At 39.3% G+C, this 110490-nt stretch overlaps 1 protein-coding gene across 1 annotated transcript; it reads left to right on the top strand.

The window, feature by feature from the left end:
- The first annotated feature begins 28596 nt into the window (after nucleotides 1-28596).
- Nucleotides 28597-109466, top strand: CPA6 (carboxypeptidase A6). The gene is made up of 11 exons (XM_036395663.2): nucleotides 28597-28682; nucleotides 64622-64697; nucleotides 77329-77453; nucleotides 80793-80907; nucleotides 81833-81934; nucleotides 82753-82857; nucleotides 96613-96723; nucleotides 96966-97056; nucleotides 102181-102383; nucleotides 107372-107456; nucleotides 108777-109466. Exons 1-11 carry the CDS (start codon nucleotides 28597-28599, stop codon nucleotides 108962-108964), a joined length of 1287 nt encoding a protein of 428 aa, XP_036251556.1. The 3' UTR covers nucleotides 108965-109466.
- The last annotated feature ends 1024 nt before the right edge of the window (nucleotides 109467-110490 follow it).

Below are 110490 nucleotides of genomic sequence, written 5' to 3'. Positions count from 1 at the left end.
CATTTTAAATTTGATGGAGCTTTTTTTTGGTTTGGATTTGGGTTGTGTGTGGAGGCAAATATATTGTATTTCATTGAACCACAAAATAGCTGAGGTGGGAAGAGAACTCCAGAGGTCATCTGATCCAACATGCCCACTCACACAGGGCCTCCTAAAGCTGGTTGCCCAAGACCACACCCAGATGGCTTTTGAATATCTCCAAAGATGGTGATTCCACAACACAACCTGTGCCAGTGTTCAGTCACTCTCACAGTGATTTTCCTATGATGAGTAGCAGAAGAATTATCTCTCTAACTGGGTATGATGAGTAGCAATGATGAGTAGCAGAAGAATTATCTCTCTAACTGGGTACAGTTCTGGTGCTAAACATATTTTTCTTTCATTTGTTTGCCCTGTCAGCTAACTAGCAAACAGCACTTCTGATACTGCAATTACTTTTAGGCTTATTGAAAGATTTGAATATGACTCCCTTGTATGCAAAAAAAAAAAAAAAAAAAAAAACTGGAAAAAAAGGCAGAAGCTAAGTGTTTCTAATAGTACTAGAGAGTGATAAAAAAGTATCTTTGAAGCAGAAATTGTAATGATCACCACCATGGTTCACAAACCCAAAAATACATGAGAACTATCAAAAATGCTCATGAGGAACATTTGAGTAAATCACAGAACAAATTGAGTCATTTTGTAGGACACAACTGGAGGAACAAGAGATCATTGCTATGCCACTGGAAAATATGTCTTAAATGTAGTCAATCCACTGCCAATTTTGTAATATTGTTGTAGCAACTGTAATTAGGACAGAATAACATTTAAGAGCGTCTAAAGTATTAAAACAAGTGAAGTGGTGATGGTGCCCCTCTCTGGTCATAAGTTATGTATCAGATGGTGTTTGATCACATTTTTCATAGCTTCCAGACTGATTTACACGTGTAGGAAATTAACCCACATTTTAGATATCAGTCATCACAGCTCTTCAAAATGTATTTTAATGTCATTTGATTTCCCAGTAGAGGAACAGACACATGCAGTGTATTTATAGGTCTTCCAGTGCTGTCTAGTCTGGGAAATGAACCATCTATTTTAAAAATGTGTTTGTTTTGGTTATATTTCCAAAATAATTACTAAAATATTTTAAATAACTAAATAACAATAAGCTTTTTTTTAAAATATTTCCTCACCAAAAAAAGCAAACTCTGAGTTGTGTACAGATGCAAATTAATAACAGCAAGAGTTGAAAAGCAAATAAGGACAGACATGCAGATAAGAAATTAAAACTGCACAAATGTCATTTGCATATTCACCAGAGAATATGGATTTTTATCTGTGATACTGAATTAAGCTTTTAGGTCCACACTCTTCCTTACATATAGCAGTCATGTTTTCAACACAAATGCAAAATTAAATCTGAGTTCACATCCTTTCCTCTAATTTGTTTTCTTTTTAAATAACTAGGCCATAGAGCCCTTATTAAGTGTGAAAATGCACGGGAGCTGCAGTGGCTGCTTTCAGATTCTACAGGCTGTGCAGGATCAGGCTGGCAGTGGAGCTAATTAACAAACCAACATTTCAGCTATTGCTGAGCAGTGCTTGCACAGGGTCAAGGCTTTCTCCGTTCCTCTCTCTGACCACGAGCAAGCAGGCTGGGAGTGGGCAAGATGCTGGGAGAGGACACAATCTGGGCAAAGGGACATTCCTTGCCATCTAATGACATGCTCAGCAACAAAACTGGAGGGTAGTCCTAGGAAAAAAGTCAAGATAATATTTCTCATGTGAAAAGTCTAAAAAAAATTGGGGGTAGAGGGCTGGCAAGTATTCAGTTTTCCATCATTAATAAAGGAGAAAATTGTATCATTCCCCAGTACTTTTGATTACCCATCTTATAAGCATTTCATTAGTCAGGCTTAGGTTTTCCTGATTAAAATTTTAAATAAGAAAAACTAGTAATATAAGTCTTATAAATGTATGATTTCTAACAGTAATCTTTTGGTAGAGTATCACATCAGGAAAAAGAAAGAGAAGACTCCAAGGGAAACCAACCACTGAAAACAGAGAGAGCCAAATAACCTATTAAAAAACTAGGTTTTAATTGTAGGTACTCACTATATTTAATAAGTTTTAATCATCCTTTTAAACATGTACCTTTAACTATTTCAAAGGCACCAAGAAAAGAGAAAGAACACAAAGAGCAGTTCATTGTTGTACACTTTTAATTTAATCTACTCTCTCCTAAGATTGTTTACAAGAATAATAAAATCAACATTTCTTGGAAAAGGCTGGCATTCTACTGGGTGTTGGATCCCAAGTTGGTTTTTTTCCCCTTTGAACCATTTCCTCAGTATTCTGAAATTATCCCCTCGAAAATTAAGAAACAATGAAGATTTATATCTGGCCAAGTAGTGTTTTTTCCCATGTGCTGGATTGCTAGCCATTAACAGTAAGAGGAGAATGCAGGGAACACAATGTATATAAAAAGTTCTTTGATAGCCAAATCAAGGACTCTTACCTTCACATCTGTACCTAAAGGAAGCCTACAAGAGATCTGAAGAGGAACTTTTCACAAGGGCACGTAGTGGCAAGGGGGAATGGTCTTAAGCTAAAAGAGGGCAGGTTTAGATTACTTATTAGAAAGAAATTGTTCAGTGTGAGGGTGGTGAGGCACAGGAACAGGTTGTCCAGAGAAGCCATGGATGCCCAGTCCTGGAAGGGGTTGAGGACAGGCTGGATGTGGCATTGGAAGGGTAGGGAGTCGGAACTACACAATCCCAAAGGTCTTTGATCATCCACAAGCCATTCTATGATTCAAAGATTAAGAGGCAAGGATTCATTCATCCCATACCTATCATTTATCCATTACACCAACAAAATAGTTAGACCTTGTCCACCATGTCATAAAACTCCAGACTGGGCACCTAGCAGCACTGCGAGACTCAGCAACTTTATAGCCATTACATGCACCTGTAAGCATATAATACTGTGTCACACGAGCTCCTTACATAGCTGGATGGCTTCAGTGCTACTTTGAGTACAACATCTCTTAGCTCAACTGAAAGGAGTTCATATTTACATCACAAATCACAATAGAACAGGCAGAGATTGATTTGTGATGCAGCTTTAAAACACTATTCACTTTCAGATACAGCAACAGAAAAAATCCTGATGCCCAGAAAGGCACTCACACATATCTCTATAGTTGAAAAGGCTCTACTCAGAAAGCAAAACCATCCTTTCCCTCATAACTGCTGTAGAGATTTTCCACTTTTTCCAGTCATTTCAGTGAGTCTAATCAAATATATTATCTTTCTCTTCAATCATTGCTTCATTATAGTCTTGGTAGTCATGAATGCAACAGTTATTAAGAGTATGGCATTATGGGGCTTTGGTCTTACTCCTTTCCTGTTCTTGCTCCCAACTGTACAAACACAGGATTGGTCCTGGCTTCTTCTGGTTATTTTTCTGGTCTTTTCTCTCGCTCAATATATCTCTTCCACATACAGAAACCATGATAAAAATAAATCTGTCACCTCAACACATTCACCCCCAGATACCAATTTCTTTGCTCACTTCAAATAGGAATTACTTAGAAAAGTTTTCGGGTTTTTTTGGAATGTGGTCCATCCATTCTACTTATATTGCCAATAATGATTAGGAGAACGATTTCTATCAACAGTCTGCAGATTAAAGAGCATGTCTCAAACAATACAATATCCTATGGCTTCTATTTTTATCTGATTTTCATTAGGACTCCTTATATTAACTTATTTATCCTTATTTAATGCCACTTACTTAATATCACTTGAACAGTTATTGAGGAAAAAGGAAAAGAAGTAAGTGTCATACATAATTTACAGTTTCTTTTGATTAATCATCTTCTGTTGGCAGAACTGTTCATCTTTCATGTAAATGGCTTGGGAACATTCAGTAGTTCTACTGGACTGACACTATATAAAAGCTACTGCTCAATTATTCATACACAGATTAAAATGAATTAAAAGTGTAGTCTTGGAACATCAGGAAAATATTAAATTACCAAGAATTACCAATATAGAAACCTTCAAAGAAGTTATAGAAGTCAAATTCTCAGCTGCAAACTACTGTTATCTTTTTGGTCCAAAAATCAAAGGAAAACTTCTTTTCTTTTTTTTTTTTAATATGGTCATTTATTTTTTCACAGTTTCAATTAATTGTGTCAAAGATTTCAGAGACTTTTGTTCTTACTAAAGGAGATCATTTCAAATGATAAATTACAGGAGTAGTTCACAGAATTTATATGGTTTTATGGTGACCTCAAGCCCTATGCAGTCCTCTCACGACTAAAAGGGCAAGCTGGAGCTAAACACTTCCTCCCCTGCTCATGATGTCTACAAGCTGGAACATTAATGCCTTCAGATTTATCACCTATTTGGGGAAAAAAAGGGGAAAAAATGAACCTAGCATTGTGAAGCAATATCATTCTGTAATAAGAGTTGCAAAGAGTTGTCAGAGTCCAATCATGCCTTTCTCAGTAAATTCTGGCACTCATTTTGGGAAGGTCAAGGATATAATTCAGGAAACCCAGGTAATGTACCATCAGTCTCACACCTTGTTTTGAGCAAAGAGTTGCTGGTCTGTTATGATCCCAGTAAGAAAGCACTTGGACTCTGTAAAGTATCATCTAAAATTCTACTTATTAGAGATAACACTATAATGAGAGAAAAATAAAGGCAATTTTATGTCCTGTTTGCTGCTGTCAACTCTGAATGTTCAGCATTGAATTATTCCCTGATGCACATGTAATGCATCCTGCAGACAACATCCACAGAATTTTGGTAACTTGGGCTATTATAGGATTTTATTGCAAGAAAACAACTCCATTCATCATTTCAAACAGAAAGGATGTTCACATGAGAACTTCTCACTGTGCCTTTAGATAAAGGCAAGGCCACACAGGTGGTGTAATTTCTGCTGCGTGGTGGGAGTTGCCCGCAAGCTCTTTTTTCACAGAGAGTGGGCTGTGTCTGTCCTGGAGCCAAGGGACACAGGCAGCACAACACCAGCCTGAAGGCAAAGCTGCATGTGCAGCCCAGCTCAGGCTGGCCTCTGTGATATAATGATATAATGATATAATGATATATATAATATATCAGCATAATGTTATATAATGATTTAATATGGTTTGCTGGTCAGGATCACCACACGCATCCTTCAGCCTCTTTCCCCTAGAGCTAATGCTGTATTTTTCACAGAGGGACACTCAAAGGTGTTTACATTTCTCCCCAGAAGATTTACACACCCATCCTGAAAGCTTCCCCTCTCACAACTGCTGTCCTGTTGCAGAGAGAGCACAGATCTCCTTATGAAACTCACATACAACTACCAAAAATTCTACTCCCACCATCCCTTCTTTCCCATAACTGTGTGCCATTAAATACCTCATGCAGAAATTAGCATTAAGTTAATCTAATTTAGCACACAACCAATTTCCCCCCCAACATACTTGCTCAGTTGCACTAAATGCTTACAGTTCCTGTGACTTTTTGCAAATTTTTAATCTCTTCATTCACTCCTTTCTCAAGGAGAACATGCTCCTTATTTCTACCACCCAGTTCTCCTTGCACTGACCTCTGTTCATCCCAGCCACGAAGAAGCAGAGCCTTGCATGCAGCACACTTGACATGCTCACAGCCCCCTCTCTGAACACCCATCCTTCTTCCCTTCTGTGTGCAAAACAAAGCAGAGCAAGGGAATATGAGTGAGTGCAAGTAGGTGTGTCTATACCTGTCTGTGTGCTTGGTGTTTATTTATTGGTGGTTATTATTTATTATTGGTGGTTATTTACATGCACTTGGCTGATTTCTAGAGTGGAAGAGGATGCAAGCAAGCTCAATGGGACACAAACCCACATCCCTGCAGGAAGTGAAAGAAACAGAGTTATTTGTCTGCAAGCAGTGACATGTGGAATCTTTATTACTGCTGCTCTCAGGACTGAGCAGAGCTCAAATTCAAGGATCAATTATGCCTTCAAACAGCATAATCAAACTCTGAAAATAAGGCTAAAGCCCTGCACTCAGAACTCCCTGTACGTGATTCCTGGAGAGCGTGAATTTGATATCCAGCCTCTACAAGTCTCTGCTTTTTGTACTAATGTTCAAATTGTGGTGCACCAGAAGTAGACATAGAAAATAAACACTGCTCACCTCTCTGCAGAGCACATATAAACAATGGGGCCACATTGCAGCTTGCTCTACATGGGTCAAGCCATGCAGCTGTCCTGCCTGCTGTGGCACTCACAGGCAGGAGTCCAGCACACAGGTTAAACTGGCCACTGCACAGGGCAGCTCGTGGTCATGCACACACTGATGCTCTTACAAAGGCTCAGGTTAGGAACCTCTGGCAGGCATCTATAGAGATGCTTCCATGCTTGTTCTAACTGAAGGTAGACTTCAAGACTAACGTGTGACAAATGAGGTGTGACGTCTTCTACCATGGGAAAGAAAAGTGACAGGATCACACAAAAATACCTACTACATCTGTGAAATGCTTAAAAGACCACTTGCCACTTTGGCTTAAATCCTTAGTTTCATTAGTTCACTAGCTAAGTAATATTCAGAACATCAACTTTTATTAGGAGAGAAAAACTTCAATTAATGCACAGAATTAAAATAATTCAATCAGAAAGATATGATGATTTTTTATCCTACATCAGGTGCATCCTTTTCATCACCACCTCATTGCACAGCCAGTGTACTATTGTCACAAGCACAGGTAATTTAATCACTAATTAATGAACTGCTGCAATCAGAAATGTAGCACATCAAGCCTTTGGGACTAAATGAGAAATTATCATCAGATTTAAATAGTTCAGTTGTTCCAGTTACTGCAATGATCTTTGTATTCGTGGTTTTTTTTTAATAGTATGAGACAATCTATGTCAAAAATGCTGTTACCCAAGTACAAAACTGCTTGTATTGTAGGCACTTATCAGTAGTTGCCTGATTCTATCTTAAGTCTTGAAGGAGCTCTTGGGTTTGTTTTGATAATTTATTTTCACTAATTTTCACAGGTTTTAATTCATTGTATTTATTTGATGTTTATGTCAATATGGACACAGGACCTTTAGTATCATGATTACTTTCTAGATCCAGTTTGCTTCAAATTTCAATAATTATAGAGAACTTGTAGATGTGAAAATAGGAAACAAATATAAAAACAGATTTCAACATCAGAACACAAATTTCACCTAAAATTACAAGAAATACAATAATTTTTTTCCGAACTAACTACAAATTATATTTTTAAATACCAAAAGTGAATGATGCTGGAGACCAGCCTCGTTAATCTGACAATTTGGGTGCTGTTTTTCAGAAAGCTGCAGTAAAATGCATCTGCATTACTCTTGCTGTGTACTGCCCTCTCGTGGATTCATCAGAGAAGAAACCCAGAAAAAGGAATCAGACTAAGAATATACAGACACCCAGGAGATTGTTTCCCAAGCCCTGAAAAGCCTCTGCACATGCCTGACTTTGGTCACAGAAGTGGGTCCACAGGAATTCACACCCAGAAATATACATAAGCATTTACAGAACTGATGTCTAATAGGGGAATAAATATATTAACAACACTTTGTGTTCAAATTACAGCTCCTCATGTCTTCAAAAATCTATTTATGGTTTTCATATGAAAATAACTTATAGATTGGAATTTGATAGTTTTAGCTACAAAATTTTCTTTTTATATCAAATATAATTGAAAAACACTTTAATTAATGAAAGCCTTAAGCTGCTGTAGAATCGAGCCAAGTGTTTTTAAATGAAGCCAAAGTCTACAGCACTTTTAATAGGCATTTACAAGTAATGTAAATAGTTTAGAACTCATGTAAATTTATGATACACATATTTTCAGGTCAAGACTGGTAAAACACCCAGATTTTGACTACCAGAAGGAACATTTTATGCAAGCTGCAGAAAAGAGAGACACTTCAATACAGCTGGCACATTGAGCAAGAGGGATCTGCAAGTATTCTCAAAAAAATCCTTTGAGCATCAACACTGTTGTTTGTTCTGTGTGAAATTATGAGTTTCTCTGCAACTTAGTCTGCTCCCAAAATTCACAAATTCCTGGATTTTTTTAGTCTTCAAAGCTGGGTATGTAATTTATCTCTGAATGTGGGATCGTCTGCTGCATTTTTTTAATGGCAAAACTGGATTGATTCAAAGGCAAGCCACAGGAAGGGTGCTTTGGTCTCTGCAGTGTATAGCTAAAAGTCTGTGTCAATAACCTCATTCAACCCAGTCCTAAAAACCCACATTCCCTTCCACCTCCTTCCCCAATTAATTGATTTCAACTAATTTTGGGAGGAAAAAGATCAGAAGCCTTCAATTAGCATGGTTTACTACAGCGTGATGAAACAAGCTCTGCCACTGATCAAGGAACATAATACATCCGTTGTTTCAATCCTATTTTAAATTAAGACTTCACAATGGGGTAAATTATACTTTATTTCCTCTGTATCCAAAAAAGTGTGCATTTCAGAATTCTTTCACAAAAAGCAGATGGACATTTGACAGGAAAATCCAATCCTGATAATCTAGGATTTTAATCCATGTTGTCAACTCTGTTATCACTCAAATCAAGGTGTCTTGGACCATAACTTTGACAGGAAATAAAAGTATTGGAGATGAACTGTTACAATGCATGACCACCTCCAGTCATAATGAGGAAAAACACAGTTCTGAATTCAATCCTGTAGTGAAACTGAAGATTCAGTTCACAATCTGAATTCATTGCTGGCATGTAGGGGCAGATCAAGGATAGAGATTTCTCCATGCCAACAGCATGGAAATGTCTCCACCACAGCCCTTCTGCTACCCAGCTGAGCCTGAGCTCATTTCTTCTGACTCCCAGGAACCAGAATATGCAGTGCTTTCCCCTTGCTTCATTCAGGATTTAGCTTTTGTGATATCACCCATTTTTAAATACATGTTGGGAAACAGATGGATAGGATGACAAATTTTGCATGTCTATGCAATGCAATTCCTTATGGAACAAGCTGCCAGACTTTAGTATTTCTAATTTACAAGAACTTTTTTATACCTTTTATCAGCATCAGACACTGCAGCTCACTTTCTGAAGCAGCTAGAAGCAAATAGCTATAGATGTTAGAATGGATAGAAGAGGAATGCACTTCAGGGAATTTTAAATTCAATAGAAGTCTCTTTGAGTGCTCAGTTCTTTTATCTGGGCACCTTTTAGAGCCAACTGGGAATGCTACTGAATGAGCACAGGAAAGTTTTCCTTCTCTGGTCAACCAATCAAATTGAGTAGGTCAGCTTTAGAAAGGGAAGTGTTCTTCTCTTTCCCTTTGAGACTCTTATTCGTGCATTGATGTGATATTCTGGTTTGTGCCTGTTCTCTACTATTCTATTAAAACAAGAGGACCCAGGCTCAAGAATACTGGTGGTTTTGTTTGATCTCTCTTGCAGTAGTAAAATCAGAGCAAAAGCAGGATTCAGGAGAAGAAAGGATCCATAAAGAGCCTTAGAGACTTGTGGATTCCAGTGATTTCCATGGCAGTAGCAGAAAACAAGATTGGCCTTATTAAATTTTCTTTAGTTGTGCATTGCTTTGTTCCTATGGTAGATGGCACTAACAGTACTTATTATCAAGTTTACCACTTTTCACCTAAAATGTTGAGTTTAATTATTTATAGTTTTGCCAAGTACCAGTACTTTGCCCTTAGATTTTGTTTCCAGGCTAAATATCATGTCAGCTTGAGATCTGGAAATGAGAGACAAGAGAAAGAAGGGAACATATTTTAAAAAAATACTTCAGATGTGTCGTCAGAATTGGTTGAATTTTGTTTGCCTACATTAAAAAAATGCAATCCTACTTTGCTGAAACTCTAGCAATTTGGTTTTTGAAGTAGGGACTTGAATTTCAGGTAGCCAAGGATGGGAAGGGGGGAGTGCCAACCAAGCACTGTATCAATAATATGGCTTTTTCATCCTTTTGAAACTCTAAGTCCCACCGAGGTGAAAAAATATGGCAGGGCAAAAATAACTTCATGAGTGCCAATAAATCAGTACCTACAAAAGATAATCTGGGAAGTGAAAGGTATTCAAAGGGGATATTTCACAAAAGTGCTGGAATGCTAATCAGAATAGCATGCAGTGTCCCAGGAGTTTTGGGAAAAGCAGGCTGTGACAAAAATCTTGAGTGCTTTGTACAGATGAGAGCTCCAAGCAATTTGCAAAGTGACAACCAAAATATGGAAAACACAGTCACTGAGTTATTTAATGTGAAAAGAAAAACGAAACGTAAAAGAGAAATGAGATGAACAGATTCACTGAGGCTCTCTGCATTGCTGATCCTGTTTCATGTAATAGGCAGTTGTTTGCTCTGCAATGTTAACTGGAGGGTAATTTAGCAGAATTGTTAAATTATTATATCATACTGATGGCTTTTGAAAGCCAGGTAAACCATCTAAGTCATCTGCTGACAGGTTCATAGAATCACAGGATGGTTGAGTTTGGAAGGACCCCTGGAGGGCATCATGTCCAACCTCCCTGCTCAAGCAGCATCACATAGTGCCCAGGACCATGTCCAGGAAGCTTTTGAACATGTCCAAGGATGAAGACCCACAACCTCCCTGGGCAGCCTTGCCAGCCCTTGGTCCCCATCACAGTGAAAAATCGTTTCCTGGCATTCAGAAAGTGTTCCTTGTGTTTCTGATTGTGCCCATTGCCTCTGGCTGTGGCACTGGGCACTGCTGACTTCTGGGTTCTGTCCTCATTGCACCTTCCCTTCAGGTATTTTAATATTTGAACAGTTGTCCCCTGAGCCTTCTCTTCTCCAAGCTGAACAGTCCCAGCTCTCCTCGCCCATCCTCACAGGAGAGATGCTGCAGTCCCTTCATCCTCTTTGTGGCCCTTCACTGTTCTCTCTCCAGTACATCCATGTCTCTCTCTATTTCTTTGGAGTCTAGAACTGGAACCAGGCCTCCCAGTCCCAGGCCAACACCTCCATTGTCTCTTGGCCCAAGAGAGCCCCATGTCTCCCTGCCTGCTGCTACAGCTTAGCTGTGAAGCAGCCTTCATCCCCAGATTTGCCCAGCCAAGCTGCACGTTATTCATCCAAACCTAATTCAGCCATGCTGGTCTGCACCCCACAAGGACTGCTGCAAAAGACAGCTGCCACAGATGTGTATTACAAAATCACAGAATGGTTGAGGTAGCTGAGTGTAAGACAGCTAGTACTTTAAGTTTCTTTCTAGTGTTGATAATTCATTTATAAATCTTGGGAAAATTAGGGGGAGAGAATGAGCAAAAAACTATGTAAAAATTTAGCTTTGTAGTTCAGCTTCAGTTGAGAAAAGAAAAAAATGTGATTACAAATATTTTTATTCTTTTAACATTTTGAGCAGGGTGCACAAGTAAAACCTAGTGAGATAAGGAAATTCAAATTTAAAAACAGCATGATGTACATTTTGCACATATTCTGTGGGGATTTAGATCCTACACAACCCAGATACCAGTGACTCAGCACACAGTGTGAATTAAAAATAGGACTTTACCCAAAACAAATAAATATTTGTTACAAAGATCACTGTGCTTCAATACATACCCCGTCTTTTACTGTACAACTCCAGGCATTTAGGTCTACAAGGTCAATGATTCAGCTACATTGCCAGAAGCCTCCCTTGTGACAAGTCACCTTGTTGCCATATGGTTATGAAACAAGAGCATTGACACTCTGTCAGAGATCTGTTGGATTTTTTTTTCCTCTGTCTTCATCTCTAATCAAGTTAGAGCTACACAAAAGTGTGTGAATGACAGCCCTGGTGTCACTGTATTCTTTTGTAAAATCACAAAAGTGTTCAGCCTGAGCAGAACTGACACCAACCTCCCAGCAATATCTTATCAAGATCCATCAGCCCTGGCCTCCAGTGACCTCTTCCAGCACTGAGCTTCATTCACACTCAGTTTAGACAGAAGTTTCCCAGGTGGAAAAGGTTCACAGTGCTGGCAGCTCTGTTCAGACCTTGGTTCAGGCCAACTGAACCAAGATCGCCACCACATTTCACATAATTATCCAAAGAGCATCATAGATGGCAATTGTTGGCCACTATTTATCCAACCTGGAATATGTTATTAACTGATTTTCATGTTCATTATGATGGTTATTTGCATATGCATTAGCATCTTTTTAAAGACAGCTTGGGAACCTATTCCTAGCATGATCAGTAGGTAAATTCATAATGTAATCAAAACTATGCAAACTGCAGTAGGAAATCCAAAGGGATTGCCTAAAACCTAAAATTATCCTGTGAAGACTATGCTTTCCAAGCTCCCTCACTTCTCAGCAGTGAAAGAAAGTTTTCTGGGGCACAGCAACTTAAACCAACTTGAGTCACCCTACATCCTCTAGAAAAGTCCCACAGGAAGCCCAGGGTTATATGTTTTGTGAGGCTGAAGTTAACAGGATGTAAAAGACCTTTATGTGGCACTATGTACAGTAAGAAGAATAACAGGAACTTGTGGGATATTTTTGTTTGGTTCTTACTTTATTTTTGACTGATTAAAAATATTCCTTAGCTATGCATTTAATTCTCAATGAAGAACAGTGTCAAATTACTTATAGCAAAGACTTGTAAGGGAAGTTGTTCTTTTTTATTGAATGTACCTGAGGGTATGATGTCTCTTTGACTTCCTCTGTGATTTTGTTAGTTTCCCAGGCCTACCTGACAGCAGCTGCCTTTTCAGCCTGATAGCTCAACACACCTGCAGAGAAATATAACAACAAGACCTGGAGAAACAAGTAACACCTATTTTGACATGATTAACATATTAAAAAAAAAATAAAATGTCAGATGTCTGGTTCTGGGCATATGAGGTATATAATTAGATAAATTTAAGTCTAGTGTGGGGAACAAAGGAAAGGAGGAAGGAAAAGCACCTCCTATCAGCATCCACTAATCCCACAGTTACACTGCAGACAGTGGTGGGATCCCCTGTTGCAGAACTCATTCCCAGCTACCTTTGCTTTGTAGCAGCTTACTACTGGTTTACTTACTGGTTTACACTGCTCCACTCTGTCACAGCCACAATGAACCTCCTAGTAAACTGCAATAGCTTAGTCATTACCATATTCTGACTCAAGTAGTATAACAAAATACTACCAGTAAAATAAAAATGTTGGACTTATTCATGGTCACAGCATGGAAATTCCCACATGTTTTGAGGAGGAAAATAATTTAGAAGTTATCAGTTTGATATCATGATGGTAAAGAAGCTGTGTGGTCTATAAAAACCTTTTAATAAAATGCTTTACCCTGCTAAAGTGAAATGTGCTCATTAAACCTCTCCGTGGCCATTTCATGATTGGGTGCATATATTATTCATAATGCTTTCATTATGGTCAATACCCAAGATACATTCCCCAAACCTTACAGTATTTTTTTAATATTATGAAACTGTATTTTTCTACTGCAAGTGCCTATAGGTACAGAAATTAAGCAGCTTAAAGAACACAAAACAAATATACTGATTTTAAAACACAGGCACTCCTGATGGATAAGTGACAAAACTGGATGGAAACATTTACAGTAATCTGGTTAATCATTGGATAAAATATGCAGACCAGTTCCTGATCCCACATATATCATCCACAGGAGCTGACCCATGCAAGCTTAAATGGCATGCTAGCAAATCCTTATGCTCCAAACCATGCACTCACACCCTAAGGTACCTTAAACACTTCCCATGAAGGAATTTGATGTGATAGAGAATCAAAATAGCCCTTATTGAAAAGAAAGCAATGTACATTTGTATACCCCATGTAGTAGTTCTCCATGGAATGTAAGAATTTTTAGATGCAGTCTGAGTGATTTTATGGCAATAGCAGAGGTACTTGCAAGAATACCTACATTCATGAGACTGCCTTAAAATATTTCCATAATGCTTAGAATCTCTGATACCATTGCAGTGTTCTCCACAGCCACACCAGAATGCAAAGCAAATGGCACACCTTTGACAAATTTTTCTCATTTGTGTTCCCACTCCTACTACTCAGGCAATAAGTGGATTCCTAAGATCTCTTCATATATTGATTGCCAATTTTTTCTTTCTGACAAGCTTTCAGCATGTGATAACATCTGCCTGTTTGTTACATTGTTCTCTTTTTAAGATCCCTCAAACTGATTAAACAGCTTAGCAAACTGACTTTTCATCAGGTTCAAAGCTGAAACCTGCTCCATCACTATCCATCAAAGAAGGTAAGATTACAAAGGAGTCAACACATTAGTGACCCCTGAAAAATCTCTATCATTTCTACTTTCTCTGCTATTACATTTCTCTACAAACCCCTTAACTTCAGTCCTAGTGCCATTTCTTCTGAAAAAAAAAAAGCAACCAATTACACAGAGTAAAGTGATTCTGAGAAACACTATGTCATTTCAAAAGCATCTGGTAGGTCCTGTTCAAATATCACTGATATTTCTTAAGTTATTTCTTCAAGGTCCACAATTCCTGTAGAAGTCTTACTTGAGTAACCCAAATAGCCTGTTTAGTTATAGTAAATTATATTTCCCATAAAAAGCTTTGCCAAAACTTTGGGATTAATGCAACCATTCTTTGGCAAAGCTTTTTAAGAAGATAAAAAATTAATTTCACAGATATCACTGAGGTATAAAAGCAGCATCATGTGCTTTTATACCTCAGTGATATCTGTGAAATTTTATACCTCTACAGCACATTATCTTATGTTCCTAAAGCAGCTGACAATGTGGTCTCCAAAGCAATTTTGATATTTTGGTTTTTTTGGTTTTGAGGATTTTCCTTCAAGCGCCACAGGACTTCTAAATACTCTTGAATAAAAAATGGTTGCCAATGACAATTATTGCAGTTCCAGAAAAACTTTTTACCAACTTATTTCTCCTGTGCTAAAATATGAATTTCACAAATAAATTGCATGTATACATATATAGAACTGAAACCAATCTTCTTAAAATTAACTAGGGACTTATTTATACCCAGGCTAAATGAGGTGCTAAGTACTCTCATTTGCCATCATTTTAATTTAAGGGAAATATTTATCTGTATGTGCTTGGAAATTAACCAGAGATTCCATGGTGCCTTGTCAGAAGCTCACTATGCCTTTTCCATAGAATCCAAGAGGCATATCCTGTTTCTGAATGCCAAACATTATTTACATAACTAATAGGGCACTGCAAGTTTCAGTTCAAGTGCACAAGTTGGGCAGAACATGCAAAAGGTATCAGTCTGGCTGCTACTAGACTGAGGGAATGTACTAAAGGAGAGCTCATCCCACCTCTATTTTCAATGGACTTTGTGATTTTGAAGTTTAGTTTTAACACAAACATTTATCCATTTTGCATCTCAGTTCAAAGAAAATCCATGTGACGAGTGGAAAACAAAGAGCAGTTTAAAAAGCCACAGGCTAGAAATATCCCTCAGCAGTGATCTTGGGTTTTTCTTCAGTGCTGCTCCTAGCTGGTCTTTAGACAGGCTTGAGAAATGAGATGAACGTGAAATCCATTGTCCAGCTGCAGTCTGGAAAAGACTCTGTGGCTCAGTCTAGACACAAACTTCTTCCAATTTCCGCTTGCTGAAGGGGAAGGAATAATTTGTGGGTGATCTTTGCCTGTTATATGTTCCTTCCATCACAAGTGTTGGGAAGATTCATGACTCTATTAATTCTCTAATTTCCTTCCCACAAAGCCTCCTTGACACAAAAGCACATTGACATGTGCTTACTCATCACAGGAGTCTTACTGACTGGCATAAGTGTTACAACCTAGTCTTAATATATATCTCCTTGTGCATATAAACCTGCAAAGTTCAAAGGGAAATAAATTTTTAAGGGAAGTAAACTATATGTTTTAAGGGTTGGAGGAGCCCATCAGTGCAATAAAACTGTCTCAATGGAAGTCTGTCAAAACTTAACGGGAGTTTGTCTCACCACTATACCAGATCACCTTGCCCCAGAATTAAAATATATTCTTCAATATTATTTCATGTTTTGACTTCAGGCTCTCTGACCTGAAATAAGAGTGAAACAGTGGCAACTGGAAAGGACTGTCAATCCAAAGTTTAGTAAGTACACAAGGAAGGAGCATCCTGGAATATGTTAACAGGCATGTAGTAGTAGTTTGAAGGCAGTCATTATTCCCCTTGGCACTTGCTGTCTTGAATACTGTGCCCAGTTTTAGGGCCCTGATACAGAAAATGCAATCATTAAACCAGTGCACATCCAGTGAAGGGTCAGCACAATGCTGAAGGGCTGGAACATTCCTATGAGAAGAGATAGAGAAATCTGGACCTTCAGCCTTGAGAAGGACAGATTTGGAGGAGAGGGAATAATCCCCTGCTAGTAACTATGAGGAGATTACTGAAAAGACAGAGACAGGTTAATACAGCAGTGCATGGTGGGGACACAGTAAACAACAGATAGATGGACACAAGAGAAGTTCAAACATACAAATTAAATCTTTATCAGGAGAGTGACAGTGAAATAGGCTGCCCAGAGAGGAAGCACAGTATCTGTACTTAAAGATTTTCAAGATGTGACTGGATAAAGCCCTGATCTCACCTCTTATATATGCCTCTTTTGAGGAGAAGGTTAGGTTAGGAACCTCCTGAAATCCAGCAGTCTTAAGAGAAGAGAGATTAACCTAGTTGAGTATTCTCTCTGTGCTCTTATCAGACATCAATTTTTTGCTGCTAAACTTCATGTCATTAGTCAGTTTCCTGACTGAGGGATATGGACATGTTATCACAGGTACAACTGCAATGATCATACAACAGAGTTTTAGTGCTGCATAGACATACCACCAGGAATTTAAATCAACTCTTGCAGGTAATAGTCACACTGGCTCACACCTGTACCTGCCAGGGCTGGCAGTGGAAATAAGGAGTTGGGAAAACACTAGGTTTGAAAAGAAAATGACAGTAACTTTACATACAAATACAGTGGGGATAATTCAGACAGCTCCAACAACTTTCTTAATATAATCTGTACATTTTTATACACTTAAAATTATAAATCTTTATACAATTCATCTGTGTTCCATCTTACTCACTTTACTGCATTTACAACTTTAACGCATTACTTGCACAAATGGTCCCAGACATGAGGAATACCCATCACACTAGCAACTGTATCAACAAACGCTAAAATAAAGAAGTCTAGGGAAGGAAAAGAGTGGAAAACATTATCATTCCTATATTATTATCTACACATGGTTTTCCATTACAATCTTACATTGAACACTCCCCCACACACTCCCAGTTAATAACTTCCTTGCACAGACATTAATGGGTTTGGATGGAGCCTTAAACTGAACAACAAACCCCTCCTCTCCAAGAAAAGGAGTAAGACAGTTGAATTGCCATTTATCACTGAGACACTGGAAATTGCTATGTTGAATGGAATGTAATCAGCTGAGGTTGAGAGTTCAGGAGGCAATTGGAAAAGCCAGCTAGGATAAAAGAGAGAGCAACTTGAAAGGAATCTGCAAAGGATTCACTCACTGCAAAGAGCGAGGATAAAGAGATGTAGTCACAGATAACTAGAGGACCTGAGAACTGATGGACAGTTGGAGTGAAGGAATACACTGAGGGGTGGAAATTCTAACAGGATGCACTTTGCACTAAAGGAAGCACTGGCCACACTGAAGTGTTTCAGGAGTTTCCTGCCTCCCTCTCTTTCTGTCAAGCCAGTCCTTCACTGAGGAAGCCAGTCTGCTAGGAAGTGATGTAGAAACCTTCCAAAACCTTCATCCAGGCTGCTGCAACAACAGAATGTCTCAAGACACCACCAAGACAGTTAAGAAGATAGCAAAATACATTTTAATGAGCACTGGTTAATATATTTCAGATTGACCCCCAAAATATACACAAAAATATGCATGCTTTCTTTAATGACCATAGAGGTTTTCTTAAACTATGCCTTGCTCAGACACAAACCTGCACCTAGTTCCAATGCCAAACAGATCCCAAAGATTGAAGCATGGGTTTAGTGCATGCTTTGGAATCAATAAACAGAAAAAATATATTTTTTCATATATGCAAATATATATATAAACATACACGTATTTTTATCATGCTAACATGCTAAACACTGACAAAAAATTACTCAGGACATTTTATAGTTTTTGCAATATACAATTTAAAGCTGTTGGAAGTGCAAATGTTTATTTCTGACACTAGATGGCAGGCGATTGAAGTAAATCGTTTCTGTGGGTCAAGAATAGCCTTGTTAATAAATCAGTTTAGAAAACAAATGCCTGACATTTTGTTTATCAGGTAATCAAATCAAATTGAGAGAGATAGAGAGCATTCTGAAATAAAGCAGAACAGATTTTTAAGTTTTTAAAGCTAAAATATTTCTCAGAGAATGACTGCTCAAACACACATGTGTAAGCTCAGTAATTAAATGGAGTTCACAAAGGATTAAAAAAATGGTGGAACTGATACTACAAATTTCTAACCCCAGTGAATTTCTTCCAGGTGTGCATAGAAGCTATTTGAGTCTCACTTTTACATTTATCAAGTGTTCTATTGGTCTGTTTCTTTATCAGAATTATATTTCAGAGCAGTTTCCAGCTGCATCCATCACACAGGGATGTAGTTAGGATAATACAGAGCCAGTAAGACGAGCTGGCACTTTTCATTATTCATTAAGTGCCCTTTGAAAATGGTGAGTATGATTATACCTCCTTTTTAGACAGAGAAACTTGGACTGAAGAAGATTATGTGATTTGTGCAGGATCATCATTGGGCTAGCTGTGAGGTCCAGTCAAAATCCCTCAGATTCTTGGCCTCAGGTTCTATCCACTGCCTTCCAACAGCATGGTTGGAAAAAATATTCTGACATCATTCGTCATCTAGCAATTTTTCTTTCATATTGATATTTTATATATTTTATATATTGATATTTTATATAAAATTTTTTCTATTTTACATCAGAAGCCTCCAGTATCTGAAGGGAGCCTGCAGGGAAGCCAGAGAGGGACTCTTCATCGGGCACTGTGGTGATAGGACAAGGAACAATGAGTGCAAATTGAAAGACAAGAAATTTAGGTTACACTTTGGGAAGAAATTTTTCACTGTGAGGGTGGTTACACTGGAACAGATTGCCCAGGAATGTGTTGGATAACCAAACCCTGGTGGTCTTCAAAGTCAAGTTGGATATGGCCTTGAGCAACTTAGTCTAGTGGGAGTCCCTGCTTATGGCCAGAGTGGTTGGGACTAGGTGATCTCTAAGATCCACTTCAGCTCCTGATTCAACGATTGGGAGTTCAAGCAGCCTCTGGTAATGGGAACAGGACTAAACCCAATCTCCTACTAAACCGCTTCAGCTGATGGTTCCTTTCACATTTATTATGGATCCCAGCAAATAGAGGACACTTGTCCTAGATGTTATAATTTATCCATTGAACTGTATCCACCAAAATGATTCTCTTTAATTCATTGTTCCCGTGCTTTCTGCACTGGTTCAGTTTAGTAGATCAGACTTGTATCTGTGCAGCCTTGCTTAGATGGTTCCCATTAACTTCAATTTTCTAATAACCCCAATTTCCTTTGCTCACCTGTTAAGTAGTCTCTTAACCTGTGAGTTTGCACTTTAGTGATATTTCATACAACTATTCTTGATTTGTGCTATTCAGAACATTGAGCAATATGAAATTGTGTATTGTACTTCTAAAAAGCTGGAATTTATTGCACCTACATGGCAATTAACCCAGCTCCCAGAGGGGTAGCTTATGCTTGTGAACAAGTGTCAAATACGCTTCATTTAAATCTTTTGATGTACTGTTTTTCACCATCCATACTGACATCCATTCTGTTTACTTCCACTCCAATCCTCAGATTTCTTTCTAATTGCACCCTGTGTAAACTACTCCTGTCTTCCCTAGGACTTGTCAGACCAACAACCTTACGTGGATCAGCTACTCTGCCTTTGTAATACATAATATGGAAATATATGGACTTTTCCATAAACTTTCAGAGACCCATTGTTTACCTAAAATCATGAAAGTTCAGGATACATCTTCTCTGGCAATGATGATTCATATTTTCTTTATCCCTTATTAGATATTGTTCATGGTCCTCCTTGATCACTGCTCAGATGATTCCCAGTTCTGTTGAGGTATTAGGTTATAATGCTGCTTCTTACAAATACAGAACAGATTTTGCTATTGAACACTTCTGCTAATTCTGCATTATTATTAATAATTTAACCATCAAGCAGCACCTCTTTGCTACAGCTAGGATTTACACTGTACTCAAAGTATTTAAATCCTTTTGTTCTTAGGCTTGCCAGTCATTAATTTCTTCCTGGTTTTAAATCCTCTTACAACTCAGATTTTATGAAATATATACCATATGTATCCACTGATATATATTTGTCTTTTTTTCTTGTTACATATTGCTTTTTCCTTTTTAATCACTGCACCTATTTCACTACTGAACCAGGATGATGTTTTAGGCAGTATTGTCCTATTTCCTGGGAAATAGAAATCATTGAATGATGTCTTCAGGCCATAAAATAAATTATTCTCAAAGGTTATTCAATTCAATACAGTTTTTATTTTCTTTTGTTAGGGAGATATTTAGGAAATAATAGTTATTTTTCATTTGACCCTTAACAAATCCTAATCAGTGTCCTTCCTGTGCTTTATTAATATACTGATCCACAAATATTCAAGACTCTGTGATTCTTATTTAATCAGCTTTCAAACAGGTAATGGTGTGTCTATTGTAAAAAACCTTGTTGATCTATGCTTTTTACTCTCACTACCTCACTAGATGAGTCAAAAGTAGTTTTTCTACAGAAGAGTAACAGTTTTTTTAAGGCATTACAGAGGAAGACTATTATGACATCGATTGTCTGCATTTCTGGCAGGTTGCTGAAGATACTGGCAGAATATGCCACTGCCTTTAAACACTTGTTGGCATTTGGGACTCAAAGATGTGTGAAATGAAGGAAACATCGTGGCACTTCTCTTGCTCTTGAGGGTAAGAATCCAGCGGTGGGATGGTACAACCTTCAGAGAGCTGGGTGGCAATTTCCTCATAAGTATTGACCTTTCTGGCTGCTAGAGAAAGCTCTAGATTATCAATTTAAATCCTTGGATTTAATCCAGGAGAAGAGTCTCTGAGCTAAGAGATTTTTTGCTATGGAAACAGTTTCCATGGTGCATGGGGAGTCTAATTCTATCAGATATATCAACCAATTTGACAAAATTTGACCAAAGTGTATGCAGATTATTTTTATATTTTCTTCAAAACAACAATACTCTCAGATGCAGTCACTTGTTTATATACAGTGGTAGCTCCATTGCAGAATGCAAAATGGTATTACACCAAAATACTTCCATGTTAATGAAGATGTTACTTCGAAAAAGTATACTTGGCAGTTCATATGGATCTTCACTACTAAGTTTTGCATTAACAGAGGGCAGAAAATTGTAATTAATTTCCAGGGAAAAGGTCCCAAAGCTCTTTTTTGGTGTCTTAGAATAAAGTTTTCGCTCTATGGAGCCTAGATTCAAAAATGTTAATTGCTTGTCCTGTATGTCAGGCACAAGTTGTGGGCAGGAAAGCAGGACACTATCTGGGCTGGAAAAACAAACAAACACACAAACACTTAGAATTTAGCAAGATAATGAATAATTGATAACAGAATAATTGAGCTGATAATGAATCTGAATTGATTTTTTTCACCTGGAGAACTTACCTACTATACTTCACCTGAATTAAATGTTACCACAAAGGATTATCCCCCTTCTACAGTGACACAGAGATTGGAGGATGATGTGTGAAACACCTTTAATAGTGTTAAGAAACAACAGAGAAAGTCATCGCTTGGTTAACAAGTTGACATCTGCTGACTGACGACTCAGGGAGGAAAAAGTTTAACAGGCTCCTAAGGGGTAAAGGTATTTTCTGCTTGTCTGCTCCTGCTCTGTTTTCATGTGCTAACCTCTTTGGACAGTAACACAGCAGCTGAAACCCCTTTTTTCCTTCCCAATATATTGCTTCCAGGTTGGGTTTTTTTTTGTTTCTCCAACAGTGGTACAGCCTATCAAGAGACAAGGACATTTTCACACTGGCAGGGGGTGAGTGGGGTGTGTCATTTGCTTAAGAAGGGAATTCTAATCAGTCCAAGGAAAAATAAAGCAAAAGGAAATGGCACATCTTTGTCTCAGCCACTGCAGTCATACCTGAAATCACCACATTTAAGAGAGCAATGAGTGAAGCCTATGTGCTACCTGAGTTATAAAACACTTGTTCTAAAAGGAAAAAGAGATACTGCATTCCTATATGTACTTGAAGGACTAACTTGGACATCACATTCAGATAACTCTGCCTACCAATGACAAAGAGAAAAAGCTAAACTGTAATCTAAAATGTTCTTTAACTGAATCATGTGCCCTTCCTGCACTGTCATGCTCTGTGAAACAGCATTACCAACATGGATATCAGGTGAAAACAATGCTTGGTGTGCCCTGGATGAAAACATTAATGGCCATCTTCAGCAATTTTTCTTTCTTTAAACAATTTTCCATACTTTCTCTTCATAAAGAGTTTTGCAGGTTGTTCTTTAAAAGGTTAAAATTAAATGGGTATGTTTAAAGGATCACATTTAAAGGAAGGACCTCCCCCCAACAAAACATTCCAAGAGATGAAAATATATGGAAGATGTGAAATATATGGATCCCACAACTTCCATCAAATGATGAAATGACAAAATTATGAAATTCTCATTATGAAATTCTTTCCTGAATCAAAATTTTGTAAAGTCAACTCATGTTAAGTTGGTATAATATTGGTCAAAATAACTCAGTGGCTGTAAAACTCAAGTGAGGTGTTAATCACAAATATATTTTCATTAAATATGCTTTTGGGGTTCCCCATGTTTTCCTCTTCTGCCATATTTCACCAGACCTAGATTTTATTCCTTGGCTTTTTAATGTTTCAGGACTGACAGAATTCTGTAATGCCAGTACTTTTCACCATTCATATTTTCCAGTCTTTTCAGCATTTTTCAGCATTCAAGTTGCATAAAGCTCTGAAGTACATACTACCTAATTATATCATTTCAAGCTATTGAGGCATCCAAATTTGAAGGAGGACAATCAAAATATCATTCCAGGCACAGATGGTAAAATGACCTGATAATTACGAGGCAATGTTAAGGGTGAGAAAGAGAGGAGGAGGAAAGACACTTTTCTTGCCAGTGCAGCTGACAGATAAATTAACAACTCCGTAGTTTCTGCTTCACCTACCTCCAGTACGATACTCTAGGTAATGTTCCCTTTCCTCCCAGAAGATATAATAATAGTTCACTGCAGAATGTCTCAGCCAGGACTTGCCTGGGGAGTCACACAAAACACCACTGTACTGAATGTACTCTTTCAGAAGTACCCTTTCCTTCTCAATATTTTCACACGTGTATATATGGCAAATGCCAATTGTTAGAAATAAATATTTGGCACCTGCCATCTTTTGTGGGCAGTAGCTGCTATAGAGCAGTGTTGATTTGGAAGATTTCTAGCAGTGTTTCAAAATAAATATTGTTATCATTTTTCTTTCTTCTCAGTATTGTAAAAACTAATTATTGGGTCTCCAATCATTGCAAATAATGTGTATTTTAAAACTATATATTGAACCTACAATGGAGTTGGAAGTGGTCAGTTAATGATTGGACTTGTTGATCTTTTCCAACCTCAATGGTCTTTTCCATTGGTCTTTTCCAACCTCAATGGTCTTTCCAAACCTCGATGATTCTATGATTCTATGATTTTATGACATAAAATCTTTCATTGGGAATATACCACCTATCCTTGGAGCAAAAGAAGTGTGACTGTATTTAAGCCCAAGTACACTAAGACGAGTTTGAGACTCTGGGAACTAAAATGTTTGCCTTTTAAATTAGAAGTACAATCAAATACGAATTCACAAATTCCATATGTTTGAGTGGTGAAATGAAATCCATATGCTAGACTTAGAGTTGCTAAAGACTTGCTCTTACTCTTGGGACAAATTATCCAGCATCCCTATATCTTAGCATGCCCACCTGCAAAACCACTCCAAAATACTGGTTACATGAAGTTAGAGGAAGGCTGAGGTCTTCAATTACTCTAAAGTAGAGATGTTCAGGGAAGGATGGAGAAATGTGCAATGTGTTACTACACACAAATCATTTGTACAGAAAGTAAATACACATGATTTGTGTAGGAGGCACAAGAAGTTTTTAAATTGCCATTCTCATATTTCCCCAGCATGAAATTTTCAGCAGAACAGAAAAGATAGAGGAGTCTCTTGCCTAATAAAAAGGCTGTATTTTCACTCAAATAAAAATCCTGTAAGTTCAATATAGGGAGTATTTTTATATTGCTTCTTTAAGTGTGTTAGCAGGGGTAGAGACATCTGAGATAAAGTCTAGACACTGAATTTGTTTATCCAGTTATATACACCTCTTATTTGTCATGAGCAATGCTTTTTTTTCAGAATGCTTGGCCAAAAAGTTTGAAACCATGTTGCCATATGTGTCTTAAGGCAGAATCTCAAGACAGAGCCAGCTTTTTCTCACAAGGATGCCTCCTGCAGAGCCTTTAAAAATTTTCTTCTCCTATGGTTAGCTCTAAGAATTGCATACGTATAAAGAAACCTATGAACAGAAGTACAGCACTCTTTCCAAGACTAAAACTGTACTAAGAAATTGACTTATCAGGTTTGTAATACTGTGCTCTGATGTTATTTATCAGTATGGTTCCTAAAGGCTTCTATGGAGGGCTGATCTGTTGATGAATTGTCTATTATACACCTATTTTCCTTTAGCTTCTTCTAAAGCAAACCCGTATTTAAATGTCCCTCGATTCTACAAAACAAAAAAGGAATATTTAACCTCTATTCCTGTCCTGCTGCAGAATAACAGAATAATAGCAGAAGACAGAAATTCTCTAAGTGCAATTGCTCATTCTTTCACATAATTTAACCATTTTAAAAAAGTTTAGTGCCATTGACTACATTCAAATAAAATTTTTCAGTTACGGTAATGCAGCATCCACAAGTAAGTTGAAGACAGAATGTAAAGTCCAATGCAAGTCCATCCCTTCTAAAGATATTTGTACTTCATTTTAGTAAGAAAATTACATCTGAATACCCTCCAAGGTAGTGTCAAGCACCAGTTCATTGTAACAAAACTGTCTCAGGTGCCAACAGCAGCCTGTCTCTCATAGTGCAAAGCCCAGCATAACCTGCATAACCAACTCCTAGGAGTGGGAAATTCTCAGGTTATCAGTGCTCTGTTGCTACTGTAACACTCCTGACTACACAGAGTGGTTAGTTAAGGCTAACCAGCCATGGCACTCATGCATGGATTATATCACATTCATTCTTTTAGACCACAAACCTAACCTAGAACATAATCAGCAGGGCCACTTTCACTGTCCTTCATCTGACAAGTTCTCTATGGGAGTTAAAAGAAATGGAGAGCAGATCTTGAAAAGGACATTGCACTCAATCAACTTCAATATTTTTAATGAGTTATAACTGAGAGAAAATGAATGCGCTTAGTCTAGTTTATCATTAATGAGTGTGATTTACACTAGAAAATGTAAACCTCTTTTAAACTCCTGTTTCTGAACTGTTATGTCTCTAACAAATGTGCAGCAAGGTTTGTTTATTCAAGCCAATGCAACCTTCTCATGAAGGTGAGAGCTGGAACAACTCAAAGGTATAAAACATGCTTATAAGAAGCTAATGCCCTTTTTCTGTTCTTCCCAATACGTGGCATGTTCTAAAGACTAGGTACCAAATGTAGGCTGCCTGCCCACTCACTTTAAATGAATCCTTTCTTGTTTCCACACTGTGTAGAACTGCCTCTGTTTCAGCAGCCTGTGTTCCTTGTAAAGTGTAGGATGCTGTGATAAATCCCACAACTTGATTCATTAAGAGGGAAACCATATCTCAGTTTGCTCTCCTCTGTTCCATCCAAAGCTGTTATCACTACCAAGCTGCCCTTGGTGTTGGCAATTTCTCTTTTCTGTTCCAAGAAGAGAAGGAAAAGAAATTCTGATTTTCTTTGTCTCAAATCCTTTGCTTAGCTGGGTGCAATTTTGATAGCCCCATTTTGTCAGGAAAGGAGACTTAGCACATGTGTAACTTCCAGGCTTGACTACAGTGTTTTAATCCTTCCCTAGGTGCCAGCATGACAGAATTCCAGCCCTCCCTCCAGTAGGCCCTGTAGCATAGTACAATTTAAACTGATGGATCAAAGAGACACCAATGCACCTGTATCCACCTCACTATCCCCTACCTCCCTTAAAGCCCTATTCAGTATGTTTGAGCTATTTCTATCTTCAGCTTCTCCACAGCTCTAAAAGTGTACTTTAAAATTATATTTTAAATGTGTTTTAAACTGCCAGAAGTAGTACATATTAACAAAGGTAGCTACAATTTTTTTGAGTCTTTCTTTCCCATTGTGTTACTTTGCTTCACTGTTTGGTATTAGTGCTTGAATTTCCTTTCCATCTCATACCTGCTTGCATTTTACTATCAGGGAATGTTGCATAAAGGCAGGACTAAAGATTGAAACCTAGAGCCACAGAAGCCCATAATTACATTCTCCCCAATACAAATGGAGCCAAGTTTTCCTCTTGAAAGCAAACTTTTTAGAATAATAGCCAAAGTATTCTACAATCAGACGCCAAAAGTAAAATTCTTACTAACTCAGAGTCAGGTTTTCATCTGGAAACCAAATACTTTAGAATGATAGCCAAACTACATTTTTTAAACATTTCAATAAATCAGTGTGTACTTCAGGTGTAGCAAGGATACACACAGTAAGAAAAGTAAATGTGTAATAAAGCAGTGGGTTTTGCTTTAATATCATACTCATGCCCTCCAAAAGTCAGTTGCTCAACTCTACCTTTGAAGTCACTTCTGAACAGAGAGCAGAGCTTTTATGAAATAGATGCTTGTAAAGCTGAAGTTGCATTTATTATAAGACTGAAGATTCACAGAGCAGATTTGGGGGCATGCCTATAGTTAATGGGAAGTGCTTTCAACAAGAGATGTACAGCATGTAAGCACACACACACACACATACACCTCTGCATATTCTCACCAGAAATGAATTTGAGATTTTAAGTGGGGCATGTTATGGGGAGATGGGAAGCTCAAGAGAGAGAACACCAATAACCAGACTGAAGAGAATAATCCTGCCTTGGACAAAGTCTTTTCCACCTCCAGACTCTATCACACAACTACTGTCAGATTTGCTGCCGGTGTGAAAAAGAGACAAAGGAAAATGCTTGTTTGCCTTTCAGCCAGAGAATACAAAGTGTGTGTGGTTTAATACAGTCCTTTTTCAAAAGGCTCCCTGTGTTTCTGAAACATTAACAGGGATTTAGAGTAGCTCTCACACGTTCAAATGTCAGCTGGTTTTATTTGTCTACAGCCCACATGTTCATTTTGCTCTCAGAGGCTGAAAATCAGTTGGGTTTGAAACACTTTTTGCTCCTTTTTAGTAAATTCAACATAAAGGTATCAAAGGGCTATCCATTTATTCCATATTGGTATTTTATTTTTACCCATATTTTCTCTAATAGGTACTCCATGTGTTTTCTATAAACTACCATACTTTGCAGCAAAATTCTCCCCATATTCCTTGTTATTCTCAGTGCTCCAATGGAGCACTTTACATGGATCTTTCAACATCACCAGTGTGGAAGAGACAGCAAAAGTCCAGTTTTTAAAACATGCTGGGCTTTTAATTCATTCTATTGTATCAGTTGTCTCTTCCATTCTCACTACTCAGACACAAGATTTTCACCACAGCAGTAAACTGAAATCCCACCTCCTCCTGCCTTTATGGCTCCTAATGGTCTCTCTACCACTCTTTGTTTCATGGAAGTGTGTCCCTGCCCTCTCATCAGCCGCAGCTCTTGCCCAGCCGGGAACCTCATCGATAATCCCCCGATGCCACTGACCGCGCGTTGAGCGGCCCTTGCCCGGCCGCCCCGCCGCACCTGCAGCCGAACCCACCGCGCATCAACCTCGTCCCGCCGGCCCCGACGGAGCCGCCGTGCCCTCGGGGGCCGCTCGGCACCGCCCGGCCCTCGCCGTGCCCCGCTCGGCACCGCCCGGCCCTCGCCGTGCCCTCGAGGGCCGCTCGGCACCGCCCGGCCCTCGCCGTGCCCCGCTCGCCACCGCCCGGCCCTCGCCGTGCCCTCGGGGGCCGCTCGGCACCGCCCGGCCCTCGCCGGCCCCGGGCTCCCCCCGGGCGGGGCCGCGCACCCCCCGCACCCCCGGCCCTCCCCGGCGGGCGGGCGGGCGCCTCCCCGCCCAGTCCCGTCCCCATCCCCATCCCCGTGCCCGGGCGCGGCCGACGGGCGTCCTCCCCCGGCTTTCTGCCCTCGCCGCTGGCGACCAGCGACACCTCCGAGCGCCCCGCTCCTCTCGGCTCCGGCCGCGGCTTTGTGTGCGCGGCAGCAGCCGCCACCTGGGGCGGGCGCGGCGGCGGTGCCGGTGCCGGGGTGCCGGGGGTGGCGGTGCCGGGGGGCTGTGCGCGGTGACGGCGCGGCCCCGCACGATGCCTCTCCGCGGGCTCCTGCCCCTTTGTCTGCTCTGCCTCCAGGCTGCGCTACCGCTCCGCGGCCACCGCGGCCGCTACGCCGGGTAAGTCCGCTCCGGTGCCCGGGGCGCAGCTCCGCGGCCGCGCTCCCTGCGCTCCGCTGGCCAGAGCCGCCCGGTGTCTGCGGGTCCGGGCGCCCCTCCCGCCGCCGACCCGGTCGTGGGCTTGTTCGCTGGCGGGTGTAGCATGTAGTTCTTGATAAAGGTGCTGCGAGTCTCTGCTAGCCAAAGGAAGGATGCTACGCTGGGGAAAAAGAAAAAAAGTTTGAGTGTCCTTGTGAAAAAGGGAATTGCGATTATACAGGGGGGAAATAAAGGGGTTTGAGGTTCCACCGTGCTCTGAAATGAATGAAGATCTGTATTTCCTTTAGGGCGCAATTATACGGGAACCTAAAATTGTTCTAAAAAGTTGAACAGTGTGCGCTCATATTAGAGAATGCATAGGAATCTCAAGCAATAAGGGAACTCCACTGTAAGCAAGTGGAGACTAAAACGTTCACGTGCATTTCAAACTAGACCTTTTCCTTTTTGTTCCAACGGCAGTTCAAATTTGTGTTAGAAAGGGAAAGATTGAACTAAGTAGTAGTAAAAAGTGAACTTGCCTCCAAAGTGAATGTTTTTTGCCCAATTTAAAGACTTTGTTTTTAGTAAATATTTAACATAGTAAGTTTATGATGCGAATGAAAAGGCATTCGAATATAGGAGCATTCGAAGCCAGTGGCATGTGTCAATGTACGATATAAATTTCTTTCAAAGTGACCATCAAATTCATCAGGAAAAGCACACCTCTCTGTGGAAGTAAGAGCTATATTATTCTTTTTATTTTATTGGAGTAGCCAAGCCAAGCATAGGAATTCTCCTTCTAAAATGAAGTTTAAAAAAACATTCCCTAAGCTTCAAGGATTTGGTAATGTGATATGAAGCAATTGACCCCTGAGTCACTATTAGTGATAGAAAATAGTTAAACACTTGACAGCTGTTTTGCCATCTCTGTTCAGTTCCTCACGTTCCAGTATCTGTCTGCACTGCAAAATCAAACAGGCCACCACAGTCAGGAATGCTCCTGACAGTGCCAAAAAGCAGCAGGACAGAAAACGAAACTTTTCTTTAAAGCCAGGGTCCCGCTGTAAGTTTTGTGCAACAGCTCTGTTCTGTCTGTCTGCAGCCCATAGCACAGGCATGGTCTCCATGGTCTTGAATTTAAATTCAAGATAGCATTCAGTTTGTTTCCAGATGACATAGAGATGAATAACACATTGTCAGGGCTGGTGCTTAAATTTTTCTGAATATTAATCGCATAAGTTATCTACTACTTTTGACACAATGTCAAAACACTCATTTTACTATCCTCTAGGTTTAAGTGACATCATCAACTATCATCAAGTTGGTTCAAATAGAATAACATACATAAAATTCAAATATAGTACCTCTGCTCATTAACGTAACTCAACAATTTTGTTGAAAGTTTTAAAAATAATATTCGCAAGGTGACACATGAAAGACCAGTCCAAATTCTCCTTTGTTGATCTCTGGTTTAGAAGCTTTTGCATAGACTCTAGTCCAAAAAAATGAGACTTCTCATCAGCTTCCAAAAGTTGGACAAGAAAATCACTGCCAAAAAAAAAAAAAAAACAAACCAAAAACAAAACAAAAACCTAGAGCTAATAATAAGAACTCTTAGTCAATAGGCAATTGTAGTAGGGGGGCCAAGATACATTTACAAGCCTTGCTGAAAATGTGGTCAATATTTGAAACAGAAACCAGAATGTGTACCACATGTGTAACACAAACTGGAAAAACAAGCTAATATTTTTCCTACTCTACTAATATTTTCCCCCTTCTACTAGTATTTTCCATTTCTACTATCCTGGCATTATTTGTGTCAATAAAAGATGATGGAAAGTTAATTTGAAATGGCATGGAGGTTTCTACAGAATTACAAATATATCTTGTCCATCCGTCATCATCACAGTGTCCTGGGCAGGATAATTTAAATTCTTCTCTTTGTGCCATTGATTAGAATCAGTTGAGCAAGTATTGCCATTACTACTGAACTTGACTGCCACTCAAGGGGAAAAAAATTTGGTAAGGTTTTTTGGGAAAGCCAATTAGGAGGTGAGTAGTTTTCTAATGTTCACCATGAAAAGGGGTATCCCAACAAACTGACTTCTTTTTGTGCCAAGAAACATCTGTGAATCCTAGTAATTTCTTTTGTGTCAGAAGCTGTACCATAAAGGGAAAAGGCATTAGTATAATTAGGGCAAAAGAATGAGAGGGGGAAAATAAAAGCAATGCAAATGTTACTCATAAACTTAGTTCAGCACTTGGAGGCACACATAATTGTAACTCTTTAGTTGAGAACTTAGACCCAAGACAATGAACTAACTGGAAGTGCACGTGTTTCTCCAAACTCTGTCAAGCAGGCCAGGTATGCCATATGGGCACATCCTTAAATAAATGTGTTCTAGATACCTTTGGGAAGTCAGCAAATATTTGGGGAGTCTCAGCAAAGAGGAAGAAGCACTCAAAGCTCTTGGAAAGAGTGAGGGACAGTTGTATTTGCCTTCTGCCTCACACAATAAGCAGGAGCTCAGCCTGAAGGAACTCAAGAGGAGCTCTCTAGAAGACACTGCTAATCAGCCACCCAACAGGAAATTCAAAACTATACTCACACATACTTTTTTCCTTCCTGCATTTGTATGTTCTGTCCAAAGGTTCCAGGGGAAGTGGATAAGTGGGAGACAAACACACATATCAGGGTTTGGACAGAGTAGATGTGGAATATTCAAGGGGATTTTTCTGGAGGCAATTACCAGAAGTTCACACAGGAGCAACAAGGACAACCAAATACATGGGAATAGTTTAAGCCCCTGAAATAACCAAGTAAACTAGAACTCTTTGGTCTCCAGTAGAAACAATTTAGTCTCTAGGAGATGTCTGTAAACTTTGAGTCACATGGACCTAGTAGATAGAGATCAGCTATTTTCTGTTTCTTCCAGTTACAGGAAGTGGGAGACATAAAATGAATCTAGTAGGAACCTTTTGATAGTTTACAAAGTAGGGTGCTGGAACAGATGGAGTTTTGTGAGGGTTTTTTATCAAATGCACCACTCTTCCTACTCTTGGGAATCATATAAAGAAGAAGATAGCTTCCCATTAGCAGGTCAAGGTTTCTTAGAATAGAAAATATCTCTCTCATTTGTTCTTTAAAAATCACTACTATGATCTTTTTACTTCAGTTCATCTGCCTCCACCTGTACATGGTGGCTCAGCATGTTACCTCCTATTTCTCCCCCACGTTTTGTTCTTCCGAAGCCTTTTCAGAAGTGTTCCTCACCTCACCTCTTCTCTCACTTGTAAATGACCAAGTGCAGACAAAGGCTGAAATAACTTGTACAGTTTTTCTCTGAGATTTTTGTTGCAAGATTTGGGTCTTTTAAAATATTGGATCAAGATGTTAACTCTTCTTCTTTGTTATTATTCTTCATTGGGTTGCAGTACTGCAGATAATTGTAATTTCTCTTGGTCAGATGAAGGCTATGGTCCATGCTTACTGTGTAACAACCACATAAAATAACCTGGGAGTCATGTGGAGGTGGATAGCAAGGAAACAGAGAACAGTAAAGGAATGTTCTGTAATTCAAGATATAATGTGCTGGAGCTACTGGGACATGACATCCAGAAAATTGCATAAACCAACTGTTCACGTAGATAAGGACAGATATCAAATCTGAGAGCATTCAGCAAATTTCAGGTATTTTAATGCCCATTAATACCCCTGCATACCATAACTAAGTACCTCTGATCCCACAGTACCTTACACACAATGGCTGGCAATTGTTCTGTCTCATGGAAAAAACACATGGGAGTGTGACAAAAATGAGTTGCTGAGGGAATTGAGAAGTGGAAAGGAACTCCTCCTGTGCTATTCCCTCTGCAGATTTTTTCCAAATGTTTTAATCAGGGACTAAAAGCTCTGCTATTTAAAAAAAGTTCTTTCTCCCTGCTGCTCAGCTCTCCCTCCCCACCCCCAAGTAGAAGTAAAATGTCATGAACACAACTGGCAAAAAAAGCATTTGGAAAGCACACCAACAGCATGAGAGGGAAGGTAATTATATTCATTCAGATGAAAACCAAACTTAATGTTTCTCTGGATGGTGTCAGGGAGCTTCTAAGAGGTGAAAAGCTGTGAGCTCTCTAGCAAAAATAATTTAAGTATCCATTTTTTAAAATAGCCAATAATTCTGTAGACAAGCACGGCTGATTCCTAAAACCAGCACAGATCAGTGAAATCCACAACAGCTTTGGGACCACTTACCTATTCTTGTCCCAACACCTCAGCTCTAATTATGTACTTTCTCATTACCTGATATTCCCCCTGCACAATAATATTTATGTTGTCCTATAGGAAAAAATCAAGTTTTCATTATTTTTCCTTATGTCCAATAAATTTACCTTTAAAGTTTTTCTGCTCTCCTCATTATAAGTGAAAAATATGAGGTGTTTCAGTCTTACTTTCTTTCCCTCTTTTAATTTCTTTTTCAAAATAATTGGAACAGTATGCACATCCTCACTACCTCAGCGAAGGGCATGGGCATGCCAGGTAAGGAGGCTCCCAGTTTGTTATGGCTGTGTCTAAACTGATACACAGGTTCATGTCACCATGTGAGCCTGGTTCCCATGCTTATCCAAACTGGGACACCATTGCCTGGTGCTGTGGCTTCTGACCTCTGCAGCTGGAGAAGATGGGGGAAAAAAAGCATGGAAAGTAAGGCAAGATATAAAATATCAAGACATGAGCAAAGTTTGCGCCCACACTTAGGAGCTTTGAACCTGTCCTAGGTTTCCTAACTTATGTTCAACCTATGGCCTTTCAGTAAGAATGATTTTTTGGAAGTGTAAAAGAAATTCCAGTAAACACTTAGACTTTCCTCATTTTAGAAGTGTGTATGTTACAAATGGGAATGTAGTCTATTATTAAAGAAAATTAAGTTCAGGGTGCAGTCAACAATTATGTTCTCAAAAAAAAACCCAGAACCACTGGGATACATCTAAGAGATACTTAGAGAAAGATACTTTTAAAAATAAGGAATTCACATATAAAATCTGCCTAGACCCTCAGTCTGAAACATCCCCTTTGGATACACCAGCTTCACTGTCTCATGAAACTAAGCAGGAAAAGAAATAACAGTTTTTCCCAGAGCTTCTGGAAGTAGTTGCAGTGAACTCCAAAGCTCCCACTTCTACACTATACTCACTTGCAGATGCTGCTCCTGTGAATTCACACTCATAGCTCCTTAAAATCAGGTTCTCAAATCTGAACGTTTTGTACAGGACTTAGCAAGCACTTAATAGGGGACAGACACTATATAAATTACATATATATTGATTTTATTTTTTTTAATTAAAGAAAAAAGAATCTAAAATATGTGAGCAATTAACATAAAAGACAGTGGAACCTACATTTAGTCCAGAAGGAAACTCACAGTTTTGAAAGGAGTGAATTTGAAAAAGGGAGATTAAAAATCTGCTTTTCTTGAATATACTGCTGATATTTTATAGGGAACCCTTACTACTGCATAGGACTGTATCCCACACTGCACAATAAACAGGATCCCAAAGTCTCATCTCCTGAAATTCTAGTATCTGTAAAAATGTCATCCACATGTCTGAAATGGCTTACATGGTCAAAATGCTGCAGGAAACATTTATTGTTGTATCCAGCTGAAGGTGAACGGACACCATCAATCATCTCTATCTCCTGGAGGTAAACTCTGTCATCTGCTCTTCACTTGTGTTTCCTCCTTAATTTTACTTCTGAATACATAACAGAAACTGTACTCACTCTTCTGTGGTAGAACATAGTATTTAAGAGGGCACAGTGTGCATAACGTTCATGCAAAAGTCAAGAAATAAGCAGTTATATTGATCATATATCAGGCATCTCTTTGGGCATGCATATAGCACTAAAAACTGAGAACAGCAGTATAGGTCAACAGTCAGTATTTTTACTGCCCAGGCAATATGATTTGTTTTGCTCTCAGGCAGGAGATTAATAGAATTTTTCTCAACACAAAATAAAAATAGTAAATAATTTAAAAGAAACAGCATTGTTACCACCCCCTGTCCACCTAACTTACATATTTATGTTGTCAGTATTGTTTTTCATGCACAAAACAAGTGAAATCCATGCTCTTCATCCTATTTACCATAAGCAGGTTTAGTTGGAAAATGAGAACCAATAATTATGGTTATACATTAGACCTCTCTCTGAAAATTCTGCTGTGGGTAAAATACCCACATTTTTTGCTGGTTTCAGATTTGCAAGAACAAATCCACAGTCAGCAAAATTCTGGAGACAATTAAGCCTAACTGTATTTTTTTTCAGTTAATTATGATTCTGATTTAAAGTCTTTGTTCACATGACCGTACCTTTGGGTACAAAGTTATGGTTCTGATTTGATGTTGGTATTACAGCAAAATGTGCCTGAATTTCAAGGCATATACTAATTTGCACCTCAGTATATCAGATCAGAATCAGACCTTAAACAGACAGAAAAGTGATTTTCAGGAAAATATCTGCAAAGAAAACTCCAAAACTGCATTTTGTGGAAGGCACCTGAGAGTAGGTAAGCCAAAGTACTGTGAAATATACTCAGACCAACAAATGAATGGGGACAATAAATTCCATTTTTTAAAATTATTTTGTACCTTGAACTTGCCAAATTAGGAGGATGGGATGGGAGCTGGAATCCAGCAGTGGACAGAGAGTATGAGTTCTTTGCTTCTGTGTCTGCCTGTGCAGGCTGAATGTTCTGGAGAACAATGCTCTGCTAAGCCTCCTCTTCCTCTAGGGAACAATGGGACTTAAAGTCTATTTATTTAAAGAGAATCCACACCATAGAGTTACCACACAAAACAATACACAGAACAGCATTTTCCAAAGAGATGTTCTAGGTTGCCTAAATTCAATCATGGAAAGAACAGATGTGTCCTACCAAATCAAAACAGTTTTTCTTTTCTTTAAGTTCTGCAGCTCAGGCAAGACTGTGATCCAGGGGAGACTACCACAGCAGGACCTTGAAAATGAGTTTGTAGGGGGTTTATTTTAGTAAAATTATTGTAAGAAAAAATTACCATTTCTTATACTGTATTTCAAATGTCTTCAGAATAGTAATGATACAGTTAGTATCAATAGTAATGATACTAATGATTAGTTAGTAATGATACAGTTAGCAGCACCTCATGGCCAACCCAAAGATAAAAAAATAAGCTCTTTTTAGTTGAGATTAAAAATAATCTCTGGGCATTCACAGCCCAGAAAGTCAATCATATCCTGGGCTGCACCAACAGAAGTGTGACCAGCAGGTAGGGGGAGGTGATTCTGCCCATCTACTCCAGACTCATGAGGCCCCACCTGGAGTGCTCCAGTGCATCCAGCTCTGGGGACCTCGGCATAAGAAGGACATGGACCTGTTGGAACAAGACCAGAGGAGGGTCATGAAAATGGTCAGAGGACTGGAGCACCCCTCCTGTGAGGAAAGGCTGTGAGAGCTGGGGCTGTTCAGCCTGGAGAAGAGAAAACTCCAAGGAGACCCCGTTGCCACCTCTGAGTACTTAGAGGGAGCTTATAGGAAAGATGGGGACAAACATTTAGCAGGGCCTGTAGCAATAGGACAATGGGAATTGGTTTTAAACTAAAAGAGGGTTGATTTAGACGAGATAGATGAAAGAAATCTTCTACAATGAGAGCACTGAAACAGTGGAACAATGTCCTGGAAGAGCTCTGGTTGCCCAGAACTCCATCTAACCTGACCTTGAAGGATTCCAGGGATGTATCATCTACCACCTCTCTGAGCAATCTGAACTAGTGAAAGATGTCCCTCTGGGGACATTGAAGTGGATGGCTTTTAAAGTTTCCTTCCAACCCAAACTATTCTAAATTACTTTAGCAGGCCTAATGAAAAACTCTTTGACTTATTCCACTGTACTCCTACCAAGATTACCACCAGATGCTACTCTGAGGCTGCAGTGTAGTCACACAGCCAAACCCTGCCATGGCCGCACTAGTGGCCACCCGCTGCCACGGCAGTCACTTGTGCTTCTGCTCCTCCAGATGTGCAGCCTCTGCTCAGGGACTGGCACATCTCTGCCACAGCAAGACAATTCCAGGAGCACAGAGGGGGGAAAAAAAAACACTTCTTCATTTTTTTTCCCCCAGGACTAATTGACGGCTTATCAGGTTGTGATTTGGCTGCTGCAGAGCCTCTGCAGCACAGGGAAGGGGAAGGAATGGCTGGGGTTTTGGTACCTGCCTGCTACCTCGAGTCTGTTATCTCCCTGTGCACTGGGAGAAGTTGTCTGAAACCAATTTATCCCAGGTGTGTATTCCAAGGAGTGCACCTTGGGTTTTCCTCAGCAGAATTTGGTGCCTTGATTAGTCCCAACTGCCAGATTCCTCTCCAGACCTATGTCAATGAAACAATCTCTAATGAGTATTTCAGAATCAAAGAAAGTATGATGCTTATTTTCAAATAAGTACTTTCCTGAAATTGCAAAACCAAAGAAAAATTTAACCTTGGTACTAACCATCACCCTGTGGGGCTTTTAAGCAAAGGGATTTTATTATGCTTGATGTCTGAAGAAGCTGTAAGTCCCTCTTTACCTAGTGAACAAGACTGGCATGATAGGGCCTACAGAAAAAATAGCCTCTGTTCATTAAATAGGTTGATGTTAGGCAAACAATAACTATTATATGGCAAGAAAGAGAAGACATTTAATTAAGTACATTTTATTAATAGCTCTGTCTTTTTTGTCACAGCGCAGTTCCATATTTTAAAGAAAATAAACCTTGGGAAATAAACCTTTTTCACCTTTCAGGGAAATAATACTTGAACTGTATAGCCCAGACAGCCAAAAACATGCTCTGCCCAAAATTTACACCAAATAACAGGAGTCACTGTGCAAGCACAATGCCAAGTCTGGGCTGGTAGCTCAGATCTCTGTGCAGAATGAGCTTGTGTCCTTGCCAGTAACACACAGCGTAAACATACCCAGCAGCACAAAGACAGCACAGCATGTCCTTATCCAGCTCCCTTATCAACAGGCTGGATCCCTGATCCATCTGCCTGTGCTAGCAACAATGGTAAAAAATGTAAATGGAGATCATTAATAGAACATAAAATCTAAGTAATTTGCTTTTCCATGTAAAAAATCAAACAGTTTCACCTTCTGTTTTTTCAGCTCAGGTTCTTTTATTTCGCTTTTACCAGAAGCAGCTCTCTTAGTTTTGAAATAGTCAAACATGTAGTCATGTTTTGACATGACCAAAAGAAAAGCTTCAGAAGAAATCAAAGAATCTTTTGTAAAAGATAAATAAATGTAAAAGGATAAAACCTTTTGTATTCACTATCCAGCCACATAAAAATAATTCCTGATGTATTTTCTGAGGCCTAGCCTAGAATATAAAGTGAGATATTTAATTATGCATGTTTTGATCACTACGGGAGGGGTTTTTTCTGTTCAACACTAACTTGTCCTGGAGAGGGTGGTGATTCTCCCTCTGAAGCAGCTGCGAGGAGCAGTGAACACAGGAACAGAGGGCTCCAGACCTGTGTCCAGACCAGGTCTTGGGAGGAGCCCTGTCTGCTTGCCATGGGCTGTGCAGTGTCTGAGCACATTTTGTGTATCATATCTCTCAGAGGCCCCAGGCAAAGGGACATCATCTGGTCAGAGAATCATAGAACCATAGAATTGTTTCATTTATAAAAGACCTCGAAGATCACTGAGTCCAGCTGGTGACCTAACACAGCAGAGTCCACTACTGAGCCATGTTCCTAAGCACCACATCCATGTCTTTTAAAAACGCCCAGGAATGGCTGAGAATTGTGATTCAACCATGTCTGTGGACAGCCTGTTCCATTGCCTGACAACTCTCTCAGTGAAGATTTTTTATCAATTTCTGTCAGACAGACACGTGACAAAGTTGCTGATCTACTCTTGCCAGGTGATTCTGGGCCAACACAGAGACAGAAATGTGGATATTTCAGGCTCAAAATGGGTGAGGGAGGACTCAGGGTCTTCAGCCTTTCCTCCTGTCTCCAGCATATGTTGTTTGCCGCATGAAGTAGTTACACCTGCCAAAAAATCTCTGTCAAATTAGAAAGTAGGTGTCCAGTGAGTTCAGGTGCTTTTGCAGTTCAGAAGCAAGTTAAGAGGTGTCACAGACCTGGACAGTACAAGACCATCAGTGCCCCAGCTAGCATCCACTCCCTCTATTCTTAGTTCTTATCCAGTGGATGGCATGCCACCCACCAGTGTGCTATTTTTTTCCCTATGTTCATCACTTTTCATTGGACCTATCACCCCTTTTTCATAAGATAACTGGTGGTTTTCTTACTGTATGGTGAATGACGGGCAAAAAGGCATCTCAAAAGTCTGGTAGTCAGCGCAGACTGCCCCTGTCTGACCAAGGTGCAGGACAATTTGTAATGATTAGCATGTATCATCCACAAACTTGAGAAAACAGTATAGAACCATAAAAAAATTGGTTATCTTAAGCCTCTGGGAGATACTGGAAAAGTGGAGTAAAGTCATTGCAGTACATGTTAAGGAGTCAGAGAAGTGCTCAGGGTGAGTTAAGCCCTTACCCCTCCCTTTTAAGAGGGGCAATCTCTCCAAATCCTACGAAAGGTCCATAGAGGAATGGTAAGTGAAGGGCTCCATGGACCACGAAAACCTGATTTTTTGCTTCTGCTGAACAAAACTGTAAGAGTGAGAGCAAAACCCAGAGATTTCACCTTGTCACATGAGATCAGTCCTAACAATTTGCAGACAGTGAGACAGTGCCATGAGCCAGTTTAGGGTACAGAACAGCAGAGAATGACAGATGAACACTTTCCTCTGTGAAATCTGATCTTTCTGCATTGTTTGCCTTTAATCCAGTAACCATTATCTCTGCTGAAAAAATACATGTGAGCTTTTATGTGTGACAACTGCACTCAGGGTGGTCTTTGAATTAGAAGGCGTTTGGTCGCAGAGCCTGCAGCAAGTCACTGCCACTGCAGCCTGCACAGTTATATCAGGAAAAAAGAAGCATGCAGGAGAGGAAAAGCCTTCTCCTGGGTGGTTAAAGGGGACAAGTCTGTCAAAACTGAGGAAAGAGCTTCCTAATACTCAGGTGTATTTACTGTGCAGTGACATTAGCTGAGGGAAGAGATGTAAATTTTAAATATTTATGCCACAAGTAATGGATCAGCCAGATTTCAGTTATCTTGTTAGAGCTAATGCAATACAGTCTTCATGGAGTAGTTAATAGCTGGCCAATAAAAATGCAAAATAAAAATTCTGCTGAAATAGAAAATAATTTGAACAAACAAACAAAAAGACTAGGCAGAAGGGAAATGCAGGGATCTTACTGGGAGGACCAGTTTTACAGCAACCAATGGAAAAATTAACTATTAGGGTGGATGTAGCAACAAAAGTCCCTCTGGCTTACTGGAAAATATTACTTTTTTTCAGGAGAAAAAAAACTAGCACAAATTTCAAGCAAAAAACGGAGTAATATTAAAATTAGCTGTTGTATAAAGAACTTTGCTTCTTACAAGACTAAATAAATGGGTGAACTTAAGGTAATATTTCTAAAGTTATAAAATTGCAGAGAGAGTATTTCTTTCTAAACTGCATGGCTGTAAAACACCAGATGCCATACAATGAAGTAATCTCAGACCAAGACTGGGATCTGTTGTCTGTGAGGAGCACACAGATGCTTGCTTTTAGCAGTGACGTCTTGCTCATAAAACAGGAGCACCACACGCTCTTCACTGCATCCAAAACTTGTGTCCCCATTGCGTGTGGGATTTTGTTGTTTTAAGATTAATCATTACTCATGTAAAACTAGGAAGGGAGAGTTTTAAATTACAGTTTATGAAGAGAGAAGTAAGAGTTGTCTTATGTTATGTTAAGGATTAACTGAAGGAAATGTTGCCTCTTGGTTGAGCTTGGCAGCCAAAGAGGCCTCTGTTGTTTTGGCCACACATTATCCTGATGTATGGCTAAGGTCACTCCTCTCTATTTCACAAAAGCAAAAATGGAAGCACAACAAAGAGATATGTTTTCCATTTGAGACAGAAAAACCCCAAAATTCCACCATAAACACAAAGTATCACCTCATATATTGTGCTGCTTCTTGCACAATAAAAGTGTTTGGCAGCTTGTTCTTAGCCATGGAGCATACCAACTCCATTTTCCTTGAAACTTGATGTAATGATAGATGGTCACAAAAAAAGTACAATAAGAAAGAAGCTGCAGAAATATGGAGCCAACAATTTAAGGGGTTTTTAAAGCTCTACATTTGTGTGGTATTAATTGACACAGTGTATCAAGTATCACTCAAAATGCAAATATTTTGCCCATTGCAGCTTTATTGACTGCAATAATTGCAAATGGAAATGAATTCACCCTATGAATTTATCTCAGTGTACAGTGTAAAAAATACAACTTAAATTGAAAGCATATAAAAGCAGAGAATGTGATATTAGCTGGATTTAAAAAATAAAATCAAAAATAAACACAACTCTCCATCTGGATTCTGTATTTAGTGTTTAATGGACATGTACTGTTGCTGCTAATTTCAAAAAAAAATCCCATTTGTTTGCGTTTTTGATAAATCCCATCAAAGCAGCTGTCCTTTTCCAGGAGAAAATGTAGAGCAAAGCAGAAGTTCAATACTGATCACAGGTTTCATAATTCATGCATTCAAGATAACATAAAACAATACAAACATTACACATTTTTTCATCTGAGATTTCATCTCTTTGAGAGCATTTCAGTAAAATTGAGACACATCCTATCTACCTGCAAAAAACTCAGCAAAATCAAATAGACCAACCAACCTTCCCTAGCTCAGCATTTCACCTTTAGATGGGAGTAAGCACACAGAAGCTCTGTCTCATAAAAACACTGGGTGCTGCAGCAGCAGCAGGAGATTTTTTTTAGTGAAAATGCTGCTTGGGGGACATATCTTGGCAAGCAGCAGCTCCCTGATGGAAATAGCATTTGGCATCAAAAAGTTCTCTCCCAGAAGCCCTGTGTACTTAGTTTTCTCAGCTGTCTTTTTTCAAAGAACCTTTCCTTTTGCTGGCTGTGCAGGTGCTGAGCTGAGATTACAGCTTGCTGTATAAAAACCTGCTCCTTTTCCTCATACCTTCTCTCAGTTCCCACCTCTCTTGTACTTCACTGTCCTCATCTTTCCTCCTAAACATCCTGCTGGACCATTCTAGGTAGGGATTGAGGCATTTTCCTGCTGGCTCAGCACATAATTCCTGATATTTGCTGTTCTGTGACTGCAGTGTAATTAGGCAATAGCAGTTTCAGCTCTAAACAGGTCTTTTGGACAGTGGGCCCAGACAGTATGATAAATAGCAATCTCATCAGGTGAAAATAAGCCCAACAATTTTTTGCTATTACAAATGTTTCCAATTTAGGGATTTGGTTTCAGTTGGACAGAAGGGAAGAAATGCTGATGGGATGATTTGTTTAAGGAGCTAGCAGCTCTCTTCAGCATTTCTTTAATTTTGTGAGTTATTTTATCAAGAGAGATCTTAAATCATACTTAGGAAATTTTCATCAAGAATCAACAGACAAAGCTCTGTTTTGTAATATGTTGAGTAGATGGGAGCAATGCTGAGAAATAACTGATACCTGAGCACCAGACTCCACTGACACCCTCTGAACTTGGTATCCTATTCTGCTGGATCCCTCTGGATTTTGTTGGTGTCTTTCCTTTAGTTTAGTAGTTTTCTCTGTGTGGGAGTTGGAAATAGGGATCAAAAAAAGAGGAGGAAGCAAGAGGTCACAAACAATAGCTCTGAGAGACATAACCTACCCTGGTCATTTCAGTCCAGTGTAACACATCCTGGATGAAGTTTATAGCAATGTCCCTTTTCACTAAAAGTTAGAAGTATATTTTTATACCTTCACACAAATATGTGCATCATTATCCATGATACCTCAAACCTGGTAAGTCAAAGCAACACATGCAAAGGGAACTGTCTTTCATACAGAAAGTATGAACAGCATGATGTCATGCAGTCAGGTAGACTAAATAATCTGTCTTTTTCAAATAAAAACTATAAAACCTTAAGAAACATTTACTGTATCAGGTATGTGATGAAAATTACAGTAATAAATCTGACATGATTTAGAAACTGCGTTCCCAGGACAATTACAGAATGCCCTAGGCATTTGCTGTCTGCCTGCTCTTAGGCAGAACATGTTTACATCATGTTTCATAAATCCAACTTCTGCAGCAGGGGGTGGTTTATTCTGAGAGCACAGCAGTGAATTCTCTAAACAAAATGAATGATGTAAACCTCAAAGGGCGAGTTTGGTATCTCAGTGACAAAGACACAACATTTAAAGGAGATCTCTGCATTTGTGGTTTCTTGTAGTTCAGCAAATTAGGTTCCAGATTGATGTTAAACAAATAATCAGTGTGGTAATGCTTTTTAACAATCAAGTAATAAACAAATGTAATAGCATGTCCCAAGAAATCAACTGTAAGTTGTTTTAACAGTGCATAAAACATCTGCTTATTACCACAGATCTCCAGCATGGAGAGTGGCACTGATGGAACTTGCTGTGTGTTGTCAGGGCCCTGAGTCTGTCCTAGCAGCCCTTCACCACCCTGCCTTCTTCCAGCAGAAGAGCCAAAATCATCCTGTCACATTCAGTGGCCGAGCCATGACTCAGTTGTAGCCACACCTTGACCTTTGAGAGCACAGAGTCCCTGCTGTGCCAGTCAAGAGTTTGGGAGAGCAGCCAAGGCACTGCAGGGAGGTTTACAACAACAAAATCAGAATCCAGCCAAACATGAATGCTCCTTCATTTGATGGAAAGGTGATTACTGGGCAAATAGGTGAAATTTTCACAAGTTTCAGTTCAGAGCATTAAACCTTTTTTTTATCTCTGTGGAGGTAAAAACCTTACCATCTAATAACAGCTCTGGCTTTCCTGTTTAGCAGAGCTCCCCAAAAGTCAATTTTGTTTCTTTTCTTGGTAGCATAAAGGAATCCCAAACCCTACTGCCTTATTTCTCTGCTTAAAGAATATTTTTCAAGTCATACTTTTCCTTCAAGCTTATAGCTTTGTTGTCCCTTTAGATAAAATGAAGAACACTGCCATCTGATTTTCTGATATTTACCTATTGAATTTCTGGGGCAAAACACAGACATTAAGTCAGGAACCTGCATAATTCTGAGCAGTATTGGCTAAGAGAAATCATGTGTTGAACAGATGATAGTAAACAAAATGTTTTCTCCAGAAGTTACTTAATTCTCCAAAGTGAATGAAACCATAATGCATGTTAATTCATCTTAATTCATGTTGTGATTAGGATTTCCTAACCTCACTCCACATTTCTACACAAATATTTGTATTATTTAGCTATAAACTGAGTTCGTTAAATGAAATAAGGAAAAAAAAGACACTCTGTGCTCCATTTTACAAACATTTCTCCATAAGTTAAGTCATATTGGTAGCAGATTTTGAACCCAGCTAAGTCCAAAGCACTAGAAATAGTAAGATAAACTATTTAAGGGTCACTTTTTGTGTGTTTTTAATTGGCAAGAAGTAACTTCAACCTTTTGTTTAATAAAAAAAAAAAGAAAAAAACAATTTAGGTATGTTGGTGATCAGAATACCTCCCATTAAATTGTAAATGTTTTATGGTGTACTTTTGGGATATCAATCACAGGACCCATAAGCAAAGAGTCAGTGAAGGAAAGAGTCTTCCAGGCGTGACACATCTGGTTCTTTGGCAGCCTAAACAAACTTTATATTGCCAGCTTTAAATTGGGCCTTTGAGTTTGCCACGTGCTTTATCTGTTGATGGCATGTCTGCACTGCCATCTGTTCCTGGTTGCAGCAGCTTTAACATTTAATATTTAGGTTTATTCCCCTCCCTTCTCTCTCTTCAGATGATCTCTATGCAGGAAAGCTTCACACTCAGTCCTTGTGCTTAGGGCTTATGCTGCTCTTCTAAGCCTCTAAATATTCTGCATTTCTGATCAGGACTGGGACAAATATGCAGTACTACAAGAGCTGTGACCCTGCATCACCAACAGTTCTATACTCAAAGGCATTCAAAAGCAGCAATTAAAAGATTTCCATTTGCACAAGACTCTTGATGCATCCATTGACTGGTCAGAAGCTTCTCAATTGCTTTCTTCACTAAACTAAGGCTCTATTATCAAAAACCCAGTACTAGAGGAAGTCAGCTGTAAACTGTATTTGTCAGTTATGAAAATGAATCTAGAATCAAATGAGTATGTCATCACAGATTGCAAATGGGCCCATTTGTGTATATCTTGATTTAAGGTGTTCTTCAGAGAAGCACCTTACTGCTTTTAGAAGTAGGTAGAATTTGCTCTTAGGGAAAAAAGAGCCTTGATTATCTCCTGGATGCTGAGTCCTAATAAAACATAAAATTCCTTGAAAGGAGTATCTGTTGTTTCCAAATTAGATGATATTGGAAATAGAGGAATTTAAATAGTTTGCTCTTAGTCTGTTCCATTTCTGGACTGGTTACAGCAGCCTGGTACACTTGCCCCTACATCTGATTCTTCAGTCTGTATATAAAATACTTCTGCAGTTATGGAGTCAGTTATATATCATGCTAATCTTAAGAATTACTTTTTTTTCTGCTCAGACCATGTAATCAAAGGCAACAGAAATATCATGGAAAATAAGTTTCCACTGTGAATCTATATACTCAAAGCCAGCAGGTGAATAAACTAATGCTTTTGTTTTTCAGTATCCATAATTTCTTAAACTTCTCTTGGGAGTCTGCACAAACTGAACATTTAAAGTCAGCAGTGACTGGGAAAACAGAGGATTGCAGATGTCAGCTCTCAGTGACTCCAGGTGCTACTTGTCACAGGTGCCACTGCAGGTGTTATGCTGAGTGACAGTCAAGTGTTTTCATACAAATGTCTTCTAAGCAGCCTTCCCCCTCACTGCCTCCATCTTCCTCATTGCACTCCCTGTTCCTGTGATGCTGGTGTTCCCATTTCTCTTCCAATTTAGTGTTTTTAGTGTTTATTTAGAAATTGTTACTGCCATCAAACCTCAGACCAGCAGTGGGCACAGAATGGATTATCAATCCAATATAAAAAGTCATTGTAGTGTGGAATTATTAAGTATGCTGTTAATCTAATTTGAAGTTTAATAAAATATTTCCACTTATGAAATTAGTATCAGAGAGCATAAATAAAAGAGTTCTGCTTCTTCTCTTTTTTCCTCTGTGAACAGTAACGTGACAAGGGAATTCAGCATTTTCATTCAAGGGAATTCAGGCAAATTCTACTTTGCCCTTCAGAGGATTCCCAAAGGCAAGTTTTAGGTGTTACTTCTTAAGTATAAGCCTGAAGGAGAAGTATAGAATCAGGAATCTCTTCACTTTCACATCCAAAGTAAAAGCAAATGGCAAGCTAGCAGCCACCCTGCCCTGCTCCCTAAGGCAGCCATGGATCTGGTGTATTTCTGTATTCTACTGTATTTATCTGGTCATGTGTGAGAACATGGTCATTTATAACAGTGACAACATTGACAACAGTGCACCAGGACAGTGCACTTACTGCTGTGGCAGCTGTATCAAACTCTAGCAGCTTAACAGGCTTCCTGTAGGCAAATAGCACCCAAAATATTCATCTACCCAGGGAATTAGGCATCTGTTAACTTTAGCTGATAGTTTCTTTGTTAAACAGTTCATTCTCTTGGCAATTGACCTTCAAAATAAATGTGAAATGCAAACTTCAGAGAAGGAAAATGAGCCCCAGAAATCTATCAAATCACTTACTAAAATGCATCACTATTGGTTCAGACAGAATGCTTCCTAATTTAAGGCTGACATTTATATGTTACTCTAAAATAGCTAAACATGAATGCTGAAGAGACAAAAGAAGCTAGAAACATCAGAAATAGTAGTTAAACTTTTACATCACTTAATTTTAAAAGTTAGGTTAATGGCATGAGGTTCTAAAATCTGTAAGAACAGGGGATTTATGGGTTTGCAAAAGACATTTAGAAAGATACGTACATGTATAATTGAATCATTAAAATGTTTTATGGAGAGATTTTGAGGAAGAGTGCTCCGGCATCATTGACACTTGCTTAAAACTGTAATATTTCACATAAGAGCCTAATGTGGAGCTGAGAAAGATTATTTTACACATTTAAGTGTGTACTGACTTTGATAGCATTCAGATATCAATGCTTGTGTAACATAGTGCCCTTGTAGGCAGAAAACATGTGTCAAGTAGAGCTGGTAAAAACAAAAGTTACTCTGCATGTTTTTTGATTAAATCGGCCTTTGACAGAATAGAAATTTCTGTGAGGCTTTTTTCGTGCTTGTGCTGATGCAAAAAAAAAAAAAAAAGAGGCAGTTGAGATATTTAAAATATTTTTATTTTTTTTTTCTGAAAGCTAAATAGATTAACTTTTTTTCTTACTGCTTCTCTGGGAATAAATAAATTTCATGAGTAGTTATTGACAAATTAGAATTTCTGTCAATAATGAAACGTTTGAGTGTGAAATTTCTCTCTCCAGAAGACAGGATAACTTGTAGCTCATGTGTTAATGGCATGGACTTGAGTGGGGAAAAAATGTTTTCCACAAGCAGTGGTGGAGGATATAAATCCACCCTCTCAAACACATGGTCTTCTGTAGGAGAAATGGCTCTCCACGAATTTACCTTTAAAGTAAATTTAAAGTACTTTTGGTTTAATTTAAATCTAAGCAGAGGCCTATTTATAAGTCTTGGCATTTTGAGTCAAAATAGCCACCCTTCCAGGTTCTGTGTGAGCAGGCAGTGCTGTGCAAACTTTCTGATCAGACTGGACCACCTGGTGCTGAGGACCAGACATTCTCTACATTACATGGATCTGGCTGTGTTTTGCTTTGGTCTGGCTGATCTCATCCCACAGACTGAAAGCTGATTTGTGTTTGAGGTGCATTGTATGTACCCCAAGAGCATCCCTCAGTTTGTGTTCAGTCAAATTCATGCACCCTCGACTGGCAATGTCTGTCACAAACCCAGAGGCTGTGTCACAGTGAGAACTACATGTGTATGGGAAGGGACTCTCAGGTTCACTTCAGAAGTGCACTTCTCGTCTGAATTAAAAGGTTTATGTGGCTTCTATCCCTCTCCCAACACTAGCACCTAAAGAATAAGGTGTCTGAAATACTGCAGCTGTTAAACAGCATGTCTGCAGCAAAGGTTTCTTCCTACTCTCCATCACTTATCCTTGATAAAGATACTGAGATTCTCCTGGAAGAGAATATGGAACTGCTATGTTTGTGATGTCTTGTTTTTGTAATTTTTGGGTATAACAGGGAGTATTTCCATCCAGAGCAATCCATGATTCCTTTCTTTGCACATTTTTAAAAGTTTTACTCAGCCATTGGCTCCTTTTTCAGAAGAATGCTTTCACATTGTAAGCAGATTTGTATTGCCTAAAAATGAAGTAATTACACCACACCCAACACAAAAATAGAAAAGCAGGAGCTCTCAGTATCAATTTCTTGCCTTAATTCATTTGCAAAGGTGTCTTTTGAACCCCTCCTTTATGGAAACCAAGACATCAATAACAAGAAATACAAATTCTCCAATAACAAGAGTGGTTAATACCAGGCTTTCACTTATGAAATTACTATAAATGGAATCATATTACCATGAGTGGGTTTAAGAAATGCAGGGCAAGTCCCAGCAGCCCTGGAGAGGTTTCTGAGACTGAGCTGAAGATTTAAGAGGAGGCACCTGCTTATCTCCCCCTGGCAGCTTCCCTTGTAGTAAACTGAGCACAGCTGTCACAGCTCCTTGCTCAAGGGCAGAGGGGAAAACATCCCCTTCCACACCACACCGTGTTAATCTCCACACCACCTTGGATTTCTGGTTTACTGAAAAAAGGTGAACAAAATCAGTGAGGACAATTTCAAATGCTTCAGCAGCACACTGCTGTTCCTTGTGCAGGTGACACTGTCCAGCCAAGTATTCAGCTGGCTGTCACCTACCACAGGTATGTCCAGCTAACTCTGGGTGAGAAGACTGTTCCAAAATGGAAATGCTCTGATAAAGATACTATGATTAAGATAACAACCTTTTGACACATACTAACATTCAGAGAATCACAAAGCAATTTAATATTGCATATGCTTTCTGGAAACACATCAAGAGTTATTTAAGGAATTTAAAGTGCTTGAGGCATGAAGTGAAGGCAAAGGGAATTGTCTTGCTCTAGGCATCATGACAAAAACAGTTGCTGGGGGCAGGAAACTGTCTCTGGTCAGGGCAAGTGGGATTACTGCAGATATCTGAGGCTCCTGCAGTACAGCCCTTCACACACCACCACTGAACACTTTGCTAACTCTGTAATGCAGTTGTTCATTTAATACTCATTTGTACTATGTGTTTCTTATTGCTCAAGTCTGTACTCCTTGAGCTAAACTCAGAGTTTTCTGTTTACAAAAACAAGCAAAAAAATGCACTGATTTTCTCCTTTTTCTTTAACATTGTTCAGCGGTTCCTTGTTGTGTTGGAACTGCCTTACCCACACTTCTACTTGACATCATTTTGGTGTGAATATTTTAATCTGCTGCTTGGATGCATTTACTGTGCTGTTTCCCAGTTGAGTGGTAGTTTGGAAAAAAAGTTTGGAAATCTACTACTAAAGAAATATTTCATTATTATTTATTTTATATTTATGTTGTCTCTAATTATAATATTAGAAAGATTTATTAACACCATCTTTGCTGCTTCTGTAAAAAAAAATATTAAAAGCAGATGATCTAGCATACCTGTGTAATTTATTTTTCTGTACAGCTGGCAAAGATTTAGAAAAGACTGGCTTAACTTCCAACATGTTTCCAAAATCAAAATGTGATAGATAAGCTAAATATGAATGGTGAGGTCTGAAAGTGACCTTGTTTTTTCTCCAGCAAACAGGCAGACCTGAGCAGCTTTAATTGTAGTGCTCGCTACAAGCAGTTTATGCCTGTATTAACAGACTACAAAAAATATGTAATTACCATGTTAAGCACAACAATATGAGTCTGTTAGGAATGGACTACAAATTTGGATTATTCCAACATTCAGAGTGTAACCTAATAATTGCTAACCATCACTGATCTTGCTACAGCCTCTTTTATGAGAAGTCAGGAGACCACAACTCATTTCATGCAGACTACATTAGTGGTTGATTCCAACTCTAGAGCCCCTTTCTGCCACAGAGGAAGAGAAGTTTCAAAATAAAACAGAACAGTGAAAACAAAAAAGAATCCTTAAAATACACTGTATTAAGGATGTTTAGGTGATGTAGTAAACTCCCTTCACTCTGCCATTAAGCCCAGACAGGAGATTTCACATGCTCCCTGAGTTATCTCCATGCTAATTTGGGCTATTGGTTGGATTTACTATTGGGTGGTTTGCATTGGAAGGGACCTTAAGGATCATCTAGTTCTGACCAGAAACGTTTTACTTTTCTCTCCATGCAGAATGGGAAAGTTTTCTGAATGTCACATAATTTCTCACTTGTCCACATTGTTGTCATTGTCCAGCAGTGTTTCAGGTGTAGACTTTTATTGCAAAGTGCTCCATCTCAGCCAGCCTTCTGGTACAATGGGGAGAACTTTGATATTGGCAGCTTTGTTGGGTATTACACCAACTTACCCTACAATCAGGATATTTTTAAATAGAACAACAAAAAAAAAAAAATAAGGCCATCAGAATTAAAAATGTTGCTGTGAGGACTGTACTGCAGAAAGATTTATTTGTCCATGTCCCCATAATGATCTTTGGATTTTTGGGTGATAAACATCCTGCAATGAACATTTTGCCCCAGCATCTGCAGAGCACAAATGTCAGCAGATAAGAAAATTCATGATCAGTTTATGCAAGCAGGTGCAACTCTGTTGACTTGAATAAAACAAAGTGTATTAACACCAACAAAAAAAAAAAAAAGAAGAGAATGCCAAATGCTTTTGAAAGGTATTTTAAAGAATAGTTTATTATTTAAATATTTAATATAAATCTTTCTCCTTCCAGTCGTAAACACAGGTTGCCTTGAAGTTAAATATCAGCCTCTCAACACAGCTATAATTTATGGACAGCATTTATTCCTTGGTGAGGTATTTTACCTCCCTTTAGTTACATAAATAAACTCTCCAAGACCTGTTAATTTATTCATTGCCTGTTAATCCTTATTTGTCACCCTTATTTTAAAAATATACATTTATCTTCTGCTAATGAGAAACAGGAATAAAAATTATTCTCAGTTGGTTCAAGGAAGCATCAGAATGTGCAGAGTGTTTTGGTTAGTGTGCAAATCTCAAAATAAAGCACTCAAAGCAGTCATAGCCCTGGAATCAGAGAACAGCAAGTTTGGGAGGAAAAAAGGAGGAAAAAGGCAAGAAAACAGAAAGCCTTAATATATGTATAAGGTTTTAATATAAAATATAAATAATAGAATATAAAATGGAATAGAATATAAAATAGAATATATAGTATATAGAGAGAGAATGTAAAACAGCTTAACTGCATTGGTCCTTACAGAAATATTTCACTCTATAGATGATGAAGAGAGGTCTTCTAGGAGGTGATTTGTGTCTTCATCAGTCTGAAGAGTCTTGAGATGCCCATCTCTCACTATGGGCTGTGTCACATGAGATGGCCTGGCATGATGTGGAACAGAGCTTCCAACACCTGTATCACAGGTGATGCAAGCACCTGCTAGGAAACAGATGTGCTTTGCCAAGACACGTGTGGTCATCATTTTTACAAAGTGCTCCCTCTCAGCCATTCAGAATTTGGTTTTGTGCCTGGTCTGTTAGTGAACCCATGTTGGTAGAAAGGGCAATTTTTTTTGTGTGCCCACAAACATCGTCTCCCATGTGTCTTCAGACTGTCATAATACAACAAAATCATTCTGTCTATTCACAGCACCCTGGCAGAAGGTGTGGGAGGGTTGCAGCACTGCTCAGGGAAGACCTGTGGAATTGGCCTCCTTTCAATTGGTTTGAAATTGTGACAAGCTCAATAGCTGCAGTTAAACTAAATTATTCTCTTAACCAAAAGCAGAATTTCCACTTTTTTGCTTAGGGAATTCTTACTGTGGCATGCTGTGAGGTCAGGGTATTAGCCAACTAAGAGGCACAGAAGTTTCTGTAGAATTCCAAGTTGTCCCACAAAAATAACTATTACCACAATAAAGTAAATCACAAGCTTGCATTTCCAGATTTACTCAACATGTATCTCCAGCATCCCTGAAGTCAGAAGTGATTTTGTAGAGAACTGACACAGCTTTAATCTAGTGGAAAAAAATTATTTCTCAAGCAGCTTATAAAAATGGGAAAATAGAATTGCCTTTATGGCTGGTACAGCTGCATTATAGGAGCTGTCTTCAGAGAATAAATAATTTCATTGCCACTAAAATATTTATATCCCTTTCCAAGCCTTCAGTTTTGTTTTGTTTTTCAAATAGTATTCCTCATTTGGTACGCTTTTGTTTTCTTCAGCACTCTAGGTATCATTTTTCAATGATAGGATAGCAGGTCAGTTTTGTGTAAGATACTCAGGACTGGTTTGAAGAACAAGAGGTAAAGACTTTGTTTTAAAAAATCCAACCTGGATTTTTTTCAGGTTGCATATTTGTATATCACGACTAAGTTCAAAGATTCAGATCCATCAAATTATGCACAGCTATCTTGTTTGTGCATGTGGATGTGTTAAACTCTTCCTTCCCATCGGTGCCTTGCTGTTAAGTGAGATTGTGAACTTGCCATCGAGTATAAACATGTTTAAATGTAGTATCCTGACATTTTTTATCAAGATGTGTAGCTGAGTGAGTGCAAGAACTGTGATGTATGTATTACACCATCATTGGGGATTAAGGCTGTCCTTAATCTGACCCTGAGAAACCTTGTGCCAGGTTGGAACCTAAATTTTTGGCTGTGAAAATGCAGAAGGATGAAATGTAATATCATGATGGGCCAGACAAATGCAAAGATGTTGGGAGTCTTCTGCAGCCTTTATAAAGAGAGCCCCATGTGCAGCAAACTGAGTTTGGTTGGCTTTTACACCCCAGCTCCTAAATACAACTGACCATGGGTGTATCTGAGAGGCCCCTGATAACATATAAAGTCACTTCACTTTTAAAATAATGGGGGAAAAAAAAACCAACAACAAACCCTCCACTTTGTCATATCCCTGAAAAATAACTGAACAAAATTCAATGTGTTAAAGATGGATATTATCAAAGCCAAAGCACTTCTACATACCCATTGTGATTATGTCCCCAGCTTTAAAATCAGTAATGAAGAAGATCATTGTGGTGATCACATAAAAAAATTTTTGGCTGTTTTTTTTTTTTCAGTTTCCTGATATAGACAAATGCCTCCCCACGTTCAGATCCTGCAGGCAATTAGTGTACTGTTAATTTTACTGACGTGTAAGGTGACTTGTATATTCACATGCAGCTCCTAGATGTGGTTCCACATATATTTTCTGTCTTTATTCTTATCCATCTTATCTATGCTTTTGACAAAATATTGATAGAAGTGCTGCAAGCAATCATCTGAGGAGCTGCTGGTCTGTGAGCAGAGAGTGTGCCAGGGAGGGCTGGGAGTTCACACCCAAACTGGCAGCATGGGCTCTCCAGAAGGGCTGGTTCCTCCCTTTGGGCAGATTATCAAGGAACTCATATGGTATGAGAAATAAATGGATGTAACCTCTGTTTTTCCAAACAAAAAGCCTCAAAAAAAAAAAAAAAAATATTATAAATAGCATCCATAAAGCTGCTTGGAGCAGCTGATTAAGTGTTTTCCTTTTTGTGTGCTAAAATAGTCCCACCACAGAAGGTTTTTAAACCTTTTCTATAAATTCATCACCATGGAAAAGGGGTCCTTAGGAGAGAACAGTCTGTGAGTCATCATAAGCTTTCTTGTTGTAGTACTACATCTAGTTCCAAAGGGTTGTTTTGAACTCTCATGTAAAACAACACCCAAAAACCAACGGGCCTTTATCTGAAAATCATAAAAATGTGAGCATTAAAAATCTGTTATACTTAGTAAAATAAAACTCCTTATTGCAGGCACATGCACACCTAATTCGTTTATACATAACAGGAAATTGGATTGATATCTGTAAGGAAAGATGGGTCAGGAAATACACTGCAATTTGAAGTATATGTGGTGTAGAATTGTAGCTGCACTTTGCAGTGCATAACTCTTTAAAGTGAAACAAAAAAATTTTCATGGAAATTACTTTTCTCTCCTTCTGCTTCACACATTTGGTTCCCATGTTCACTGAAAATGTAATTAAACAGTTTTATTTTCAGATTTATTCCAAAAGATTTTTTGAAAGTTGATTTAAAGAAAACCCATTGCATAACTAAGCATCCAAAAACACCTCCACTTTTTTCAAAACAAGTTACTGTACAACACCTGACAGTGCTAAAAGCAAAGTACATTTGTTAATATTTGCTACCCAACAGTGTGGGTTGCTTCCAGGGCATACCCAGACCTTGCTCAGCAGTGTGCACCTTGCATCCTTTCTCAGGCAAAGGTGTTGAAAACAGGGCAGTGGAGTCACCAGGATTCAGCTGGAAGGCAAGACACACCCAGGTTGTGCATTAAACTGGGAAATACCCCCAGGTGCAGCTGTGCCTTTGCAGACTCACTGCCAGGTTTGTCTCACTGCTCTCTTTATTCAAGGCAGATGGTAGAAAGCAAAAATGACACAATGTGCCAGGGGCCATGGAGACCAACCATCCAGCATTTTTAATTCAAAGACTCTACCATACATTTCTGCTTTATATGTATTTAATCTGTGCCTTTCCTGCAGTATCATTTCTCCTGGGAAGATCTCCTGTTTGAAGAGAAATTTGCAAATACCATTTGACCTCAGTCTAGGTGTGCAAGGTGCCCCTTTGCTGAGGGACTCTCCTCATTGCTGTTCTCAGAGACATTCTACCTGGACACAAAGCATTGCATCTCAAGTCAGCACTGTCACCTTGCTCATGTCCCTGGGGGGAAAATAAGAGAGCTGTCTGTGTGTCTGAGGGTCTCTAGCTGGTCAGAGTGACCCTGAGATGTGTTAGAAAGTCTCTTTTCCCAGCCCAGCGCTCAAAGAAGGAGTTGGAACTCTTCATTTCTCAGGTCTCAAGGTTGTTTATTGTATCTTATCTATAAAATTCTTTCTCCTGGCCTGCCGAGGTCTGCTCAGCAGGTCAGACAGAGGCACTCTGCCCGCCCCCGGGGTGGTGTTATCTTTTTATACTAAAAACTACATGTACAATATTTACAATTATATATATATATATATATACCTATCATCTATGTTAGACAGTGAGCTTCTACTCTAAACCAATCTAAAAGTGCCAACATCACAGCAGAAGATGGAGGCCAAGAAGAAGAAAGAGAAAGGCTGGACACACCCAGATTCCTCCATCTTGCCCCCTGAACCCTCATTCTAAAAACCCCAAAAAATCACTTTTTCACCCTCTGATAAATTCACTATCATTCTACTTAAACTTTCATGGCTTGTAATTCTTCACATAAGTAATTGTTTTTTCCAAAGGCTAAATCAAAAGCACAGGGGTCTTGGGCTCTGTGCCCAAGTCTCTGAGCCCCCTGGGCAGGGGCTTGAGTCTTCCAGGGCAGCCAGAGGAATTTCCTGGGTTCTGACACCCGTGAGACTCAGAGTTGTGGCAGTATTTAGCAGGTAGCATCATGTGCAATTGCTTCTGAGCTTAGTGCTTGAAGATTTAAAATTTCTTCGTCAAAATAGCACCTTAAATTGATGAAGAGTTCAGCACCCACGTCTCTATTATGCTTCTCTGAGACACAGAAATACCTAATTGTCCTATAATGAAAAAAAAAAAGCCTGCCTTTTCTCTTTCTTAACCTAGCAAGACTCCATGGAAATCAATGGAATTATGCCAGCCTCTTGCAGTAACACCAGCAAAAAGAGAATTTCCTTACAGGATTTTCCTCACTTTTTCCAGTAAATTTGCTGTTTTCCCCAGCTTTGAAGCCTACAGTTCCTGTCCTTTTGCAAAATTGTGGAGAGGCATTGTCCTTTATTTGAATAGTGACACTAAAAGTGTACTTTCCATGAATTAAAATATATAATCATTATGTGGAAGTGGACTAGGCAAGAAGTGATGATAAAATAGTTTGGGGAAACTTAGCATGCTACAGACATCTCATGCAGCAGTATTTCACACCATAACATTTTTTACTCCATAAATATTTTCATCTTTCTTGCTGTAACTTGCATAAATGAATAAATGCATAGAAAACACTAATGATAAGCCCTAAATTAAATCTAAGCTCACCATCTTGACATTTACTTTTTAAAATATGTATGAGGCAATTCCTCTGATCTTTTTTTTATACACTTACAAACACATGCTTACAAGTTATTTGTGTTTCAGGGCCAAGTACAGTAATGAGTAAAGGCTTCATCCTCCTATTGCTGAAAGACTTTGTACAGTCATGAGGGCTTGAGGATCAAGGTTTTAAATTGAACTCAAGAGATTGCCTATCAGGAATAACCAGATCCTTCCAAACGTGGTCCCATTCAGCAGCAGGAATTGCTACATGCTCTTAACCCTCATTCTCTATGCTTTGAATGATCATTACCTACAAAAAAATACACTTTTTCTTTTTATTTCCAGTTATTTTCTGAAGCTATTTATTCCATAAAGATTCAAGATATGTTAGGAAAACTTGATGGACTTAATGGCTGAATTAAAAGAACTAGGGTGAAATGCAATAGTTCAAGATTAACATCACACATACAGGAATTTCTCGTATTACTGCAAATCCTTTGGTTGGATCAAGGAGAAAAACCAGCAACATAGTATTCAGCCACAGGATGACTGTGATTTTCAGTGTGTTAGGACCATAAAATTGAGTTTGTATGAGAATTTTCAAAGGAGTAACAGAGCTTACACAGTGCTTTTGGCCCATGCTTTTCAGGAGCAGAAAACCAGGAAGAGGTGCAGAGAAGAGCTATAGGGACATCTGATTAAATAATCTCCAGATATCGCATCAACAAAAATTCTTCTCTTACTCTATTAAATTATTTCTCCAAAGATGGAAATAATTTTGGATTGAATATATTACAAGCATTATATGTATTATAATAAGAGGAACAGAGTACAATTAGAAAAGACCTACTGGTCATAAGGTCTTCCTCTTTGCTGTTAAAGGAAATGATGTAATAAATTTGACAAGTTTTTTTTTTTTTCTGGGCCACTGATAAATATTCTGTCTAAATTAGAGGGTAGAAAAAATAAATTTGAAATAAACACAAATTTAAGTGAAGAGTGTGACTTATGAAAATAAAAGTAAGATTTCTTCTTCTCTGTTTTTCAAAGATAGAAATATTATCTGATCCGTGAAAAGACGTTATCAAGGCATATAAATTACATGCCCCATTCAGTGGTTCCCACACAGTTGGAAATGTGCAGGTATTTGACTGCAGTGGCCAGTAAAGGTCAAGTAAAACCATAACTTATAAAAAGTGGAGTCCAGATAGCTTATGTTCTATAAATTAAGGATTTTCTATGAAATTCAGACATTCAAAAGGAAAGGCTTAAAGCTTACACAGGTATGTAGTAAGCTATTATTAGTATCAGAAAAGCAGCTATTTTACTTACTTCTGGGTATATGGGATTTTTAATATAAGCACCCTTTTAAAAATATCAATTTTAATGTGTTTTGTTCATGGTAGTGCATACTGAACTTAGGCAATTTTATCAGAATACCACCAGTTTAAAATTTTCATTAAAGACTGTAGAAGATTGCTTTCATTGAAAATATACTTTATATTTTCCAGGTTAGTAATTTGCCTGAACAACCAAAAGTGGGGGTTATTTCCAACCTTTGAGCATATTTCAAAATTCCACAGCTGTCTCCAAAGCAAGAGAGCATGGACACCTCTTGAACTCTTTGCTGTTATTCTACAAATATCAATACATCAAAAAAATCGGAGATGTGAAAAATACTATATTATTTGAAAAAGAAAAGGGGTTTTTTTCAACATCATTGAAGGCTATGGAGTAAATGCAGAATGTTTCAAGACTTAGGAAGAGTTGTAGAATTTTTTCTGTGAAAGCTGTATATATTGCTTTCCACCTATGGTCCCTGCCTTGCTCCCTTTACCGTGGCCAACAGGAAGCTTAAAAGCCATGGGTTTATTTATGTCCACATACTCTCACAAGTTTAAAGGATGACATCATCTCTGTTTGTAGGGGCGGGGAGCTGAACCATGCCTACACTGCCAGCTGAGCATAGCTGTGCAGCCCAGCCTGTCCATCAGGCTTTGCAGGCAGGTGTGTGCCTGGTCTCAGAGTCAGGCTGAGTGCCAGGCTTTGGCAAGACCCTGTGCTTCGAGCACACCCACCACCACAGAGACCGGAGTCTTGCTGCAGACAAACCAATCCACCATCAAATATCTCTAACCAAATACAGGGTCTGTGGTTTTTATACATGCATGGATACAAAGCATGTGGAGCTCAGTATAAGGAGCCTTCTGCCAAGCTGGCACTGAACCTCACTGGAAATGACCTGTGTTTGTTTGTTCAAGGTCTTACAGGAAGTCTGGGAAGAAAAAGTTTAATGCAGTCTTCTACCATTGAACCTTTCCCCCTTCACCCTTCTGCTCTTGGCATCTAGATTCTGTAACAACCTTCTGACAGATTTGGTGTTCCGCCTTTCACTGAAGCCAAGAGCAAATCTGCTGCACAGAGTCCTGAGATACTTAATTTGGAAATAATTGCTGCACTTGTCTCAAAATGTACATGGGGCTTAGAGTGAACTGAAGCAACTCTGAAGCTCAGGAAACCCAATGAGCTTCTGTGTGCACTTCAGAATGATGGCAGCTGCAGGAATGTGCAGGCTCTGGCCTGAGCTTAAGCTAAGTGATCAGGACATAGATAAATAATGGGACATGACATGAGAAATTGCTGAATATGACAATGTGAGAAGCTGACAAAAAATTCAGAGAGCACTGTCAAATACAGCTGGATCTTGCAGAAGGTAAAGGAGGAGGTATTTGAGAAAAGGTTGAATTTCACAGGTAATTGAAAGGGAGTACCGGGGAAGTTTTTTGGGCAACAATACCTGGGTAACCCTATCAGTGATACCACATGAAGCTGAGATTACCTAGAAATGCCAGATTTGGGTACCCATATAGCAAAGCTGGGACCAATTGGGGTAAAGTAATTAGGGATGGGTTGTTTCTTTGAGAGGAGGTAGCGTGAGCAAGGTAGAAGTGTGGTGAAAGGGAGGATGAAGAACAGGAAAAAATGTATGCAGCTGATGTAATCAGATCTGTTCAGGACACTGGCTGGGGAGTAATTGCTTGCTACAGTCTAATCAGGACATTAAATCTTGTCTGGCCCCACCACACAAGTTCAACATGCCTCTGCAGGATGAAAAGGGGAAGCTTTCCTCTTTGGGCAGAGGGAGGAGCACCCAGATGGACAGATAAACTTTCTGGTCCTGTCAGGCCTATGCCAGGCCTGACAGCATCACCATCTACTCCTTGCTTCCTTACAAAGCACAGAGTAACTCACCTTATTGCCATAAGCCATGGCAATAAAGAAGTAGATGGGGTTATAGCAGCAGCTCCTTTCAATAATATGTTACCAGAATGATGATGATCCTTTCCTTAAAAGTAGCTGTAGTCAAATATGTCATTGGAAGGATTGTATCAAAGTTAAACAATCATCAGCTGTTTCATGCAAATATGTTATTACAGTATGTCTCTCAGGAAATTAATATGAATGAGTATACATGCTGTTTCATTTAAGCAGATTATTGCAGCCTCCCCTGCGGATCTTAATCCTGCACAGTTAGCACAATATTTCCTTGTCAGCTGGTTGCTTAATTTGGTCTGTTTGTTTAAGTGTTTATTGGTCTTGTTACTTCTTATTTTATTTTCTGCCCTGAATCTCTGCCCTCTTTCTCTCTTCTTTTGCACATGACTGGATGACACTTGATGAAAGCAAGACAGCATTCATTATCACACAGAGTTCATTTTTCTTTTTTGAGACAGAGACATGCACTGAAGCAATTGGTTCCCACTTCACGTGTGTAAGCTAGGTGGCCCTATAGCCAGTGTTTATGAGACATGGGAGGCCAGCTTTTATTGGAAAAGCTTTGTTCCTTAGTTGGAATGAAAACTGAAATTTTTGCAGATACCAACATTCCCCTACCATATGTGTCTGAAATGAAGCAGTGCAGAGGAGGACTGCTAGTAATATAGCATTGCTTTAGTCTGTAAAGTTTCCTGCTGGGTAAAGAAACCCTTTTTGCACCTGAAAAACATCTATGAAACTCAGATATTCTATGCTTGGGAATTAGCACGTAAGTTCAGCTTCCCAAGAAGTCATCTGTGCTATGCTGATAAATGTAAGGCAATAACATACTTTGCCTGCTCAGCATTTCTGCCTATATTACCCAAGCACCTATTTTTTGTTCAAAATTATAAATTAGCTAGCTCTTTCTTATACTAGGAATGGTCTCAGTTTTCCTGCCTTAATAGCTAAAAGGTAGAAAATATATACATTGCTATCTAGACAATGCAAATGGAGTTCTCTTCTGTTTGGGTCAGCATCTGCTGTAAAACAGAAAACCATAATGAAGGGCTCAGGAAGTTTTGTAAAGTTCCCTTTCCAGATGTACCCACCAGGTTTCAGGAAGTAGCCCAGCCTTATTTGTCTATCTTGATTTTGTAGCACTACTGAATCACAGTTAAAGCTCTTCATCCCAGTAACAGAGAGAGAGAAAAACATTAATGTTTTATTATTTCTTAACCTCTTCACTATCAGAATTTAGTGGAGAAAGGGGAATGAAGCAATTGATCTTTCATCACAAATGATATCTGATGGCATATTGGGAGTTGACAAGAGGCTTTCATACTGCAGATCTTTTCAGATGTGTCACTCAGCCTTAATGAACCTCTAAAGTGCAGCAACTATGGCAGCTTGTTCTCAAGAACTGTAATCCCTCCTCTGCTATTAGGAATGGATGCCTAATAAGTGGGGATTTATTTTCTTTCTTTTTTTTTTTCTATAGGTATTTGATTTATAGCATATCACTTCCTAAACTGTGTTTAAAATACTTGTAAAGCCTTTGCAAACATGCTTTTATTAAATTCCATGTGAGAGCAGAGATCTGATTAAGGTTCACATTAGTCAGGAGAATAAAACAATAAAAAGGATTTTCCTGAAGGAAATGAGGAATTTACATAAATGCAGTTCATGCCATGTGACTTCATCAGGAAAGTTTCATGAGAGAGAACTGCTTAATTCCATCAGTAAAGAAGTCGTAGATTTGCTGCAGAATAGTTTCTTTGGATCCATCTGGTCTGTTCATAGATGAGTAAAACTATGAATTAAATGGGAAAAAAGTAAATGAAAAAGCCAAAGAAATAAACCAAGAATTTAAGTCCCCATTGGCATCAGGAAGTATTGCCCTTCCCAGGGCCACGTAGCATATTCTGTGTTTCCAAAGCAGCTGTGTCATTTCTCATGCTGTTCCTGAAAAATATAAGGGGGTGATGACGGGAAAAAAAGGAGTCATTGCATGTCAGTGCTGGCCAACAGCTGGTCACCCATTTTGCTCAGACACAAGGCTGTCCCTGGGGACATCAGCCTGGCTTCTACTCTGCTCACCACACTCATTCAGTCAGTTCATTTGCTAAAGCTTGTGTTCTGCTCTTGGCAAAGGCTTTCAACACAGTTTTGTGTTTACACAAAATTCAAAAGATCTCACTAAGTCCTAGCTTTAAATTCCATTAGTCTAATTGCTAGGGGTAAATTGAAAGTTTGTCATGGTGGATATAAATTTCTACACTAATTTATACAAAATATATCTCATCTTGCTGTTTGTTTAGAATTTTTTTAAATAAGGTTAAAAAAAAAAAAGATTTAAAGGCATCATGGTTAGAAAATTAACCTTACCTGCATAAATCAGCAGACTGCTGACATATGTCTTGCCGGCAGCAAAACTTTCCCTAGCTGGATATAGATATGATTACTTGTTTCTCATCAGCTCAACATAAAGGATGGCAGGGGACCTCACCAGGGGATGGTCCTGAGTGTTTGGGGTGCATCTGCCATTTATTAACCACATTAGTACATGATTTGATAGATTTTGTTGGCTTTTAAATAGTGGGTTGGTTACTGAATTTCTACCTTAAATTCAGTGGGCATTGCATAGCATTTAGGGTAATAATTGGATTTCTTTAATGTGAAATGTAGCCAGAAAAGCTATAAAGCTAAAAAATTACCTTAGAACTGTCGATATCTGAAGTAAAGCTAGATTTCCTGTCTGTGCTTTGTTGAAGAAGGCATAATGATTATGCACTGACTAGCCAGCCTACTGAAGTGGGTGTTAGAAGATAGTTCTCAGGAATCCAGTGTATTCCCACAGCTTGCATGCTCAAAAATCGAAAGGGCTTTGCCATAATGGCTTAACCATCTCTTAATAAAATACTGAAACTACCATGCTAAACTGCTAAACTGCTTGCTGTGAGCTCTCTAGCAGCAGACTCAGCCAGAGCTTGAAGCATTTCCCAACAATGTGTCAAGTGATCAATCTGTCACAGCACCAATACTTTCCTCTCCGGGGCAGGGTTTTTCATCCCATTGGAAAGGACAGAGTTGCTGAGCTAATCGAAGGCAGTTTACAGTTTGAATTCAAGACCATACCTCGGTGATATCTGCTCCTTCGAAATTCCATTACAGCTGTGTAACACATGCTTAGCTACTTATTTCATTAAAATCTGGTTTTTATATGTTGGTTGTACCAATCCTTCCAGAAATGTCTGATGGATCTTTATAAGCTACATCAACTGCCTGGGCAATCATTACTTCTTTATTACTTTTTCATTATTTTCTTCTTCACAGCAATTTAGTACTTAGAAAGAAGTGAGTAATGGAAAAGAATATTACTCTTGTATGTATGATAAATTCAAAGCATCTATTTTCCTTTAAAAGATGCAGCAGTTGTAGTATTCTAAGAGATTTATTCCTCTCTGTGCAAGCTCCAAAACAGGAGGTTAAATTTGGCATGGAAGCATAGTAATTTCTCCTAAATTTTTGGGCTGCCAAATTATAACAAGAGAGCTTTCAGAAATCTTTTTTTCCTTAGGCATAAACCATTTGTCCAGCAAGGTCAACAGCAGACAAGGCAAATGGACTAAGGTCCACACCTGTGGGTACATCAGTGTTACTGCAACAGTAGCCTGGAGTCTTACTGGACCAAAAACTTCTCAATGCCATGTAGGATTTGGAAGGTTTGGGGCCTGTCAGCAGGGGTGAGAACCAAAACTGGAGAGCTGAGACAGAAAGGAGAGCAAATGTTGACTGTAGAGAAAAGACTAAAAAAGAATAGGGGGTAAGGTAAAATTATTTCCAGAAACAGGTAAGACACTTCAGAATTCAGAATTTATTAGTAGTGCTTTCTTCTGAACTGGCAGTATTTAATGCTTACCTATGAATGCATTAAGGATTCTTGCAGCAAAGGTGAGTCCTACCAGAGCTGTAGCTGCAGTTCATCAAAGGCAAGACCTGGTGCCTGAGAACAGCAGCAGCTTGGGAGCCTTCCTAGAACAGTGAGCCAGGAAGGGCACACTCAGCAGTGCTGTTTCTAGTTGGCCAAATACCTTCTCACCACACTCAGAACCTTCAGCAAAGGAGGAGAGCTTACAGGATACTTGAGAGTGAAAACTCTCAATGTCAAGGGAAATTCTACTGTTTAAAATTCCCAGATAATATAGAAACTGTAGATAAAGAAATTGCTTAAAAGGCATCGTGGCTACTGGATGGAACTGTAGAAATAAAGATATGCATGACTGCCAAGGTCTCTTGGAAGAGAAGTACTGATTATCAACAGTATAAATTAAAAACTCAAAATGTAGGAAAATGCCAAAATTCACATTGGCCCCTTAAAGTTATTTCATCCTTCTTGTGTATGGCTGATGTTTTAGTTACATGATCATTCCCTCTATTTTCTGTGGTCTCCAGCATCCATAGGTCATGACAGATGCTGGTCATTTGTTTCCTGTTTGCAAAATTATGTCCTTTGAGATCATAAGTCATAGAATGGCTGGAGTTGGAAGGGACCTTAAAGGTCATCTAGTTCCAGCCCCCCCTGCCATGGGCAGGGGCACCTTTCACCTGAACACGTTGTTCAGAGCCTCATCCAACGTGGTCTTGGACACTTCCAAGGATGAGGCATCCAAAGCTTCTCTGGGCAATTAGTTCTTGTGCTCCTCACAGCAAAGAATTTCTTGCTTGTATCTTACCTAAACTTACTCTATTTCAGCTTCTGTTAAAGAAAGTGAATAAAGTCAGCTATTATTATCTAGAACCTTCTGAGCATGTGTGAGCAGCTATTTACTTCACAAAACTTGTGTAAGTTTTAATGGGTAAAGCAAAAGGCATGCCCCAATATGAAGACCACCTCTTTTCTCAAGTCAACTCCCCTCTTGAATGCGTGAAACAATGAACTTTGCAAAGTCCAATAAAGGTTTAAACATGAAAAAACAATGTATTTTACTTAATCTCATCCTTGAAAACAGATCAGTCATTTTGGAAAAAGATTTTCTTTGTTGTTCTGAGGCAGATATTCAGTATGGAAGATGTCAGACTGAATGGTTTAACTTAGAAGGAATGAACAAAACATTTGGATGTAAAGGGAAGGTCAAGCTGACACTGATCTGTAAAGGGCAAATAATTTCTATGGACTTGCATAATCCAGCAGCAAGTTTAGAAGCAGAGGTCCAGCTAACCCAACATTTTCCAGGTGCTGAAAAAGAGCACAATTACAGTAGCTATCTGAACCTAATTACTGTCTCTTTGTACTGCTGCAAGGAGTCTTAAAGTGCCAATTCAATTCTCTGTTTTTGGCAGTGATAAAGTCATACGAGTTTTTCCTGAGAGTGAGAGGGAAACACAGATCCTGAGGGCTGCATTCAACAGGCTTAAGGTGAGTTTGATTATTTTCATCTTCTTTTTCTGATCTTTTTTGAAGACTGTAGTGGATTCACTGACTTGCCTTTCATTTGGCACTTCAAATTATTTTATTATCCGGAAAGAAGTCTTTGCCCATTAAATTACTAATTTACCAATAAAATAGCATAAGTATTACATTCATCATGCCTAACAAAATTAACAACACTTACTTTCTTAAAGTGATACAGGTGCCATACTTTGTAAATTTGCTTTCTTTGTTCTTTCACTTCTTGCTAGCATACATAGTTGTTTCATTATCTGCTCAATTGTTATTTGAAACACTGAGTTAGTTCATATTGTGAACACACAGAGTAATATAAAAAAGACTTCAGTTTAAGAACCTCTCTGGCAGAATAATTTTTTAGAGGCAGATTACAGAGTGTCTAGGACAGGGAGCCAAAGTCTTTCTTCCCTGGCCTTTCCCTGCAGATATAAATGAAAAGCAGCAGTGCCACTGCAGCAGTGCAGCACAGGAGCACTCTGCAGCATGCTGCTTTGCTGGCACAGCTTACAAAGGCAGAGGCAGCATTTCCACTGCAGCCTGGCTCACTGTCCCAGAGCATGGGGACTACCTGTAAGCCAGGTCTATAGTCCTGAAGAAAGGACTGTAGCATGCACATGCACTGCCCCCAGGTACTGTGGGACAGGGATAAGCTTCGTTAATTGTCACCAAAACAGCCTAACCCGAGCAGATTCAGGCAAGTAACAATTGGATCAATATGTTGAGTGCCACAGCATTTGGAGCATGTGCAAAAGCTTTGGGCTGCTCACTACCTTCAACTCCAGCAAGCTATGAGGCAGTCTGTGATGTAATTCTGCCTCTGCCTCATTTATTGTGAGAACACAATAAATGACTGTGTTCTCAGTGAGGAACAAATGGAGGTGCATATAATTTTCTAGTCCAATAGTTAACATCTGGGATACAAGTAAATCAAGTCTCTGTCTGCATTCCATGTAAAACAAAACTAAGGTGTTAGAAGAACTCTTACACCCTTCCATCTTTCAATTATGATGAAGCTTTCTTGCTAGTGTTTTTTAAAGAAAGAGGACTGAGTTACCTTAGGTACCTTAGCCCAGGAGAAGGCTTACTGCTGTGAATACTCCAGCAGTCAAGACATGTACACCTTACTAGCTTTAAGTAGGAAAGCTGAGGCTGTCTTCATCACATCTGCATTTCTTAACACTGTGTTTGGTTAGTTCCCCATTCAAGATGCTGTGCTGTGTAACCCCCATTCTCAAGACATCCAGCCTGTGCACATGCTGAATGAAAAATTTCAATATGTTCAAAAGAGACAGTGTTATGATGCCATGGATTAGACACTTTGCAATTGTTATGCCCAACTCTCCTAAAGAATATTGTCTCATATTTGTTTCTGCACTGCTTATTAAGGACCTGACCTTCACCTGTGAATGTAACACCCCAAAGCCCCAAATACATGTTTTACTCCCAGCTAGGAAAAAAACCCAACCATAAACCTGAGCAATACATGTGGAAGCTGGTTTTTGCATTAATTTCTTCCCCCTGGATGTTGGAAAATGAAGAGGGAGCACATGTGGTTTTTTCCTTTCTCCTCATATTGTAAAGCCTGCGAAGCAAAGGGGTTGCTCACCTTCCTGTAACTGTTTCTCATTACAGAGCTCCCTTAGGCTCCCAGAAAGAGATTCCTTCAAATCAAAGTGGGAGCAGTAGAAACTTGAATAAATAATTGCATACTGTAACTCTGAGAGCAGGATAATAAAATTTTGGCAAACTTCAGCAGAATCTGACTAGTTAATTAGAAAATGATTGATTCTGGTGAGAAACTAAGCTGAGGAGGTTGAAAGGATGACTCAAAAAAGAGAGAGTGTAGTGACACCCAGTTTCATGAGCAGAGGCTGGGTTTGGCTGCATGTCAGGTCTTAAGGCTCTTCCATCTGCAGCTGCTTCACTACCCATCTGCATGGGGTGGAAGAGACACACGAGTGGATAACAAGTAATAGATATGTTTAACATTAATTTATCATATTTCCACCTGGCAAAAAAACCCTCAAGTTATTCCCTCATGAAGAAGTGGATCAATAATGACACTCCTCAGAAATGCCCAGTCCTTACAATAGCAGCAGAAGTCATTTGTGGCTGCAAGTCATCAGGCAGCCCCATTGAGTCTCCATGTCAATTCTCCCCATCCTTCTCTCACCCCCAGGCTTCCAGAGTTGAAATTCAATGTACAGTGGATTTATGTTCTGTTTTTTAAATACCAGCCTTTAAACACAATGTCGATTATATGCTCCGGAGAAAATGAAAGACAGTGCACAAAAAAACCCTAAAATCCTCAGTGGTGCAAAATAAGCTGCAAACGAACCCCAGATATAGTCCTGTTGCCATCTTAACACAGTATGCCTGACAAACAACAGAAATATGAGCAGGAATGTCAACAGAGATGTATGAATTGCTATAATTACAAAGACTGCACTTTAGATTTTTTCAGTTTTGAGTCAGAAAACCAGAACTAGTTTAAAGACACATCTCCTTTGAATCTGTTTTGGTTTGAGCAGTAAATTAGTACCAACCTGCTACATTATTCACACATTCTGTTCCTCAAGGGGGAAATAAAGATGGAACCAAGATCTTTTCAAGATATTACAGTTTTGTTATGTTATTCAGTGTTGTGCAAAATTCAGTTTTCAACCTGAGTTATGATGTGGCTTGATAGTATTCGCTACCATTGTCAGTATTATAAGAATAAGAAAAGTCAATAAAAATAAAACTTACATAATTTTTGTTGTTGAATTGAGAAGAATACATGTACTTGGGTTTCAGACATGTTTCTTTACCCTGGAAAGTTGGTCTATTAGAGATGAGGTATATTTCAGAGGGCCAAAAGTTACATTCTCTTGGCATGTCAGGATTAGTCCCAGTTAGTAAAACAGGAATTGCAGTGCAAAAGTCATTTGGGGAGCCCAGTTTACCCCTGGTGTGATCCATGCACAACATAAATATTTTGAATAAATTCCCAGGACAGTGCAAGCACAGAATAGGTTCTGCACAAATGGATTGTATGCCTGTTCCATGATTTCCTTGCACAGAACAGACCATCTGTGGTAATAAGGCAAAGGGAACATAATCCCTCCTATCCCAGGCTTCCTCCTCGCTGTGTCTGGTGGAGGGAGGTTTTCTACAGACTTGTGGTGTTCTGTGCTCATTCAGCCATCCTTTAAATTTACACTTGTATGGCAGACTGATTTAGCCTTTTCTTCCAGCATACATCTCATAACACAAAGAATTATAAGAAAAACTCCTCTTTGTTCAGTTCAAATGACCCTATCCTTCTGAAGGACATTATCACAATAAGCTTGAAAAAAATGATCCTGATGATCCTATTGCAAAGGCAATGTATTCTGGTGTCAGGCAGAGAATAAGCAAATGCAAAGATACCCCTCCTTATTGTCTTCTCATTTGGACAAAGGGAAAAGAACCAAGAAGAAAATAAACCAGCAGTGAAAGAACAGCAATGTGTCATAAATAAAATGTCACTAATTTTATCTGCCAGCTTCTTAATTACTGTCCTTACCACTGATTTTTCCTGAGTAGATTTTGTCATTTACAGTCTAACACCAGGGCAGTGGGGAAGGAAGTGGTGAGAGCTCTGCCTTTTGCCATGTTGAAGCCAATGCCATAGAGGTCAGCAAGGTCCATCCCTTTTGGGAAAAGCACCAGACACCAAAGGAATACTTTCCTGAATGTGCATTTACAGAAACCTACACTGAGACATCCTTGAAGGATCATCTGGGAACTGGCTATATGTCTCAATGTATTTGAAGTATCTTAGAATGTGTCCCGGTGATTAACTTGGACAGTGACAGTTGAGCTAAAACATAACCCCCAAAATTCATACAAGAATTTCAAGGACTACTGAGGGGTTTTAGTCCACATGGAAACCTCTTGATGTCAAACAGGACTACTCTTCTACCAATACCTGAGCTGTGAGGCTAATTCACACATTTTTACAGAAGTTGTAGTCCCTAAGAACATCTGAAATCTAGCATCTGGAGCTCCTCAGGAGGGATATTTGCCCCCCCTTTCTAAGGGAAAAAACAAAAAGAGTCCATATAATGCTTGGTGTAACAAATCCCTGAATTCTACCCAAATTGTCCAGGCTCTGCTACCGTATGAATGCCATTGCCTGTACTGAGTGAATAATGGATAATGAATGTTTCATTCCACACATTTTACTTTTGTTCATGAATTGCCCAGTGGCAAATCACATTAGTCATAATCACTTGCTGAGTAATTTCCACAAATTAGTTTTGGTCTGTAGCTCCGTTGCCCACAGTACTTTGTTATTAATCATTATTATAAATGGATTCCTTCATAGGCTGGTTCTGTTAACGTTGAGGTGACAGAATATTGCTTTTTTTCCCTGGTGGGGTGAACATAGCATGTAGATCTGCACTGCCAGTAAAAATAGCCAGCTGTATGGATAAAAACTTTTCTGCTGTGAGTTCTGTAAAATTGCCTGAACATGCATGTAATCAACCAATAAACTCAGCTACAGTAAAGAATAAATATAGAAACCTAAATATAATGAATCAGATCAGCTCAAAGCAGAAGGAGGGGGCTCTAGCTCAGACCACTCTTGTCTCAGCCAGGCTGAGCAGTTCCCTGTGCCTCCCCACCAGCCCCTCACTGTAGGACTACATCTCTGCAGAAGAAGTTCTCAGGAAACTCTTGTGCATCGTGCACTGCTGGGTATGCAGTTATTTCTTAGGGCAATATGTGTCTGAGGTCAGAAGAAATGAGCAGGTGGGGAACAGAGAGCCATGCTCTTTTTTGAGGCAGGAGGTGGCAGTTTCTGGTTTTCACTGAGTGACAGAGGTAGTAGCAGCTGGCAGATGCCATCAGTATGTGTACAGCAGTATCTCTGGTCTCCAGCATGTTCCTACATCATTTCTTTCAGTCTCTGTGGGGAAGAAAAATAAGACCCTGGTAATTGTGCTTCCTACCAGCAGCACCACCCCACATCCTTAGACACGTTTGGCACAGACCTTGTCCCAGAGCCCACTGGGGTAGACGTGACAGTGAGTATGACAGAGGTCAGTGATGCTGGAGCTCCTGCCTTGGCTTACGTGCAAGATGTATGGTATGCAAGTATCCTATATGTTACATAGCAGTGCTCAGGAACATTTTCATAGGGTTGTTATGGACTAAAATGCAGCAAATACTTTGACGATTCAAGTGCAAACTCAGGAAATTGTTTATTTTCCTAGCTGTACATCACTGTCCAGCTTTTAGATTGGCTGCTGCTGTAATGCCATCCCAGGTGCCAGTCTTGAATTCTACACTTTCTGTTGCGGTCTTCACTGTTACAAATAATTTCTCTTTTTATATATATGGTACAAATCTTTAATCCTGACTTAGTGTTTAATAAAAGAAATATCTTTTTGCAGGTTCACTGTTCTACTCTAATAATTTCCAAATTATTACAGTAATCAACAAATGAAAGACAAACACTTAGGATGATAGTACCACACAAACATGAATATTACTGCCCATTCTCTGTCCCCCAGGACTCCTCTTGTCCGTCTGCTGTCCCTCTGCTTGTACACCTCTCCAATGACTGCCTATTTTCTCCTGCTCTTTCTTGTTCAGCAGACAGTTTGAGGAGCCTGTGGCTGATTTATGAGCCATTTCATGGTTTTAATTCTATTGAACCTGAATGACAGAAACAAATGTCACATTCCCAAGTGCTTTGCAAAGAAATAGGGATTTTCTTGGGTACTCAGATGCAGCAGATTCTGTTTATCTGCTCTGGAATTTTCCTTTGTAAGCATTATTTTTGAAGTAGCACTTCATTTGAGCCTTGAGTGATAACTTCTACTCCATCAGTGGTCTACAAGCACTTTTTATCACATAACGCCTGACTGGGATCGGGACTGTTTGTATAGGTAGCAAAAAAGCAACTGCTCTGTGAACATTCCTGGCATAATAGAGTTAGACCACTCATTCTTCGGTAGTTTCTATAAAAGAAATTCCTGGGCACAGCCAGGCACTTCCTCAACTTTGAGAGGAGCCAGCCTAGCAGGCCTTGAAGCCAGAACTCCATTCCCTTTTGTTTGTTTTCTAGCCCATACAGCAGCTGCTTATCCATTGTAATCCCTGAAGTGATCCTGTCATTGCAGTTCAGGGAATCAGAAAAAATGTCTCATAGAGGAAAAGGATCCCTTGGCTATAAATCTGATAGTTTACACCTCCATAGGAAAATGCTTTAAAAGGCTTCAGAGGACAAAAGCTTGTTTGAAAATGCAGTAAGAAAGCCTGTCAGCCCAAGTGGAAAGCCCAATTTGCAAAAGGAAAGAACTAGCTCAGCAGCCAGGGCTGCCTGCATTTTACTTTGCACCTACAGCAAATGATGCTTTAGATACTTTAGTTTTCAGTCTAGATTTTACCCTAGCTCATGGTTAGGGTTCCAGTCAGATATTAGAATATTTCAGATACACAAGGAACATCAGGTGACAACAGAGGGTATTCATCAATATATCAAAATACATGTTTGGAAATCACTTGCCAGGCTCAGAAGGAAAATGTCATTGCAGAAAAGCTTTAGTGGGAAAATACAAGATAGAGCAGAATAGCCCAGGTACTGAAAGTATTGTTCTCACAAGACACAGAAAGCATGGGCTTTCTGAGATGGAAGGAATCTGCTTCCTCTGAGGAAGCCTGAGCCTGAGCTCAACAAGCACCAGCACACCCCCAGTCACCAGCACACCCCCAGTGGAAGCAGAATCAAATCCAGGGCTTATTATTCCATTTTCCATCAGGGCAGCAATAACTGCAATTTGAACTAAGCTATAAATAGCTTAACAATAAACAAAAGAAGGGTTTGGCCATTTTTTTAATGAGTCTGTTAAAGACTTTTTCACATCTTTCAAATATACTTAGCCCAGTGGCATCTGTACTTGTAAGAACAGATATTCAGTTACTATATAATTGGGTATGAGTTTTATCTCAGTGACTCTCTTGAGGAATACCCTACCAGTTCTTTTCAATGTAGAGCCCTGTGTAAAATTATACCAGTGTAAATAGAGTGGGAAGACCATTACTTCATTATAGTTCCACAAAGATTTGCAAAACTTAAAACTTCAATCTGTGCATTGTTCATGTTCTGTTCCTGCCAGTGTTATGATTGCTGCAATCCCATGAATCATTCCCAATTTATTGGCACAATTACTCTTACCAGCCTCACTGAAAAGCAAATAAATACTGAAAAGTTAGAGCCAGTAAAATGCCTAGTGCACTCAATCAGAAACCTAAATTACTGTGCACTGGGACTGCCTTGTAAGTCCTTTAGAAAGCACAGGGAATTCCACACTGGATTGCCACTGGACCATTTTGCAGCACATAAAGGGCAGCTGAAGATGATTGGCAATCAGAACTATCAATTAAGTTCCTTAATTGGCAGGAGAAAGTGAGGATGAAATCAGTCCTGGTCCTGAAAACATTTGCAAGGGTGAAGACATTTGAGAGGAGCAGCTCTGCACTTTCCAGGTGAACCACAGCACTGCTGGAATTATGCAGCAGTGTCAGAGTGAACAGGAGTCATTCCTGCATGCCTCTTTCTTTTCAGATGTACCAACAGAAGCCTAAAATTCTGTTGCACGCTGTACACGTGTGTGTGAGGGGTGTTTGTGTGCATACATGTAAGTGGCTGTGTTTCTCATGTGTTATGGGATAAAATCTCAGGTGGTCAGACCTCTGATGATTCCAGTAAGACTAAAGGAGTTTCTACTTCTACTCTCTGCCTTCTGCAATTGGATTTATAATTGAAAACTTATCTATTGACTTTCAGGACTGTTTAGGGGTTTTATGTGTCTATACATGAGTATATGGATATAAAAGGGAAACACACATTTCCTGAAAGAGCCCATGAGCAAAGAGCACCCCTGTTTTCATTATTGACTGCCTTTTTCCTTTTACAAGAGACTCAGAAATGCCAAGCCATTTCAACTGACAGCATCATAACAATAATTGTATTCTGAACTTTACAGTTGATGGAATTTCTTGAAGAAATCCATTCATGGCGATGTTAAGGACAAGGCCATCTTTAACAGATGTATTGCTGGACACAACTCAGTAGGAATAAAAACTGGAATTGCTAGGTAATAAAACATACAACAAAATTACTGTCTTCATGGGGAATAGCACAGATAAATCATAAACTATTTTCTCCACATACTAAATGTAAGTTATGGCAAAGTTATTGCAGTTATTTTCATGACAAACATCAATCATCTCTTTTGATTGATACATAATTGCAGACCTGATGAGAGCACTAAGCATCTTCCTTTCAGGCTAAATGGAAGAAGAAATTAAACATCTGCTTATGAAAAGGTAGTGAGGGACAACTGGAGGCTACTGCTTAAGAAAATGGCTTTAATTTCAAAGACCACCCTAAACACCATGGGTTAAAGAAGCTGGGGATTTATTTCAGTGACTTAAATTAAAAAAATAAGATGGTAGGATTTATGCAGCCATGAGAGTGTTTGTGGGGAAAAACAGTGAGACTCTTTTCTTCCCAGGCTTCCTTTCCGAGCATGGAATGAGCTGGAGGAAAACTGAACTAGTGAATAAAAATCTTCCTGTTCTGTTTTCTGTCTTGGCAGAGCAAAAGAGTTTTCAGTACACCATTTGTGAAAGTGTTTGTATTCTTGGAAAATTATTTGCATAATTTTAACTATGGAGGAAATTCTGAATCCTATTAGTTAAGCACCCAAATATATTTAAAATATTTGTCCTTTTGCTTTGTGCTGACTTTTCCTCACTGTACTGACCAAAACCTAGAGACATGAGTAATGAGTTCAGGCTTGCTATATCTTGGAAGGTGTCCAGGTAAGAGCTGATAGATTTATTTGAGCTGTCTTTAACACCTCAGTTTAAAGAGAAATTGCCTACAAAGAAACTTGGCTTTCCTAAGAAAATATTGTACCACAGAGACTTAAATGGGACAAGTGAGGTTGAAAAAAGAACAGACAGTTAAAAACGACTACTTTTTATGTAGTTAAAGTTAATAATCTCTAACACATTCTTTGTTAAATAAAGCAATAATGTGTTTAAATGCTTTGGTAAAAGAGACTTGCCTGTTTGCTCTTACATACAATTTTTTCCTCATAGAAAGCAATAGGATGCTCATGTCTGCAGTGAGATGCTGGGAAAGATCATTCCCTGTGCATCTGGGGAGCCACCACTATCCCTGAGAACAGGTATTCATGTCATACTTGAGTGGCAGGTGCTGAGTATTTGGTCTCCTCATCCCAACTCTGAACTTGCTGAGAAATCTTGCCTGGGCTCTGCTTATTATCCAGAGGCTTTAAACATCTCAACACCTTTTAAAGGCAATGTGCTGCTTGAAAGACAAGAAAAGATGTGCAAATAAGAGTGTTCTGCAAAGGAAATGAGAATATTTAGGTTTCCAGACATGCTCTAAAGCATATTGCTTTTCCTCTAGCCTCAAGATACCAGGTGAATTTTGAGGGTCCAGTATTTGGCTGTACACTCAGGGAGTTTTGTAGGATTTCTGCATCAGTTTTTTTGTGTAGCTGGAGAATCTTCATTCCACCTAGGAAATCCTACCACCCATACAGCAAATAGAAATCTTTTGGCACTGACTGGTACTCCATAATACTGTATAAAGGCTCATGTGTAGTGTGTGAGGGTAACAATACCCCATCACAGAGAGGGCAGAGAATGGGACAGCAATTTGTTTCACTGCCACTCACTAGCCAGCAGAGCCCAGCATGGAAATCCAAGGCATATTTGTGAGAGGAATGATGTTGAAATAAGAGTGATGACTTCAATAAGACCCTCAGTGTCCATGGGAGATGAAATGATGAAGTGTCCTGAAGATGACAGTGAGTAGAGGATAGTTGCACTTGCTCAGTCCAAATATGCCTGCTCTGAAATCCATCTTCTGTTTGTCAGTTTTTATGTGCTTGTCACACCAAGGACAAGATGACAGCTGCAATATATATATATAAAATGTCTGCTGGAGAGACATGTTCTTTGTTAAATGCTTTGTAAGGCAAAATCCAGCCAGTGACTGGTATTCTGGACAGCACAGGTAACATCTCCCAGAGAATCACTGACTGCTTTGTTTACATTGGAAAGGATGAGAAGTGGGAGTCAAAGGAGCCAAATTACCCAAACAGGGAACTGAGATGAAGCAGAATGATTTGCACTCTAAATATGGGATTTTTTTGTCTCACTTCCAGGACAATGCCAGGAGTGAAATATTGCATTTTCACCAAAAGAGGATAGTAGCAATATGCCACAGATTTCATTAGTTAAAATAAGATTGCTTCTGCTTTAGATATTCACTTACAGGCAGTAATGTGAGGGACAATTAGAATACCTCAGATCTTAAAAAGTCTGGTGATGTTATAACTAACAGTGTGAATATTGGTTGGTTTATCACCTCCATGGTGATGGAGAGTTTCACCAAAATAAATCCTGAGTAACTGTCAAGAACAAATACATATTTCAGGTGTATATCAGCTGTGATTTGTTGGGGATTTTTTTCTATTTCAATTTTGTGTACTTAGATATTGCAGTTGGCCAGGAGAGTTGTTCTTAGCTTGTATGTAGCAATTAGTTTTCATTTTTATGAAGATGGCTAAAGCTGAGCTGATTGATAGACTGTTACTCTAAGAGCAACAAAATTACCCTTTCTGATGTATATTTTTTAGGAATAAATCTTAAAAGTCAAATACACATATGGCATGCTCTTTGTAAAAGTCAAACACACGTATTAACCATGTGTGAAATTACCTATATTGAAATAGGGGGGAATTTCACTGGGTGCCTATAATTTATCAAAATATGAAAGCCAGATAAACTAACAGAGGGTGTCAGTGCAGTGAGATGATCTTTATTCGTAAGCAGCATTTAGCACCATTTAATTCATGACTTTGGTTTCTGCTGACCATCTGTCATAGCTGCTGCCAGCTTCACAAGCCTGGTGAACTTTGCCAGTCCTGTGTCAGACTTCAAAAGATGCTGCACCCAGCCACCAGTATGACCTGGATCCAGAGACCATATTGTGGCAGCATGAAACAAGAGTGGTTTTGGCAAGAACAAGAAGAGGCTGGCCCTGTGTTTCAGTTCTGCTCCTTCCAAAGTAGCAGGCATTTAATTGGATTAACTGAGCTGAGGTCACCATTGCTTGAAGAGGTAGCACCAGGTTCAGCATCAGATGCCCTCTTAGGATATTCTTACTCAAGATCATTTGAGAAATGGTGAGAACTAAACCTGTCTTTCTGTAATCTCTCTGTTGCAAGACTGTACTCCTCTTGTAAATGAGGTCCATAGCAAGACCAAGTAAATGCATTTGATGTTTTCAAATACCTTCTATAGCATAAAAGAAGTGAGAAGATTTTAAAGTATAAATTATAAAAATCTTTTAAGATACCTGGAAAGCAGTGAGCTGTATCAACAGGTTCATCAGTGCAGCCTGGCACAGCTGATGGCAACAAAACAGAAAAGACAAAAAAACAAAAGACATTTATCAAGCGTTAATCCTTTTCAGATTCTCTTTAAGAAATGTGTGGACATGTAGCCAGCATCAATTTCTTATTCAGCTCACAAATGTATTTTTAAGGCCTGTGGATCTTGGCATGCCTCTTTGTCATGTTGATAAAGAGATTATTGCTGAAACTCCCATTTTTAATCTCCTATGAATATCCAGAAGCTCTGGAAAGAGTTTTGTTGACTTGTGTTCTTTCCACTGTTCTCACACTGGCTGAGGAGGAACTGTGCTCACCTCTGTTAAGGAGTATGTGCTAGTACACAATTTTATTACAGGGTGCAGAACACTGAGTTTCAAATACCTTTGAAAAAGGGATTTGCAAGTTTTCTTGCTTTCTTTAAAATTCATGCCCTAAAATTTCCAAGTGTTTTTCAGATTTGGCAACAAAAGGAAGTAAAAATGGACAAGAAACATCCCTTACATATGTGCAGATACAGATAATGCAATAACAATAGTGGTTCAGTAGCTATCATTTTTTTACAAGATTGTAATAACCTGATTATCTTAGTCCTGTTATTTTGACATTTAGTATCAAATTATTATGTATTCATTGTCTTGGTGGCCTGCTATTGACCTCTGATCAGCTTATTATCAAGAATAAAGCTGGAGTATATTTTCCAAACAACACTGGAATGTGCTATGCTTTTTATATCTCTTTAGCATCTTTTGTTGCTTTTGTGAACACAGAAAATGCTTTGCAAAATAAAAAAGACTCATGGATTGAATAGGAGTTGGGAATGTATAGTAGTCTGAGTCTTCCAGCATGAAGCTGGAAGTAGCTTTTGTTTTGATCTGTTTGAGGAGGCATATTCTGAAGACTGTTCTCTGTTCCCACTGGCAAATCTCCCAGGAGAGTTGTGGTAAGCTGGACACAATCAACCCTCAAAATCTGCTCCGTTAGCACAGGTGTCAGGCTGGACCAGCCGATGCAGCTCTGTTGTCTCTACCATGCCTAGAGGGTTGGCCCTACCTTCGAGCACGCCTTCTCCTGGGCTTCCCCACCTACACTGAATGCATGTGAATTACAGGTTGGTTCCTGCACTACAGGTGGACTTGTGGCAGCCCAGCAGCCCCATCCACATCGTCGAAGGCGCAGTCGCTGACGTGCGAGTCCCGCAGAACACGACGCGGAGCCTGCTGCCCTTCCTCCAGCAAGCAAACATCCAGTACACGTAAGCCCACGCTCCACTTCGCATGCCTCACTCCTGAGAGCTGGCCTTGGGGCAGGTCTGCACCTACCAGCCAAGAGTGCTCGAAAATACCTTCCACATCCCAGCAATTAGGCTGGCAGACGGCTCGGCATTGCCCAGAAAACAACCGCTTTAATGGCAGAGCAGCAAATCTCCCACAGGCAGCAGCTTTAATTAAATGTCCTCCTTTGGAGTCAAGCTGAAGTGTTTTCAATGTATGTGAAATCACATCTGTTAAGAGAGGGTTGGTAATTACTAATTCTGCAGCCTGCTCTGCCTCTTTCTTTATTTAGCACAAGCAAGGTTTATTTACAAGTGAGCTGCAAATGCAGAGGCAAAACTTCTGCATCAATTATACAGGAATGACTTCTATTATTCTAGTGACCAATGCAAGGCACACAGTACAAATGCAGTACATATTTATAATGCTTCTTAAAAAAAATTCAAGGTAATTTTGGAGTATACTTATCCTTTCATATTTATCCATATGATGTACTGACAAAAGTAATGATCTTGTTTTAAAGCCTTCTCAATGGCATGACTAAGCATCTGAATAATCAGCTCATGAGTTCTCAAACATTTGCTGAATGAAGACCTACATGAGGTTATTTATACTTATTTCTCAGTGATAAAAGGATGGTGTAAATCATCATGTAGATGTATTTATATATACGTATGTATAGTACTCATCACAATCCCATTTTTATTATAACAATGCTCTCTTCTTAATTAGTTGTTCTGAAAATACAGAAACAAACATAAGGAAATTAGGTACACAAGTTCCATAGCTGCAGTTCAGAGTGACTTTCATGTGGGTTCAGCACTGCTTTGGTTTTGTTTATGTTTAAAACTGAGATGGGGCTTTTTCTAATTGTTTTCCTGTGCTTATAAAAAAATGTTCCCTAATTACTGTGACCCAGCAGTTGTATTCATGTCTGCTGCTGTTCCTGCTCACAGTAATCACCTTCAATTAAATGACAGAAGGACATTTTATATGTGTTATAAACACTCTCTGTGCTTGAAGACCTCTGCTTGGGTTGCAAAGCAATGTGCAAGCACAAGATCTGCCAGAGCAAAAGGTTTCAGCAGTTTACCTCAGAAAACATGCTGCAAACACTGGATTAATCTTCCACAGAGAAAATCTCTCTGACTTTTGGCACACAAGTTATATGCACTTGGAAGGAAACTGAGCAGCATTTTACCCGGTCCAGACTTGTCCTTTGCTCTCCCTCTTATTCTCCTTGCTGTCTGTTTCGGATGGTCCCAGCCATTAGGAACAAAACCCTGCAAAGCATGTGCTTGTCCTGACAAGCCTCCTGAGATCTGTAACTCCACAAAAGCCAGGAGGAATCACCATGAGAGCAATAACAGCCATAGTCAGGGAGCAGCAGGAGCAGGCTGGCCAAGCACAGCCATGCTCACAGCACAGCTGGGATGGGGACCACAGCCCTGAGCTGAAGTGCAACTCCACAGCAAAGATTTTGTACAGCTCCTTTTCACGTAGCTGATTTTCAGAGGTTTTTTTTAATTATTTTTTCCCCACACACTCAATGGAGTCAAATTTCTACATCCCTTTTGGAACTGGAAAAGTCTGAGCCGAACTCCAGGTAAAATTTCAGCTTGATGCAGTGATGCTTACCTGAATTATGACACATTTACAAAATCAGGAAGCATTTCAACATCTAATAATGACCAGCCCTTGCCTGTAAAACAGGCTTATCTCTTTTAGGGTTTGCCTTCCTGACAAGATGAAAACAAGCCAGGTATCAGATAAACTCTCTGCACCAAGTTGCCTCAGTTGTAAGCTTGTTCGGTAAAGAAGCCGCTTATGTTGCATTCAGACCTGAGGGACTTAAGAGCCTTTGTGTTATAAGCACACACAGTACATAGTCATTTTAAAGTAAAGAAAAATTATCAAATCTCATCCAGAGTACAGAGTGAGCTTGATTCTGGTAGGTGCTTACCCTAATCAGAATTCTGCGAAGCAGTCCAGCTTTTGTTTTAAACTATTAGATGCCCTAATGACTTGAATAAAATCACTCCTTTAATGAGCTCTACAGTACAGGTCTTATGCATACATAGCACCTTGCAAGTCAAGACTATAATCCTTTAGTTTACTTAATGAATGTTGCTGATGTAGAACAATATAATTCCTAATTATACAACTACTTCACTCATGCATTGGAAGATGGGAATAACCTTTTCTTTGATTCTATATGCAGATAGACCTATTACCTTTGAGGCATCTGCTGCAGAGCTGAGTTAGGAGCAGAGTAAATGCCATTTCTTTCCATCTTTTTCCAATCACAGAAGCTAATGCCTATAAAAATGTAAAAGGTTGAATGTGACTGTCTTTTTATGGGAATGGTGAATTAGTGGCATGGTGATTACACATTGCCATGCTTTAGGAGAAGAGGGCATACAAGGATGACTCAGTTTTAGAGAAATGTTGTTACACATATCTGTGACAGTATTCCCAGCTTCTGCTACTCTCTGGTGGGATGGATGCATGCTTCAGCTTCTTCATTATAACTATTTTTACATGTTTTCTATATTATAATTTTGTATTTGCGTCATTTTTTATTTTTGCCATAAAACAGAAAAGTTTCAGCTTACACAACCCTTCCTGCGTTTTACTCTTAATGCAAAGAACCTCTCACTTTTGATGCAAGTATATTTAAATTTCACTTAGCATTTTTCATATTTTTCCTGATTTATTTTAACAAAACTGGCAAACAACTACAGCAGAGCAAATAATGTAAACAACAAAGCCCACCTTAGACTTTTTGCTTGCTTTTTTTTTCTTGTTTCAGACAGAATGATAATGCTACCAAATTTTTAATTTTTTGGTTTTGCCTCTACAACTTGTAGATATATGTAATGTTCCATGACACTCCCAAGAGAAAGTGTTTCCATGTTTTCCTAAGCTTACAAAGATTTTTGAAATGGTTTGAAATCAGTTTTTAAGATCTATGATCACATTGTATAATTGGGTTATAAAAGAAGACAGTAAATGTTGCTCCATAAACAAATGAAAGTGGGTGCTTCTTCACATTGGCTACATGATTTACATCATTCTGGTTCAGTCATTTAACAAGCTTATTGTGTTTTTGAAGGCACTCTTACATTTCAAAGCATGTGGAGTATTTATTTGGCAGCTTTTATTCAAGTGAGCCTGAAGCACTCTATTGTCAAAATGTAACAGATGCAGTAAAGTCAGGATGGTTTAACTTCTGCGATATTTCTCCTAAACGTGATTGTTGTTCTGATTTAGACTGTGTGCTCTTCTAGTTTTTCAATAATACCACTATCTTTTTTTAGGATTCTTATATCAGACCTACAGCAAGCAATAGAAAACCAAACTGCAGGGAGGTCCCATAGGAGTCGAAGGTCCCTCCCTGGGTATAACTATGAAGTGTACCACTCCCTGGAAGAGGTGAACTAAAATTCATATTGTGCCTCTTATCTACTGCAATGTTGTGTTTAGTAAGGCTAAGGTTTCATTCTCCCTGCAAGTTCTGGTACCTGTCCATCTTCAGGAATGTTCTAAGTGTTTCTTCTTCAAAAATAGGCACTTCCTTAAAAAAAATCTATTTAATATTTGTATTCAAGGTTTATCTTTACATGTAACTGTCTTTCAGAGCATCTGAGTTTTGTTTTTAAAGTAGGTCTTTTACTCTGGTTGAATAAGAGATTTCAGTCAGTGATTGGTCACACTAAGTAATTTAATTAAGCAATACAAGTAAATATTAAAGTATTTGCACAGGAGGTACAAATACGTAAAAACACTTAGATACGAACTCATTTATGAAGAATACTATCCTAGATGATAGCTGGGTGAATAATTCCTGTTGATTTTAGTGTGCTCACCCACACAGTTTCAGTCTGCACAAAGTCAATAGGCTGAGCATGGAGAGTGCTGCACCACAGGATCTGGTGCCAACTAAACAAATACTGCAGGTAGCCCTGAGTCCTGCATGGAAATCTTTTTGCCATTGTGTTCTGGCAGGAAGAAACATGGACCATCTTTCTTCATGCCATTAATATTTAGTGGCAATGGTGGATTAGCCACATCCCTATATTTTCGACGAAGAGCTTATGTATTCCAGTAATACCCAACAATGAAATGGAAAAAAAAAAATCCCATGTGAAGGCTGCATCCAGCCTCTGGCTATAGAGCTATGAGTACCAAATAAAAGCATGGTTAAAGTGTGAAAACAAAAACAAACAAGACAAAAATAAAAACTACAGGAAAATCAAAAAATAGAGAGAGGACAGAAAGCTGAGCCAAATAAATGTATTGCAGTTTCTTCCCATGAAATGTAAAGATTGAAGCAATGATTTTATTTTTGTGTTTGCAGATCGAGGACTGGATGCATTATCTGAATAGGACTTATTCAGATCTTGTTCACATGTTCTCTCTTGGAAAATCCTATGAAGGGAGACCACTGTATGTACTCAAGGTAAAGATTAAATAGTCATTAATGAGACTAAAATCTGGAATCAGAGACAGACACTTTATGTTGCAGCATGTACACCAGAGACACAGCTTAATAGTGCTTCCTAAGGATAAGCTGCTAAAATCTAAGCATCTTTCTGAATGTCATCTTTAATGAAAAATGGGAAAAAAACTGGAAAATTAATAGCCAAATCTTATTTACCTGGATTGGATATGAATGGAGAAAGATAACAGAACAAGTTCAATTACCAGGATTTGGATTTAAGTGGATTGCAAAGCTTTTTGTTTATAGACAACTAGGAGAGCAGTTATGCTGGAGAGAGATCCCAGAGGACTGTGGAGCCCTTCTCAGCATGTGCCACAAATTCTGCTTCTTTACCTACTGACAAAATTTCAGGGCTTTGTGCTCTCAACTTACATTATTAGGACCACAAATTAGAATGTGTCTGCAAGATGCAAAAAATCTTACTTTCAATGTATTTTCTTTTCGCCTCCTATTGAAGAGTTCTGAAAATTTGATTCACTATCATGCAATTCATGTAGTGTCCTTGCTCCTCACCCTACTCCATGTAATAATCCATAAAAAAGGAACTTACAAATCTCACTTCTGCTGCAATTTTTTCCCATAAGTCAGCCTCATTATCGTGGCACACCTACCTAACATTATCTTGGCCATACCTTTTAAAACAGTAAATTTGTGTTCCTTTTTATGAGGAAATTCACAATGGTTTAGCCTCTCTCATATTCTATTATTTTGTCATTATTGTGTTTTCACTCATGCAATGCAATCTATTGGTATTTTGTGAATATTCACACTTCAAGTTAGGTAAAAGATCACGGCCCTACAAGAAAGCTGTCTGGATAGACTGTGGGATTCATGCAAGAGAGTGGATTGGCCCAGCTTTTTGCCAGTGGTTTGTGAAAGAAGTAAGTGTTTAAAATTTACAGTCATACAGTTCTTTCTGTTAAGTAAACTTTGCATTTTTGCTGTACCAGATCTAACACATTACTAATATGGAAAGTAACTAGCTATTATACCTCTCTTTTGAAAAATTATTTGTGGAATACTTAAGTGCCTAATAAACAAAGCTGTTAGTTACAGCCAGACACAGCTAGACACAGGACAAAAATATGCCAGACACATACTGGCAGAGATATGAAGTAGGATTTTATTCCAAGACCTAAAAGTGTGAAGGTTTTCAGTAATTTTGGTAATTGCCCAGGTAAATCAGTGCCAGTGTGTATACTGTTTCAGATCAGTTCAGCAGTATCTTTGTTTTAAGGACTTAGTTTAAAAGAGACATTTCTCTTTTGTGTAATTCCATAGGAATAGAAGGTTAAAATCACAGAATCATGAATTAGAATCACAGAATTTTTTAGGTTTGAAAACACCACAAAGATCATCATGTCCAATTGTTAACCTAACACTGCCAAGTCCACCACTGAGCTGTCACCCCAAGTGCCACATCTACACATCTTTTAAATACCCCCAGGAATGGTGACAAGCATTTCCCTGGACAGCCTGTTCCAGTATTTGACAATGCTGTCAGTGAAGAAATTTTTCCCAGTATCCAAGCCTCCCCTGGCTCAACTTTGGGCCGTTTTCTCTTTCCTATCACTTGTTACTTGAGATGAGAGGCTGGCTCCCACCTGGCTACAGCCTCCTCTCAGGTAGTTGTAGAGAGCAATAAGGACCCTCCTGAGCCTCCTTTTCTCTAAAGGCCCTCAGATCCCTCAGCTGCTCCTGGTCACATTTGTTCTCCAGACCCTCACCAGCTTCAGTTCCCTTCTCTGGACTCACTCCAGAACCTCAATGCCTCTTTTGTAGCAAGGGGCCCAGAACTGAACACAGGATTCAAGGTGCGGCCTCACCAGTGCCTAGTACAGGGGGACAATCACTGCCCTGGTCCTGCTGGCCACACTATTGCTGATACAGGCCAGGTGTCACTGGCCTTCTTGGCCCCCTGGGCTCACACTGGCTCATGTTCAGCTGCTGTCAAACAGCACTCCCAGCTCTTTTTCCAATGGGCACTTTCCAAGCACTCTCCCTCAGCTGGTAGCACTGCATGGGGTCTTTGTGACTCAAGAGCAGGATCTGGCACTTGGCCTTTCTGAATAGTCGGTCTCAACCTGTCAAGAATTCATCTACCCTGATTCATGATGGCAACTGTCATAGTTTTTCTGCTGTGCAATGGCTTCCAGCTCCTGCTTGTTGCCCATCCTCTGTGTATTGGTATAAATGTGCTCCAGTTGGGCTACTGATCCGAATGCCTTCTGCAGGGAAGAAGCTCTAATTCCTACATGACCAGTTTTAGGCACTTCTGTGGTTTCTAACACATCAATACCCTTCTGTCTTTGCTGTCACATGGATCTCCATCCCCAGCCTCCACTGTGATGGCAGACTGAAGGACCTGTCTAGAACACCATCCCTCAAACATCCGTATGGTGCCCCCAGGCTTATCAAGCCTGGTTTTAACCTCTTCCACCTTCAAATCCAGTTTAAAGCTCTTTCAATAATACCTCTTAACTTATGATCAAAGAGCGTTTTCCCCCTTTGAGATGGGTACACACTGGGAAGCCTGCTGTTGTGTAAACCAACCCATGGTCAAAACCCCCAAAATTCTGCCAGTGGCATCAGTCTTGGAGCCAGGGATTGATCTGCTGGCTGTTCTTCTTCATAGATGGATTTCACCTGAAATGATGAATTTCGTATTATCTGAAAAGCAAGTGATCCAGTGTTTCTTTGATTCTATCTTATTGGGTTTAATTCTCCCTTTATTTTTGATGTCTAGTGTTTAGTCTCCATACTTATCCATTTGCAGTTTTCAAATGAGAGGTGAAATCAAATGGAATTGGAATTTTGCTTCCAAATTGTCTGTTTCTGTTTTGGTTCTGGTTTGTTGTTTTTTGTGGGGTTTTTTGTTTTGTTTTCATTTGTTTGGTTTTGGTTTTTTGGGGTTTTTTTTAATATCAGCACTTAAACTCTTCTGATTTGGGATTCATTACAGATGCATTATACATACAGATGCATCATATTACGGGGTTTTGCCATTTCCCTTAGCCAACAAACTTTTGTTCAAGATGAGACATTAGCTGCACAATGGAGACTACCTTGCAATGTAAGTGGCAGAAGTCAAAAGTGGCTTAAAAATATCCCCACAGGTGTGCTTTGAGTACTTTGCATGCCATGTTTTTGCAGAAAATAAGGGTTGCAATACACTTTTACAAGCTTCTTCCTATAAACACACAGTTTTCTCATTTTTATTCCCACCCATCTCAGTGTAATTCTACAATGTATTAATACCTCCTCTGATTTTGTGGGAGTAAACTTCTGTATCATCAACACCCTAATGCTGAGATGGTCATATAAGCATGTGTGGCCTACCCTTGGGAATCCCAACAGTGCATAGGAAAGGTACAGAAATAATGAGGCCACTACAGTTTGGATAAGCCTGTCACCAAAAATCGGCTAAATGGCATTCAGGAGCTGTTCTCTAAATTTTGGTGTGCAGCAATTGTGTGTCATCTTGTTAAGACTTCTGTTAATGTGAAGATGAACTAACTTGCAATTTCTGAGCAGCTTTCCCACCCAGGAGAACATGCTGCAGTAAGGATGGAAGCTGGGACAGAAAGGCACTGGTGGGAAGCCTATTGTTCAAATTCCTCTTTCTTCCCAAAGCTTCCCCATAAAGCAGTACAATGTGGCAGTAGGGTAAAAAATCACAAGACTTCTCTGCAAACCTTATAGAACAATATAGGCTATGGATGTATATATAAAAACCTTCTGGCTGTTTTTTGAGATCTTCAGAGAGTAGCTTGTAAGGCTGCTTCTCTAATTATGTAAAAACATTTTCCTGGATTAAAAGCAGTCTCCACAGAGCTCTTTCAGACTACAAGAATGTACCACCTTTGTCTGCCCATCCCTTTTTAGAGCAGTATTTCAATCCAACATTAGAGCAAAAAGCATCAGGAAGAGAATACATTATGCTCATAGTCTCATCATATTAAAAACAACTGGCTAAGGAGGAGAGAGGAGATTATTAGATTGCTTGGTTTAGGATATTATTTTTCTCATTGTATGAATTAGAAATTTTTAGTAAGAACACTGGGAAAACTGAAGGTCTTTCTGTGCTTCAAACTCTGCAATTCTCTTTTGCTGGCAAATTCTTCCCTTAAGCACCTCTGCAGCCTGGCAGCTCAGTTTTCCATCCTCCCTGGTACTTACGGGCAGTTCTGAGAAAGGGCTCTCAGCTTGGTAACAGATTTTTCCTGGCATGTTTGTTCACTCTAAGGAATAGCACCACGAGTCCATTGATTTAAGGCAAGCAAGAAGTAGTGTTGGATTTACATGATGTTGGCTTCTTTTCTAACAGGAACAGCATACATGCATTCCTTTACTATGCAGGCAGCCTGTAATGTCTTAGCAAGCTTTCACTTCACCCTGTGATCTCTGACACTTATTTTTATTGAATATATACATGTTCCTGTGTACAAGAAGGCTTTTCAGGCAATTTAGCTTAGGAAGAAAACTCTCTATGCATGAATGTCACTTAACATTCAGGCCTCAGACTGGGTGCCTCAAATGTAACCAAATACTCCAATTCAATTTGGGAACCCTCATTATCTGGTTTGCGCCTCTAGAAGTGGCAGTTTCTGGGTGACAGTGGATTTGCTGCAGGCAACAGGAGAGCACCTCCAAAGGGTGGAGGTGCCACTGAGCAGCTGCTCATGTGTTTTTCCTGGGCATGGCAGCAGCTCCCTGCTGTCTACAGAGAATCTGGAATTGTTCAGCTAAACTGGACCTGGCTCCCACCTACTTAGAAATGCAAAACAGACTAAAGCAGATCAGACTTGGGAAGTGAGGAGGTAAGGCTGGAGCATGGGAAGGCAAGAGGCTGCCTGCTGTGCAGGCTTGTTCTGTATTTGGGCAATTACAATAATTAGGAAAAAAGAAAATAAGAACTAGAGAAAAATTTATAGAGAAGTTACATATTTAAAAGAGAAAAAGAATGCACAGGATATTATGTGATAATATATTTCAAAGTACAAAAGCAACCTACTCACATTTTGAAACAAACTAAAGGACAGCAAAGACAATGGTTTGGGGAGTTGTGGGTTTTGTTTAGTTTTCTGTGTGTTGTTTTGGTTTTTTTTTTCCTTATAATCTACTCCAGAATGAGCTCTAGCTTGGCTCTGTGTTCCATAGGCCTGATGTTAATAACAACATCACTGTTTGTTTCTGTGGAAGGCGCCCCTAAAAGTCTGTAGTGTCTCAGCTAAAAATAATCAGATGTTCTGTCAGGATTAGCTGTACTGCTGGCCTCTGGCAAACCTCACCTCATTGTCATTGAACTTCAAGTCAAGAAAGGGGACACCCTGCACACAGGACCAGAATTTTAGGTACCTTCTAATGAGCCACAGAGGAGTGGCTGCCCCTGTACCGTAGTGAAGTAGCAGTCAGGTCACAGTAGAATTCCATCCAATTCATGCCTTACTCAGCTGGAAAGTGATGGAACAGGGGCTCTGAAAGTGGAAACATGGCAAGACCTGTGGTGGAGTAGGGAAGCAAGACAAACTGTAAAAGGAAACAGAACTGATTACATGTGGGCTACTTTGAAGGCAACCCACAAAGATAAATGAACCCAGAACTTGTGTCCACAGCAAGAGGTTCAGGGGAAAAAAAAAAAAAAAGAAAGAAGAAAGGTTTGTTAGCCTAGAATTTTAAAAAGAGTACATGGGATCTAATACATGAATATGTGTTGGTAAATATTATTAACTGAAAGATACTCTAATATGTGTAACTACTTTGTAGAAAGCAGTAGACTTTAGAAACAAAATTCAGATATATAATGTATTTATCCAAAATTAAATAACCCTCACCGAAAAAAAAGACATAATAGCTATAGCTATTTTGCAAAAATACAGTTATATATGTACATATGTTAAGTAAGAACATTTAACTCCTATTTGTTGTGAGAGGAGAAGTAGAATTCAGCTATCAAATCATCCTGACCTTAAATTTAGGATTTTACCATTTCTTTAAAAATCTGAAATATGGTTCACAGGCTGCTATTCAAATTAACATCAAACCTAGATTCTGTTTCAATTTTAGTGAAAGCAGATGAGGATTCCCATTACATCTGGTTTGACTTTCTTCCCTCTAATAAATGCTGCCATTTGATCCATTTCAATGATGTATAACCTTGAGATGTCTTTCATACAATATTTTCAGAACACAGCATAGCTGAGATGTGACTTTGAGTTGAGTTATTCTTTATTTCTGATGCAGGAATTTGTATTTCAAGATTAGAAAATTCAAGAAATGTAATTAAAAATCTTCAAGAAGCATGCACTGATTGTTCTTGACAAAATGTTTTAAGAATCCAGCGTCACCTGTAATGTCTTTTAAGATCAAATGCATCTCCCTAAAGGAGTGACCTCATCAGGGCCTCAAATGAAGGTGAAAATAGTCTCACACTTTGGAAATGCAGTGACCTTCACCACCTTCTTCTCCCATCCTCAACAATGGTCACAATTATTTGAGTTCCCAAATTATTCAAGATAATGCGTTTGGACTTCATCATCCTCCCAGGGAGCAAACATGTAGCCCCAGAAAAAGAAATTAAAGGCTGAGGGCAGTTCTCAGAGGTATTTTGTTGTTTGTTGGGTTTTTTTTTTCATGCTGACATTGGTATTGATTTATTCCAAAACCAGGCTAGAAACTCATCTTTTCACTCCATAATAATGAGCCAAGAGAGACACACAGACTGTGTAAGAAGCAAAGTGGCAACATCTGCCCCCACTATTCCCAGCCTGAGACTGATTTATGAGTCACCTCGTGGGATGCATATGGGATGCATACTGCCAATTAGCCAGCCATTAGGCTTGTGGACCAGGCCCCAGAGAGCAGTCTTTACCAGGAATTTTGCAGCATTCAAGACCTCAGATTCTTCCTCAAGAATGTTTATGAAGTGTTTGAGTGCAGCCAGCTAGAGGAGCAGCACAGAGCCAGAGCTCAGTCAGGACAGCAGTGCACTCAGATGCAGGGCCAAGCAGGAGACACAGACAGTGTTAAAAAGGGTTGGCTCTTCTTCTGCTCTGCTCAGGCCATGTGCTCAGAAGGCAATAAAGCTGTAAGTATTCTTAGTTTAAGATCTGCTGAAAGCCAGTGTAGCACTTATACTCATTCTACAAAATTCCACAGTCCGTGTCCTGATGGACAAAACATCTGCAATCTCCTGCATCGACAGTCAGAGCAGCACTCAGTCATTCATTCCAGTGCTGAAGCCCACACTGTCAGGAAAACAGCTTCACATTCTGGATCATTGCTGGGTCTTGCTGAGCTCCATCAAAATCAGCAGTCCTTTAGGATTTAGAAAATTTCTTTCCCTCTGTTGTCTGTAACTACCAGAGCCTTGAAATACTGCCTAATTATCAAATTCAGATATCAGTTTTTTCACCCACTTCAGAAATAGTCTGATCTTGGGGGCGTGCAAGATAGTTATGTGAAGCAACACAATAATGTTTCCTAAAGATTATACACTTGATCTATCACTTGTCAACCAACTAAAGTCTTTTGAACAGGTACAACTGAAATGCTGTGTTCCCACATCCCAGGGGTTCAGACTAAGATTATTTCAAAGGATGCTCATTACACCTAAATTTAGTTATTCTTTGAGACAATGTGTTCCACCCACCGTGATAGGCTTTCCGTCTCCATTTTTTGGAGTTCTCCAAGTGGAAATTTTGAACCACAGAGGAAAGAAAGCAAGGACCTGACTGCCTCTCCATATAAATCAGACATTTGGGCCAGTCCTTTCCTGGGTACAGGTATGCCACTGTTCCTAAAGTATCTTTGACTGATGGTCCTCAAAAATCTGAAGAGCTTTTGAAAAAGGTTGAAATATTCCATAGTGAATGAGAGGCATGCAAGGCCAAAACAAACATTATACCTGCAGCTTTTTCCTTTCACCCTTTAGCTGGATGCTCTTTCTTTCCAAAATCTGTTCCCTTCAGCTAAAGCTCTTTAGCTGATGTTGGCTTGATGTGAAATATTTGCTGCTCTTTAAATAATTGCATCTTCTTACTGTGTGAAATCTTCCTATCTGGGTTTTCCTCCAGTTGATGAATTTTTAGTTTACCCTTGGTTTAGGAGAGGCAGAAGCTTCCCAGGGCTGTTTTACCCCCCCTTGCAGCCTCCTTCACAGGTGCCACTGGTGGTGATGGCACCACAAAAACTGGGTTTTTTTCACCTTGAAGGACCAGTCATCTGGTGACAATCTCTCCACGAATGTCTGCAGCTCTTTCAGTAAACACAATACAATCATTGGAGCTTAACTTTAATCGTTTACCAGATTCTAGTCTCCCAGCTGTCTTTTTAGCTACCTAATTTCAGAAAAAAAAAATAAAAAATTGGACTTCTCTGAGTGCTCCCTGTATATTCATTATCTGAAAAAATCCATCTGTTTCATTCTGCCATATCTATATTTGAAACACTCAGCCTTATTTGTCTTTAGCTAATTCATCCTTCTCTGTCAGGAGCTTCTGCCTGAAACACTGTTTGTTTTTTCTCCATCAGAGATCACCTCTTCCAGCCTCTTCACTCAGCACTTCATTCATCAGCCTTTCAGCAGCAAGAGGCACTGGTACCAATGCAGAATTTGTTTTATCCTCATGATTTTTTCCATCCTGCAAATGCTGTTCTTGCCTTTTGAAGTTCATGTGCAGTGTTCACACCTACGTGTAGTAGTTTCTGCTTCTACTCAACGTCTCCCTGCCATTCCAGAGCTGTTTCAGTTCTGAATGTGCTCCCTTTTTTTGGCAGCCATCCTATACACCACTTCTCTCTGAGTATCTGCATCTCTCTAGCACATGCTTGCTACTGAAAGTCTGCACCAGTTCTGAGGGTAAGGAAACTAAAGTAGCAGGGAACACTATCAACAAGAGTTTCCTGATCTGGGGCCTCGGTTGTGATGCCTTTTTTTTTTTATGGACAAAATCTAAGCCAATGCCAAAAAGTTGGAGTGCAGTACCATGGTATCACCACAACGAGGCATGTGATGCATTGTTTTGAAGGCAACTGTGGCAAACCATTTTTATGCTGTGAAGTATCTCTGTCTCTTGATCCGTGGTGAAATTTCCCAGGTTTTATTCAACAATAAGACAGTTTAGGGAAGAATCTTTCCTTTGCTGTCACACCTTGACGATAACAAATAAAAAAAACCAGTCAAAATTGTTTTTCAGTTTTCCAAAAGGAAGTACTGCATTATTTTTTGTGTGCACTTTCAGCTACTCAGCTGCATCTTTCTAACTACCCATGACCTTAAGAAGGTAAAAAGTGCTTTAATTTTGCTTGCAGCTATTAATTTTTCACAATGTAAGTTAGATCTTGATGAAAGAAAAGTAACACTGCAGCTGTGTTTTGCCTGTAATAGGAATTCCTCAATGACACTTGCTCCTGTAAATTCTTATTTAAGTATTCATCACTAGGACATTCAGATTCTACCCCCTGAAGGCTTTTAGGCTGCTGGGTATGTTCTTCTTCAAGACATGAAAAGAATTCACATTGTTGTTCCAAGACATTAGTTGCCCTGAGGAAGAAATTCTGCTCTGTATTTTAGCAGTCCACTCCTGTATGATGGTACTGAGTAATTAGGGCCTCAGTAAAACTGCAGATATGCAGAAACACTACTGAGCATGAAAAAGGACTGTGAAAGCAAATTCCATATGTTGGACAATTCATTTGTTCCAGAAATGGAATTAGAAGCAATTGTTTGTATCTTAAGTATTTAATTGTGTCTCCAAAATTTAATTAAAGCATGTATTCAAGTGAGTTCTCTTGAACTCACTTGAATATGTTTCCCTCAATATGTACTACCATGGAGCAACACCATTAGGATGCAAAATTCAATACTTGCATTTTTCAGAGGCCTTATATCTTGGTGGGCACTAATTTCATACAATTACTAGTAAAGAAACCTGTGTTGCTCCGTTCAAAGCATTCACAGTGCTTCAGAATAACTCAGGCCTTTTTTTCCCAGATAGGCAGCCCATGGCTTGTTTGGTATCTAAGAGGTTTTTCTTTTTTCCTTTTGTACTCCCTCTCTGAGTGGAACCAAGAAGTTGTCTCTCCAGCTTCTACTAAGATCTGTGTAATTATGCATCTTCTTTCCCACAAGATCCTGCCCTTGTTTGAGTGGTCCCAGCCTTGCACAAGATTCCTGGAATAGCTGTTTGCTTCTCTAACATGTCCATCCCACCATCGTCCCTCTGCCTCTTCTCTGCTTCAGCATCTTTGCCATCTGCATCCTTAAGGAGCTACACAGTCAAGTCTTTGGGATTCTGCAGATCCTTCTTGTCAGATTCTTTTTATGGGTGTTGAGGAGTAGTTGCAACACACTCCTCTTTCTCAGTTGTTTCTGGGTTTTCTCCTGTGGTAAATGCCTTCAAAGAGGAAGGAAGGTTGTGCATTGTATTAAACAAAAAGGATAAATCAGACACAGTTCAAGCTTCAGCCTTAAAAAATTTGACCCTTTGTTTTAAGCCATTTGTTTTTAAATACTCAGCTGTATCTTAGCATTAATAATGGGCTTACCACTCTGCTTGTGATTTGAATGCCAAAGCAGGACACTAGCAGTAAAAGGGAAAACAGAGATAAAAAGCTGCACTGTTTCCAAGAGCAGAGACAGAGCTAATTACTAACTTGCCAAACTGATAAAGTGGCAATGAAGGCCAGAATGGCAGATTGTAGTGTCAGCCTGCTAAAGTGTAACATGTCCAGATAAAAGTAAAATATTGTCAGAAAAGGTGTTTTAACTGATATCTGAATAATGGCACGGAAGAGTTAATCCTGTTTTGCGAGAAGCAGTTTTGTGCAATTTCTGGCAGAGCAGTAAATGGAGTCAGTTCTTTGGGCTAAAATAGTAACTGTTTAATTCAGTATGATTGTTTAATTCAAAATCAGAAAGAGCCAAAGCTGATTGTTACCTTACATTTAATAATAATTAATTGTGGGATAGCAAATCCTTATTAAGCTCAATTGGGATTTCAGAGTTTCTCCCAACCCTGTCTCCTTGCTTTGTCCTTCTCACTCAATCCCCTGATTTTATAAAAAGCCTAACTGCATCCTAAATCCATTTTGCACTCTTGCCTTTATTGCCTTGGCAGTTTACAATATGGCTCTTTTGTTTACTTCGTCCTCTAAATTAAATTTCCTCTGGACCATATCCTCAGCCAGCCTAAGCTGCTGTAGCTCTATCAGCAACCATCACCCAGCTGATCCAGATGATGGAGCCCCATCCTATTAATCTCTGGTGCTCTCCCCACCCCCAGGCAGATTGCTTGCACGGCGTTGGCAGCGTTCCTCTATCATCTGTTCACTCACTAATAACACGATTCAGCGTTTATTGAGCTGCTCTGGCTCCCTGCACATTCAGCAGCAAAGCTGCTATTGATTGCATGATGGGGAAGCAGAACCAACCCATATTCTGAGCTCTCTGCTAACCACAATGTAGTTAATTCACTAATGGTTCCTATTCACCTTGCTCGTGTCACAGCAGAGAGAAATCCTTTCAGCATGGCCGGGGAGGGTGGGGAGGTGGTTCCCATGACCCCTGTTGGGAGGACTCGAGAGTCACGTCACAAAAAGCAAGTTGTGGGCTTTGCTCCAGCAAGGACACACCTTGGGAACTGCAGGGCTCATTGCCAAAGATTCCACTGTCTGTGCTGCCTGATTACATACATCAAATAAAAATACCAGATAAAAGCAGTATGAAAGATGTATTTTCAGCAGAAAGAGTGAATATGATCTCACACTATCTGCTTGCTTTCAAAGAAGAAAGCCACTCTAGATCCATTATATTTTTAATGAAATACTACTCTAAAAGGGTGACAAAGTTATTTTAAGCCCCATATATTCTTTAAAGAACTGAATTGAATGACAAATTTGGCTCTAAACCAATGCTAATACTTTCAATTTTGAGGATTATTACTGGGGACTATAATGCTTTCCAAAGTCTCTTCTAGTATTTTGTCAATGACAACAGACATTAAAATAACACAAAGTCACTATAAAACTTGACATTTTGCTGCCTATATTTTTTTTAGGTTTCTAAATAGTGGTGCTTTCACCTAGTAAGTAAAAAATATTCTTCATGGGATTTAAACCATATTGTATATTAAAAAGTCTTAATTCAAATATTTTCATTATGCCACTTTTTGCAAATTTGGAAAGCTTCTGAAAAATATGCAAAATTCATTCATGCAATTTTAAGCAGTGTATTACCTTACATTAATTAATTATCTGTAGTTATTTTAAGGAGATGATTTTAAAAGTGTTTTAAAGAGTTTAAAGAGTTTAAACAGCATTGCAGTTTAAAACATAAAATATAGCCCAGTTTAACAAAATGCATAATTACCAATGTAACTGACAGCACACAAAATACAGATACAAACACATATACTAATTTCATCATCACTGGTTATGTAGATACCCAGCATGGGTACACAACCTGAGCTTAATTTGCTAATACTCTCTAAAAATAGAAAAGCAATAAAAAATCAAGGAAGTGGTGTGTGATGCTTAATTTCCTCCTCAGCTGAACTACTTCTCCCTACTACTACTTCTGAAATAAGCAAGATAAAAATGTTCATTTTCTTTAACTCACATTTTGGAGCAGGGATTGGTTCTGTTTCCAGCTGTAAGAACAATTTTACCAGTTTAACATCCATACTCATCACATAGGCTCTTAATCCTGTCCAGATTTAAGTGCAGGGCCAGCCTAATGCACACAGTAGCCCTGTTTACTTCAATACATGTCACCTGCCTGTGAAATAGCAATAACACACAGTCCTTATTTTCATGGTCATCGTTTTTGAGTAACCATAGATTTGAGAAATCAGTGTTTTGACAAAACTAATTTTTTTTGCAGTTCCCTTAACACCAATTTTTTTATCCAAACCTATTTGAATACTTGATATGGCTTTTTAATACAAGTAAATCAAATTTAAATGCAAGACCAGCTATGAATTTTTTGGAATTTCGGGCAAATGGACCAGGGACCATGACCTCCTCATTGGCTGGGGCTTTCTCCTGGGCAGTCCATCAAGATTCCCTTCAAAAGCACACTGTCATTCTCTTCTCCCCTCCAAACAAGATCTCTTTCAGGATCTCATCCTAAGGTGCAATGCTCCACACCATCCTGTCCCATTTCATTCTGTGCTTTGCCTTGCCTTGTGTTTCTCACTGTCCCCTCCTCTTGCCTGGCTGGAGCAGAGGAGCTGGGTGTGGAGTAGCACTGGGTGACTTGGCTTTTCACAAGGATCATGAGCTGCTTTGGATCTGACAGTGAGGCTGAAGGACTTGCACGTGCGCAGCACTTTGGGAGGGTGAGATGAATCTGGGCAAGGAGAAAGCGCTGCACAACAGAGGGACAGTTAATGAACCACATAGGAGAAGTATTTACAAGTCCCCCTAATCCCCTCAGTAAAGAAAAAAAAATGCCATACTCCTCCAGGAGTAAATTTGAGCTCCAGACTTGTCCAAATATATGGTTATTTCTTACAGATATTCCACACAAAGCATCCATCAGCTCCCATGGCAGCTTCAGTAATTCAAACAGCTGCATCGTCAGGAGCCCAGAAGTATTGAATTCCTGTACTTCACACTCCTCCCAAGCATTTGTCAATTGAAAAGCATTTAGCTCAGTTTATTTCAGAGCAAATGTTTCCTTTTGCTCCCCAAACACATGCTACTCTTCAGATCTGAAGGGCCAGAAATACTGCAGAGCAGAAGGCTGTAATCACAGTAGCAGGAGGAGAGGAGCCAGGCTCTGGCATCTGTCTGAACCCAGCATCAGTGTGATATGCTTTCCACCTGCCACATGAAGCACTGGATTTCTTATAAAATCAAGAACTAAACTTTGAAGGATGCAGATTTGATGCCCAGCTATGTCAAGGGACAGTATTTGCTAGAGAATGGGGAGTATAAGCTTCCTGGAACTGGTAAAGGAGCATCTCCGGCCCTAGCAAATAGAACTGCTGAGTAGCCTCTGGTTTTGCTGCATTTTTCTAAGATGCAGAATGGACAAAAAACCAAAAATTTTCCCTACCTAGACTTCTTTTACTAACCTATATACTAAAGGTTCTCCAAAAATAGAGAGGTGGTTAAATTGTAAGGGAATAAACTGCCTTTATTGATAACTGTGCATATAGTAAGTGACTTTGAATACAAACAAAAGCTGTGTTGTTAATCTGAGCCTTAAATGCTTCAAGACCTTATCAAATCACTTAGTGGGAACAACAGGGCTGCACTGTCTTACAGGAGCTAAACTCATTTCTTCAACTAAGAATCTATCCCACTGACTTTCAGCTCTTACCTCAAGAAAAATTTTGCATGCATTTTCTTCTCTGAAATATGAGTTGTATTTTCTTGAGTATTGAAAGCAACTGAGAAGCAGAGAGAATAGGGTCTTTAGAACACCTTTTTCACATGTTCACACACTGTCTGAATCACATTTACAGGAAGATGTCAGCCTTTTGGGCACAGCTAGAAGGATGTCTGTGCTGCCATGAGAGCAGACCTCTATATTGCCAAATGATTCCTGACTGTCATAGACCATCACAATACTTAACTGGGAAATTATTTTTATTATGGAAACTATTTTCTTTGGCTTTTCTGCTTAGGCTCTTCAGACATACCAGACTGATCCTGACATGAGAAAGATGCTAACTCAGCTGTATTTCTATATCATGCCTGTATTTAATGTGGATGGATATCATTTCAGCTGGACAAATGTAAGTGATGGCAGTAGTATTATTTGAAAAATTATTCAGACAAGAAAGATCAAATAGTTATTACATTATTCAAAGGTGACTCTGCATAAATCTGGTCCATCACTTTGTGCCTTGGAAATAAATTATTCCATTTAAAACAGAATACTGAATATGTTTACCAGAGTTAATTTGTTATGTGTACGAATAGATTTTTGCCAAAATAGAGTAATATTGCTATTTAAATATTTTGTAACTTATGCTAGGATCGATTTTGGAGAAAAACAAGATCAAAGAACATGAGGTTTCACTGCCATGGTGTTGATGCTAATCGCAACTGGAAAGTGAAATGGTGTGGTAAGTATGGAGATACTTTGGTCCCCCAGTCCAGATTACCCTGTATTTACTTATTCAGCAGAGGTAATTATCCAGGTAGGTTAGATCACATCTGTTGTGAAGTGTTCTCTTTTCCATAGTTGAAGTTGAAGTTTTTTTCCCATAAAGCCATAAGCCAAGGCTCAAATCTTCCTACTAACTTCTAAAAAAATAAAAGTTCTCAAATTTGGGAAAACAGACCTTATCATTAGTAAAAACTTGTCATGGAGAATGTGGCAAAATTTTTTAAATCACACATACAGCTATTCTGTATTTTGGCAATCATATAAATAATTTGAAGCATAACATTGAAAATGAGCCATGACTTTTCAAGATTTACCTGTAAATCTTACCTTTTAACTGTAGCTTCAGGAAACACTTCAAGCTTCATTTTATTCAATTTGCCATTTCTCTGAAATTATTTAACTTTGGAAATGTCAGACTGACTTTGCTGGCCTCAGTGTCCTTAGGGCCATTATTATCAGTGAGTTAATAAAGAAAGAAGGTGCTTCTAAATGCATGGAGATACAATTTTAAACTCCCAGCAGTTCTGTAAGTACTTCATAAAAATTTTGCATAGAGAACGCAGCGGTAATGAAGTAACTACCAGAAGATTTGGAATGCATTCAACAAGAAAAAATGGTATTTTCTTAAATCTTACCTAAAGATTGTGCAATTCACACAGGGGTAAGCAGCCCCTAAAGGTTCTAATGTAAGGAAGTAAGAACTCTTAAATACAGCAATATAAACCTGCTGACCTCCTGTCCCATCTTAAGGCACTTCCTTTAGCTCTCTGTGCAGCTGTTGCCTCAGCCAGCATTAGCCCACCTTCCTTATTTATATTACAATGTTGTAAAGACAAGAAATTGTGCTTGTGTAGTGCAAGGGCCCTGCCTTCAGCCCCTCCCTCTTCCTCAAGATGTTTCCACAATACTTGCAGTAGGGGTGAGCACTATACACTCTGGCTTGAAACAGCTGGGTTCTTTAAGTAGGGCTTTGAAAATTGTAAAGGTAAAAGTGAGTGTGGACAGATGCATACATCCAATCCAGTATGGCCCTGTGAAATTTGCTTCAAATTGTTTTCAACTCTACCTGCTCTAAGGAGAGGACTAAGATAGAAGCATTTACAGAAAGCCTGGGTTAGTTGAGAAACCCTCTTTACAGAAGACAGGCCCAGGGCTGCTATCACAATCTTTAAGGCAATTTTATGCTGCAAAAATAACGTAAAAATGAACTGTTGCAGGGTGATGTAATAGCCTGTCCATGCCAGTTCATTCCCCAGGTGTGCCAATAACCTCTCCCTTCCCCTCCCCTTGCCCCCTGCTGACTGCTGTCCGTCAGTCTTGCCATTCCAGCAAGGGTGTCATTGTGATTGGCGAAGTTCAAAAGATGCCTCTCAGCCCTGGGGACATTGGGCCATCCAGGTGTCATTTGTCCCCTGAGATTTTCCCCCCCTTACCTGGTTGGTGGCATACCTACCCCTTCCCTCCCCCTCTCCCTTCCCTCCCCCTCTCCCTGGGGTTCAAAGACACTACAACCACGGGGTTTGTCCTTCTGTTGGAGCTGTTGCTGCATTCAGAGGCCTGTGTGCCAGGAATAAAGCTCTGGATCTAAACCCTCCAGCAGAACCCGACTTCTTTTCCTTCACCTCGCCTAAAGCCTTTCCGCCAGAGGTAAACCTGAGCTCCTGCATTCCTGGACTTGTCCCAAGTGCCCAGCTGCAACAACCAGCTGGCCAAAGGTGTCTCTGAGGTGAAACCACCTCAGCTGCCGCCTCTGGTCAAGCAGCAAGGCCCAGACAAGCCCAGGCACATTCCATCTGGCAATATTGGTATTTCATTCCAATAATGAACAAGTCCTGCATCACTGGTACCATTGTTTACTTAAGTGCATAAGCCACAACTGCAGGTATTTTTTGGGGACGCCCATTTACTGTTCAGAAAACAGCTACTGGTATAACTGGAATGATCAGTTCTCTTATAGTGTGTTGAGAGATGTTAGGTACCTATCAGTGCAAAATTAATACAGACTGCATTTTCTTTCTAATTCCAATTAATTTTTCTTGGGTTCCTCCTCCCTCTTCCTGCTCCCTAGTCACTGTATCAAAACACATTTTTTATTCAGTCCTAAAAATATTTGCTTAGTTTTCATACAAAAAAGTATTTTTTCTAGGCTTAGGGAAACTGTAACAATACTCACATGTGTTGTGTGCTGTAATCCCCTACTTGTTGCATTTCTCCCCTGCACTGACATGAAAGACTGGTCCCCACCTCAAGTTTAAAAAATAAAAATTCTTTCAAGTCTGCTTCTCATCCCAAAAAAAGCACATGCTCAGCTTCCAGCTTTGGACCCCAAAGTCTGTCTAATTGTCTATTTTAATGGAGGCTAAAAAGGTCTTTCATGAACTGAGCTGACTGGTACTCAGATGACCCTAACCAGTCACCTGGCATTCTCATTAACACCTGATATTAGATGAGTCAGAGCAGAATCTGGATCATATCACACTTTGAGGCTTGTGTAATCATGGTGTGTTTAACATTTAAAACTGCAGATGCTTGTAAAAACCTTTCCATTCAGTTCAGTTGCACTTAAGAGTTTTCAGACAGGCTTGAACTTCACAGTGGGGCTTCCAGGCAGGTGTGCAGTGGCAGTCTCTGGCCTCAGCAAAGCCACCAAATGCGATCAGCAGTGAGCTAGTCAGTGCTGATAACACAGCATCCCATCTGCTTTCCTCTTCCTTTCTAGTGTAGGACTTTGATGTAAGCTTTATGACTCTCTAGGGACCAAGCCAAGGGCCATATCACTGCTAGATTTCATGTTGCAGCAACCTGTGCTCAAAAGAGTGCACACAAACTGCACACAGACCCACATGAATACTGGCAGCACGAACTCTGGGTAGAAATGCTCTTCTTGCAATGCACATATATATGCAGTAAGTAGTACAATGGTTTAATGATAACAAAATAACAGCAACTTTAAAGGAAATAATCAGTTACTTAAAATTAATTTAAGTCATAGGGCAAATCGAGTTAAAGTGGTTGCATCCAAATCTCCAAGAGAGCAATAGTAGGAGTTAAAATTTCCAGCACATCCCAATTTCCAGTGCACTCCACTGCTCACTGAGGACAATATCCCATATTGGCAGAAGTGGCTGCAAGGAAGTTTGAAAACCATGCTCCTGCTCATTCATCCTCTCAGTCTTTCTTCTATACCAGAGCACTGGTTTTATCAGTCTTGGCACACATTTCCTCTGTTCATTGGGTCTCATTATGGATGTTAGAGGATCCTTGTCCTCCCCTGGTATGCTATCAGGTACAAAAACAAGACAGCGTGGTAACATTTTACACAATTTCATTTGTTTCTTATGACTGTAACTTAGAAATGTCCAACTCTGTTTTCATTCTTGAGTTACTTAAAGAACTTCCTGTAGGAAAATTGAGCATACCCTTACATTATCCAAGGCCACCATGGAAACCTCCTCTTTTTGTCACCAGCTAGGCTTCACTTAAGGTAAAGCATTAACTACCTCTGGGATGGTACATGGCTCACCATAGTAGGCTGAACAGTTAAGAGAGGTTTTTTCCTTCCCTGGAAGTCTCTAAACTAAGCCATATTTTACCATTGGTCATTTTATCATTGGCTTGTAGGGATCCACTGTTTATTAACAGTGTTATCCATTGCCATGATTTACTATACAACACTGAAACAGGAGATGAAGTATCCATTAAAAAAAAAAAAAAGAAGAAAAGGCAAAGGCTCTGGAGACTGTTCAATAGCTCTCCTGCAGCTATATTACCTGATAAGAAATTGAGGCAGAGTGCTCTTGGGATTTGGATGACTTGGTGGCCATCTGTTCTGCATGGAGAATACCATCTGCCCTCTCTATAACCCTTCCATATCCACTGCAATCCAAGCACTAATACCTTTGAAATCCCAACCTCTTGGCCATTGAATGGTAACCTCAATTTTCATCTTACAAATTAAACTGCAGCATGAAATTCTTCCATTTCTTTCTTTTTTCTTTTTTTTGGCATTAGGTTGATTGCATAAGCCTGTTTTACTTGATAGCACTATGCCTTCTCACACACAGCTCTTTTCATATTAATTGGAGGTGGCAGTACTTACTATACAAAGGAAAGCTAATAAAACACTGTTGTTGTAAGTCCCTGATGGCTCTAGGGAAGTTTGCAAGCAAACTATTATTATTCTGCAGGTCAATGTAAAACGTGTGGTATTTTGAAATTGCAGAGGATAAAAGAGCAGAGTAGATTTGCATAAATATTGTTCTTTTAGGCCCAGGCCCTAAGCTGTAAATGAGACAATGGCTTAGATCCAGAATTGCTAAATTATAAAGGAGCCACCACCACATCTCCTTTCCTAAGTTTCATCTTTCAGTACCTCATGGCATATTATATGCAGGCTACTCTTGTGCAGCTTGCTGCCACCTGAGCAGGTTGACACAAAGATATCCTCAAAACTGAACCCCTGCCCCAAACTTGAAGCATAGTTAGGCCCTGTGCAAACTGAGGTGACTATTTTAGCTGACTGAGCAGTCATCCCATGTGGCTTTAATTTTTTTTTTTTTTCATGAGGTTTGCAGGGGTAAAAATAGGCAGTAGTCAGGAGCTATTATCATGTTTTTAAGATAATCCCTGTTGAAGTTACCTACCATTGTAACCACCACTGTCATAGGTAATACATTAAAAGCTGTAAAAGGCTAGATTTGTCCTGGGAGTGACTAATGAAAGAGGTATATAGCTCTCTGATTTCAAATAGACCAACTGAGACCCATCAGTAGTTTTAATACTGCAATGCTGATGCAAAAAGCCAGGAAGAAAATGCAGTGAAGTCAGGTTCTCCTTGTATCCTCTGGGGAGAATCACCAGTGGTTGGCCAATTAGGAGCTTGGGGTGCCTATGAGATGAACAAGCAGATTGCTGCACTGAGGTCCCCCAGGCTCATGCCCATCAGGCACAAGAAAGCAATTTAATTTGTTTATTGCTTTTCACACTTTTGCACGTGGGCCAAAAGAGGCTGAGCAGCCAGAAGCTGACCCTTGGAATTTCTCTGTGATTGTTCACACCAACTTTCTCTTTCAACCTCTAGATGAAGGAGCTTCACTGCACCCATGTGATGACACTTACTGTGGTCCTTTCCCTGAGTCTGAGCCTGAAGTAAAGGCTGTTGCTCACTTTCTCCGCAAACACCGGAAACAAATAAAAGCCTATTTGTCCTTCCATGCCTATGCACAGATGCTGCTGTACCCTTACTCCTACAAATATGCAACCATTCCAAACTTCAACTGTGTGGTGAGTACATTAAAGCTTGGAGATTGGGCTCCTCTGTATATTTTTGGCACATTTTGTCTTGAGAGGAGACTTGATTCTTCAATACTTTGCACATATATAATATTGAGCACTATTTATTCTGGATCCACTTGCAATCACATTTCTGGTTATATAACCTTCACTCACCATGACTCAGTGGTGATTTGATTAAAATGGTATCATGCCTTTCATCCATCAGTCCCTTTAAATTACTTTGTAGGTTAAATCCCTAATTTTAATTATAGTTATTATCATTTTATTTAATTAACTGTAATGGGAATTGCGTAGATTGCCCAAGTCCTTGGGCATCTAGCTGAAATTCTGTCTCTTCATGCTCAGAACTTAAAATCTAGGAGCACAAAGATCATCTTCAATGTTATGAACAAAATAAAATTGAAATTGTTTATGTTTATCAGTTCAATCTCTTAGATTTCACCAAAATTAAAGCTTCAATTGCACTATGTATCATTCAGGTCAGACATAGTGTTTTTAATTCTTTCAGACAAGCAGGTAATTAAAACCAGGAGCTTCTCTATATTAGAAAAATAAATTAAAAATAGTACACCTTTTGATGTAAGCCTATTGATTCACAGATGAGTACATTTCATGTATTCCATGCTCATCCAAATGCAGAGCTAGCTTCCCTCTGCTTGCAGTCTGAGGTCTGTTTTAGCCAACCTCCTGTTCATCAAACCCCCCTTATATCTTATTCTCTGAGGGACACATGGCTAAGCTTTGCTCTCTGTTTGCTCCTGCTCACAGACCCACATTGCACCAACCAGTTCCAAGCCTCTTTCTTTCACCCTCAGTAAAATTACATATTCCATTTATCTCCCATTTTGACCTTGAAAGTTGCAATGACTTTTAACTTGCTGGTCTAAGCTAGTTTCTCCAAAGGAGCTTAACTGCACCTTAGATTTATCCTGTGCAGAATGAATGATGTTGTCAGTCCCTGGGGCTTCACTGAAGTTTCACTCAGCTGTTCCTTCAGGAGGCTGAGCAGCCAGGACTCCACAAACTAAACTCTCTTTGTAGGTTTATTTCTGTTGAGACACTTAATTTCAGTAGCTATTAAACATTCTTCTGTCTGATGCCATTCCTGTGAAACAGAGCAAATTAGAAGTTAACTAAGCAGCCAGAGGAGCTAAAAATATGAGACTTGTGGGGACTGATCACCAAACCCTGTAATGACAGTGGGTAAATTTATGATTTTTATTTTTTTTATTCTACCTTCACATTCTTTTGGGTAATGACAAGGAGAAAGGAATTTCCCAAGTGAATTGATGACTATTTAGTTAGCAAAAAAACAGACTGGGAATTTAAAATCAGAGGTTCTCATTCCTTTGAAGATCAGCAGGTGCAACTATATTTTTTTTAAGAACAAACAACAGAGAAGAAGGTAAAGATGTAGTGTTAAGAAGAATCAGCAGCTTCTCTGCAAGTATATGATTATTGGGTATCTGACTAAAATGTCCAGAGTAATATAAGACAATAGCAGATGCTATAGATGGGAAATTACTTGTAATGAGAAGGAAGATTTATCTGAGAGTTTTCATGCACATCAGTATATTTTGTTGTTCGTATTGCTTAAGGGATAATTCCATTCTGAAATGGGACATAACTGCCCCTCAGCTCGTACACATTCTGCCTTTCCACCCATTGCTTTTAGACCAAAGGATCCCAACTTTTGATGTTTAGAAGGTGTTCCTGAGGTTTGCAAGACCTTAGATCAGGCTTCTCATCAGAAGGAGTGGAGCACAGACCTAAAGGAACAAAAAACTATTTTAAACAATTCCCATGGACAAATGAAAACCAAATACCAATTCTAAATATCTTGTCAGTATTTGAACTTCATACTTCTTTTCATTGTGGTTGGTCAAAAACAAGAGGTTGAAATAGGAAACTGAAGTAATTTCCTGTTATTTATTAAGCTCATTATAGGGATCAAAGTGAAAATTAAGGGAATACTTGTTGGTTATTTATCTGTGTATTTTAATACTTGCCTACAGCTAAAGGCTCCATCACCTGGTGGCTCACAAATGTATGGTTTTTAATGTTTAAGTTCCAAAAACGGTGACCTAGGCTGAGGTTTCAGATTCTCCAGTTCTCTTGGAAGTTGCAATGAGCTGGAAAGTGATAGATCTCTATTTCCTGACACTGATGGAACAAGCATTGCTGGTCTACGTGGGCGGTGTGCAGTGGAAAACAGTAAGACCCCACATGCATAGCAGATAAATAGCTTTTGGTGCTAACAGTGGGCTATGATTAATTTGAGCAGAAGAAAAGCTGTTTCTGTCTGGGTCAGATCATTCTAGTGAGCTGTCAGTTACCATTTCAATTAAAGTGTTCAATTATTCAGAGCTGCTTTGAAACTGGAGAGCTGTGTACTGATCACAACATGCATATTCTGTTCTAATTTAGGCTCAACTCTCTTATTAGCACTCTCCTGAAATCTGCTCTTTTAAGATGCTTAAAATGAAAGTACTCTTTTAGATTGAAAAAACCACCAGCAGAAACACAAATCCATCTCAAGAGTTTTAAATTTCACCTGATTTTCATCCTTTTTCTTCCTGTACTGTCATTTGCCTTAGTGTTTGCAGTGAACTTACATGGCATGACTGAGTTTGTGTACATCTCTGCAAAAATCTGGTAATTTTATGTGGCATTTTCTCCTTGAGGGTGTTCAAAGACTGGTTGCCTGGATTTATTCAGGATCTAACCTGCACAGTATGATGCAGTTGAGAACTGTCCCTTTTTGGGGCACATGGGTCTAACAGTGGAAGCCAGCTGCATTCCTCAAGGCTAAGAGCTTAAAGTTCACAGTGCCCAGAGATGTCCAGGGTGAACTTGGACTTGGGGTGCTCCTGGTCTGACCTCCAGATAGCTTTTGCCTCTGCACAGAACCCATTACTGTTGTGCTGATTTTAAATAGGCATTGCCAAACTATTTCTTTGAAAGATTTCAACAGGATTATCTGTTGTCTCATTGCTGTACAATGAGTAACTCATGCACAGGGAGTCTTCTCATTTGTGGCTATGTTCTACTTGCCATGGTGCATTTATCAGGACTTTGATTTCCAGTTTTCTCAGCTCTCCCAGCTGAGCCCTGTATCCTGCTCCCTTGGCATCAGGCCTCTTGTCAGGCCATCCCAGCTCCTCACTAAGACCCTGGGATGGTAAGCACAGCTGCTTGTAGATTTTGATTGAACAGCAGAGTCTCGTACTTGGGACAGTGCAGGCACCAGACAACAGCTCCTGGCCACAGCTGGAGATTCCCTTCCCAGGCCCTGTGCAGCCACAGCCACCATGGTGACCTCACACTGCCACCCCACCACCTTCACAGGGTCCAGCAACTCCAACCCTGTCATGGATCTTGTGTGTCACAACTCAGAAGTCAAGGCATCTGGAGGAAGAGTGCCAAGTGACAGCACTTCTATCCTCTCCCACAGGACAGGTCCTTCTCATCTTTGGTATTAGGGTGAGTCAGGGTTACCCCTTACACTGGCTGGCAACCACATCCCAGCCCTGCAGGAGTTCCAGCAACACTCAGTTAAGCAGTCCTTGCCTCCACACACTCTCCAGTGGAGGTGAAAGAAGTCAAGCTGAAAAGGGCAGAGTCTCCAGCACCATCAGCCTTCTGCTAAAAAACCAAAAATTCTGGTTTTGCCTAACAATATTGTTTGTAAGGGAATAAAAATGTTCTCTTTCATTTGCTAAGAGGAGTTACTGTGTAAAATAAACTCACCAAAGCCCTACCTGCATATCAGGAAGTGAAAATGAACTTATTTTTATTTCTGGAATGACATTTAAAGCAGTTTTCTCTGTCTTCTCTACTTGGACAGACAAAGCCTTCATGGGTCAGACTAAGGATTAAGTCAGAATCCCAGCTCCTGACAAGGGCAAATAGTGGAAGGTTAGGAGAAACATAATCAGTGGAAGGCAATTAGAGGGTAAGCCTTCTCCAGTGTATTCAATTAGTGCCTGGTGAATAACAAGGTAAGGACTGAGTTCATGAAAACTCACGTAAACCAATCAAACCTGTTCAAGGAAATAAAACTAAAACAACAATTACAGCTTCATGCAGTGGTTCAAAGTCCAGAGTTTCTAGCTCCAAAGATAATAATTTCCTGTTCTCTACAGAGAGATGACTGTGTTTTCCCAGCCTTCACTGTATATTTGCCAATATCCTTTTCTTTGGGGTAATATTCCTTTTCCTTTCTCTGTGTTTCGATGCACTATCCATATGTGACTCAGAATTTTCCATGGGCCAGGCCTTTTGCATGCAGTTTCATGGGATGAACCATGAACCTCCTAAACAGCCTTTCAGCTGCAAGCTGTTGCAATGTAGGCACTGATTTTACCTCTACAGGACTGAAATCACATTTCTGAAATAGTGCAAAGAGCTCTCCAAGACTACATCATCAGGCCCCAGAGAAAGCTGGACCAGCAGTGAACATTTACCTGCTGATCAGAGATTCAGGGTGGAACTTGTCTCCTGGTTCCCACTCTGCTCACTGAATCACTGTGAGTGTCAACAAGACATCATTTCTCCTTCACAAGCTCAGCAGAGACAAGGTTTAGTGAACTGGGAAATTCATGTTCAGAAAATGCATGCACGACTTTTAAATGGCATAAAAAAGAGATTATTTCATCTCATGGTCTTACATGTCATCTAAATTTGTTGTGTTGCTAAATTGACAAATATACCTATAATTACAAACACTTAATGTCTGATCATTCATGGTGCAGTGAGCTCTTTTATATAATACAAAACCAAGTTTTTCAGGGAATTGCTGTCATTAAAAATAAATAATGCATTTATCCTTTACAATCATTTTAACTTAGCTGCCACAGACTTGTGGAACACAGCATTGTGCCAGAGGTCAATGATCCATTGACTCAGGTTCCAATCACAATACAGTATTTAATTCAAAGTCTAATGTATGTATTTGATTTTTTTCTTCTCCCCAGGAATCAGCAGCCTATAATGCTGTTAATGCTCTTCAGTCAGCCTATGGTGTAAGATACAGATATGGCCCTGCATCCAGCACTTTGTGTAAGTTTCCCTCTGCAGGTTTGTGACTTTGACCTTCCTACAGTAAGAGGGAGAAAACCCTTATTATAACAAAGAATGCAAACACTATTTAAAGTGAACTTTGTTCCGGTTTTGGGTTGTGAGAACGGCAAAAGAAAGTTTTGCAACTGATTCAGTCAGTTGATTGCAGTAAAATTAACTCAACTGATGTAACAAAAGAGATTAAAATGCACTTGAGAGTCAAAAGCCAGTAAATAACATATTCATATAATATAAAACTATGGGGTTTTTTAAAAAGAAAAACTAAGGTCTTGAAAACCATATCTTTATCAGATACTGCAAATGCACTACTAAGTTGTAACAGCATATGTCAGGCAAGCTCTCTGTACAGAGATAAAACAAAAAGAAGTTCAACAGGTTTTAACAAGACACTTTTTTTCTTTATTGAAACCTTGAGGTCTGAATGCTGTGGCTAACAATAACAGACATTGAAAAAAAGTGAAAAGCTAAAGACTTTTCACAAGTAACTTCCTGCATCTCCTCTGCCATTGCTGTGTTTCAGCTACAGTTCCACTTATCACAAGCTTCCATCTCACAGCATAGTCATCATCTTGTGCTCATTACACTGCAGTCAGTCACTGTGTCAAAGGAAAAGCTGTGGGAATTGATGCCAGAATTGCACAGATTACAGCACATGAGAGATTTATCTGTATAAAAAAGTGTGTCTTGGATAATCAACATATGGAGACAAGAAAAACATAAGCAGCACACTTCCTCAGGAAGGTTTTTTAATATTAGACATCACCTACGCAAATGCTCTCATGCTGTGGGGAAATGGTGAGAAAGTAAGACAAATGAAAATAATTTTAAAAGCATTTTAAAGAGAAGATGGCAGATTACTTTACCAACTTTCCTCCTTCTCACTGCAAATGAATTGCCTAAAAAACCCAATTTAAAGCTAGGAGCAGCAGAACTCTCCAGTCCAGCTGGGAGATCTTTGTGGAAAGAAAACATCAGACTGTGTTCAGATGGAGACGGAACAGTTTGAGGCTTTATTCTAGATATTAACTTTTATTTAAATTTTGCTTGACACAAAACAGTTATAATAATTTTTTCCTATGAAAATGAAGGGACTAATCCATATTGTGCTGAGCATATTTCACCCTGTGCTGAGTGTTCATGCTATTCTCTGAAGGGTGTTCACGATCAGGGCAAGCAACAGCTGGAGTTGCAAGAATACTCACTGAGTCACAGAGACAAAATGCCACAAGAAGCCTCTGGTGATTTCAGCATGACCTGCATTTAACATTTTTAATGCTTTCTCTGAATTTCCTCTTTCAGATGTGAGTTCTGGCAGCTCTATGGACTGGGCTTACAAAAATGGCATCCCATATGCATTTGCATTCGAGCTGCGTGACACTGGCCATTTTGGGTTTTTGCTTCCTGAAATGCTGATCAAACCAACCTGCACAGAGACCATGCTTGCAGTTAAAAATATAACTCTTCACTTGCTGAAGAAATGTCATTGAGATGGATTTCTAGGAGCTGGAAGTAAACATTTTACTCCTAGTGCTGATGCCTTTCAGTGTGTTCAGTTGCCATTCAAAGTCTTCAGAATTCAAGAAGCTAATGGGAAATGTGATATTGTTTCTGCCAAATTAACTTAGAGGCAAATGGAAAAAAATCATTCAATATCTGCTCTTCTAAAGTCCATAAAGCTGATATACTAACTTAGTTACTAGTTTGGTGCAGAATATTTTTGCAATAAAACCTTTATTCTGCAAGTTCAGTGAGGCCAGCTCTAAAATAAAGTGCCACTGCCAGGCAGTTCCGGGCCTTACACCTTCCCCTAATATGAAGACCTCCCAGGGGGTCTCTCAAACCAAGGGATAAAGTTTACATTCATGTAAATGTACCCTGTGACCCAACACAGACCTGTATCTACAGCAATAAATGCCTTATAGTGGTAGCTGGCTGCACTGCAAGTGGCAGTGTGGCTTCCTTCTGCGTGTATACTACATACATACATATATGCACTTTTGTGATTTTTTGAATTCATGTTATGCAATAATTTGAACCAAGGTTTCTTTTAACTGTTCAGAGAAATCTACTTTCAAATGGATATAATTGGTGTGGGCTCAAAATCAACATATTGTCTTTGAAAATGTAACTTTCCTAGTGATGTGTAAGAATTATAATGGAATACTATTGAGCTAGACAATGTTCTGCTTTATGGAGAGTCAAAGCAACTTGCCATGACTTGGAACTTGAAGCTGGCAGTCGACTGGTGCATCTGGGCTCTGCTGTAGATAGTGACTGCCCATTTCCACCAGCCAAGGATTTAGCCTTAAACTGTAATTAACTGATGTTTTATTTATCAATATTCTTGCAGCGAGTTCTATGGCTCTTTGGCTATGTGGCTCTTCTTCCTGGAAGCTGTATTGTTTTGCATGTTTCAAAGGAATTAATAAATTTTTTATGGATTCTTAAGTGAGACAGAGGTGAAGGTAGAAGCCTTACAGCTGAAATAAAGTGAATAAGCACCATGTTGAAAGAATAATGAAAGTACAGAGAAGATAACATGTTGAGGGATTTTTAGTACTTTTAAAATACAATTTTTTTTATCTTATTATATCTGCAGAAGCATATATTTTACTTAATGATTTTTGACTTTAATCTTATCCACTACATATTAACGAAAACATATTTGTTAATAAAATGGTCAAAGACTTTTGAAGTATTCTTCATATTTTACTTAAGGATAAAAACTTTAGTTCAAGTATGTAGCAATTTTACCTATCTGTAAAACATTCCTGATGCTAAGGATGGGGAATTAAAAAAAACCAACAAAGTCCTCTCTAAATAAGCACTTGAACTTAGCAAATGGGCAATCTTTATAAATCTTATAAGAGAAGTACTGTATTTAATTAAGCATATCATTGTTTTCAGGACTGCAAAAGGCAATCAGTGAACAAAGATGACAGAATTGCATTCTATTTGTCTAACATTTTGTTAATAAATGTGTTTATTTTACACAAGTTTCTGAAGGTTTGTT

This window comes from Molothrus ater, chromosome 1 (assembly GCF_012460135.2).
Source record: "Molothrus ater isolate BHLD 08-10-18 breed brown headed cowbird chromosome 1, BPBGC_Mater_1.1, whole genome shotgun sequence".
Taxonomy (NCBI): Eukaryota; Metazoa; Chordata; class Aves; order Passeriformes; family Icteridae; genus Molothrus; species Molothrus ater.
This window is presented reverse-complemented; position numbering and strand designations above follow the sequence as displayed.

Bases quoted from the DNA above. Each gene is read 5' to 3' on its own strand.
- CPA6 (XM_036395663.2), top strand. From the start codon at position 28,597: ATGCCTCTCCGCGGGCTCCTGCCCCTTTGTCTGCTCTGCCTCCAGGCT. The intron at 82,858-96,612 runs GTAAGTGTTTAA...TTTTCTGCTTAG, and splicing joins GCCAGTGGTTTGTGAAAGAA to GCTCTTCAGACATACCAGAC. The intron at 97,057-102,180 runs GTAAGTATGGAG...TTCAACCTCTAG, and splicing joins CTGGAAAGTGAAATGGTGTG to ATGAAGGAGCTTCACTGCAC.